Below are 144,179 nucleotides of genomic sequence, written 5' to 3' on the forward strand. Positions count from 1 at the left end.
TGCGGCCCAGTTCGCGGCCCGTGAAGCGCTTCTACCGTGAAAAATCATTTTTTTTTTTATTTTCCCCACGGAACCCTTTAATAACCCCAACAACATTCCTAGGGGGTCAAGAGGGGTATACCTTGCCCCCTTTCAATAAATTCCCCCTTCGTTTTTCACCTCTTCTTCTCTCTCGATCCTACCGAGAGATAAGATGGCGGCCGCTCCGGACTGTTTAGAATGTTGACAGACACCGGAGAGCCAATCAGCTTTCTGCGCGCAAAGTTCCGTTTCGCGAAAAGTAAGCGGACCGGATCGCTGCCCGGAGCGCTGTTACAGATATATATCTGTTTTGAACGTTAATTTCTCAAAAACTACTGGAGCACATATATTGAGACCTAGCAAAGGCACATCGGGCTAACAGTCCCTACAATTTTGCCAAGTTTCGTGCAAATCCATTCAGCCGTTCGAGCTAAAAGTGAGTCCAACCGCCCTATGGAAAAATGAATGGGAAAAACGCGTTTTGGGACCCCACTTTTTTCTCGGCCCCCCCTTGACGAAACACCACCAAATTTTCAGGGGCTGCTCAGAAACAAAATGTGCCATTTTCCTGAAAATTTCAGCCGATTCCGTCCACAAACGCCAAAGTTATTAGACATAGAATTTTCAAAAATCCCATAGGGAAAAAATCCTAACTATATATACCAACTGGCGAACGCCAGTAGGTAATATATATATATATATATATATATATATATATATATATATATATATATATATATATATATATATTCACTGAAAAAACCATAGGTTATAGACCATATATAGTTAGGAATTCGCATTTACAAAACCTTATTTTACTCACACAAAACCATTGAAATTCCATATATAGTTAGTTGCACTAACTATATATCGCGCACCCGCAATCCACTGCTGATGATGTCACATATTACATCATTCATGACAAAATAAGGTTTTGTAAATGCGAATTCCTAACTATATATGGTCTATAATCTATGGTTTTTTCAGTGAATTTTCAAGGTTTTGTAAATGCTAATTCCTAACTATATATGGTCTATAACCTATGGTTTTTTCAGTGAATTTTCAAGGTTTTGTAAATGCTAATTCCTAACTATATATGGTCTATAACCTATGGTTTTTTCAGTGAATATATATATATATACATACATATATAAACATATATCATCTGTATATCTATATAAATACAAACATAAATGCATGCATACATATACTTATATGCATACAGATGCATGTTATTTACATGAAAGTTGAAAAAACACTAATAAAAGCAAAGCTAAAAAGCCACCTCATTACAAACAGAATGGCTTTAACTTAAACGAGGGCGAGATCTATTGCATTTTCAATGCTTGTTTACTTTGGTTCCATCAAGAAGGCATTCAGATGTGTCACACATTTGCCATAAATTCTGAATGTTAGCACTCTAGTTGCACATTAGATCACTGTAGTAAAGCTACTGCTCACCAGGGACCTCTGCTGCTGGTATTCAAAGTGCATGTTTCAGTCTGCATGTCAGAATTTTTTTAATGAAATAGAAGAGGATTTGAGAAGTCACTCAAAATGATCCCTAATTTTTCTTTCTGAAGCACTAATCATACTTTCTATGGCAAAATTAAACCCCTCATGTTGTTCCTTTTTAAATTGAGTGTTTTCAGACTTACCACTTCATTCCAATCAAGATGGCTTCTGGTGTGCCATACTTTTGTCATAAGTAAGACTGTTAGCGCTCTAGTTGTTCTTTAGAACACTCTGGGACATTCTGTCATTGGGCTATACTTGGGGTACATCTGTGTGATATTTGGGCTACATTTAGGCTCTTTTGTCTCTGGTGGCCATCTTGGGAGACTGTATGTCAGAATTTTTTAATGAAATTGAAGAGGGTTTGAGAAGTCACTCAAAATGTGCCCTAATTTTTCTTTCTGCAGCACTAATCATAATTCATATGGCAAAATATACCCCCTCATTTTGTTCCTTTTTAAATTAAATGTTTTAAGAGTTACCACTTTATTCCAATCAAGATGGCTTCAGGTGTGCCATACCTTTGTAATAAGTAGGACTGTTAGCGCTCTAGTTGTTCTTTAGAACACTCTGGGACATTCTGTCATTGGGCTATACTTGGGCTACATTTGGGTGATATTTGGGCTACATTTGGGCTCTTTTGTCTCTGGTGGCCATTTTGGGAGACTGCATGTCGGAATTTTTTAATGAAATAGAAAAGGATTTGAGAAGTCACTCAAAATGTGCCCTAATTTTTCATTCTGCAGCACTAATCATACTTTCTATGGCAAAATATACCCCTCATGTTGTTTCTTTTTAAATTAAATGTTTTAAGAGTTACCACTTTATTCCAATCAAGATGGCTTCAGGTGTGCCATACCTTTGTAATAAGTAGGACTGTTAGCGCTCTAGTTGTTCTTTAGAACACTCTGGGACATTCTGTCATTGGGCTATACTTGGGCTACATCTGGGTGATATTTGGGCTACATTTGGGCTCTTTTGTCTCTGGTGGCCATTTTGGGAGACTGCATGTCAGAATGTTTTAATGACATAGAAAAGGATTTGAGAAGTCACTCAAAATGTGCCCTAATTTTTCATTCTGCAGCACTAATCATACTTTCTATGGCAAAATATACCCCCTCATGTTGTTTCTTTTTAAATTAAATGTTTTAAGAGTTACCACTTTATTCCAATCAAGATGGCTTCAGGTGTGCCATACCTTTGTAATAAGTAGGACTATTAGCGCTCTAGTTGTTCTTTAGAACACTCTAGGAGGCTGCAGTAGAACACAAAGGAATCAACTGACAGTCTCTGTCCTTGTTGGATGTACATGTTTTACTGAGAATGTCCGACTTCATTTTCACATGACTGAGAAAGATAATGTGAATTTACAGAAAATATGCTTTCAGTTTAGCTTATAGATCCCCTTCCAAACCACTGTGGGAAAATCATGAGATATTAGTTTTCTTTCAAACAATATTCATGATATCACAGCAGAAGGTTTTTTCACATGGTAAAATCACCTTAGAACCCACCACAATTCCTAAAACGAGTATGGTACCATCAACAAATGATTTATAATGTAACTAAAGTCCTAAAACCCTCTATTAACTACAATGCTTTTTAATGAGGTGCTATCATGTATATTGGTCCCAAGATGGCTGCCAACACTTCTTGGATGAAGTGCTGACAGCCAATCAGATCAGATGTGTGGTTAGGCTCCGCCCAGATATATATCTTTTTTTGAACCTAAATTACTCAAAATCCACTGGAGCACATATATTGAGACCTAGCAAAGGCACATCGGGCTAACAGTCCCTACAATTTTGCCAAGTTTCGTGCAAATCCATTCAGCCGTTCGAGCTAAAAGTGAGGCCAACCGCCCTATGGAAATTAACATGGGAAAAACGCGTTTTTGGACCCCCCTTTTTTCTTGGCCCCCCCTTGATGAAACCCCCCCAAATTGTCAGGGGCTGCTCAGAAACAAAATGTTCCATTTTCCTGAAAATTTCAGCCAATTCCGTCCACAAACGCCAAAGTTATTAGACATAGAATTTTCAAAAATCCCATAGAGAAAAAATCCTAACTATACATACCTACTGGCAACCGCCAGTAGGTAATATATATATATATATATATATATATATATATATATATATTACCTACTGGCGGTCGCCAGTAGGTAGTTATAGTTAGGATTTTTTTCAATGTTAAATCTCAAAATTCTATTTGGAAAAACTGTGGCGCCGTTTGACGAATCTGACTGAAAATATCCTCAAAATGGCCTCGGGGCGTTCCGACCCTTCCTTGAAAGTTTGGGGGGGATACGTCAAGCGGGAGCAGAGATAAAAGGGGGTCCCAAAACACGTTTTCCCCATGTTCATTTCCATATGGCGGTCGATTTCACTTTTAGCCCGAACGGCTGAATGGATTTCCACCAAACTTGGCAAAATTGTATGGGCTGGTAGCCCGTCTATAGGCGCGCTCCGGTGCGCGCACCGGGGAGCGCACCAGGCGCGACACGCGACTTGCGCGCTGAAAGCTGATTGGCTCACGGGTGTCTGTAAACATTCGAAACAGTCCGGAGCGGCCGCCATCTTGTGTCTCGGTAGGATCGAGACACAAGAGGTGACATAAAAAAAGGGAGAAATGACTATAAGGGGGCAGGGTACACCCCTTCCTGACCCCCTAGGTTTGATGTGGGGGCTAAAATAGGGTCCCGCGGGGCATTTAAAAAAAAAATTCGATTTGCGCGGGGGGAGCGCGGGGGAAGCGCACCGGGGAGCGAAGCACGGGGAAAATCCAGGGCCTTATTTATGAAGGCCTTGTGACAGTTTTGCGCCGCCTGTGCGTCACTTTTTGTGACGCACCAGCGGTGTAAAAAAATGCGCCTCGTTGCGCTATATTTAAAAAGTGACGCATCTAGGTAGATGGGTCACTTTTTAAAACCCTGCGCCACATTATACCTGCGTCAGGTATAATGCATGCAGAGGAGGCGTTCCCCCGCAAAAAGCTTCGTAATAGCGACGCAGTGAAATCTATGAGATTTCACTGCGTCACTTTTAGGATGCTGTTGCATCAAAATCTTGCACCTGCCTCACAGCAGGTGTAAGACTGACGCAAGACCTTTCACATGGTGCTTTCCCCATGTGAAAGGACGCATTATTGGAGTTGCGTCACTTTTGTGACGCACTCCAGCAATGCGTCACTTTTGTGTTTACAGATACGTCAGAAATACTGACGTATCTGTAACTCCTTGCGACATGATTCGTCATACATTAAATATGACACATCTGGAATGTCGTAAGGAGTGCGCACAGAAAAGTGACGCATCACACCAGCAGTGTAAAAAATGCGCCTCGTTGCGCTATATTTAAAAAGTGACGCATCTAGGTAGATGGGTCACTTTTTAAAACCCTGCGCCACATTATACCTGCGTCAGGTATAATGTATGCAGAGGGGGCGTTCCCCCGCAAAAAGCTTCGTAATAGCGGCGCAGTGGAATCTATGAGATTTCACTGCGTCACTTTTAGGATGCTGTTGCGTCAAAATCTTGCGCCTGCCTCACAGCAGGTGTAAGACTGACGCAAGGCCTTTCACATGGTGCTTTCCCCATGTGAAAGGACGCATTACTGGTGTTGCGTCACTTTTGTGACGCACTCCAGCAATGCGTCACTTTTGTGTTTACAGATACGTCAGAAATACTGACGTATCTGTAACTCCTTGCGACATGATTCGTCATACATTAAATATGACACATCTGGAATGTCGTAAGGAGTGCGCACAGAAAAGTGACGCATCGCACCAGCGGTTTAAAAAAATGCGCCTCGTTGCGCTATATTTAGCAAAGTGACGCATCTAGGTAGATGTGTCACTTTTTAAAACCCTGCGCCACATTATACCTGCATCAGGTATAATGTATGCAGAGGGGGCGCTCCCCCGCAAAAAGCTTCGTAATAGCGACGCAGTGAAACCTATGAGATTTCACTGTGTCACTTTTGGGATGCTGTTGCGTCAAAATCTTGCGCCTGCCTCACAGCAGGTGTAAGACTGACGCAAGACCTTTCACATGGTGCTTTCCCCATGTGAAAGGACGCATTACTGGAGTTGTGTCACTTTTGTGACGCACTCCAGCAATGCGTCACTTTTGTGTTTACAGATACGTCAGAAATACTGACGTATCTGTAACTCCTTGCGACACGATTCGTCATACATTAAATATGACACATCTGGAATGTCGTAAGGAGTGGGCACAGAAAAGTGACGCATCGCACCAGCGGTGTAAAAAAAATGCGCCTCGTTGCGCTATATTTAAAAAGTGACGCATCTAGGTAGATGGGTCACTTTTTAAAACCCTGCGCCACATTATACCTGCGTCAGGTATAATGTATGCAGAGGGGGCGTTCCCCCGCAAAAAGCTTCGTAATAGCGACGCAGTGAAATCTATGAGATTTCACTGCGTCACTTTTAGGATGCTGTTGCGTCAAAATCTTGTGCCTGCCTCACAGCAGGTGTAAGACTGACGCAAGACCTTTCACATGGTGCTTTCCCCATGTGAAAGGACGCATTACTGGAGTTGCGTCACTTTTGTGACGCACTCCAGCAATGCGTCACTTTTGTGTTTACAGATACGTCAGAAATACTGACGTATCTGTAACTCCTTGCGACATGATTCGTGATACATTAAATATGACACATCTGGAATGTCGTAAGGAGTGCGCACAGAAAAGTGACGCATCGCACCAGCGGTGTAAAAGAAATGCGCCTCATTGCGCTATATTTAAAAAGTGACTCATCTAGGTAGATGGGTCACTTTTTAAAACCCTGCGCCACATTATACCTGCGTCAGGAATAATGTATGCAGAGGGGGCGTTCCCCCGCAAAAAGCTTCGTAATAGCGACGCAGTGAAATCTATGAGATTTCACTGCGTCACTTTTAGGATGCTGTTGCGTCAAAATCTTGCGCCTGCCTCACAGCAATGCGCCTCGTTGCGCTATATTTAAAAAGTGACGCATCTAGGTAGATGGGTCACTTTTTAAAACCCTGCGCCACATTATACCTGCGTCAGGTATAATGTACGCAGAGGGGGCGTTCACCCGCAAAAAGCTTCGTAATAGCGACGCAGTGAAACCCATGAGATTTCACTGCGTCACTTTTAGGATGCTGTTGCGTCAAAATCTTGCGCCTGCCTCACAGCAGGTGTAAGACTGACGCAAGACCTTTCACATGGTGCTTTCCCCATGTGAAAGGACGCATTACTGGAGTTGCGTCACTTTTGTGACGCACTCCAGCAATGCGTCACTTTTGTGTTTACAGATACGTCAGAAATACTGACGTATCTGTAACTCCTTGCGACATGATTCGTCATACATTAAATATGACACATCTGGAATGTCGTAAGGAGTGCGCACAGAAAAGTGACGCATCGCACCAGCGGTGTAAAAGAAATGCGCCTCATTGCGCTATATTTAAAAAGTGACTCATCTAGGTAGATGGGTCACTTTTTAAAACCCTGCGCCACATTATACCTGCGTCAGGTATAATGTATGCAGAGGGGGCGTTCCCCCGCAAAAAGCTTCGTAATAGCGACGCAGTGAAATCTATGAGATTTCACTGCGTCACTTTTAGGATGCTGTTGCGTCAAAATCTTGCGCCTGCCTCACAGCAGGTGTAAGACTGTCGCAAGACCTTTCACATGGTGCTTTCCCCATGTGAAAGGATGCATTACTGGAGTTGCGTCACTTTTGTGACGCACTCCAGCAATGCGTCACTTTTGTGTTTACAGATACGTCAGAAATACTGACGTATCTGTAACTCCTTGCGACATGATTCGTCATACATTAAATATGACACATCTGGAATGTCGTAAGGAGTGCGCACAGAAAAGTGACGCATCGCTGTTTTCACGCAGCGATGCGTCACTTTTCAGAAATGAGGCCTCCAGTTTTTTTCACTGTGTCACCTCTATGACCCTTTCTTGCGTCAATACGTCCCTTTTGCATACATTACACCTGACGTAGGAATAATGTGGCGCAGGGGTTACAAAGTGACGCATTTACCTAGATGCGCCACTTTGTAAATATGAATAAATAAGGTGCATTTTTTATTGGACTGATGCGTCACAAAAAGTGACGCTTTGGTGGTGTTAAAGTGACGCATGGCTTCATAAATGAGGCCTTCTGCCTTCAACTCCAGCAATGCATCTTTTCTTACCCTTCCACACCCCTGTTCCTTTTCAACATTTTCTTTGAATATCAATATTTCCCATATTCACTCTTCTTCTCCTTACTTTCTTTCCTAACACTCACCTTCTTTCAGTCCTCCTACTTCACTTCCTTCTCCTCTCATACCTTTCTGTTCTTTCTTACTCATTTTCCTTTCCATTATCAATGCACTCTATTTCACTTACTCTTTTTCATTTTTTTAAGAATATAGCTCTTTGATGAGAATTGGAGGTAGTTCTGAAAAGAACTTTTTGTTTTCTTCTTTTTTCTAAACAGGAACAAAAACAGGGAATGGAAACTGCTCAACAGGAGCAAAAAACCCACAAAAAATTAGGGGTGGGAAGGGCAGTGATGGTTCTCCAATGCTCGAACTATGAGCTGGACACTTTGCTCCCCATAGGTGAGGAGTTGATTGCAGTATCTGCATCTCAGGACACCATGGTTAAAAGCAGGTTGAATGTTTGGCACCAGCTCCTGCGATTGCCCCCTCCCAGAAGAAGTTGCTCCTCCGGTGGATGTAGAGGCCCCATCACTGGGAACCTCTTGTGCCAGAGCCCTGACACTTTCCCGGGCAAAATTCTGGGGGTGCTTCCTCTCCACATGCCGGATCATAGTGAAGTTTCCAAATGAGTATTTTTTTAAGGGGTTACCCCGTGACAGGACTTCTTTGCAGATCCTGCACTCCACTTTTGGAGCATTCACCTTTTTTTGGTTAGGTGGTATTTTTAAAAATTTCCAAATAAAATGTTCCTTCACCTTTCGTTGAGGAGGCTCTTCATTGATGAATTCAGGTTCTTCATCACTGCTGGATTGTCTGGCAGCCATGGTAAAACCAAGAAAGATCCAGGAGCAAAAAGGCAGGTCTTGCAGTCACAAAAGTGAAAGAAGAAGTGAAGGAAATGGGTGGGGATTTCATTCTTTGTAAAAGAAAAACTTAGCAACCAATGAAAAGTGTTATTTTGAGGTCACATGACGACGCGCTGACACTGCGCGCACCGGAGCGCTTCCGGGTGCGCAAACGCGGCGCGAACGTAGGTGCTTCCGGGGCGCATATGCGGCGCGAACGTAGGCGCTTCCGGGGGCGCAAACGCGGCGCGAACGTAGGCGCATACGTGGCGCGAACATAGGCGCTTCCGGGGGCACACACGCGGCGCAAACGTAGGCGCTTCCGGGGGCGCTTACGTTGCGCGCCGAAGTGACGTCATCATAGTTTTACGGAAATGCTTAATCATTTTCATTTCCTTATTAAAAAAACTGCTTTTATTTGTATGGTACGAAATGTTTTGCGTTATTATTAACTTTTCATTCATATTTTTTTCACGAACAAAAGTAGCGCTCTGGATGTGCTTTCCGGAGAGCTTACCGGTGAGCTTACCGGAGAGCTTACCGGAGAGCTTACCGGAGAGCTTACCGGAGCGCGCACCCAGAGCGCCCCAGGAAAAAATGATTAAAAAAAAAATGTAAAATTAATGCTTACACAAAACAGTAAATTGTAAAAAAAAACATAAGTTAGAAACTTGATATAGAAAGGAATTAGCATTTAAAAAACCTATGAAATTCACTGAAAAAACCATAGGTTTCACACCAGTTATAGTTAGGAATTAGCATTTAAAAAACCTATTAAATTCACTGAAAAAAACATAGGTTTCACACCAGTTATAGTTAGCTGGAAATTTTATTGACATAAAACCATTGAAATTCCCATGTTATAGTTAGTTGGACTCACTATAACTTGCGCGCCTGCAATGCACTGCTGATGACGTCACATATTACATCACTCATGACATGGTCAGTGACATCACTTATGACATCACTGATGACACCATCCTTGTGAGAGACCTCCTTTCAGTGTAATGTAAGCCTTGAAACACATATTCAAAAATAGTATTTAACATTTTCAAAAAAATGGAGATACCCATACCAGTTACAACAAACAATTCAGTAATTCCACCATCTATATACACATCCACTCATTCACCAACAGTTCTATATAGTCACTCAAACATATACTCACTCATTATATGTAGTGATACACCTATACATCTTGTTACACTTCGACAGTCCTGCAAAAGTTACTCACACACATATTCACACATGCAAAAAAACTATTGAACATCCATTTATTTGCATATACAGCAATACACACACTACCACTTTACTTCTAAGAATACTTACACATACTTACTCTCTTAAACAATGGTGCCGGTGAAACTGCCGTCACGCTTTTATGAGATTGCCCGCAGCCCTTCAGGAAGTGCTATCGAGTATGAAACGCGTCGGGCAGAGGTATGTCATTATTCCTACGAAGTACTTCTGCCATGACTGAACATTGTTTTTCCGGCATTAAATATTGGCTATGGAAACATACCTGTGTGAGGCTCCGTCAATGCAGGCAACTGTTGTGTTTGATTTAAGGCGGCTCAGCCTGGGTCGCGATGTGAGCCCCGCTGCGCCCTTGTGCAGTCCTGCTACGGTGTCAACTACACCACTGCATAGGAACAGGTATGCCAAATGGAGGATTTAAAAGGCATGACGGATGGCGGGAGAGAACCCGTAACCCACTTGGGATTTTAATTATTGCACTGTGAAGCTGAGTACGACGACTCACTGTAGGAAGATACAGGCACTACATGAACCATCAAGCCACACGAGTGGCCACGCCCAGGTGGGCGGAGTGAGTGAACTCTTGTAAATGGTGCCGATAAAACTGCTGTCTCGCTTTAATGAAATTGCCCGCAGCCCTTGAGGAAGTGCTATCGAGCATGAAACGCGTCGGGCAGAGGCATGTCATTATTTCTACGAAGTACTTCTGCCATGACTGAACATTGTTTTTCCTGCATTAAATATTGGCTATGGAAAAGTGCCTGTGTGAGGCTCCGTCAATGCAGGCAACTGTTGTGTTTGATATATATATATATATATATATATATATATATATTACCTACTGGCGGTCGCCAGTAGGTATATATAGTTAGGATTTTTTAGAATAGGGATTTCTGAAAATTCTATGTTGAATAACTTTGGCGTTGATGGACGGAATTGGCTGACATTTTCAGGAAAATGGCACATTTTGTTTCTGAGCGTCCCCTGAAAGTTTGCGGGGGTTTCGTCAAGCGGGGGCCGAGAAAAAAGGGGGTCCCAAACGTGTTTTTAACATTGAGTTTTCCATAGGGCGGTTGGACTCACTTTTAGCCCGAATGGCTGAATGGATTTCCACCAAACTTGGCAAAATTGTAGGGACTGGTTCCCCGATGTGCCTTTGCTATGTCTCAAGATATAAGCTCCAGTGGTTTTTCCGACAATTAACTTTGAAAAATATATATTGGGCTACATTGGGCTATATATATGTTAGAGCCCAAATGTAGCCCAATGTAGCCCAATGTAGCCCAATGTAGCCCAAAGATGGCCACCAGAGACAAAAAAAAACAAATGTAGCCCAAATATCAGCCAGATGTAGCCCAACTATAGCCCAATGACAGAATGTCCCAGAGTGTCCTAAAGAACAACTAGAGCGCTAACAGTCTTACTTATGACAAAAGTATGGCACACCTGAAGTCATCTTGATTGGAATAAAGTGTTAACACTTAAAACATTTAAATTGCAAAGGAACAAAATGAGGGGGTTCATTTTGCCACAGAAATTATAATCATTGCTGAAGAAAGAAAAATTAGGGCACATTTTGAGTGACTTCTCAAATCCTCTAACATTTCATTAAAAAAATTCTGACATGCAGTCTCCCAAGATGGCCACCAGAGACAAAAGAGCCCAAATGTAGCCCAAATATCAGCTAGATGTAGCCCAACTATAGCCCAATGACAGAATGTCCCAGAGTGTTCTAAAGAACAACTAGAACGCTAACAGTCTTACTTATGACAAAAGTATGGCACACCTGAAGTCATCTTGATTGGAATAAAGTGGTAACACTTAATACATTTAATTTGAAAAGGAACAAAATGAGGGGTTTCATTTTGCCATAGAAATGATATATATATTTATATATATATATATATATATATATATATATATATATATATCACTAAAAAACCCATAGGTTATAGACCATATATAGTTAGGAATTAGCATTTACAAAGCCTTGAAAATTCACTGAAAAAACCATAGGTTATAGACCGTATATAGTTAGGAATTAGCACTTAGAAAACCTTATTTTACTCACACAAAACTATTGAAATTCGCATATATAGTTAGTTGCACTAACTATATATCGCGCACCCGCAATCCACTGCTGATGATGTCACATATTACATCATTCATGACATGGTCAGTGACATCACTGATGACATCACTGATGACATCTCAAATGACATCACTGATGACATCACTGATGACAACATCCAGTGACTGTATGCTTCTGTAAAGTTAAAATATGTCTTACATATTGAAGAATGAGTGGATGTATAAATGTCTGGATAAAGGATTTAGTAGGTGCATGACTGACTGTATGAGTGAGTGATTAAATGTGTCTCACTGAGTGCATGGGTTAGTGACTAAACTGTCTTAATTTGTGCATCATTATGTCTGTTGTTCTGTAAACTGCTGCATGTGTTGATCAGTAGCTATATGAGTAACTATATGGGTTATTGATTGGTTGCCCAAGTATTTGTATGGGAGACTGAGTGTGTTTGTGGGTGGCTGGGAGGTGTATGACTCTGTGCATAGATGTGTGAGCAGTTGATTCACTAGATGTATGGGTTCAAAAGTGTATGTGGAAACAGCTGTATGGGCGGTTGACTGTGTGCATGAGTGTATTGGTGAGTGAATGGATATCTCAGTGCTACATGTCAAAGTAAGTACATATGTAAAACACAGTACATGTGAGAGTTGCCATATATAAATAACTGTGCATAAGAGCCAGTGAATATGTGAGTGGCTGTATGGATCATTGTGAACTTGTATCAGGGATTGTATAAGAGAGTACATATGTGTTAGTATATGTTTGAATAAGTAAGGTGTGTATAACTGTATAGTGGAGGAAATGGAGGTGTGATTGATTCTTTGCATGACTGACTAGGTGTGTGAGTAACTCCATGGATGAGTGACAGTCTGTGAGTGTCTCTTTACACTGATTGTATCTAAGGTTATATTAGAGTCTGAAGAGGTTCATCGTATTATCACATGAATGATATCATCAGTGATGTGATCAGTAATGTCAAATGAGATGTCATCAGTGATGTCATTTGAGATGTCATCAGTGATGTCATCAGTGATGTCATTTGAGATGTCATCAGTGATGTCATCAGTGATGTCACTGACCATGTCATGAATGATGTAATATGTGACATCATCAGCAGTGGATTGCGGGTGCGCGATATATAGTTAGTGCAACTAACTATATATGCGAATTTTAATGGTTTTGTGTGAGTAAAATAAGGTTTTGTAAGTGCTAATTCCAAACTATATATGGTCTATAACCTATGTTTTTTTCAGTGAATATATATATATATATATATATATATATATATATATATATATATATATATATATATATATATATATATATATATATATATGTATATATATATATATATATATATATATATATTCTCGCTCCAAGGTTGTCCACCATTGAGTAGCACACGAGCAGCAGCTTAATTTATGCGTAGGTGAGGACGGGAATCCGCTTGCAGATGTCGCTCCGTAATGGATCTGCCCGACGCGTTTCGAAGCTCCATATGCTTCTCTTCAGGGGCTTTAACGTAAGCGGCGTGCATGACCGCCAACCAACTTCTCCATTTTCCATATGCCACACCCACCACTGGGAGGCTCAGATGAGACTGTGCATTATGGGAAGTATGGTGTGGAAAGCACAAATCAAGTCCTGTATGGATCCCGCAAGAGTGCCCGTCCTCGATTCCATGTACGGCTGCTGCTTCACTGCCGTGACCAAGCCGTAATGGCGAAACGCATCGTGGAGATTATGTCATCTGCCTAATAAATCTTCAAAATCGGAGCTCTGGGTGTCTTGTTTACATCATAACTAGGGCTCCCGGTTTTCCGTTTAAACGGATATTTACATATAAATACAGACGGAATACTATTTTTCCTTTTTCTGTATTTATATTTAGATGCGGTTAAATACTAGTAAATATTACGTGCTGCTGTGATCGAGCCAAGGTGATTTGCCACGTCTCTCAGCTGCAGGCAGGCCCCCCCCTGCCCTCCTCCCCCATGTGTGGCAGCCTGGGCTCCCCGGGCAGCCGGTCCCGAGTACTTCACAGGTCATTAAAAGACCTTTAACTTGGTAACGAGGCTTTTTTGTTTTGTCACCACTCGCAGAGCCCCTGTATCTCCAATCTAGCTATTGCTGGGAGAGTCTGCCTCCTCCCCCCCCCCCCCCCTACCCGAAATGTTCTCTCAGCGCCCCAGAAATTAGTCTCTAGTTGCTGGAGATTCATTTTAATTAGGGTATTTCTTGACCTGCTACCGTGCCCCTGAGCCAATCATGGTTGGGGCTGGAATGTTTAAGTGTTTCTGGCCGGGTTGCTCTTGTAGTGCACTGTACTGTCACATAATCTCCCTGTGACTGCCAATAATGAATGTTTCCTTGCACTATGAAATTTGTGCTGAAAGGTAAAGTGCTCAAATACCTTGTGCCGAGTTTGCGCTATATAAATCTGCAACATCATGTGGCTGCAAAGAATAATCCGGCCACAAACTCTGGAAACACTCCAGCAACTGCAACGTCAAAGCCAAGCAAAGCTTGATGGCAGCTTCACAGTCCACTCACAGGGGCTGGAGCGTTTGCCAAGTTTGTTGCAGGGTAGTTCTTGCAGTGCAGTACACTGAGTACTGTCACTTAATCTCCCTGTAACAATCTAAATTGAATATGTCCTGTTACGTAATTAATGCACATGCTTGTTTATTTACTCGTGTAGTTAAGAAGAGTGGTAAGAGAGCTGAGAAATGTTGTCATGAGGATAGGGATTGACGGTTTGAAGGGCTGAGCCTCCTTTCACTCATGCCCATTTTAAATATTTTGTGAAAAATTCTTTAGTATTAAAAATAAATCTACATCGGCACATTTCAAAGAGTTAGCCTGAATTAAGTGCATACGATAAATAAGCAACAACTATGGCTTTGTTCTATATAATATTAAAAATGCTTCAGTTCTGACATAGTGACATTGTGAAAGAACTATAACTAATCTCTTTTAAGTTACATCAAAGCAGCAAGGGCAATACTGATTTTTACCCCACCCCTAGGGTGAGGGCAAAAACGAAGAGCCCGATAGGGTCCCGTCTCAGCACCTATTTTTTAGAACTGCTGATGCTGAGCACCGGCAGGACCCAGCTCACTTAAAGCCCTGGAGTTAGGTGGATCCCCTCCTTTTGAGATACATTAACTGGGGCAGTAGTTGGCCCAGGGGGGCGAGGCGCCTCAAATGTACCCTTTTCGGCTGCTGCTCAAAGAAGTTGAACGTATTTAGTCTCTGAATCCTTTTTATTTTGCTTGTTGGGTCGATATTACTCATGCAGGCCGGGGCCACCCTGTACAGGAGTATCATCGCTGCACCCAGGTTTCAAGGACACCCCAGTGGAAGCCTTGAGCCAGGAAGTCGGCTTTCTGATTCCATGAACCAAGCCTAAGGTTTAAGCACAAACAGGCTTCAAAGGAAGCAGTGGCAGTGCTCACCTGAGTGCACAACAGCAGCAGCTTATTTATTTTACTGCAAATAATCACTGTGACACCTGCCCATCTTTCATAGGTGAGGTCTGTTTTGATCTAAAAGAAATGTCTGTAGCTTCTCACACATCACCCATATTAAACAGAAATGAAAGGGAAACGGTGTACATGGTCTATTTAAATGTGGAAAAATACTAGCTGCAGTGCTGCCTTTTGATTGCAGCAAAAATAAATGTGGATAAAAACAGATAAAATGCCCAAAAAATAAATATGGATAAATACAGACGGAAATGGCAAAAAAATAAATACCATAAAACCGGGAGCCCTAATCATAACGTTGGTGTTTTTTGGAGTGAATATATATATATATATATATATATATATATATATATATATATATATATATATATATATATATATATATTTATATATATAGAAAATAAAGGTTAACACGTTTTGACAGTTGCCTCTATCTTATTATTTATATAACATTTCAAGATCATTGAGAGTCACGAAAATATGGTTAAAATACTGCGAGGCTATAACCATTTCCTAAATGGGGTGATGAAATGTGGAAAAGAGGGAAGCTCATTCCATTGTCAGATCTGGTGTTGCACGCTGCTTAACAGAATGTCTTTAAGAGCCAGCGGTGCCATATTTCCTCAGGAAATATGAATGTGCCATGTCTGCAAAGACTAAAACCGTAATATACTTTTCTCGATTGAAAAGGAGTGTTTCGCTATTAAACATCCAAGAAATCTCATGTATAAATAAAAAACTCAATCATTCCAAAAAAAATGGTAGGCACACACACATGTCTCACTAATCTTGCTTAATGTGTTCCTGTCTCCAAGGACCACGAAACAGGAAAGTGATGTCATCGTGAAATTACAAACAGAACACACATTATAACAAACCCAGGGGAGATAGGGATGTTATTAGCTAATTACTTCTGCCAGAAAACAAGAGCAAAGGTGAAACCCAGTGAACGCTGAAGACGAAATGTAGGGCTTTCATGACCATAAAATGTTAAAGGCCATAAATGACTCAGGAGGCACACTTTTGAATCATCCACTGAATAATCAGCTTTGCATAGTATGCTGTCACATAGTACACACTGGCTCAAACTCAAACCGAAATGTCCAAGCTAGGTTAAACGAGCAAGACATTTTATTAAACGAAAATAATTTTTCACACTGCCACCCTGTTAGAGTGCAAAATTCCGGCGGGAACAAAATGATACGTTTTCTCTGGTCTGACACTTAAGAAAGAAATGAGACTAGGAATCCAGCATACCCTCTGGTAGCACACAACAAGTGCAGAACAAACAGATAACGGAGGCTGGACTCTTGTACAGACGTTTTAAGGGGCGGGGGAAATGGGCAGTTGCACAGAGTCAGTTCAGGGTCAGGCAGTTGCCCACCTTCCAAGAAGCCCCGTGGGAAGTGAACTTTCTCTCTATTAAACCTGGGAAGTGAACTTTCTCTCTATTAAACCTGTTTACTCTGTTCCCTCTAAACAACTTTCCCTCGCTGCCTACGTGTACCCCTGACTCTCTTTCTCTCTCTACCCAGTCTCATCTTCAAGATTTTTGGGGTCTCAATCAAGATATATTTCAACAGTTTTTGTGACCCTCTAAAGTTTCATATATAATTCAGTATCCTTCGGCATCATACCAGATTGACTTAGCAGGAAATGGGTAATAAAATTAACATTTGTTCCGTACAGGGGCCCACAAAATATGTCTTTCCCAGGGGGACTCAACATCCTTAGCATGACACTGGCCTATCGGGGTGTCCTGTCAGGCAGAGTGTGGGCCACAACTAAGAGACTTCAGGGCGCATGTACGCAGGTTGCAAATAACGGGTGTAAATTGCACACTAACTTTTTTTTGCACCCTGCCTGTAATTTTGCGATGCACCCTTTCTACTAAAAGGTTACGTCACAAAATTCCCAGTCTCAGGGAGTCGTGAAATGACATGCTGCATGAATATTAATTAGGCAGGTTGCAAATTGCAACCTCATGTGATTGGATGTAAGTGTATGGATGCAGGCCTGCAAAGGACAGCAGACCCCTGGTCCTGTATTCGCGTTCCCAAATGGGAAACATTTGTTTCAAAAGTAGCACATGTCCTTTAAAAAGATATGTGATGCTTTTAAAAAGAAATGATTCCCATTTATGAGTTAGAAACCCTTTTTGACTCACAAAACAGCTTTTGTACATTGAAAACGCCAGTTTGCAGTTGCAAACCCTGTGGTATTGCCTGTGCTTATTTTGTGCTGGTGTTTGCTTGTGCTCAGCACCATCAGTTATATGTAAACACATGCACACATTTATGAGAATCCTACACAAGGTGGAGTCGTGAAATGACATGCTGCATGAATATTAATTAGGCATATGTAAGTGTATGGATGCAGGCCTGCAAAGGACAGCAGACCCCTGGTCCTGTATTCGCGTTCCCAAATGGGAAACATTTGTTTCAAAAGTAGCACATGTCCTTTAAAAAGATATGTGATGCTTTTAAAAAGAAATGATTCCCATTAGGGAAGACATGGGGGGGCGGGGCATGTAGTGGTCCTCTGGATCACATAAAGCGCCAGCACCATCTGCAAGGGGTGTTCCCTCATTGCATGGGGGCATGCCCCGTGCAAATGAGGGAATCCCTTTGTTTCTGCGTCTGCGCTGCTTTACAAATGCATAGGCAGATGCAAAGAAGCTGTAATGAGGAGCACTCAAAGTGCATCTTAGGTGGCACAATGTTAGTGCGCCCCCTGAGAGCTTCCCTCTGGAGGCAGGAAGAGGGTCCAATTGACCCCCCAGACATCCCCTTTCAGGCGCGTGCAGTCATTGACTGCATCCACCTGCAATGGGATCTCTAATCCCCTTTGAAAGTGCAGTTAGATGCCGCCTGCAGTGCGAAAACACAGACCGGATTTAAAGCAGCCACTCTGTTTTTCACAGGAATGCGCTGCCCTGGGGGCAGCGCAACTTCGAGGCTGGCCTGAGGACAGCGCATTTCCCATATTGCGGCGCATTTTCATTGTTTGCGTTGGGCACAAACAATGAAAATGTGCATTGAATGCAATACGACCCCAGGTCCACCCCCAACTGTGCAGAGAGGATTTCCAAAAGGGGAAGCTGTAATCCCCAGGGACAACGTACCCTTTGCGAATAATTACTTACCCCAACTCAGGGGTCAATAACTAAACAATGAGGATGGGGCAAAGGTGGCCACCAACAATTGATACATATCTATCTGAATCGCAAGTAGAAGCCAGTGAGCACTTTCATGCCTAATCCTATTTAGGATTTTTTTAGGGTTTGAATAAAGCTTTTTATGAGTTAGAAACCCTTTTTGACTCATAAAACAGCTTTTGTACATTGAAAACGCCAGTTTGCAGTTGCAAACCCTGTGGTATTGCCTGTGCTTATTTTGTGCTGGTGTTTGCTTGTGCTCAGCACAATCAGTTATATGTAAACACATGCACACATTTATGAGAATCCTACACAAGGTGGAGCTGTGTGCATAATTTTAACGCAAAGCTCATTGGTGGAGCATTTAATTCCTATTTGCACATCCTGAGACGTGCATGCCCATTCTAAGGTGCACAAATTAGAATAATAGGTGATTGTGGGTCTAGGAAACAAAGTGTTAGATTGAGCTTGCCGGTCAACAGAGAAAAGTCAAAGAAGGAAACAAAAAGGAAAAAAAGAAGGAGATTCAATTAAGTACCGCAGGATATCCCCACGATTGTAAAGGTACCCATCAGTTTTCGATTGGTTCCGCCCTATTCATCATTTGGGACTCCTCACACTGAGGAGAGTGGATTTACAACCACCTGATGTCAAGAATAGTGGTTGCCCTAGTGTGTCATTTGGTGTAAGGCTGTTAACCGTGAGAACTGAATGAAAGGAGTGCATTTAAATAATAATTATAATGGTGTGATAAAGGTGAAGGAATATAAAATTGGAGAGCAGGGAGAGAAAAAACGTTATTGAGTATCTCCCATGTTTCCAACGTTAAAAAGTGTGCTCAGATATAGTAGGGAAAACAAATATCTACTATGAATGATCTTATGAGGTCAACATGTTTCTGCAGACTTTGGACCCACCCAGGTGCCCTGCTGCATTCTTCAGGACCAAATTGTGCTACTGATTGTGCCCCCCAGTGAATAGAAAGCGGGAGGTGTGTTATTTAAAAAAAAACATGCAATATTTGTAAACAGTATTACGTTACTGCAAGCGGAACAATAGTCCTTTGACTGGTTCAAATCCTCCTTGCTGAAATACAAGAAAATGGACAGACAGACAGGCACAACACAACATTTACAGCCAGATTCATGAAGGTGCCATTCTGCGATTAGCAAATTGCGACGAATAGCGAATCGCAATTTGAAAATCGCAGAATGGCATTCATGTAGAAATGCGATGCAAAAAAGCGATTCACAATCGATCGCAATTGCCGATTGCGATCTTGCCACAATCGCATATAAATCGCAGAATCGGCATTTTTACATGTAGAAATTGCGACCTCGCAATTAGCGAAATCGCATTTTGCGATCTCACTAACTGGGAGATCGCAAAAACGGGAAGTCGCATTTCGAGCCCACTGATGACATCACAACCAGGAAGTAGGCTTACCACACCCACAAACAGAACACAGAGCCAGAGAGTGGTAGCAGGATACTGAAGAGCTCCAAAGCCCCAGACTGTGCAGCACCCCAGCAGGACAAAATTCACCAAGATGTCCCAGGATGCAGTAGGGAGCAGTGGGCAGGAGAGAAAGCGAAAAATCAAGTTTTCAGAACTTGAACTGGAGCATCTGATTGAGGGGGTCTCCAAGGACCATGCCTGGCTCTTTGGCAAAGACTCCCGGAGGGTGCCAGAGGCAGATAAGCGCAGGATCTGGCAGCGCATCCGTGCTAAAGTCAATTCGGTTGGGATGACCCAGCGGTCAATTGATGACCTTAAAAAGCGCTGGTACGACCTGAGAGGTCGTTCTAAGGAGCGTATTGCCGAGAGGCTTGGGGAGCGACTGGCCACCGGTGGAGGGGAACCTGTAGCGACACAGAACACCCCATTGGAGGACCTGATAGAGGACACCATTGCACCAGAAGCCTGCGTGAGGGTCATGCAGCTGGACTCGTCTCGACCCAGCCAACAATCTGAAGGTAAGTGCCATGCGACTGCGACCCTGTGCCCCAACAATGCCCATGACTCCTAAACTAGCAATATGACATCCCCAACAATGCAGCCCATGCACACCTGAAATGCCCCAATGCATTGTGGTAGTTGTAGTGAAATCATATACCCCCAGTTAGCAGAACACAGCCAGAGCAGTAAATTCAAAGTTAATCCAAAAGCCAGTCAGGGAAAGCAAGCCTGCATGCATGTATCAACATTGCATGTGCAAGATACATAACATTAATCATGCACCCGTTCACATTACAGGTGCAGTTGAGCAAGCCAGCACAGATAGCGAGGCCCTGCACATCACCGAAACCCAGGAGGACACTGAGGGTGAGGGCCAGTCCACCCAACGACCCGGCCCATCACAGCCACCAGCAGTCCTTCCACCACCACCACCCCGTGCGGACAGGGCCACCCCTGCAGCCACAGGTGTACAGCCAACACCCCAACAAACAGCTACAGCAGTGGTACAGGCCCCACCACCAGTGCCTAGGAGGCAGACGAGGCGCACAGCTGGAGCCAGATCACACACCAGCGCACTGAGGCTCCAGCAGCGTCAGGGCTCAGCAGGCACGGGCAGGGCACTCCTACTACCTGATCCTGGCCTGGCCATTGAACGCCCGCCGCATGCTGGCGGTGCACCGTACACAGGCGCATCACCTGGCAGCTATTCACACCCAGCTGCAGGCGACAGGCCAAAACATTGCCCAGATGACCGCTGCTGTCCGAGAGAACAGCCAGCTGCTGGTAGCCCAGCAGGACATGACCCGCCGACGCCACCGCCAACTACTGGCTCACCTATCGCCCTACACAAGATCAAACCATGTAGTTGGGAATGCAACATCACAGCTGGCACGCAGGTCACTCGCCATGCAAGGCCAGATGGTGCAGTGTTGCCAGGATGTGGCCAGGTCTCTATATCTGCATACGGCAGCAGTGCTTGGCAGCCAGTCCACTGCCCATGGAGAAGCAGAGGGGCCTGACGACGTGAGTGAGGTAGCGTCAACTAAATGCAGTGCATCCTTGCCACCGATGCCTGTACGTCGCCGCAGCATCAGGCCAACAGCAGCAACTAGGGCCAACACCGTCCCTCAGGACACGTATAGACGACTTGGGGCGTCTCGTCGTAACCGACAGTGAGGACTCTGACACTCTCAGGAAGGCCATGCAGTACACCCCTGCAAGCCCACTACCCCAGCATGGGGAGGTATGGAGTAATACTCTCTTCATGAGACACCAGAATTATTAAAGGCCAATTTATTGTGCATGAACAATAAAGATTAATGGTCTGACTTGATTCACACTCATGTCAATATTACATTTGTCATGCAGGAGTGCAGTGTTTTGTGAGGGGAATGAGTGCACTAGAAACAGTTTATAGTGATGTGGTTGCGGTGCCTGTGTCCTTCAGCAGGATTTTCTCTGCATGCATGACGCACATGTGGAGGCGGGCGGTTGTCCCCTTCCGACTCACTGCCAGATATCTCCACTGGTATCCTGCGCTTGGTAGCAATGTTGTGGAGTATTGCACACATGGCCACGATGCGGCAGCAGACCTCAGGTGTGTATTTAATGGCCCCACCAGTCTTGTGCAGTATGCGGAAACGGCTCTTCAAAAGGCCAAATGTCCTCTCAATGCAATTTCTTGTTTGTATGTGTGCAACATTGTAACGCCGTTGCTGTGGTGTGGCAGGGTTGAGGTATGGGGTGAGGAGGTACTCACGTAGACCGTAAGCGCTGTCACCTGAGGGTAAGAATCACAGGGTGAGTGCCTGTTCTGCGCTGATACATCATCACAGTGTACTATTTGGGGGCAAGTGTACTTACCTAGTAGGTGGCCTTTCGCCTAAGTCTCCCCTGGCCAGTCGTGTGTGAATGCCTCTGTGCCGGAAGATGAAGGAGTCATGTGTGCTGCCCGGATATTGTGCCACTATGTCCGTGATGTAATTCTTTGCGTTGCACACCATCTGGATATTGCGGCAGTGGTAGGACTTGCGGTTGCTGTACATGTATTCCGTTTGTGCTGGTGGGCAGATGTGGATGTGGGTACAGTCAATGCATCCAATTACATGCTGGAAATGTGCAATGTTGTAGAATTTCAGCTTGGTGTCATTCAAGACCTGTTGGGTGGTAGGGAATGATATGTAGTGGTGTAGCCGGGTCAGCATTGCATCCAGGAAACTCCTTAAGCAGCGGGACATGGTGGGCTGGGATATCCCCCCTGCAACAGCAACTATCCCTTGGAAGCTTTCGGAGGCCAGTAGGTGCAGGCTGCACAATACCTGCACATGGGTGGGAACGGCATTGGTCCTCCTTGGTGGATGCTGCATCAGGGGGTCTAGGTCCTGGATCAGCTTAATGATCATTGGACCATTTAGGCGGTACTTAGCATAGATTTGCTCCCTGGTTTGGCCCAGAAGGGTGACGGAATATCCGCTCCTGGATCCTACGTCTGTTCCGTGCTGCTCGCTGTAGCCTACGCCACCTGACCACCACGTAGAGTCCTGGCATTGTGAGAGTCCTCAGGCTCCAGCTGCATGTCCTTAAGTGTGTTTGGTCAGGCCTGCACCTGTTTGTAGTTAGCTAAAGTTTGAATTTTTTTTTTCTTTGCTGGTTACCACCTGGTTTGGGTTCTCCTTAAATTGCGCGTCGCAAATAGAGATTATCGTGTTTTTCGCAATCTGCGATTTTTCTTGAATGGCGATAGTGAATATTTAGCGAGTTCACAAATGATTTAGCAGAATCTATGGTTTCTCGCTATTTCTAGATCGCAAATGGGCTTGTTCCAGGATTCTGCGATTTTATTTGCGAACTCGCATTTTTGATTTAGCGATTTCGCTATTTTGCTATTTTCCCTATCATGAATTCCTTTTACTCGGTTTGCGATCGCAATTGCTAATTCGCAGCTATTGCGAACGTAATTTGGCTCCATGAATATGGCTGCTGGAAACAATATTAAGGCTCAAAGACACAAATGTAGTGAGAGCATAGTGAAGGTATGTAGACTTCATATCCTTCTCAATCTGCTATGATTTAGATTACCGATTATTATGTCGGGTAACCCCGGCTTACCTTCAGGGTAGGAGGTACACTCTGCGCCTCCCCTGGCTACGGCTCAGGTAAGTGGAGCCACGCGCTAGAGGGATAAAAAGACATATACACACACAAGAGAGAGTGTCAATCATACCACACATAGTGTAGGTCTCTAGAGATTAGCAAATGCCCGCGTAAAAATATCTGGTTATTCGTTTTTACATGAGAGAGAAGGGACTGGTAAAGAAAAGCTTTTCCTCTACATATATTCACGTTGCCTGAATGTAGTTTAATTAAAGCTGACTCTTAGCTCGTATTTATGAACAGTGGTATATAGAAACACTTATATGTCTCTCTGTCTTAGAAACACTCGTCTTTTCACTGTTCTCACACTGTCCACGTTCTAGGAAAATGGGCAAGTACCATTTTATTCTTTCTACCAAACGGACTGTATGCGTGACAAGTGGAGCCTCTGCTAGGATTTTAGTGTTGTCACTCGTTTGTTCGAAATGCGTTTAATCACTCACTCCCACACAACTGACTACTCGTAAAAGACTCATCCAGACTGTGATGTGAGGATATTGTTACCGCCTTATCGTTGGATAAGCAGACCCAACCAGGCGCTTGCGGCTCAAAAAATGAGACTGTTCTTTTATTACAAAAACACTGCCTTACTATTTACAGTGGGGAATGCAAAGAGGTCAGTAGAGTATAACAGGGTCTAGAAGATGCCCCCTGGTCAGTAACATCTCGCACCTTCAAGACAAAGATAGCTAATTGTTTAAAATAGAAGTGCACGAAGGGGTTTAAATTGCCCGTAAACGGTAACAACGCATGTCCTTAAGCCTCATGTGGAGTGGCTTACCACTCCGTCGGTACTCCAGGCGTCCTCTGTGACGTTTGGGGAAGTACCGCGCAAATTAGAATGCCTGTATATGTTCCAGGGTGCACAAACTGGAATTTTTCACTGTTTGCCAAAATAATTCTGACCAGGTTTTACCTCACGGAAACCTGGCCAGGTTTTACTTCACAGAAACTGTGGGCAAATAGCCTGAGATGCGCAGTTTGCACATGCGCAAATTGCACATGTTTAGTTTGTGGGTTCTCTATTTCTGGCATGCTTAGGGTACTTTGGATCTGAAAACTAGAGAAAGTTCATGTGGTTGGACAGAGGTATAGAAAGGAATGCTAAACATTGGGCAATAGTGCAGTTTAAGGTGCATGGATCAGCTAATGTTCAGCGCTTAGAAGCCTGTCTTTTACTCAGTCTTCATTGTCCCTTCCGTTCTGTAAGTCCTTTAGGGGTGATGTGACCAGGAGGGCAGTGAAAATGGTCGCTGACCTGCAATTTTTGGGAAACTTTAAGGCCAGACTAACGAAATCTGATAACAGTGAGAGTACTAAGCCCATCCGACCAGGAATCAGGAGATGGGAAAGAGGGGGTGGTGCCTAGACTGATGACCAGTGTTCAATATTCAGCGTTCAACACAAGCTAAAGGCTTACAATTTGTCAATGAATCTGGGTAATCAAGAGTGAGACACATAGGGGTAGTCATATCATTTTCTTGAAATTGCCTGTGGGGTAACACTTGATTTTGGAAACCGTATGAGAAAGATCTTGGGATTTATATCTAGGGGAAATCCACCCTCAGCACCTACCTGGATCTACCGGTCACTGCATTGGATCTTCAGGTGCGGTGTCCCGCATGTCCTGTATGCGTCAGCTAGTCTTTGTATGCCTCTTAAAAGACATTAGTTGGGATTTTTGTGTCACACCTGTTGATGGAGACATGGGTCTGCGCATGTACGGAGTAAATATCTAGTAGGTGTGCTAAGCTGTGCATCAAAGATATAACCAAAATCTCAATTTTATGCTTCAAATGGGAGTTTAAGTAATTGAAATGGAAAGCATGGGGGAGAGTGCCTTCCGGTCAAATATATGGTCTGGGAGACAGGGTAATAGAAGGAGGTGATTGCAGCCCTCCAACATGGAGAAACTGCGTCCTACTAACCCTGCCAGTGAGTCTCTACCCTACTGACAGCTCCCTTGCCTGCCCATAGTGCTTCCCTCGGGTTCCCAGTTACCACACCTGAGTGATGCCACCAATCCTGGGGAGGGAGCACCAGTGCAGGGGACTCTTCCACCTCACCAGCAGACCCAGCAGACATCTTGATCTCCACATGCTGGTTGCAGCATTTTTACTGGCGCTCTCTTGACATGGGCAGCTGGCACACTGCCAACCGTGGGCATCTCTCTCTTACCACGTGCAGGTGTACACTGTGGGCCAGTGCTGCTTATGCTGCTCTGCTGTGCACTGGTGCTTCAAGATATCCAAGTGTGTCACACAGGAAGGGTTCGTTCCTGGTGAGAAGCCCATCCCACTCTTCCATTCCCACTCCTCCTCGCAAAGTCTGTGCACTAGAAGACTTTACCGCTTTGTTTGCTGAAATAATGAAGGTATGTACCCGCCTGTATCTCTGTGAGTGAAATATTGACGAACAGTGTTGAATTCTAAACTCTAGGCCCACGCATTAGTGACATAAGGAACATATTCGTGTTGCCTGGGGTGACCTAACCCCTTTACAACTGGACCAAGAGCAGTGGTGGAACGAAACTTGAGGGGGACCCCCCTTCGCAAAGTGCACAGAGGAGCCCCCCCTCCATGGCTAACATCTAGCACTTTTGCTGTGGGGGCCCTTGGAGCTCAGGCACCACCCCCACACCCACCCTGCTGTGATGCTGCGGGGGCTTATGTTACACCACTGACCATGAGGTTTTTTTTATGCAGGACTGAATATAGCTGTAGCAAGGTTTACATTTGTACACTCCTGCTTACATTTTGGAACAGCGGTTTAACATGTTGACCAGAGATTGTTTTACTTATTTGTTTTTTTTCATTGTCTGAAAAATGCGTAATAGTACAAAACGTATGCATCTTCGAGTTATGCATGTATTATTACAAAATATTCAACTTGTGTCGATCCCCAAATCTGTGCCAACAAAAAGGACCAAAAAAACACAATGTAAGCCTTCACCCACTTAATGCATATCCCTTTTTAGCCATAACATGTAAACAATTTCCCCATCATTTCTTCATTTTGATTAGGCTTCATTTATTCTGTGGAATCATACTCAGCCAAAGAAATGCCCATGGCTTCCTTACTCCATTCACGAAAACTGAGATGTTTTCCATTTCTTAGTGATTAAGCCTCGAGCTGCTTGGGACCCCAGATCTATCTACATATGATCACATAGGTTTATATACTGTGGGCAAGCTCAACAGCAAGAATATCTGGCTTAATACTTTTTCAAAACAACTTACCTAAGCCAGATAATCAAAAACACTTTGCCACATATTCCCAATTTAGGGTAATCTACTATAATAACTTCCCACGTCGGCACACACCCTTTGCAGTGCCAGCAGGTCTCTTTAGATTTGGCGAACCGTTGATGTATTTTGTCTGACATCATTTGTAACCTAAAGTTTGTGAAATAAATAGAGCGTCTTAGATTGGACCTCACTTTAGCATATAATAGCATAAATTCTTCTTCTGGTAGCCCACATCTCACCATTTCTTAAGCCGCCATTCAAGTATTTCCCTGGATAAATGTTTTAAAGTGTATATACCTGTGCCTGCATATCTTCCCTTAGTACTTCCAATACTAAAAAACTCCTAGTTTCTGCCTATTTCGTCCCTTTTTAGCCCAGACCCAAGCTTACAACTTGAGACAGTAAAAAAAGCCTCTCAGGCCAACCGCAAAGATAGATAACATTTTGAGGCGGAAGGGGAATCTAAGCGGAGTAATCCTTACTAGAGGAGTGACTACTCTAGTAAGGAGGACCTCCAATGGCCAACAGACTACTCAGTAGTCTGGTGGCCATTGGAGGCCAATCAAGCAGGGCCATGTAAGGGCGGAGTCTATGATCCAAGGTTATTTAAGAGTTCTTTATCCAGTCGCGGATGTAGCCTCGGTATGAAACCGCGCCTTAATCTTGGTCTGCCATTGGTTTCCCAAAAAAGGTCAGGAGAAGTGCTTTGTTTCTCCCTACTTTGTGAACCCGGTCGGTTAGTGCTAAGATGGAACCTTCCTGGAGAGAAACACACTTGAGGAAGACAGTGTATCTGCTGCTGCTCTCTGAAATAGGTACAGGGCCCTGTTGTGGAACTCCCAGATGCAATGCTGCCTGAACAATCGAGCTGCATGCTCGTTTGCATCTCAAACTTTAGTTACATAACCCTACTTGTGACAATCACCCTCGGGGACATCAACAAAGGGTTCTCCTAGTTAGTGCCAGAAGCCTGAAAACTGCTAAACAAGCCAACAGTGAGGATCCGATCACAAGACTTTCACTTGTCCCTCTTACAGCTCCGGACGGTAAACCGCGCCATCTCAAGCAAGTGCGTTTGTGTTCCTGTAACAAGTGTTTGTAAATGTTTAAATAGTGCACAGTACAAAAAACAAACATGCAACAAACACACAATATCACATTACATTAAGACGGCAGCACAATACATACAATCTAAAGGTAGCACCACAGATCAACAATACACTACAACACAACAAACTAAAACAATGTATTACCAAAATCATACAAATGTGTTGTGTTTTACTGTTTTAAATTGTGCTGTTTTTCTCTTATTGTTGGGTTGTGTTTTCGTTGTGTTTTTTTGTTTCTTGTTGTGCTGTTGCATTGTTTTGTGATGTGTTATTGTTTGCTTATATTATGGTCTATTGCTGTTCTGCTATTTATTTATTTATTTTATTTATTTATTTATTTATGCGATTTTATATAGCGCGAACTTTACCCAAAGGTGTCAGAGCGCTGTGGAAGCCACGTTATTCAGAGGGGTCGAGCCGTCTCTCGTCAAAGGTAAACTCCGGCCGCCATCTTAGCCCTTGCTGGATTCTGGAGAGACGGCTTGCTCTTGAGTTGTATACTGCTGTGTTTTGATTTGTTGCGTTGTCTTGTAGTGTTTTTGTTGTGTTGCTGTCTTATGTTGTGCTATTCTGTTGTGTTGTTGCTGTCGTTCTATAGTTTGGGGTGTTGGGGATTCCCTTATAGACTTCAGCAAATGCCACATTTACAATCCAAAACAAAACATTCCATCAAGGATCCAGTATGAAACAACCAATATCACTCCTACATATTGTAAAATAGGTGTGCCCCCCTCCATATAATTATGTTAAAAATACCATGCAGAACAGGTCTTCCAGTTCTACTTCCCAAACTCCCTTTATATAATATGGGTCTTATATTCAGGGCTACTGGAATTATGTGGCAGGAGAAACCCAAATTACACTTATATTTACAGATGTTGCATTCCCCTTTGATTATGTATTGCACCGCTAGTTTTTTGGCTGCATCTGTTAGATGTAAAAGATCAAGGTTAAGATTGGATTCACAACTGAGGATAGATACTTGAATTCATGTTTACTGTAATGTTGAGTGCAAACTGCAAAGAATTCTGTGTAAATAATGCCTTTTTAACTTGTTTTTTAAATTCTATCTACTGTTTAATACTGTATTAACTGTTTTTAAGATATATGAACGTATGATATTTGTTGTAGAATACTTTTATGATTTTAATTAATCGAATAAAGTGGATTTTGACTTGACTTGACTACACTGCAGAATTTAGTAAATTATGCTACAAGGAAATGGCAAATTAAGCTGCACATTTTGTCATAGTATTACTTCATTACTTCGTCATTTTTCAACTTGTTAACACTGTATAGTCATCGGTTGCACCTCATTAGTACCTGTTTTACACCCAAATATAGCAATAAGTAACAGAAAGGTGACCCAGCCAGCTTTGCAAAGGGACTTCCACTGCACTGCAACATGTATCACTGCATTTTTAGTAACTTTTGAAACATTTGCACTGAAAACTATTTTTTTGTTAAAATCTGCAGATTATTCGGCAGATAATGGAGAATGTGGAAATGGCAACAAATCTATAACTATGCAAAAATCCCAGCGGCTGCAAAATCACATAATTTCAGTGGCACTGCTTGTCATGAAGTAGATGTTTCAGTGGGTTAAGCACTTGTCTACTAGTCTTTCGTCACTAAAATGGATCCGCACAATTCTTTCTTGAAAATGTCATAAGCAAAACTTGTGTCTTCTGTTGTGGGTCGAGCTGCATGGATGTTCGGCAGTACTCCTGGATCACTGCAACAGAGTAGTGATAGAGTTACAGGGGAGAGGGGACAGTTAGAATAAAGACAGACGTACCTACACAAATTAAACTGATCAACTTCTGTTATGTGTAGTTGTCCTTACAATCCGTGTTATTACATACTCGCTTCCATTTGTACGTTTTTGTCTCCCAGAGAAGGTAATTCAGTCTCACCTGACAGAAACTTTTACAGATTTCTGGTGAATTCATAATTTCCACATATTATGCTGTCTCTGATGGGACCTTGTTTATGCAATAAAAGGGTAGTCATTTTCAAGAATTGATACAAATCACTATGTGGGGACATGTTCAGCTCCATAGCCTAGCTGATCAAAGTATCTCCTATTTAAGACCTGTGCCTAGATTCTGGCCTGTAGGTATGTCCCAATTTCAATAATCTTTCTTGTGCGATTGAACCAGAAATACATAGTGGTTTGAAAAGAGTTATGTTTCATTATCCATATTTTTAATATTTAGGCCATTAGAGTTGGTTTTATGAGCTTTAATTAAGTTCAAGGCCATGGATGCTGTAGGTCACCAACTTCTGTCCCATTTCTTAGCCTAAGACTACTGCCGAAACCCACCCCTGTAAAAAAAAGTGAACATCTTAATTTGTTCTGAATCCTCACTATTGTGTGCGCATGTAGAGGTGCCCTAAACTTCATATAATTCTGGAGCATTAGAGGTCTTCTGGAAGAAAAGGGGAACTAGGGTGGAATCGCCATAAGATGATTAGCATGTTGTTGGTGTGACAATTGAGAGTGCTGAATAGGGTGCTTCTGAACTTGTCATCTTCCCTGTACCTGTCTGTCATCAGTCTGTTTGCACTGATAGTCCCAGTGACGATACTCCAGGTGTAGGGAAAAGGGTGGTGCGATTTCCTTTGAAACGTTACAAGTGATCAGAAAGTATGTGGGTGTGGGCAGTTTACGACCCAATAACGCCCCCCCCCCTAAAGAGAGATATATGTATCTGTCATTCTGTGGACAAGTATGAGCAAGCCCAAGTGCGACTCACAACTAGCAGTAGAAAATAACTGAGCTCCATGGAGTAGTGTACTACCCCTCCACAAAGCGCTACGAGGCCTCGTAAGAAGTAGTAAGCGTTATATATATCGACAATAGAGTATCTTCCTTAACAACTTCAGCAGCGTAGCAAGAATGCAATGGGCAAGGAAAGGGGGCCGACATCCTATGGTCTGGTTGTAAAAAAAACTGTACAATGGGGTCCCCCACGCCCCTGGCCACTAGCAACTAGTACATGTAGTAGACCTTTGTATTTACTACCATTCCTATGTGATTTTAGAGTTTATAACTTGTACATTTGCAATTTTTTGTTGTATCTCTTCCTTGAGTGACTTTACAACTTGTACATTTGCAATTTTTTCTGTTTGTATCTCTTATGTAACTCATGTAATCCAAAGTTCTTGTGTAACGCAACTGGTTCTTTTGTAAAGCGCTCTGACACCCTCGGGTACTGTTCGCGCTATATAAAATTCCATTAAATAAAATAAATAAATAAATAAATGGTGCGCTGCTGAAAATCTTTAATCAAGAGAAATCTTGACAAGAGCCACTCGTCTTCTTTCCTAGAAACCAGCCGCCTGCCGCCAGACGACTTGTGCCCACTTCCTGTGCCCTTCCGTGTGACAGCCCTGGCAAGGCTGCAGCCGTATTTAAATTAAAAATGCCAACTGACGGACAGAGAAAGTAACTATAACGCGGAGGCTGGGAAGAAGGCGGCGGAGACAGAGGGGCTTTTGTACCCCGAGCCTCTCACAGGGGGCCCCATGAGGTGGCGGTCAGTCTCTTGAAATGAGCCCGGTTCACGGGGGAGCAGGGTCACAGGAAGCAAACGCGGGACTTTCAGAAACCGCTTTGTGGAGCTGATGGGTTTAATCTCGGGAAAAAAATCCGAGCTAATCTGTCAAAGAATTCGGCCTTTTCTGCCTCCATTGTTCCGGGGGTATAAAATCGATGTAATGCTCGGCGCTCCTAGGCTAGTGTGACAGGGCCAGGGTGGGGGAGGGGCGAGGCCCGACCGGCCCCAATGGCGGCGACGTATGCAAAGGAGCCCGGGGGGGGGGCCGCGGCGCGCGCTGGGCGGGACCTGTGCTCAGACAGCAGCGGGGCGGGCCCTGTGCTCAGACTGGAGGCGGGCGCAGGGCGTGCAGGACCCCGGCCAGGGAAGCAGACGGACAGGGTTCGCTTGAGTCGCTTGGAGACTGGTCGCCGCCCGGACTCCATGTGCAGCAGCAGCAGGGTGTAGCTCCTCGTCAGGCAGCCACCTCCACCCGAGCCCTCCATGATGAAGTATAAGGTGAGCCACGGCGCCGTTTCCTGGGAGGTACCTTGTGTGCAGTGCTGCCTGCAGGGTAGGGCGAGGAAGAGCTCCTGGGGGGGGCTTTTCCCAAGATAAAGCGCTCTGCAGGGCGCTGGAATGGAATTGCGCATAATCCCTTCTTTCAAGAAGAAGCGCCTTCAGGCGGTTCGGATGTCAGTGATGCGCTATTCGGACCTGCTGGTTTATTCGATGCCACGGGGCCCGGATTGCTTTTCTTGCGAGAGACTGGGTGTCTTCTTTGGTGATAGCCCGGTGCTTGTGTCTGTGCTTTTCCTGGCAGCGTTTCGTTGCCATACTGTGGTCCCTTCTGATTTCTCAAGATTTCCGTACTGTGGAATGTGTGGCCGCTAGACCGGCACATCTCAGCTAAACCCCGCATTCCTGTGGAATGGCTCTTCTCCGCCTCTACCGCTGCTGTCTGGAAGACTGTAATGCTGTGTAGAATACAGATTCGTGCTTGCTTCTTACCGTTATGGTCAGTCAGTCAGTCACAGTTTATGTAAAATGATTCTTAATTACTCAGCATGCTTGTTATTTTTTCAATGCCTTGTTAGCAATGGTGACTAAACTTAGTGTGTCTTCGTCCTGCACACAGGGCTGTCGCTGTAGTACCGTTTTGAGGTACCTTCCACCAGATTTCTCTCACTTATAAGAATCTCCCAGTCCCTATCTGTTGTCCTCTGTTGTTGCTGCTGAGTTTGTGAATGTGAACGCGACTGTAATCGCCAACATCCTATAGCATGCTTCTGGACAAAATAATAGCTCTCCCCAGGAGAAAAACAAACACTGAAAAGCCACCACTAACTACCAGAAATAGATAAAAATCACAAGAATGTATTGGGCGTCTAAAATATGTAATTTGTAACAAGTCTGTACTTCTCTAAAATCTGATTCTTATCCGCTGCTGGCATCGAACGAGAATAATTCTTGTTGAAGGATAAGCGATGCAGATATACGTGTGTGGAGGCTGCACAGCTGTTCCTTGATGGCACCAGCAGGGTGCGGGTGCTCAATGGTTAACCTGGATTTCCGTGTTGTTGAAATTGCATTCTTCTGAGACGGAGTCTTGGAAGTTCGGCTGCTAGAGATGGGGGGAGGGTGTGATACAGTGTACAGCGGTACCACATACAGAACACATATCCGGAGGCAGGCCAATATTTCCCAGTTTATGTTGGAAGCATCACAGCAGGTTTTATTGTTTGTCATTGCTACTGATTACAATTAAATGTTGGTTTTTGTAGCTGAGTACACCATGTAATCCAGTCTTAACAATAATAATTTTATTTAGGCTTAAAGCACAGTAAACTCGTGAGCCTGCTCAACTGTGCCTGTTGCAGCCGGATGGGTGGTCGAGCAAAGTCTGGGTGAACAGTCATGAATGTGGAATGTTTCACCCCATGCTGCCCCATCCCCTCCCCACACATATTAATTGATTGCACGTTTCCCTCTTGCCTTGTCTGTGCTAGGATGTCCTTATTTTACATGTTATTTGAGAAGGAGGGGTAATTTAGGGAAGGCTGTGAAGGTCTGTGGGAACAGATTTTTAAAGGGCCCAGTCGATTCATTCATAACCAGCTTGGTAAATAGTTTGGCAGCAGCACTGGTGTTTGGACACGTTCATTCCTAAACAAATCCTCTTTACTGGGAAAACAGTAAACGACGAGACCATGCTTTCCATTTTCACTTCGCCCTGAAACACGACTTGGCGTTATTTTGATCTCCAGGTTTACTGTTGCATACTGTCGAAAAGCTGCAGTCAAATGTGTGGACTCATTTCTGCCCCATGGCCCCTTTTCCAAGACTGTTTACCGTTCATGCCCAGTGAGGTTTTTGTACGATGTGCTGTCCCAATTTCTGACACAGAAGTGAGATGTTGACTTCTGTAATTTTTGTGATGCATAAACCCACTCAAAGTGGGAGATCTTTGTTACTGGAGAGAAAACTGTCGTTATTTCGATAGTTTCTTTTTTTCTAGATGTGTTTTTAATAAATACGCTATATCTATAGGTACACGAGTTAACTGCGACGCTAAACTTTGCAGTAGACATGAACCCCTTAGCTAACCATCTATATGCATTCAGTTGTTTCTTAAATACGTGCGAATGTGTACCCTTCTGTGTTAAATGATACCAACCGTGAGGCATTGTAAAGTAACATTCTAGATGCGTTTGGAGACGGTCGGTTCATGGCTCGGTGTCTGTTTGCCCAGAGCTCTAACACCCGAATAGCGCTATACTTGTAAAGCCCCCGCCAATAAACTTTCTCCCAACTCCTCACGCACTGGAATTCCTCCTTCAGGATGCCTCGAGCCGCAGGGGGTGATCTCGGGGGATTTTCAACATCCACTGTCACTTCCCCCAGCCATGTCTGAATGGAATGTCACTGCCTGGGACGGAAAAAGCCGAGGGCCAGTTGGCACTTTCCTCTGCCAGAGACTGGTTTAACCTTTTAAAACGGTCGTAGCCAGTCAGCTGAGGCTTGAATGTACCCTCTTTGTATTTGTGCTTCACGTGCCAGTGCGGGTTCTTTTAAATAATCACTTTATTTCTTTTATACCTGAACTTTGTGGGCTTCAGGGCGCCTTATACAGAGCATCGTCTTAGTATTACAGGATTCGGTCGGGTTTATTCTCTCGACCATTGAATGATGAATCTGCTAGTCTTGCACTTGAAGCAGTATCTTGCAAACTACGCACATACCCCCGGCCGTCTCATGCCCCAAACCACTGCACTACCTTATGGCCTTGGCTTAGGTGTATGGCTGCAATGTTAACTCACTGCCGCCATTTCCAAATAGAGTCGTTCACTAAATCTACCAGCAAAGCAGTTCTTGAAATAGTGACAGAAAGATTAATTTACACGTTTAGACGGGGATTTGGATACCTTCACTTGGGCGAAGCCAATGCTAACAGTCTGGAAACAGCGAGTAGCGCACGGTGATCGTTTGCCAACCTTCAGAAGCCACTATGTTATCCAACATCTACAGTTTCTTAGGCCACTGCCTGGGGAGCGCCCCAGTCCAATGTTACCGCAGTGTTAATGGACAGGCCCAGTGCAGTTTTGCCACAGTGTGAGGGGCTAGTCTCAGTGAAGTGTTACCACAGTGGAAATGGGCACGCCTGGTAGTTTTACCAAAGTCTCAGAGGCTAGCCTCAGGACGGTGTTACCACTGTGTTGATAGACAGGCCCAGTATAGTGTTGCTTGCAAAAAACACAGTTGATGGACAGAATGTAGAAAAATGTCATACATTCACCCCAGTACAAGGATCTGGGCCTAAATCCATCGTTTTTTTGCACTCCACACCACCCTGGGCTAGACTCTGGCTATATGCAAATCAGCTCTGACCCTGTGCCTCATGGGAACAGTCCAGTCCGAACTACCAAGCCATGTGTTTCCCAGATCGGAATCAAGCATCCAAGGACCGGTTTCTGGCTATCAGCCTTCATCAGCCTGGATAGCTTGACTCCAGTGATGTGGAGAGCCTGGGACCCACGTCTGAGCATACCCAGCCCACTCGGGGTGAAAATTGCAAAAAACACAGTTGATGGACAGTACAGTGTTGCCACGTTGTTGGTTAACAAGACCAGCACAGTGTTAATGAACAGGCCAAGTACAGTGTTGCCACTGTGTCAGGGGCTAGGCTCAGTACAATGTTACCACAGTGCTAATAGACCGGCCCATAAGTGTTGTCACATTGTAAACGGACAGGCACAGTACAGTGTTGCTACAGTGTTAATGGACAGGGCCAGAGCAGTGTTGTCACATTGTTAGTAAACAGCCGCATGTTGGCGCCGTTTGAATTGCTTATAATAATTGTTGCTTTGGTGTGACACTTATTGCTGCCCTAGTATCAAGGAGCCATAGGAAGTGTGTAACAGCTGTTATCCCACTTGCTTGGTACCCATCTTTCAACCTTGGGAACAGCCAGTTGGACCTGTGACTTGCAGGTTGTACAGACACATCTGCTGCATGCACTGAACACTGTGCTATCTAGCCATTTAAAACCATGAATCTTAGTCCTGGGTGCAGTGGTAACCCACACTTAAATGAAAGAACCAGCCCACTCCTCCCGCTGTCCTAGGTACCGGAACAAGTACCTGAAATGGTTACTTCCTGCGAGACTTTGAAGTCTTGTTTCCCGTTCGAAGGTCAAGGTTGAATTTCTGTAAAATTGCATAATGTTAGGAAACCATTCGAGGTCAACAAATCTGTTTTTGGGGCCTCGTAACCGTCAGCCGTATGTGTGTATTAGGTGTCCGCCTGTTGCATGCCGGGTGTGTTCCATGCTAGAGAAGCTCCATGTTTTCCGCGGAGCCTAAAGCAAGATAACCTCTGATTGGTTACATTATTTCATGTTGCCTTTCTGCTGCTTTTCAAACCAAGTCTAGCGTGTTTCTGATAGCTGCATGCATCGCAGTACACTGTGTTTTGCGGTGGTGACATTTTAGAGTGGGTCACACGACAGTCCACACCTTATTTTTCCCGTGTGCAAATGTTAAATGTTAAGTTTTTGGAAGGCGCTTCGCTCAGTTGGTCTGAGTATCTATTAGTTTACACTTGCATTGTTATTCCGTCAATAAATATATTTGTATACAAATATTTGTTTTTTTCCCGTTTTGACAAATATGAGTATTGAGTAAGGCACTGAGACAGACATATTTCCCAATCCAGTAGCCCAATCCTGTAGCTTCTAGCCCGGGTCTGATGCCAGTCCCTTCCGAGACACTGCCAGGAAGATGTCTGTAGACAGCAGGAAAGTGTCTGTGGGCTCTTAGGGCCCGCTACAATGTATATGATCCTGGCTGTAAAGAGTGCATGCTCAGCGAGCTGAAACATTTATGGCGAATATGCACTCTTCCCCGGTGCTATTTAGTGGCCCCATGCAGCGCTAAGTCTGAGCCCCCGTGCCATGGCACACACTCTTCCCAATAACTGCACAACTTTCACTTCACGGAGAGTTTTCGCTACCTGACCTGTACGTTTATCTACTTTCCTCCTTTGGCACACACAAGTTGTAAATATGGCGGTGCACGTGCTCCCACAGAGCTGGTGGCGACAGTTGAAAGGGTCACGAGGCTGTCGCGTAGCGCTGTGCAACATCGTTGCTGTGAGTGGTGCGGTTTGCGGGTGCATCTTTTGTGATCACACATATAGAATTGACTCGGTGGTGAACCCGTGACGTGTGCGCTTCTGGGTGCGCACAGTGGTTTCTCATCATCTTGTGGGTGGTGTTCCTGTGAATAGAGGTTCGAGTTGGCGTTCGTATACTGTGTTTTTTTTTTTTGGATAGGAGGATGTTTACTCACTTTTTATTTGCGGCCGTGTCGAGTTTTGTGATTCAAGTTTTTTCTCTTTGTTGCCCAAACGTTGTTTTCTCTTTACTAGTTAGGAAGATCTACTGTTTGAGTGTGTGTGTGTGCTGTCTCAAAATGATGCTTACTCTTGCCTGATGGCCAAAGGCGTTTCCAAGCAACGGATGCCAATGATTGGCGGGGGAGTCTCCCGAAGCTCTTATTTTTGAAGGGCAGATTGGATGAAACGACTCATTTATTTGGTGGAGGTTATGTACCGTGAAATAGGTTGAAGGATAAGATGTGAATCAACCGGTTCCTGGTCTTTGTGTGACTTTTTTTGTAAAGAAAGGAACTGTAATATTGTTTATTTGAAGGCAGGGAATTTTGGATGTACTGTGTGTTATTTTTGTTTTTAAATATGTATTCTTCGTGTAAAGGGACAAACCAATGGAACTGCTTAGCTGGTGCTTTGAAGGTGAATCAACTTTTTGCATACTTGTGGTTATTCCCTGACAGGACTAGTCAACACCGAAGAGAAAAGTAGTTTACACTGTGCATAGTGCATAATGGTACCTGAGGATTCGGGGTTGACTTAATTTGGCATGACACTTTCATTTGCTGAAGTTAGTGTTTTCCCTTCACTTTTAAGTGGCTTGTGTGATGCTGGGATGAACAGTTTATGGGAAGGAGCTGGTTCAGTTGCGTGTGTCCCATGTTGTCAGTCAGTGGCATGTTTATATGTGAGTGTGTGATAGCATGCTTTTTAGGCTGGGAAGTTGTGTGGTTGTTAAATTGTGCAGGGTACTCTGTCGTTGTGGTAATAGGGCTGGATCTGGAAGACAATGCACAGATTTAGTCCACACTGATTGGAAGACACTATTTGTTATTGTGGCTAGTTTTGTGGCAGCATGCTGTTTGAATGCACCCAATGTTGCCCTTGTCTGGTGATGAGAACCATCTCCGTTTGAGTGACACACACTGCCTGCGTGTAACAAAGGAGCATGGGTCGAGTTGTGCCTTGTGAGCTGGGTCTGAGATGGACGCTTCGGATATTATTCGGAATACTTGTTTTCTTTTTCCTGTGTTTGGTCTTTGGTTGGTAGGTGTGGATGATTGTGGCTTGTGTGTGTTTCCCTTTAAGGACGGAGGTGTGCATGTCCTGTAAATTACGTGCAGTTCTGTTATGTGTGGGCGTTACAACAGTGGCACGCATGTGGTACTGTGCAGAGTATCTACACGTGAGCCATGAGCAGGGTGAAGGCCTGTGCTCCTAGCGTGGAGGCAAAAGTCTTTCTACGTAAGCACATGACTAGTGTAAAGATTTCATATATTCTTGCTGGCGAGCAATCGATACACGATGCATCTTCAGAGACAACAGCGGTTTCATTTTCTTTACCACGGAAGGAAGAAAGGGTGAGCCAACTGGGCAGAAGGCAGCCCTATGCAAGCTCATATTCAGAGCTGTGACAGGACAGTTGTACACATCTCCGCAGTGGGTGCTCAGCCACACTGTGGCATCTACCTCGGTCCCAGCCTGAAAGGCGCCCAGACAACCCTGGGATTAGAGGCCGGGCTTTCATGGGACCAGCAAAGCTGAAAAAGAACAGCCTCCTATTGTTTTTTTTGGGGGGGAGGCAGGGGTGACCTCATGCCCTCTCATATTTCAGCCAGTTACTTTGACGTAGAAATGAACACAAAACTGGGTTTGCGGTGGTCTATTTATAGATCTTATGCGAGCTTAAAAGAAGTCTAAACAAACAGACCTCAAGACAAAAAAAACAGAATTTGTACCGCGTCCGTGCACATTCAAGCCTCGGTTTGATGACGAGGTCTGCCATCCGGGAAGCGAGTGCCAAGGCAAGGCCTGCCGCTAAACCGACTGGCTGGCTGGAGAAAAGCTGCTTGTTGCTAGGCAATACCAGGCCTGGAGCACCAAATGGGACTCTGTGTACCCTGCAGACCAAAATCCGGCCCCATTACTTGCTTACAGCTCGCATTCCTGGCCTTATCCTGCTGCTGTCTAGGTGAAAATAAGACTTGTCTCAAGAGTATGGTAAAGGTTTACCTCAAATCACGTCAGAGGCCTAAACCATAGCCCTGTGGCGAGGACTCAGGATTATACTTTAACGTGCCAGATATGGGGTGTGTTTTTCAGCTAAACAGGCAATTTTGGCCACATACATATGAGGCAGATTATATTTTTTCCTCCGACTAGGTTTTCTAAGAAATGCGCCTTTTTGCCATGAATAAGGAATAAAAAACATAATAATGGAGATACATATAACAAGGTGGCATTGATGCAAGAATTCAGACTAGAAAACAAGCAAATAAATGTTCCAAAGCTGAATTTCACAAGCATACGTGGTAGGACCAGCAGAGATCAGGGCGTGTTGTTTGGATTTGTGGTGTGTCTGGTTCAAAGCTCTGACTCACTTTCCTGAGCCACATTGGGTAGTGCAGACAGTCAGTGACCTGGCACTGTACAGGCCATCCAGTTCACTGCTAGAATGGCACAGTAATGCCATTTCTCCTTCAACAGAGCAACAAAATGTACCTTTCATCTTTAAAAAAAATACAGTGCCGCAAAATATGGTTCTATAAAAGAGCCAATAACAGCAGTTATTAGAGACCAAGGGATGAGCAGAACCCTTTAGGTATTTAAAGAGACGGTGCCAATACGTTCTATTGAACTGAATTTACAGTGTGGCAGTGCTTGTCATAGTTGCTTGCATTTGTCTGTATCAAACCATTCTTAAGTTACATACTGTGAATTAATTACTACACCACACACCAGTAGATTTCATAATACGGGTTATTAGCAGCATTGAGGCGCAATCTTCTCCATTGGTTTACATTAGAATAAAGCCGCCAGACACTGATGCACCACTCGCTCTGAGAATTGAGTGGTACAGTTCAAGTCTACTCCAACGTCCCTCCGAATCTGGTCGACAGATGCTCATGTGGGGCTCCTTACCGCCCCTCCACAAGACATTTTGTAAGACTTTCGAGGCACTTCGTCGAATGCCAGTGTACACATGCGAACCACATCACACTTGACTCACACTTTACTAAGTAGAATCAAGACAAATTCTGATATAAGGTCCATCAAACATGCTGCATTTATGAGTTACTACTTCCTGAAGGCCCCAGCTTTCCAAGGTCACTTTCTGAGGTGGAAAGGACAACAAATTGAATGTTCCTCTGTATTCATGGACAAGGGTCATGCTAATGTCAGCAGAACCTCATAGACGTCCTTTGTTACTCAAGCCATAACCCCTTTGATGCTCATGACGGAACGGTTCCGTCATGAGCGTCGGTTGGCCTGTGCTCATGACGGAACCGTTCCGTCATGAGCCCGTTGGCTCATTAGAACGTTCAGCACAGCGCAGGAATCAGCGCCGCGCTGATGTGGTTAAAGAATGTCAATGTGAAGAAATGTTGCTGTTGTTCAGTTGTTGTTCATCCGTCACTGTGGCCTAACATTCAACTGCTCTGCCATGAATTGTCCTCTGTGGGAAAATATGGAGGCTCTGCATGTCCTATTGCTTTCTCTTTTGGGATTGGCACCTAAAATGTAAAAACAATCCAGTGAACTACAATCTTGAGGATGCACAGTTCTAGGGGGTATGGTCCCTTAGTACATTAAGCAGGATGGACGGTCGCCATCTCCAAAACACTTTCTTTTGTATTCTTGCCTGATAATTGTCAAATGAGACGGATATTTATAGGGTGCCCTTTTTTTAATAACAAAAACGTACACATTTGTTTAGAAGTGCAAAAGTGCATAACAACTTGGAAGAAAACATAAGGGTAAGCAGAGTTGAATGGCTCTTGAGTTTTTCCGGAAAGGAATTGCTAAATGGCCCATGGTAGGGTTTTTTTCGAAGGTGACCCATTGGGACATATGCAAACTTGGGTTGGGGTGGTGTTGAAGTGTTAGAGTAGTGAAGTGGCTTTTCTTGTCCGTTCTCAATCTGAATTGGAAATTGAGAGGTTCACAGTTCTAAATGGTTTGGATTCTGTAGCCATCTGACATTTGGCTCAATCTGTAATAATACCAGCTTGCTGCACGAAGGCTAGCCAGAGGAATGTGAGGACGGTAATATGTTCTTCAATGATACAGTTCAGGGAAAAGCATTTTAGCCATATTTATTAGTTGTGTCCTAATCTTTGGAGCCAGAGCAGTGTAGTTGTCAAGCAGCTTCATGTGACGCAGGAGACTTGCAGCCTTTTCTGTTTTTATTTTTAATCAGCTATACTAAAGCATGATGGGATTTGTAGGATAATAATTATCAGTGGAAAAATAAAGCTAACATGGTTAGTTCTGTTGGTTGGTAGACCACGGCGTGGTTGTCGCACTTTTGAGGAGACATAGGACAGCAATTCATGCAGTGCATTGTCTGTGCCTGGGTGGAATGATCAGACCCTGTTTCTAAAAGATGTATGACGGTACGACGCGTACCATCACAACGCGTGCTTTAACAACGCGTCCCTTACAACGCAAGTCGTTACCACGACTTGCGTTGGGGGCGTGGATTGAGAATAGTATAATTTACTATTCTAACACCAGTCCCCGTGGACACTTGGGAAGGTGTTGGAATAGTAAATATACTATTCTTAATCCTCTAGCGCCCTCCAGCGCAAATCGTGGTTATGACTTGCGTTGTAATGGACGCGTTCTTAAAACCTTGCGGAGTAAAATTCGGGTGGTAAAGGATGTTTTCCGTTTCTAAACGCTGGAAGGAGGCAGCAGTGCAAGCCAGATAAAGAAAGCAAGAACTTGGTCTGTGTGAAGCATGTAGAGGAAACAATACATGTTTCATTGACTAGAGGAACAGTGATGTCTCAAAGCATGCTGGGTTCAAGGCCTTGTTCAGAGTGCAGAGGCAATGATTAATCATAGCAGACCCAATGCGGAGAGGCCATACTCAAAAATGTTTTTGGGGGGAAGAAAGTTGTTGTAATATGTAGAAGAAACATTACATGTTTCATTGAATACAGGAACGGTAATGTCTCAGAGCTTGCTAGATTCAAGGCCTTGTTCAGAGTGCAGAGGCAATGAGTAAACATAGCAGACCCAACGCAGAGAGGCCGTACTCAAAAATGGGGAAGAAATGTTTTGTCAGAGAAAAATTACAGTTTGCTTGTGAAGAGAATAGAAGGTAGCTATACCTCTCAGATCACAATCGTTGGCGATTGACCCCCCTGCACACACAGCCCAGTGGAATGATGTTCACCCGCCTACAAATCAAAATCCCAGTAGACTCCACTGACAATCACCCTCACTTACCCAAGTCATTCTGGCTGAAATGGTTCACTCTATTAACTTAAGATGGGTCACTCATCAAAAAGCATTGGTTCTATGGGTCATGGTCATGCTTGATCATAACTCGGAAATCACCCAGAGCATCCTTGTCATCACATCGGTATGAATTGTAGGATGTTTCCTATTTTCCAAAGGAGTGCCAGAAAATGAGCCCACATTTGAAAGGGAAATCTGATAAAGACATCAAAGCTCGACTTTGTAGCTCAGCATTGTATTCTTCATTTTGACTTCCATCTTCATAACATAACCCTCCCTATTACAAAGTACCATGCTAGAAATAACTTGTCATGCTGGATGGTGTAGCCTGAAGTCAGAAATGTGCCTAAGACATAAATGAGATTGGGCTAAATTAGTAACTGGGCTAATCACCTGTGCCTCTTGGTCACTTGTTAATCCTTCATTCAAATTTAATTAGGAAGAAGATTATAGAAGTTCTTGACAGCAAGTGGCTCGAAGTCAAGATAGACGTGTGAGCCACTTTTTTTTATTTTATTTTTTTATAATTGTTTTTTATTGATGCAGTGGCCAATATGTATGTCGTGTGAGCCACTTTGGGAGGTGGGAACGCAGTATCAAGGCCAGGTGAAGCATCTGGTCAATGCCAGAAAAGCCTTGCGGATACTTTTTACTCTTTTATTTCTCGTTCAAATAGTGTGCCAGACTATGCCCTTTCCAGTGACGTTATTAAATGATCCACAAAGTAACAGGAATGTGAACCATTACCCATAAAATAACTTCAGAGATTCGTGATGTCATTGGCCAAACATGTGTTCATGAACCTTGTAAGTAGCACAATACTAGGTGCATTTTTACCTCCCAGTACACATTTAACATACAACATGCGTGTAGCACTAGCATCTCTGCTCGGGAGCTAGAGGCTATTTTTGACACTTTAAATATTAAGCTGATTTGCCTAGATTTTGGTCGGTCCACGCGCAAAGACTGGGTGGGAGGATTGATTGAACGATTCTGAATTCCTAATCCAAGAAATCATCTCTAAACCTCAGAAAGCACTTCACTGCCTCGCCCCAGGTGCACATGATTGTGAGTTGTTAAACGTGCAGTGTAGCACTCACTTCATATTTGTAAATCTGTCAACCGTTTGTTCTGATTCTCGCGTTTCCCTCCTGCCATGCTCTGATCGCACCCCTATTTACAGGGCCTCCCCATTCTAGAACCCCATGCAGTCGCTCGTCAAGGAAGGTGTGACGTGTGCATCCTTGGACGTCCCTGTTTCCTTGCCGCACCTCCTACAGAGCTTCGCCACTTGTCTATTGCTCCACACACACAACTGACCTTGAGTTTCGCTGAAAAGAGAGAGGCCTGTCTATTTGGTGTGAACGCGCCAGTCAGAGAAAGGAAATGGAGTGCTACCCTTTGCAGCAGGGGGCATCCCGCTGACAGATGGGGCTGTCACCGAGGTCAGTCACATGAAATATGGCTGTGAAGGTGCCATCGGGATCAGCCCTGCGCCCGGCTGTGTTTGCCCTGCTGCTCCCCTTTTCGTATTTGGTTTAATATCGAGAACTCACTTTGCTTCCAGCCGAAGTGGATTAGAAATAATTTTTACATTGTATTGTGCAACGTACCACAAGCAAAGGCTTTGACGAATTTTGTAAAGTGGATTTTTTTCATTATACGTGTTTTTTCCGAGTTTTTTTTCCGATTTGGTGGGACTCTCCGCCAGGAAACCGGCAAATCGCGCAAGACTGTGTCCTGATAAACACTGGGGCGTGTTCATGGATTTCGCCAAAATGTCTTTGTCTGTGCTTGCTTTCCTCCCTTGATAAGGAGCCAACTTTTTGCCCTGTTTCAGTTGGTACTGTTCATTCACACAGCCCTCCACGGGCTGGGCCGCGTCTGAAAGGGGCTGTGGGAGGGGGTGGGGAGATGAGAATGAGTTACTGGCATGAATGCAATCTGCACATCAGGCCCCCCTTCAAAATATGTGCCCCTTTCGGGGAGGGGGGTGTTCCGGCATGCCAGCGCTCGCAGCTCTGACAATCGCTCGCAGACAATGAGCGGCCCTGGGGGATGCTGACATGCCTTGGAAATAAATCTCTGTTCGAAGCCAGTGACATTTTCTTCAGGAAGGGAGGGGTGATGGGGGTGAGATGGAAGGAAATGCATCCTAGCAAGACAGAGAGGAGTGAGAGCTTTCAATCTGAGAGTTCAAAATAAGAAAGACACTAGGGCCAGTGAGAGGAGTGACGTCTAAATCCTTTAACCGGTTTCTCAATATAAAGTTTCGCACCTTGAGAATATACAATTCATGCACTTTGGAGCAGGGGTTAAAAAAATGAATATGTTTTTTTAAAAACATTGAAAAATGACATCTCAAGTCTGAGACTGAAAAAAAGTTAGCGCTCACTGGCAAAAAAGTGAGATGTTAAATGTGTGCGTGTGAATGTATGTATGTGTATTAATGCAAAAACATTGTTTGGCTTGTATAAGGTTTCATGATGCTCTTGTTATGCCATTGATGTTGAGAGACTCAAGTTAAAATATAATGCTCTGCTAACTGCAAGGAGACACCTTGCTCACGTCTACAGGAAGTCCTCTTCTCAGCAGTGTTGGCAAGAGTACAGCTCCGCCTGAATGTTTTCACCACTGCAATTAATACTAGTGTATATATGGTCATTGTATACCTGCAGCCACCCAACGCTGCACATTTCATGCTTGCAGTATCTCATCCATTAATGCAGTGCACTGGTTTATTGCACCCGAGGACAACACATCCTTCATGTGCGGAATTCGAATCCCTGGATGCCTCAGTAGAAAACCTGACTCCAGGCCTGTTTATGTCCCCTTTTGTGATACGCTCTGTTCAGCCATAGCCACAGCACCAAGGTACAAGGCAGCACCAATCTAGTTTCTAATTTTAATAACGCCACCAGGACCTCCTTTTGGGCAGCTTGAAGGTTCCATCCAAGACCTCTGTCTGTCTTCATTGTGCCTACGCCAGGCAAGTGCAAACTCTCTTCAGAACCCATCAACATCACAAAGACAACATTAGTTACATTAATGGGATGCCTGTTTAAATTAGTAACTAAAGCAAAGTAGATTTATTAAAATATGCACAGTGTTACCATACATGATGATCGCAAAACTCACCAAAAAGGGTCCATCCAGCTATTCCCTTGCAGGGGATCTACGGTAGTCGTCACTTCAAGAATAGAATGAGGGTTGCTTAATTCTATTGTTTAACCTTGATATAATGATGAATTTTCAGGACAGTTGGGCAAAATCTGTGCCTTTTAATCTATAACGCGATTAGACTTGGCCCCAGAAAGTATTTTTGCCAAGTATAAGCAGTTTATTCAACTTTGCAAATTACTATATGGCTTGTTCAGGTCACACATTGATCTTTCAGTTGAAAAGAAAGAAGGTTAGTTGCACTGTCAACCAAAGGGAGTTTTTTGTAACTGCCAAATTTTAAATTTGTATCCAAAAGTAATCCGATTTATTTATTTATTTATAAAAGCACTTGTAAAGCGCGAACGAAGGCCCTTGGGCATCTCGGCGCTGAAGTTACTGCAGTGTTTAACCAACAAGGGGGGCTGAAGTTCATTGATTAAAAAGCCAGGTCTTTAGTTGCTTGCGGAAACACCAAAGGGAGGTGCCTTTGAGTAAATAAACATGGCATCTCCTTCTATCTTTTTGACATTTTTAATGGGGTCATTATGCCTACAGCAACTGCATTTCTGCAGAGCAAGAAATTTAAAGATGCAGCCAAAAATTATCTTCGAGCACCCTCAATCCTCTTACAATGGCGAGTTTGTCTGTGAACTCTTCAGACCTCCATTTGGCTGCAAGTGCTCTTGAGTAACTGAGGCTTGGCTGATAAGGCCTCATTGCAACTAACCTAAAGGTTTGCCCCATGCAAACTGGATCATTTTCGTCATGGTGCAGAACTGCCGACTGTGGGGCACTAATCTCCACCTTTCCAGTCCATCCTGCACTTGTTTGAAGTTTGGTGCTGAGCTCCGGGTAAAAGTATCACCCGATGCTCTTCAGCAGCGGCGTCCATTGTTGGCCGCAGTGGTATGTTGTAGTCAAAATGAAACCACCACAGGAGGCTTTCATGTGGACGAGATTGCTGCACTTCCACATTTATGGCTCAAGAATATCTCATTGTCTTTAACCACTGACTCATTGCACGAACATGGGTGCACTTCTCTGCCTGAATTTTCAGTTTACCCAAATCAGAAGAAAAATTAACCATTATGGTTACTGTCCAGTCATCCACTTTCTAAGTTTAAAAAAAAGCACGTAGACCTTTCTCGTTTCTTTGGAGGTACATCGGGCATATACAGACTCTGTGTAAATGTCCATGAGCAATTTAAACTTGATTTGTCTATTGGTGCAGGTCACTCTTTTCACATTTCGAGGGTGTGTGTGTGTGTCCAAGCACCAACCCTCCCCAATCCTGCCCTACTCATCCTTTCACTCAGACTTGAGTATGGCAGCAGTCCCATTTTATATATTTAAGGGTGTATGCTGGTCTGATATAAAATGCACCACGATGTTTATGGACACTCACGGGACAAAATGAAAGCCTCTGAATGAATACATTATGTAAATGAAGTATTACCCTCCTACTTGTGTGGTCCTTTCTAAAATAAGCGTCCAGTCATTTGCCTTCAAGAATCTCAGCGGCATTTAAAGTAACAGTGAGTTCATTTCAACAAATTGGCAAGATTGCAGTAAATTTGCAACATGTAAGAATTGTAAGATAAAAAAATTACACCAACATGACCCCTAAAGTAAGATACTTTGGGTGTAGATGAAGAGAAGAAATATTCCGGCCCCAAAAATCAGTAAACTCTCTGTCCTCAATATGATTACACTTGACATGCCACCACCCTAATGTGCCTCAAGACAAACCTATTTTCCACAGTCAACCTGCAGGGCTGGGTTTGTAATTAAGTGCTTAGTGTAAGGAGACTCGATGTTTGCGGCTAAAGGCTATCCACAGAAAAACATGATGGGCAAGTGCTGGCAGGTTCTGAGTGCCGGCAAAGGGCGCAGTACTGTAGTAATTTCTAAACAAGCATGTGCAAGGCCAATAGGTCTGGCGTTGGCTGCCACTCTTTTTGCTTTGTCAGTACATGTTGTGTTTCGTAATTTTTTTGTAGAACTTTATTGTTGTGGTGATGCCATTTCCATGCCAATATAAAAATGAACATTAGCAAAAGGCAAACATATTTTTTGGCCTCAAAAGGCACATCTTGTCATAGTACTCCCTGGCACTGAAGGGGACTATTTTGTCTGCAGATATGTTCTTGTAAAAAAGCAGAATATAGTTACTCAGTGAAAATAGCCATGAGTAAATTGGCTGACCCATTTACCCACGCTGTAGTGGGCGAAAGATAAGTGTGATAAAACAACTGATCATTGGAGGGGAGGGCTGGCTGAAAGCCTCTATAACTAAGGGTGTAGGTATACTTATATTAGTAAATTCAAAAGGTCTTGGTTAATGCCAGACGTAAATACTGAATTGGGCCTGCGCTTTTAAGCAGGACTGTTTCACTGTAACTCCAACAGTTCCAGCATCGCTCAGAGGGCCTGCTGATCTGTAATAGGAAGTAACCAGCCTCACCAAGAAGCATTGACTCAGAGTACCTGCACTCTTCCCGGTTCAAACACTTGAGGCCAGAAAGAAAGAGCAGATTTTTAGGAGACTAAAAGCTTTTCTTGTGCTGTAAGGCAACTATTTTTGTGTAAGATGTGGTCGCAGGTGTTTTCTAAGATAGGCTTGCCTTCTGGGCATTCATTCTTCAAGCTCAACCTGTAATTAAGATCTGAGGCTTTACCTGTCTGTATAATTAATAGCCGTTCCTTGCTCCCCACATTAAAATGCATGCAGTACTACAGGGCTTCTAATGTTGAAGGTGGGTCTGAATCATGCTTCTGTGCACTGCACCACCTCCTTGTACAGTGACAAATAGCGCTATAGAACGCAGGCATTATGTATGTTAGCTTTTACAATTATGATGGAGTTGCTAGAAGTCTGGAAGAAAGTTTTTACAGGCCCTAGGGTCTACTTCCTTAAGGGAAAAGCTGACATTCCGAGTATTTCCCATATCATATATTCAGGAGGGGTTATTACCCCTCTCTTCCCCGTAACCTTTCCACCCCTATAATATTTACTTCTTCTATGACTTGGCTTGACTTTTGTTGCTATATCTGTTGTGGGAAATGTACTGCCGTCTCCGAATAGCAGTAATAAACATTAATAACTTAGTAGAATAATGCACTCCCAACTCTGGTTGGGATGGGAGAACTACAGAGGCATTCCGTAAGTTTTAAGTTTGAGAATGAGGTAACACGCTTTGTAAAACATACAAAGAATTACTGCTATTGTTGAACCCACTCTGAGTATTTCAACCTTCCTTCCCTTGTGTTCCGTGACACATCATTACGTTTCTTGATGTGGGGATAGGGGCAGGATTTTCTGTATCGCTCACATTACATCCACCCTCACAAGTAACTTGCTGTATTACTTGTTTTTGTGCATCTATGTAGCGGTGTAGGCCTGTTTTGAATGAAGTGTTTAATAGGGACTTTATGGGGGAATATATAATCTACAATAAAGTAAGTCACACATCTTGTGTATGCTACTATGTTCTGGTGTGCAAAGAGTATATTAAGCTTCCTGCACACCCATTGTTTCCGTGAATTATCTTCAATGTTGACACATCTAAGGGTTATGTGTTTGTATGTATGTGTGTGTATATATATATATGTTCTGCAGGTGTCTGCTTGTACACTTATTTGTCTATTAGGGGCAACAATGCAAAAATGTGATGCCATCCTGGACCACAAAGACCTGCTTCATACAGATATTTGCAGGACTGGGTGCCTATTCCTCCTTATTAGGGTATAACCGGCATGTGGACTTAAAGTGTAAAGTACGCTTCCTCGTGGGGGCAAACGTGTCCCTGAACCACGCCCAAAATATTTGTCACGTTTGTTGTCCGGGATTCCCAGTTCCAAACTCTGCAACGTGGTCATTAATCTTTTTAAAAGAAAATCAACTAGACATGCCCTTTATGCTATCCAGTGATGTTTGCCTGTGGACATCGCTTTCCATAATATTCGAAATAACCGATCATAGATTGACAGATGCACACCACTTTGTCCAGTCAACAAAAAAATAAGAGTTGCTATTCTGCATGTCTTTTGTACTCGTTATCATTGGTAAGAGGGTGGGGTGTATTTCCTCCTGCTCAGGCTGATAGTTAAACATTAGAGAACGTCATTGTTTGGGCCTTTTGAAGAGTCTGACTCGCTCTTGGATACGAGAGGTTACACCCTACTGCGCTCGGAAACTAGCGTCGTTTCCTCAGCCTGACCGCCGTCGTAAACTCCCGTGTAGGCGGCGTGGCCCGGCCCACAGAGTCCACAAAGAGGGTACGTGTGGGATCGCAGGCATCAGCCGCTCCGTCTGGGCGGCCGGTGCTAAGGCTAAGCCCACAGCGCCGCCTTGTTACGCGCCAGTCGCAGGGAAAGCTCTCGCGATGGCTGCAGCGGCTCGCGCCTCAGGTGCCTGGCCGTGCCCGTGACGCTGCCCCGTCACCTGCGTCACTGCGCCTGTTTATCCCACAGATGGCCGAGCCTCAGCTCCTGTCAGACGCCGGCAGTGACGTCAGCAGCAGCCGCCTGCCAAGGAAAACAGGTCACAGGAGGCTGCTTCGCCGTGCTTCCCGGACCTACACGAGCTCCGTGGCCTTTCATAATGTTGGATGTTATATTGTCTACAATCCTGGTGGCGTGACTAATCTGAATACGTGCTGTGTGCCCCCACTGCACACGAGTACCTGGGTCTCAACCGTAATCAGCTGGAGAACAAACGTCCTTAGAAGAATTAAAACAGTCTGCCCCGTGGCATCTTTCTTACTCATGCATTCCAATGTGCTGTGCAAACGGAAAGAGTCAGGGGAAGTGTATTTCATTCTTAAGACCTTGAGCTCACTATAGAAAGAGGTTCCAGAAGGCTCGAGCGAGCAGTGTTTAGGCCGTCACAGTTTAACGCTGGAACGCTAGACTTTTCCAAATATAACTCTTTATCATATATGTATGTTCACCTTCTCCCCAGCCTGCCTGCCAACGGGAAGGGCATAAGTCAGAAGTAGAGTCTGTTTGCTTCGTTAATCTTAGCGAAAGAGGGCACAGGAGTGCAATATTTTAGGGTTCTGGAGGAAAAGTTATTCTAGCAGAAATGTTAGACGGTATTGTAAAGTCCATGAGGTCAGCCGAGTGCAGCAAACATTTTCCTCTGTGGGAAAGGTAAACCCGAGCAGCCATACTTGAGGAAGCGTGGATTTAAATAAAGCACTCATGTTTTCAAGACCCTCACCCAACTATGACACCACTCTCTTTTAAGATAAAAATATATATATCTGTTTCGTGATGTGATCTCCTAAACAAATATTCACGTTACTGACTTAGAAAGGAAAGTCCAAGTTGAACTAGAATTTCTTAATTTACAACTTTGGCGTGTCAGGGGCCCTGAGGTCTGTTGCTTCATCCAACATTTTCCTAGCCTGGCCTATAAAGCAAACCGTGTACAGCAATCGCCAGTGTGCCTATCCTGTGTTGTGCAGATAAGTTACACTATTTACATGCTTCTAATAAAGCAGGATCCAGCGCAGCAAGGCCCATGTATCACCTGTCTATCAAAAGTAGACGGACATTGCTGACTGCCTGGGCATCATAGTCCATATCGGTATTCACGCCGGGTGTTTTATTTTTAAAGTGCAATTGCGTAACAGAGATTAAGTGGCCATTACTTGAACGCACATGCCTCTAGGGAGACAGATGTGCACCAAGAAATTGAGATTATGTGTCAGATTACCATTCTGAGAAATATCGTCTGTAATAAATATAGTTCCCCCAATTATCGTTTGTAGCTGTTCTCTTGTTACCTCCAGTAGAGTGATATTTTAGTAAACGGTTCCTAGGAGACGGTATTCTTGTCAGTTGATATTCTGACAATATATCCAGTGCTTCCATACCTGTGGGTCTAAGCATTAACTCTTAGGCGCATGCTTGGTTGTGCTCTGTTTATGCCGGAATCTTGCTGTTGTGCAGTTGCGCACTGAACCTCAAACTTGTATGTCATTTCCAGGGGCCGATGTCTGGAGCAGCCAAGGATACCAGCTGCTGTGGTATAAATTGAGGGCAGGGGCCTTGGATATTTATACCCAGAGGCAGCGCTTGTGGCAGACCCAGAAATTCATTAACATGCATAATGCCAGGTGGTTAGAAGGTCACTGGGAACCGAGATAAAAGGACGCGCACGAATTGCTTTGATATGAAAAGTTTTATCTACTCTTCGGCCAGCCCAGTTCGGCGCTTTGTTCCTTTCCCGCAGACTGTTGTGAGGAAGAGATCTCTTTCAAGAGGCTGCCTGCTATCATTTCCTTTGTAGATGTTTGTTTACTGGCCTGCCTTAGAGTCACTGATTATACTGCAGCCCCATATGGTATCATTAATGACGAATTAAAGCCTTGCAGAGAGATGATTGCTCCGAGGGTAGGTCAGAGAGGCGCCCAAAATTGCTATCAGATGCCGAGCAGACCCCTCTGTTTTTATTTCTTAATTTTATACGTTTTACATATTGTGCCTGTAATAGTGGTTGTTAGGCGCTTTACAGAGAACAGTTCAAGAGCAATGAATACTCTTCAATAGGAGAGGAGATTAACAGACAAAGAAGCATAAACCGGGGCAGCGTCATAGACAAGAAGGGCTCCGTGTCTAACCCCGTGCCCCCCGCCCCGGAGCCTGAATAGTTTAGCAGTTGTCTGTAGACGTGTATCTCCTGAAGGCAGTAAGTGGAGTTCTCAGTTCAGGTGGAAGAGAGTTGCTTACACGCAGAGGAGGCTTCCCGTGAGATAGATTGATTTTGGGGAGTGGAAGATCTAAGTTTTGGAACTTCTAGTTGCTGTGTGAGGTTCTGCCTCTTGGTCCTCTTGACCGAATAGGGATGTTGAGCAGGTCTCCCATGTAAGGTGGGCAGCTGCTGCTGTGTATGGCCCGTTGAACTAGAGAGCTGACTTTAAATTGCATCTTATTCCAACAACTGACAATTAAGAAATGCCCATGTTGAATTATGTTGCAAACAGTAAAACACAGTCTGGATTTCGCACCCAGAAGTTCGGAAATAAGCGTGGCTGAAATTGATTAATGTGAATGTTCTTCATACATGTTGGTTTTACTCTGCCTGAAAACCTGATTGGATTGTACTCGGTGTTTTCCATTCAATGATAGAAGTGCAGGTACTCACAATATAGAGTACCTTGTTGCTCTTGAGAGGTGCCGGTACTCTCTCGTTAAATGTGTTTTCAGCAGTGTTGAGGAGTGCAGGCACTCTACCTTTAAAGTTAAAGTGCAGATACTCTACCTTTCAAGTTAAAGAAGTGCAGGTATTCAGTATTGGACAGTACCTGCCCATTTAAATCGCTAATTGTACTGTTAGGGGGTGGAGGTGGAAGGTGTACAATTTAGCCATACTTAAGTAAGATGCAAAACATCCCAACAAAGAACCTCCTCAAACAAACCAACAGTGGCGTCAACTACTTCATGTGTGTGCCTTTATGCGCTTGTAAAGAAGAAACTACTGAATGGCACAGCAACAGGCTTTTACACAATTAGGCACGGTTCTGTCATGCTACAGTATTGCAAGGGGCATTCACAGTATTGCAAGGGGCATTCTGATCCTCAAAAAAGAATGCCCAATTGAGGGACTGGTCATGTTTACTATTAATGTATCACACTACGTGTTCATTCCTCCATAACTAACCCACAACATATTTGTGACACATATTATTCACAGACCTCTTCAGATAGTGAGATAGTTGAGCCTATTTTTAGTTATCTCCCAACTGCTAGCTACGCTGTGATTCCCGTTGTAACATTACCATGCTTCTATTCACTTACACAATATCCAGCATTAGCTTGACATAAACATTATGCATTTTCAGCACGAGTATGTGTGCTAGGGAGAAAAAAAATCACACAGACTGAGATGGAACCTCATTGGGAATGCACACGGTAATTGTTCTGTGTTTCTCTGTGCACCTATAACCTTTCTGTTTCCATGGCAACTAAAATTACATTTTGTGGCCTGTCGGTTACCATCGAAGTGGAAAAGGCTCCACAGTCCAGATCCCTGACACATCGCTTGACCCGATGTGTATGTTTTGGTATTTCTAATAGCTAGCCAGCAACGGGGAGCACTGTACAACGGGATACACAGGGCGGGGGAGGGGACAGAGGGAGGAGCAGAGCTAGTGAAAGGGGTGAGAAGTCAGCATATCCATGTGCATGGGTCCAGCTGAGGGAAAGTAACTTCCCCTCCCCCCTATAATTGCATGCCGAGTGCATCTTTCTAATGATAGGTCTACACTATAGTGTGCCTGGCCCCCTTACAATATAGTAACGAGTAGAAGATGTTTTATTGTTTGGTTGGAGGTAAATGTATGAGCTCTTTAATGTATATAGCCTTGCAATTGAACCAGTCAGTTATATTTCTTAAGTTTGTGTTCTAACTTTTGTATGATTTTACAACTGAACTTTTGTTGTTGTTGCATGAATTACTCTCACGCCTATATTTTAATTCAAAGTTAAAACTAAGGCAACACATTTTTATAATAGGAATCAAAATAATTGTCCTTTCTACTACATATATTAACATTGTTGTAGTAATCTGTTATAAGTTAGTAGGAGAATAGGTCAGTAAATAGAATGGTAAAATAGAATTTTAAAGATAATTTAAAATAGAGAGGTCTGCATATCTGAAGTTGTGTTTCTTTAGGACATGCGGTTTGTTTCTTCCTGAAATGTGGGAAGGTTGGTGCTGTTCTGATGTCGGACGGGGTGTTGGTCCAGATCCTGAGGGCATAGGTAGAGAAGGCTTAGTTTATTTTTTCCAGGAATGCTTGGTTTCTAATCCGGTGCTGTGAGCCCTCACTGTTTGGCGAGGGGAGGAGCTTCTTGTCTGGTAGAACACAATGATTTCATCTACCAAACTGCCATTGACGTAGTAAGTCAAAGTTTGTCCCAGATGAACACCAGAGCACTGAAATAAAATGAATTAACGTTACCCCCGCTATAAAAACATAAACTCAAAATGTAAACAATAATGTCAATTTGTCTCTAACTCTCAACTTTTTTTCTTGTTTAGAATCTTATGGCCAGGGCCCTCTACGATAATGTACCCGAGAGCGCAGAGGAGCTGGCCTTCCGAAAAGGAGACATTTTGACTGTGATTGAACAAAATACTGAAGGTCTGGAAGGATGGTGGCTCTGCTCCTTGCACGGTCGGCAGGGCATTGCTCCTGGCAACCGTCTGAAACTTCTGATTGGACCAGTGGATACATCGCCGACTCATGAGGTGTCCAATGCAAGCCCAACGCCTACCGCGTTTCAGCAGCAGCAGGTGTACCAAGTGCCAAGCTCCCTTCCTTCTTACCTTGATGGAGTTTACCAGGTTCCACTTGCCCAGCAGAACCATGGAATTTACCAGGTACCTAGAGGTCTGACTCCACAGGGACAAGATACACTGCAGGGGCCAACGGTGATGCCAGCACGTGTTTTGGATGGCTCTCCCCTGAAAGGCAAGGTGAGTGCTCTGTCTGAAGTTTTTCCGACTGTTTTTGATTTTTTTTTCTCCATGGAATATATATCAAATCTATGATAAATCAATTTAGGTGAATTTTAACGATTCTCTGGAGAAGTTGACCTTGACTAGAAATCGTGATTGGTATCACAGCTATACTTTTCTTAATTGGGAAATCTCTTAAGAGAACTTGTGCCATTCTTGTCTGCCCTCCCTGGGGTCATTTTGTTTCAGTTTTTGGTTCTGAGGGAAGGACTAACAAAGTCAAAATTAAAAGTTGACACAGGGTGTTGAGCTCCATGTTTGCCATTTAGAGGACCTCATGGAACCAGGCTGACATTTCTACAGGTAGAGTGGGGTGCCTGAATCAGTAAGCACCAAGAAATGCACTGTATCTGATTTACTATAGAGCAGAAAAGTCTACCCCAATCAAGCTGTGCTACGTTTTGTTATAACACAGCCATGTTATTGACGCAAACACAACCGTGACCCATGTCTTCAAATATATGGCTAGGATATCGACATCAGAGATTATTTATATTTATTTATTTTTTCAATTTGTAGGGCGCAACAGCTACCCAAAAAGGGTTTCCCGGCGCCTAGACACAGCTAGTTTGAGGGCAGAAAAAAGGGGGAAATGGCTGTTGAGTGTTATTGTTCAAACAGCCAGGTCTTGACAAGCTTTCTGAACCTGAAGTAATTATCTTCCTTCCGGATGCAGGGGGGAGCGTGTTCCAAAGGGAGGGCCCCAGGTAGGCAAAGGATCTGCCACCTGTTCTCGCCCGTTTGAATCTCGGTACGCAGAAACAGGCTGCCGCCTGCGACCGAAGGTTTCTCTTGGGAGTGTAGAGGTAGGCGAGGGTTTGAAGATAGTTGGGCGCTGTACCTGCTTTAATTCTGAACATGTAGTTCAGGGCTTTAAAGCGGATTCTGTTTTCGATCCTGAGCCAATGAAGATTCCGACGATGGTTCGAGACTCCGGAGTTCTTGGGAATATTGCAGAGTAGCCGGACCGCTGCGTTTTGCACCACCTGCAGTCGGCCGATTACAGATTTGTTTGCGCCCCAGTACAGAATGTTGCCGTAGTCAAGCCTTGATGTAATGAGGGCATTGACTACGGTCTTTTGCGTTGACACAGGCAGCATCCAGAGGATCTTCCTCAACCATTTAACTATGGTGAGGCACAGGCCGGTTACTTTACTGGCCTGTTTGTTCATGGATAAGGAATTGTCCAGAATAAAGCCCAAGTTTCGAGCATGGGTCACTGGAGTGGGAAAGGCGCCCATCTGGTCAGGCCAGTGTACGGGAGTCCAGAGATTTTGATCTTTTCCCAGAACCAGTATTTCCGTCTTGTCGCCGTTTAGTTTTAGCTGGTTTTTTGTCATCCAATTCAGGAGTCCTTCTTTGAGTGACGAAGGGGAGTGAGGACAAGATTCGGATAGGGAAAAGATGATTTGATAGGAGTTCACTGGTGAGTGCGGACACTATAGTACTTTTGGAAAGTGGTACATTTTTAAAACCATGGAAATAAATTCCTCAAGCCTAAATGTCGTCAACTCAGAAGCATAACACTGAAGGGCAGTGTTTTGGTGAAAGTCTAACATTTTGTTGTAGAAATATTGACATTTTCAGGTCTGGCTTTTGAATTTGCTTTAGCTTTCCCGCCAGACTGCTTGTCAAAAAAAAAAAATGATACATGGTATTCATCCACAGAGGGGCTTTTGGTCAGCAGGCTTCTTCAGGCGGTCCATTGAACTGTCATTCACGTTTTGCTTCAACCCACCACAGTTTACAGCATTTAGAAAGGGGTCGGCCCACTTTATCCATTGACCCCCTTTACTCCGAGTGACTGCCCAAAAGTGTGTACACATTGTTTGCATTCCACATCCACTTAAAACCAGTTCCTTTTCCTTCAATGACAAAGCTTCCAAAGTGTGGCTGTTTAATTTATGTTTTATGTTATCTGTAAACAAGGGCTATTTACTGTGCCTCCACTTTGCGTGCCGTTTTAATTAGTGATTTACTTCCTGCCTCCTTTTTAAAATGGCTGTTATATCATGTTTAAGTGATATTGTGACGTAGTTGCATGAATATGAGTGCTAGGCTAGTTGATTTATTTTTATCTCGTCACAAAAAATATTAGTAAAATGCATGGCAAAATTTGAATGAGTTCGTTTTTTGTATAGGAAAACATCACTTGTAAAACACCACTACCAGTTAATATTTTTTACATTTTTATTGCAGACATGCAGTGGCCACCTTTAGGTGGCAGCGCGTTTTTCTTTTATTTTTTTAATTAATTTTTTTGTCATATGAGTCTGATATCTACCTAATGTCTCCTCAAGGGATTTTTTTCTCAGCTCCTTTAAGTGCAGGATAAAATACCTTGGTTGGAAGGCCGCAGCATCATAACATGCTTTTGCGTTCATCTTGTTACCTGTGAGCGCTGCCAGATGCTCTTCCTGCTGTGAAGTATCACACGGTGTAATGTTGTAACCCTAGTGAGTTCTCAGGCTGATAACCACTCCAAGCTCACCTGGCCTGCCCTCGGTTCAAGGATGGTCACTGCTATTATGTCAGTATGTCCTAGTGTGTATACACTAGATTGCTATTTACTGTTTCGTCAGCAAGAGTTGAAACTGTGCTCTTTATCATTAACCAGAGAATGTTAAAAGAATTCGCCCCTATTCTGAATATTGTAGAGCTGATACTCAAGCCTGATCGCTCTTAGTCTGTGCCAGACCTTTCAACTTCATATCCAATTTGATTACTTTTTGAAGTATATTTGCGCAGGAACTTAGCTCACTCCAATTTAAATTATCCAACACCTTTCATAGATCTACAGTTTTGTTTAACTTCTCTAGTAAAGTAAGATGGTTCCTTTTAAAACGTATTATTTATAAACTGGTGCTCATTGATGATTGTAATTAACCGTTGCTGGCTCCGCTGGTTGTCAATATGTTCCTTCATCATGTCTTATGCGATGGACTCTAAAAAAGACGCGAGACTCACTGATCTACTTTTGGCAGATTTTGACGTACCTCACACCCAGATAGTTCCTCATATACAAGACACCTACCATCTGGTGGTACACCAGCTCAGTGTGGTCATTGCAGCTGGTCAACAGAAAAGAAATATACTTTTAGCAGAAATTAGCATGCCCTTCTTGCTTGATCGTTAACAAACCTTTAGTCAAATACAGCCTTACGTGATGAAGTCCTGCCGTGCATGGGAACGCTGGCACTGGCACAGACCTGCCCGCAATGCCGGCCTCAGTGGGCTAAGGTTTACCTGGCTGAGGTCACAGAGGGGTGGCGCACACAAAATGGGGGTGGCAGAAGAAGAAAACAAAGTGCACTTCACCCTCTCCTTCCTTGCCCCCACCTTTCCTTTCCTCAAGGATGCAAAGCACCGAACAAATGTTGGTGCAAAGTTTGAATGATGCTCTTGAAGGGCCAACCAATTATTCACAGTGGTGCCAATTAAAGGAGCCAATGGTTACACAGGGAAGGTGATCTTGATGCAAGACGCGACACTGCCAACCCAGGCTTGCCCAATGGCCAGTCACATAGGGTGACCAGGCGTCCCAGATTTACCCAGACGGTCCCTGTTTTTCATCTGCTGTCTGGGCAAATTTCAGGAAATTTAGCTCCTGTCCCGGTTTTAGGGCTCGGCCTAGCGTAAACTGCGCAGCAGTGTCACGCAGCGTCGAGATCTTATGTTTCCCCAGTACTGGGGCTTGAACCCGCCTTCTCTTCCATTGGCTAGCTTCATAAATGAAGGCTAGCCATTGGAAGAGATGTGTGTCACTCAGGTCTGGAGCAGATTCGTGGGCGTTTCTTGCTTTTTTTTAAGCCCAACCCCTTTTTGTTCGTCTTTCGGAGGTGGGCGTTTTTTTTTTTTTTTTTTACAGGGATGTTTTTCGTCATTGCTAACGTCTCTGTTGCCGAGATGGACGTAGTGTTGCCGCTCCCGGTCCCCTCGGAAGACCCCCGCTCCAGCGTGGTTGTATCCTGCCCCCCTCCCACTGTCTGTGTCTTTGTTCCCGCACCCCCTCCCGCTGTCCGTGTCTCCGTTCCCGCCCCCTCCCGCTGTCCGTGTCTCCATTCCCGCCCCCCTCCCGCTGTCCGTGTCTCCGTTCCCGCACCCCATCCCTATGCCGCACGTGATGCGGCTGAAAATGAACTTGACATGAAACAGGGCCAGCGGAGCCCAGCCGCGGCCTGCCTGAAGCGTCCCCTGATGACTGAGCAATACGTGGAGCCCACCCGCTGCAGGGAGAGACGCTGCCCAACCTGGAATAGGGAAGCGGTGAGCGCCCGGCAGCGTGTGGAGAGCTGCCGGGCGCTGAGAACTACAGCGGAGCCCACCCGCGATCGACACAAGTGCCCCCAAATGAAAGGAAGCAGCCTCCGAGAGCCGCAATACACCCCCCACCCGCACAGTAAGTGAACAGTGAGCCGGGTGGAGGGAAGTGAGGCCAGGACTAGAGACGCACACCACAAGGGCAGAAATCAGCCGCCCGCAGCTGATAGGAGCGGCGTTAGCCCCCCCCCCCCTGCACGTCCTGAGATAACAAAAGGACTCACCGCTGGGAGAGAGGCAGTTCCATGGCAGCGCGGCCGTTTGGGGATGTGCCCGCTCGGGAAAACTGCATGTGAGGCAGTCGGGAGTCCCGGGACGGGCCTGGGCGAGCCCGGTACACAGGCCGCCGAAAGCGAAAGTACCCAAAGCCTGCAGTGTAGCAGAACTACTGAGGATAAGGAAAGCAGACCCAGAGGAGCCAATGCTGCCACCTAGGGGTTGTAGTGCAACGGTGCACCTCATACTGAAGGTATGAGGTTACCGTGCAAATCGATATTAATGGCAGAAGTGATTTATGTAGCATGACGTAGAGAGAGTGAAGTGTACAGTTTTTGCAGGAGTCTATAGTAGGTTGTTATAGTAAACTATCATCATTATTAACGAGGCATGCCCATAACTATTCTAATGATGCACGTCTTCACCCCACTACAATGTTACCCAGGGCAAACGTATGTTGCTCCCCCTCGGCATCCCCATCCTACCTCTTCTATTTATGTATACATCTACACGTGTTCACTTTTGGCAACTACTACGTAGTGTTTCTTGTTGGAATGATATCCCAAACAAAATGGGGGTTTGATCAGACTTGTTTCTTTTTAGATGAGTTCCGGAACTGTGGCTAAAGAAAGCACCACACAAAACTCTCTGATGACATGATTTCTCTACACTTGCTTCCCTCTCACGCAAGAGCACTCCGGCATGACCACTGTCTGATAAATGTTTATCATTGATTAATGTGAGAATGGCTTGGATTCTAAAGATACACCTCGGACTAAAACATTACAGAAAGTCATGTAAAGGGATGGTGGCAATACGGGCTTTTAATCTCTCCAAAATATACTTTTTCTTCTCGACAAGCAGCTCCTAGAAAGCATTTATGGCTGAAGAAACGTGTGGGGTTCTCTGTGTGTGTGTGTGTGGTGCTCTCTTTGTGGGGCTTTGTGTGTGGCTCTGTGTGTGTGTCTGTGTGTGTGTGTGTGTGGCTCTGTGTGTGTGTGGCTCTCTGTGTGTGTGGCTGTGTGTGTGTGTGTGTGGCTCTCTGTGTGTGTGTGGCTCTGTGTGTGTGTGTGTGGCTCTATGTGTGAGTGTGGGGGGTTCTGTGTGTGTGTGTGGGGCTCTGTGTGTGTGTGTGGGGCTCTGTGTGTGTGTGTGGGGCTCGCTCTGTGTGTGTGTGGGGCTCGCTCTGTGTGTGTGTGGGGCTCGCTCTGTGTGTGTGGGGGCTCTATGTGTGTGTGTGTGTGGGGCTCTGTGTGTGTGTGTGTGTGTGGCTCTGTGTGTGTGTGTGTGTAGGGCTCTGTGTGTGTGTGTGTGTGTGTGTGTGGGCTCTGTGTGTGTGTGGGGGGGCTCTGTGTGTGGGACTCTGTGTGTGTGGGGGGGGGGCTCTGTGTGTGGGGGGGCTCTGTGTGTGTGGGGGGGGGGCTCTGTGTGTGTTTGTGGGGCTCTGTGTGTGTGTGTGTGGTTCACTGGGTGTGTGTGTGTGGCTTTCTGTGTGTGGCTCTGTGTCCGCGAATACGCTCTACTACTCTCTAATGCTCACCTATTGCCATTGTAAATGACAATACCATTTATTTATGTTTAAAAAAAATGAAAAAAAATGTCATGAGCAATGCCAATAGCTCTACCTTTAATAATGCCGAGACCATTGCATTGTAAATGCTTGTTAGAGAGGGCGACTGAAAACTGTGGGAGGTGCTTTTTTATGTTTTACAGAGCAGGGATAGTTAGCAGTTGTTTCAAGAAAGCAATCTAATTAACAGGCAAGCTTCTGGGTTTAAAAATTAAATTGTATTTATGTTCTATCTGCCTGCAATTCTCCGTTGAGGAGCGCTGTCATTCTGTGCGCTCGCTTGCAATGAAACGGTAGCCCTTCTTCTATTTTCCTGAAATGTCCCAGTTTTTGGCTTTAAAATTCTGGTCACCCTACAGTCACATGACATACATGCATAAATAAGCAAGTTGAGTTTACCTATGATTGGGTCCGTTTCCCACACCCAATAAGGATTGAAAAGAATATTACTTCATCATGATCTTCGCCATGAATAAACTGTGACAGGTCGCCTGCTAGTAGACAGCAAGGGTTAAACTGTTGCATAAACTACGACCTTTGCTACCAAATGAGTGCTTGCCGTCTTTTTAATGTGTTATCTCCTTATGGATACAAAGCAGGAGTTTGTATCAAGTGCATGGGTTACACAGTGGCACTCTTAAATTCTGTGGTCAGGTGGCAACGGTGAACTCTCAAGTGGGATATTTTTGCAGTGCAGTGCGGCACAGACATTTCTTTAGTGTTTTAGCCTTGCTGTAGCTTCTATTCTTGAGAATGGGGCCTGCAACTATAACATTTTCGGAGTCGTCCGGGTTTGCTGCCTACTGACGCTAGTGTTTCCATTAAAATGTTGCTACTTATTTGACGACCACCAGGGAGCGTTTCTTTCACGTTTGATTTAAATTACAGACCGGTTTTTCTTGTTGTTGTGTTTACATTTTAATCTCCCTGAAGTTAGGGATGGAGTCAAAGCTGCTTTCAGTGATTACTTTTTCATCTTTGTTATTTTGCTGTTGTCTTGTCTTTTTAAAGAGCAGTCAGGCAGTATGAATAGTTTGCAGGGAGGCCTCCCCGGAACCACATAAAAAGCAGGCTTGGTCCTGGCATTTATTTGCTCTTTTATGGGCCGGCTGCACTGCATTAATTACCCGAGCAGAGGAGCGGAGCTCAGGAATGCGCCTCTCAGCATGGGAAAGTGCTGAGCGCTTCACCCGATGCGCATCCACTGAAAAGTGCGAATGGAACGAGCCATTTGGACGTCTCTTGGCGCATTCCGCGGGGTCATTGCTCTCCGAAAGCGCCTTTCCACAGGAGGGCTCGTGGGGACAGAGGCCGGAGGAGTCGTCAGCAGGAAGTCCTGGGCAGGAGCTGTGACGCACTTTCAGCTTCCCTCCCAGGAAAGACAAAGTTACAGATTCTTTTCGAGAACTTTCGTGCATCTGCTGCCCATTGATTCGCCAAATTGCCATGCGTGGAGAAAGTGACCACGGACACCTTTTGAGGCCGCATGATGTCACATGTTGTTGCATGTCCGACTATTAGCCTCACGGCAAAGCTCCGGTGTTCTGTTGAGGGTTTTGGGGATACAAGGAGTTGGAAAGTACAGTTTTCTTCCGCTCCTTCACCACTCCAGTACCCGGTGATAAGGAAGATGAAGTCCGTTTGTTACACTCCTGTGAGCGCGGGTAAGCCACTAATACTCGGGAGGTGTCAGGCTACATAAATGACAAGGACAAGTGTGAACAAGGAACAATCTTTACGTTTGCAGTTTAGATAATGGCCATATGTTATCGCATTTTACAAGAGACTTTCAGATATAATTATTAACAATGTTTCAACACGTAAAATATTGTCTTTAAAAAAAGACATCTGTTTTTCTTCCTTCATATGTTTTTCCACTTTGGTCTTGAGCACACTATTCAGAAAATTGCAACCTTGTTTTTCAGCTTTTGTCTTGTTCATGGAATTTACATTGTTTGCAGATTTAGGAGCCCAGTCAAGACCTGTTAGCCACTTCTAGGTTATATGGGCCAAAGCTTTTTCAAGGCTGTTGATGGATTGGTTTCATACGACTGACATGAATAGGCTGATAATATGCAAACTAAATATTCTCACAGCTACCATGTGGTCAGGCCTCTGGCAAATGCTCTGTACTCCTAGGCCATATGTCTAAGGTATGGTAGAGGTGTTTTTTAATATATCCAAATGATTGATCGTGTAGGGACAAAAGTCAATAGATTTGGCTAATTAGGATCTGCAAGGTAATTTACCTTGATATGGTCATGTTAGTCATGTAGACTAATGGTAGAGGGCAGGTCGTCAACCAGTGAAACTGTAGAGGGACAAATAAGATTTAAAAAAGTTAAAGTAATTCATAATGTTCCCATATAGGTCAGTTTACCTTATTTCTAGCAAGAAAAATGTTTTCTGTACAACCATTTACAAAGCATCAGTTAGGTTTGGCATAATTTCACTTCAAGAGGAAAAAACTGTTCTCCCATACAGGAGTAAACTTAATCCTTGTTATCCGAGTCTAGTACAGTTTGAGATGGTGGGATCGTGTTAGGTAGGCGAGCGGACCAGACTCACTTTACAAGAAAAGACCACACCTGACTTTGTTACCTAAAAAGCATCTACTCATAACATTCTCAGCAGAAATATTGTACGAAAGGGCAATAACGGTACGTAGGAAGGTGGGCATATTGGGGGTTAATATTTCCAAAGTTAGTGATTGATGGAAGGCACAAACGTGCAGTTAAGCGACAGATTGACAGCAAAACAGTCAGAACCATACAGATGCACCTCACAATAAAGAAAGATAAAGTGCATATAGTTACAACTTGCATACATAAGACTGTAATCTATGACCTGCAGCTGAGAGGACCTAAGGGGCAATATGTTAACCTGAATGTAGGGAGGAAATGGGGAAAAAGTAAGAATGCCAGTCTAATGGAAAGTTGGTGCCTTTTGTGCTGGTGTTCATTCTAATGGGTGGAGCACTCTCAGATAAGCTCATTCCAATTTCATCCATCCGCTTTGTCGTTTGGCCCCATGGCACTTGAAAGGCCAGGTTCTGTGCTCTACTCTCAGCGATAGAAGTGAGTAGTGTCCTACACATTACAAGTTCTCAGGATGCTCTGGAATTTCTGAACATCATCTCTCAAAGCCATCCACGCAGTTGCCAGGAACAGATTGAACTGATTTGTCACAGACTGATGCTAATCACTTAAAAGAAATAGCACTGCCTCTTGTCTTTTCTTATTTCAGTGGGCGATGATGTTCCCTGTCCTCATCAAATTGTTGTGTGGTCAAAACAGTTAACAATTGTCCCATTTTTCTATGTGATAGTGTTGGCAGTGCCATTGATACTCAGATTTCCAGAATTTATGTTTTCCTTTTGTTTTTTGGCTAAAGGAATGGCGTTGCAACAGACCATTAGGCTACCTCCTTGAGGATTGAAGCACAAATGTTGACCTGGGGAAGAAATGGCCAGGCAGTAGCTGCTCTGGAAGTGCCTTTAGATGCCCCTCCCACGTGTCACCTTGAGCCACCCAGGCTTTTCAACAGTGTTTAATTTGTTTGCACCACTCATTGACACTGTACTTGCACAACTACTAACCATCACACTTCTACGTGTGACACTTCAGACTGTTCGAGGCCGCCAAAGCTTTAAGAATGGCTTGGGTGGCATGTATTAGTAGTTTTTAAGGTATATTGAATTAACAAACAACAGTTTTTCTGCTCAACTTTAAAATATTCAAACAGCGCCACCATGTAGCAGCTGTCATAAGTGCAGGTTTCAGCAATTAAGTGCCTACGCCGAGCACCGGAAACCACGGGCTCAAATTAAGCACTGCTTTTCAGCCATTAGCTCTCAGAGTGGAAAAGCAAAACTGCATGCCCCGATGGCTAAGAACGGCATAGAAGTTTAAGTACTCCAAAGGGTCTTAGCTAAAAACAAGAACTATCTCTTGGTGTCGTAAATAGCAAGGCGCCAGTTGGCAGCTGCAAATGTGACAGACGGGGCCGAATCTGTAAAAGCAGATGTAGACTCCAGTACTTAATTTGTGCTCGTGGCTGCAGGTGGTAGACACTGGCGTTCATTTTTGGGGAACCAAATTCATTTTTCATCATGTCTTCGACCTAATGCAAAACATAGAAATTCAGAAAAGGGAGAAGGAGGAAGTGAAAGATAGAAAATCAGTAGTAATGGGATACAACAAAGATGAGAAAGATCCTGCAGGCGTGAGATAAAGAAACAGGAAGGATAGGTTATGCTTTGAAAGGAATGAAATGAAGACTAGGCAGCCATGGAATTCTCCAACCCTAACACATGACAGAACAGGTGGTGAGCGCTAAGAAGAACTTTAGGCCATGACACTTTTAATAAAGGAATTACTTGTTGAGTGGTAGGCGTGGGAAATTATCCAACGTCCATCCACTGCTGTTGCACTGCGTAACTCGCTGGTTGCAGTTGTACCTACAGTAAGAATGGCAGGGCTATTGCCAGCAACAAATCCACCCAACATCCCCTTGAGAATTGGAGACAAGATGTGGTGGGGGAAAGGTTCCTGGAACACATGGTTATGGGCTGTGGGTTCCTAGAAAACAATCCCTGGTCTGTTGAACAAGTAACTGCAAGGCCTGTGGTCTTTTCTTGCTCTTGCAAAGAAATGCACCCACTGACCTGGGCATGTGTTTGCCACCATCACTCATCCTTGGCAGCTTGGGAAGAGGGAACAGATCAGCATTTATAGGTTATTCTGCGATCTGGCTGAGAGAGCAGGAATACCAACAAAAGACACACACAGCTCCACGCCAGGCATGTTGAACACTTTATAAAAACACTAAATACAAAAAACGGGTAATTAATCCATGTGTGCGAGATCACTTCTTAGGGCGAAAGTACAAAGATCTTGCACTTGAATTGCAGCACCCTGGTCATCTTGGCATCCTCCAAACCAATCTCTCCTCCTGCCAGAAGTGAAAATGTTGATGTGAAACAAATCCTTTTTACTTCACAGTATTGAATTAATCGTCCCTTTTTTGTGCTGCATATAACGCCGAAATAGGTTTCGTACTTAGTTTCTCCGTGCTACAATATTTTCAATGCTTGTTCACTATTACGCTGATGCAGGGCAACAATGTTCACTATTACGCTGATGCAGGGCAACAATGCAGCATGCACGCCACAAACTCACATACACAAGTAAAGTAAAATATGGCTATTATTGTTGACCACCTTCGAGAGACGTGGGTGTTTTGCTCATAGTTATGACTAAATATTTACTTATAGATTTCGACAGTATTTTGAGCTTTTGTTCAGGGTCAGAAGCTAAAAAATTGGTGTTTTTTTTATTTCAAAGCCTTTTATTAAGAATTTTTCACATACATTTAAACATTGCTTTCACTTCACGGGGTGACACCCCCACGTGGTCGTACCTGCTTGAGGTACTCGATATGGTTTACATGATCGGATGTCCCCCTTTGTACTGTCCTACTATAGGAGTAAAGGTGTGTGAAAAGATGGAAAAGAAAGAGTGTGTATAGGAAAGGAGAAGGAGGTTGTGCCCAATGGTACCTTGCTATTTTTATTTTCAACGTTAGCCACAATCAAGAGAATAGCAGCATATACTTTTCATTGCAAAGCTGACTAGATAAATCAAATCTTTAAACAGCTGCGCCCCAAGTAATTGTAGATGAATTTTTGACCCAAGAAATAAATCAACACCTGCTGTTCTAATGTAGGAATGGATTAAAGAAAAATACGAGATTTGTAAGAAGGGGTGCATATTGATGATGAAGAAAAAGATGGTGATCAAGATTGGCATGTAACAGCAGTGTGTGGGGGTTCAGCTCCGGCTGCGTCTTAAAGTAGTTGGATTAATTGGGCGGACGTGTATCTCTAGGTGCCTGCGTGGACAGAAGAAAAATTGCTCGAGTCTCATCTCACTGTTGCAGAGTTGCTGTTGTCACACTAGAGAGTTTAATTAATATGAAATAATTTGTCTTCCAATCCTAAGTAATTTTTCTAGTGTTCTGCATCCTGACCCTTGCTCTTGTGTCCCCAGGGAGGTGGATGACTTGTGTCTATAAGGGAGGCCTAGCCTACTTGCCTCTGGTGCAATAACGTTTTCAGAGAAGCACCTGGGGTAAATATATTTTTGGAATTGGAAAACCTAAAAGAAGGATTTAAGTGACAATGGGGATAGAGTCCCATAACATCCCTTCGCCATGTGAAGATATGTTAGTTTTCTCCTACTAGCAGCACAAGCTGTCCGGTTGTGAAAGACCTATTGTGAACTTGCAGTGTGCGTACCCATTGCTTACTGTTGTTTGTCTTTACTTGCGTCTCATTAGTTTTATTGCCTTCGTCTTGTGTTTGTGCCTCCCTTGAAGCATAGCCTCTTCAAGAACCTTTTGATTGGCTGGCTTGTACCTTTACACAGCTCACTTTCAGGGAACTACTGTTTTCTTTCCTATTTGAGCACTCCATGGAGGTGCATGCGTTTTCATGCTCTCTACCTTGCCCACTGCTTCTCCCCTCAAACACCTGCCTCGCGCTCTGTTGGTCCCAGAATCCCCAGCTAGTCTGTAAAAGCAGAGCATCAGGGATATGCTTACTGGAGTATGACTTTAAGCAGACTTTAGTTTTTTTGTATTTATTTTTTACGTCATGCATTTCTAGTATTGCATGAAAGCACAAGTTTAGACGCACAATGTCTCATATGGTGCTGGTGGAGGTGTAATCTGCTTCACCCACTCAGGCAGTGGGTGAATTTAGCATGACACTTCTACAGGAGGCCCATAAAGCTGCTCCCTGGACTACTGCAGGGGACCAAAGGCCAGATGTCCAAACATTACGAATACAGATTTCCTAATTGCTATGGTCTCTGAATCGCAATTAGGAAATCTGTATTCCTAATGCATAAAACTCTTGAGTTTCACTAGTGATTCCTTGTTGGTCATGCATATTAATGAGGAAGGTTACAGTTCGTGACCCACTAGGATACGTAGCCATCACAGAGATGCAGTGGTAACCAGACTACCATGTCTGTGATTGCTTTTTAACCCGTTTAGTGCTGCGAACGTCCAACGGTCGTCGCGTGCACTACCTCGCTAGTGCTGCGCACGACCGTTGGACGTCCGAATCCCGTTAGCGCGATCGAACGTCTGCACTGGGGCGGAATTTGCGAGGCGCTTAACGGGTTAATAAAGCAATCTTTTTTTTTTTTTTTTTTTTTTTTTTAAATGCAGCCCGTTTTCCTTAAAGAAAGTTACCAAATCGCATTCTTTACTTTGTACATCAGGAAAAGTACTGTTCTGGTCGCAAACGACTAATCGGGCTGTTTTCTTACTGGAAAAAGGCTTTGTACATCTGGGCCCTAATCTCCAAATTCTATGGAAAATAAATTAGCTCCTGATAAGCATGTCCCTTTACATTCTGACACGTCCTTTTTTCTTTTTTAACTCTGTTCTGTTTACCAAAGTAAAAATATTTGAAAATAAACAATGCAGTTTTTAAAGATTGAAGTCATTGTATTCAACATAGAATTTTGCGAAACCATAACGTTTTCTTTTGCTCCAGTATTTTGAAAATGTTTTTTCTTTTGCTAAAAAAAAGTACACTACAGACAAATATTGGCTGAGCCAACAGCTCTGCGGTCACAATATAAAAGGGAGACCTATTTGCTTTGCCAATGTTTGTCATTCTAAGTGAAGTTGTCAGCAGATATTGATAAAGGTGCACTTGCCCTGCACAGTTTCCATCATTGATCAGAGGGGATAGGTGGCCAGGGGCCAGATATCATGTGTAGTACTTTGAGAGTTGGGAATATTGGGGCAACTGTCATTCAATAGATTCAGGATATCAAGCGCTTCCAGCCTTTGCTTATGTCAAATAGCCAAAATTGGTCTTTTCCAATTGGGGATGTGTCAACGGAGGCCTTCAGCATTTGTCTCCATTCTAAATGAAATCCTGCAAAAAGGCTAAGTGGCATGTGTACAAGAACAAGAACCTCTCCAGTGACTACCTCTCAGAGTAGTAAGCTAGTGATGCCTATTGAAGCGCCTTCACACCACCACCTTCAGGGACTATTGCTAGTGCTGTAGCATTCAGCCACCACAGCCTGTTTCTGATTTACAGAGGGAGAGCGGTACCAGATAGCCCTTCATCACTCAGTTACATACACATCATGCTTAGCTAAGAACCAGTTTTCCCATGTTGAAAAATGTACTAAAAAAAGAGTAAGGGGTTTATAATGGATACATTGTGCTTGTCTCTGCTCCAGTTTCTCTTTCATGTCGAGCTTTAAGACAGGCCCCTGCACAATTTTGGCCTAAGCCCAGGGCAAAGGACTGGTGTTTGGGGACCGCCTGTTGAAAGTACTGACACAAAAGCCACATCCTCTGCTTTCTATCAAAAGGCAGCAGCCATGTTGCTGAGGTAGCATATTTGTCTCACTAAAATTACATAGTCGAGTAGGAAGGCTCCCTTCAGCAGCCTGCAGGTAATTGTGGCCAAGGCAGTCATTCCTTAGTTGCGAGGACATTGCTGCGTCAGCTTTTCTTCCCATTACAAAATACCACTTTTGGGGGAGGAAATGGCTTTAAGTTGCTTTAAATCATTTCATAGCTGAGTGAAAATAGCATTACCAGGTTGTGGGACGTGGAGCTTGGAGTGAGGGATGTTGAGCAAAAGCAATCCATCCTTAAAGCCGCAGCCATGCAGTCTGCTAGTATATAACCTGCAAACTGTGAGTAGTTCCATTGCGCTGCAGCTTCTGACGTAGGTTTCATTAGCTTTGCCACATGTGGCATGTCCGGCTCTTTGACAGGTCATCCATTTAGCAGCAGTTTCAGGCTCGCAGCAAAGCGGATAACATTTTTTGTTTACCAGCGTCCTGTATAAGTGGCATCAGTGATGATGAAACCAGAACTGGCAAAGCCCAAACGTCTGGCCATAGGCAGTTGTTGGTTAGATCTTTTACATTGTTTTTGTGGGAAGCATATACTCAAAAATTAACAAGAAAAAAATGCTGCACATACATTTGGCTGCCATATATTTGCAGTAAATGTGATATTAAAAAAATATTCACTGATGTGGCCCTTATAGTAGGGATGTTTTTACAATGCCGAGTCTATTCGTTATGTGATTTATTTTATTGTTATTATTGGTTGTGATGAAGACAAGAACAAAGACCTAGCCTAGCCCTCCGTTCCAAGGCAGCTACAATGTTACTCACACATTTTATAACCGCAACTTTAAAAAGGAGATGGAAAATATTTTGCCGCCTACCTGAGCACCCAAAGCACAGGCAATATAAACAGTGAGATTTTTAAGATTAAAAAAAAAATAAAAGTGCATTTAGAACCAGCTGTGCCTCTGAAGAAAAATGAACTATTTTTAGGAAGATGTGAATAATGTGCACAGCCTTTGTGCATTCACTCAAAATGAAGAGAGCTAATGGGCTGACACAGTTCCCTCTGCTGTGAGCTGTAATTGGTGGATACAAAATGTGAATGACAATTTAACTGACCAATAGATAAAGCCCACTGGCCAAAAGTCCCTGTATGTACATTATGTTTTTTTGGGGGAAAACAGTAGTCTTACGAGAGTCTTGAAGGCCAGACCTAAAGAGGTGCAGCATTCTACTTTATACCCACCTAGTCCTCACTTGAATAAGTTGGTATCACAGACCACAACTGTCATTTGCTGCTATGTGTTTCCCTTCATAGCAGCAGCGAGTCTTGGTAGTACAGGAGGAAAGCTGGATATGTTTTGCCTTCATTTACTTCCTCCTAAGGGGAGGGGGTTTAGTTAGTGAATGCTTCTTGGTGTATTTTTTTTTACTGGTGAGGTGAATACTCCTCGTTTAGTGATGAATGGGACGAGGACAACAGAACCAAGAGTAATGAAATTCAATGGTAAGTAATGAGACCATCCTCAACAGTGATGGTATTTTAAACGTATGTGGTACAGGCCACTAAACTCCCTTTACTGGAGCATGCCACTGTGGCAATTTCCCCTACAGCAGCCCTCCAACACGTGCCAGTGGGGTAAAAAAACTTGAGGGGCCCCCCTGCAAGGTACTTGGAGGTGCCCCGGCTCCGGATTTAATCCGAAGCTGTCAGGCCAGAATACTGTGATGAGGGGGCCCCCTGCAACTTTGGAGCACCTTCGCACTGCGAGGGCTGCAGGTGCCTGTGTTACACCACTGTACTTATAAAAGAAATGAACTCTCTACCACTTTTTAGATGCTCAAAACTATTTCAAACATTTTTCCCTCTTCAAAAATCTGAAATCAGGCTTTGAACCAGCCAACTCTGATTACATTTTGGTAGTAGAGTGGCTATTAACATGTATTATTATTTTTTTTTATGGTTCATAATAGTCCCAAGAGTTGGGATTTACATAGCTAAGACCAGTAGCAATACAAAACAGCAAATTTAAATCAGTAAACTGGAACTGTATATTCCGAAATGGATATGAATTGCAAGCAGGAGTCAAGCTGTGGTTGGGGACCCTCAAACGCTGTGTGGAGGTTGTAATCTGGTTGCATGAGATGGAAGTAACAATCCCCTGGTGCAGCAGGTTTCATGTCATCATAAAATCCCTGGAGCTAACCAAGCGATAGTTTGTAACCAAGGCAGTTTCAGGCATAGGCGAGGTTCAAAAGAAACTGGGGCTGTGGATGTAATAGAGTGTATTTACAGGGCGGCATAATCCAGAAGACGAGGGGTCTCTATACCGTGCAGAACAAGGCTGCGTTGACAAGTGTTTTAATTTCTCTTTAACAGTGGGGGCAGAGAAGAGGGAGTGCAACTGGCTGGAGGAGGTGAATGCCAAACCTCGTGAGCACATTCAGAGAAGCTTTGGCTTATGGTATGTGTGCTTTGAATGCCAGTAATTCTAGTGTTAGAGAATCAGAGTGAGGAGAAGTCAGGCACTACCAGAGATCATTCATTTATCTGCCAGATGTTAGACATGTCAGCATAGATGAGTTTGTGAACAATGCATACAAGCTTAAGTTGCAAGTTGTGGCATGTGGGGATCAGTCAGTCAGGGATCAGTCAGACTTGATATATGACTTTTTCAGCTGACTAGACCATCAAGAGGGTCTTCAAAATGCATTATTCCTCACTAATTAATTCTTTGACACTGAGTTCATGTTAAAAACCCACTTATTTGTGCCTTGATTGGTGTAGTACCCAGTAAAGCGGTTGGCGTATTTTAGTTGATAGCAAAGATTGCCACGAAAGTACAATGGGTCTATTTGCCTTTGTTGTGCTACCTTTGTAGACATTTGTGGAGTCCCTTGACAGTCTAAAATTATTGTGAATATTCAGGACATGAACGTCACCCCCTCTAATGAACATGACTTGGTGGCACATTGGTGGCTTAGATGTTCACAAATCGAATCTATGGGTTCTACCTCCTTCTCTTGAATTTAATTTGGTGGGCATGACGGGGTAATCTTGGTCCGCTATACAGCCAACACGTCATAGAGAAAATTCTGGATTAGTGAATATGGCGCAGACGATGGTCACAGCTGTGTTCTGTTTCTAAGTTTCCATTTAAAATGTGCAGATGTTCTAGGGGACAAAAGAGGAGATTTACCTCAGCTACCCTTAAAAATAATTTGCGCTCCTCTAGAAACCTTTGGGTATATGTTTAACTTCTCTATCCATCTAAATCAGAAACTCTGCAGTTGTGTTCCTCAAGACCTGCCCTTGTGGTCTCATTGTCGGAGATTAATTTCTTCTCTGGTCCAGTAGCATCTGTGGTCCTACGTACTTGGCCCAGACTCTTGCATCACGCGCCAGCTGAGTCGAGTCACAGCACCTTCCCATCTCTCCCTTTCAAACCACAACAATATTTGCCTGTGAGAAAGAATTTGGATGACTTTAAAACGTAAATATCCCTGCTTATTTGTCACTGTTGGCTTTAAGGAAAATGTTGTAATAGCTTAGCCTCTGGTGGTAATTATTAGTTGTGGAGTGGAATGCATTGATACCGCAGACTGAGGTGTTTACTAGGCCTGTGATTTGAGCCTGAGGTAAGTTGAAGCACATCATGACGGTGCAGTTAGAGCGGGACAGCTCAGTTAAATCTGTGATCTCTATTGCTCTTGTCAGAGCAGTTCCAGAGTACAAACCCACTCCGGCACAGTTTTCTTCTGCTTTGAGCTTCCCCCTCTACCCAACCTCAATGGGGCCTTTAATTATTTTTTCGGCTTCCGGAAGAGAGTGTGCCTTCTTGAATGATAGCTGCCTTTATCAAGTTGTCACCGAGTACTCTATTAGCATTGTTGGTGACTTTATGGGCTTCTGAGGTTTTAATACTAAAAGAGAGACTATTTCTGTGTTTTTTCTTTTGTGCTTCAAGTGAGACTTGCTGTCTTCTGGTGCACTCCTGAAGAAAGATCTCCTATTCCTGAAGGGTTTTATTGGCCAACCCAACTGCGCACCTGTTCAGGCCCTGATAAATATGCACACACATACTTTAGTCAGGCGTATGTGTGTAGTTGGCTAGTCTAGGGCACTGGACCCAGCTATTTGGTACCATGTGAGGGTTGCAATGGGGAAATCTGTGTTTGAGATGGATTTGAGCATCCAAAAAGTGGTTGATCGTTACTTTCTTTTATCACTATGTGTTGGAATGCTGCTGTGATGAAAAAGTGCAGCAGTGCTCCAGTAGAGGCAGTTTAGTGGCCTTGACCATATAAGTTTAAAAGATGTCACTGTTGCTGATTGTCTGATTACTTACCAGTAAATATCATTACTCCTGATTCTGTTGTCCTCGTCCTATTCATCACTAAATGAGGTGCATTCACTTAGCCAGTCAGAAAAAAAGAACAAGAAGCATTCACTAAGTACATCCCCTCCCCCTTAGGAGGACGCCAATGAAGGCTAGAGTTATCAAGCCTTCCTCCTGTACTACCAAGCCTTGCTAGTATGAAGGCCGGCAGTCCGAGTGAAAAGGAAGGGCTAATTGAATGGGATGAGGATAACGAGACACAGTAGTTAAAATTACTGGTAAGTAGTGAAACATTACCTCCAAGTACCCCTTTTCATCACTAAATGAGGCATACCAAAGCGTCTCCAACAAGGTCTTCTTATTCAAACAGACCCAGAAAGCAAACCACAGGAAAATCACCATACATAGCAACACTCAATAGTGATTTATTAAGGAACAACCCACCAGGGTGATGATAAAACCAAATTCAGTACCCTCAATCCAAAGTTAGTATTGCCATGACACACATGCTGCAACCATAATGTTTCACAAAAGTATTAGGAGTAGCCCAGGTAGCTGTAAGACAAATCTCAGCAATTGACGCACCACTCTGCTCTGCCTAACCTTTGGCACTGCGCAAATTCTCCCGCTGTGTGACAGAATTAATAAGTGGGCGGAATTCGGACGACCCCTGGCCGTCTTTAGCACACGCTCACCGTTCCCTATAACAAGTACGCCAAAGAAATCACTTGTTTAATCCAGCGACTGATGGGCAATAAAGATGCACTTTCCTCCTTGTTAGAAGCTCCAAAGGACACCAACAAATTATCTGATCTCCTAAAGGGTTTAGATCATTCCACATAAACCAAAAGGGCCCTTTTGCCATCGATCAAATGCCACTGACACCCTGAAGATGAGTCCATGTCTTCAGACAAAGCCAGAAGAAGGATCTCTTGATCTTAATCTATCTTGGTTTCCTATGTTGGAGTATGGATTTACATGGACAAATCAACCAATGCCTACATTTTCGATCTTCTTGCCTGGGTTCCAAAGATCTACCAAAGGACTTATTGCAAAGAGAGGGGCAAGTGAAGGGGAGAACGGAATTTCATCTACTTGGGCATGGTTGTGTTCCTCCACAAAATGATTGACCCCCGAGCTGGTTCAGAAGTTCTTTAGGATCCTATTCTTTTTGTCTCACCATTCCAGAAATGCCAAAGCAGATGTAGGATCTCTGGTAGAGTGAAGGCGAAGCAGCCATCTAGACCCTGAACAAATAGAGATTTATGGAGTAGACTTATCTCGGGAATCTATCCAGACATTACCTTCACAGTTAAGACAGGCATAGATAAGGAGAACAACATGCTGTTTATAAATATGTAACCCACCCTAAATGGAATAGAGGGTGAAGCGATAGTGAGAGAAAATTAGTTGATTGTGGAGATGTGGGAAGGGTTCCCTTTACAATTGCAGCAGCAATTAAGTGTACCCTTATGCTACCATTCGCCCAAGGGTTATTTGTCCAGAGAGAGAGTGTGGGTGTGTTTGTCTCTTACTCTGTATCATGGTTGTCCTGCAAGGAGCAACCAAAAATAGGATGGGCATCAAATACATTTTGAACTCCAGAGAATATTCCTGGTTACAGTTGGGCTGTCATGGCTTCTATCAAAATAGACTTGACCCAATCTGCACACCAGGACTGTCAAGAGAGCTGCCTGTCCCAGGAATCTGGCGGGTGCGTCATAAAGAGGTTTTTAGACCTCTGCAAGACTAAGTAGGGGAGAAAGACCTTGTTGGTTATTTATTTTGCACAATTAGGGCCAGATGTATGACCTTTTTTGCACTCGCAAACGGGAGATCGGCCGTTTGCGACCTCAAAAAGGGTCCTGGCATGTACAAATGCTGTTTTAGGAGTCACTGACTCTCAAAATAGCGTTTGCGACTCTCACTATTAGGAAGGATCGTCCTTTCCTAATAGCTAGCCTCAATGCCATGTACTATTGTTTTGCAAACGCATTTGTGGCTTCAAAACACTCGCAGTTTACTACCTACTTCAAGTAGGTGGTAAACCACTCTCAAACGGCAGGGCGACCCCTTCCCCCTTTGTGAGTGTGTGAACATATTTTTTAAGAGCAGGCAGTAGTCCCAGGGACCACCGCCTGCCCTTAAAAAATAAAACTGAAAAGTTTCCATTTTTCTTTTTTAAATGCATCCCGTTTTCCTTTAAGGAGACACGCAGACCTCGGGCACATGCACATCTCTGCCTTGGACACATGCACACCTCATGCACACGCAAACATCAGGATTGGGCACAGGCACATCTCAGGCACAGACCCACACACATCAGGCAGGCACACACACGCCTCAGGCTTGGATACAAGCACTCCTCAGGCACACGCACACCTCAGGCTCGGGCACACGCACACCTCAAGCACACGCACACCTCAGGCTCTGGCACAACTCAGGCTCGGGCACACGCACACACCTCAGGCTCGGGCCCCAACACACACCTCAGGAACACTCACACCTCGGGCTCACTTACACCTCAGGCTCGGGCACATGCACACCTCAGGCACACGCATGCACACCTCAGGCACATGCAGACCTCGGACGCACGCACACTTCATGCACATGCAAATGTCAGGCTTGGGCACAGTCACACACACACCTCAGGCAGGCACAAACGCACATCAGGCTCAGAGACGCGCACACCTCAGGCACACACACACCTCGGGCTCGGATATGCGTATACCTCAGGCGCACGCACACCTCAGGCTGGGACACAGGCTCACCTTGGGCCCAGACACAAGCAGGCAGAGCTGGCTGAACCTGGAAGTGATTTGGAAGCATACCGTTTTAGCCCAAACCTTTCTTTTTCGTCAGACTGTTGCTATGTGCGTAAATAAATGACCTCAGCACTGACACTCAGCCCATGTCTGCCCGTTCTTTTTTTAGAAGGGATATATTCTGCCTAGACAGCGTGGGCTCACCTAATAGTGACTCACTTTTATTTGTGGTCCACCGATGAAAGCGTCTGCCAGCCATGGATATGGGCCAAAAGACCGAGTGAAAGCAGATGTGCAAAAAATTCAGAAATTGTATTATGGGGTTTTGGAACAGCTTTTAAGTCAACATGTGAAGTCAGTACACTTCTGAAGCAAAACTGTAAATGACGAACTGAGATTTCGATTTAGCAATCGGAATTACTGAAGGAGAAATTCAATAGTGCCTTTGTCGAATTTGCATCTGTATCCACATTTTGTCCCAAAAGACTTCCACGCTTTGATGCTATGCAAGGTTCTATGGTAAAAGACACACAAATGATGGGCGGAATGCGATACATTCCCCCAGTCAAGAGATCTTGGTTAAATTCATGGTTCTTTTGCTTTTCATGACATCCCAGTGTGGTACCAGCCATATGCACCTCAGTCTTGACCCTGCTCCTCATGGGAACATTCCAGCCCGAACTGCCAGGCCAGGTTTACCTGGAATGGAAACAAGTATCCTAGGACCGGTTTCGGGGTATCACCCCATATCAGCCAGGCTAGCTTGAATCCAGTGGTACAGTGAGCAAGGGACCCACGTCTGGGCATACTTGGTGCACTAAGGGCAAAGCAAAAGACACACAAATGATGGACAGAATTCAGACCAAATCAAACATTTCCCCAACCCCCAATCCATCATTCTTTTGCTCACCATGCCAACCCACTTTAGAAACAGCCATATGGAAGAACGTGGTCTTTTTGAAGGAGGAACCCCATTTTGCCCTTTAATGCCCTATATAAGGGGGCAAGTAATCTAATTTTGGTAGCAACGGGTGTTTGCATCTGAAATTTGGGCAGGAAAAACCTGGAACAAATTATGGAGCAAATAGTGCAAAAACCTGGTTGCACAGCCTGGACTATTTGAAAACCTGTACGACTACAAATCATAATCTGTTGCAAACTGCGCATCCGGCATTTATAGCTCTCCACACAACTGCTAATTAATGGGTGCACAATTTGCTGTCACGATTGCTTGTCATTTGTGATATGGTCCTTAATGGAAGCTGGCTTAAGATTTTGTGAAAAGTTCAGTATTTCTCCTGCACCCTTGTCTTATGCACCCAAATACATTGGTTCATTGAAGTTGGCTAAAGCAATGTGAAAGGGTAGATATTTCTTGAGTTCGCCCACTCTAGGGGGCATATTACCAACAAGTAGCGATATTTATCGCTAAATAGGCTTAGCGACAATTTTTTTATCGCTGAAATAACGCGCTATTAGCAACGTTTATCTCCAAAGCGATACATTTTCTGGCAATAGCGGCAAAATGCGTGAATATCGCTGAAAATACAGCGATATTCACACATTAGCGACGAAATGCTCTTAGCCATGTTATCCACCTCCCATTGGATAACATGGCTAAGAACTGGTCTATTTACAACAAGGGGTGGTGAGGGACAGAGTCTCTGAATTAAGCAGAAAGCTCTCACCCAGTCAAGAGATCAGGGCTAGATCCAACACCGTTTTTTAGCTCACTGCACCATCCCAGTTTCAGAACCTGGCTGTATGCAAATTAGTCTGTTCCTGTCCCAGTGCATGATGGGAACAGGGCAAACCAAACTACAAAAGCCAATTCTTACACTGGGATCTTTGGACTGGGTAAGAGTGGTCTGTTTAACTCAGACACTCTGTTCATCACCACCCCCTTTTTGTAAATCGTTTTGGCCACTATAGGTGTGGCAGGGTATACTCAGACATGAGTCCCTTTCTCACTGCTCCATCAGGATTCAAGTAATCCGGGCCGAAGAAGGCTGAAATGCCAGAAACCGGTCCCCGGTAGCTTGTCTCCTTTCTGGTGAAGAATTGGCTTGGTAGTTTAGTCTGCCCTGTTCCCATGATGCACTGGGCCAGGGACAGACTGATTTGCATATAGCCAGGTTCTGAGCTGGGATGGGGCAGTGAGATAAAAAACGGTGATGGATCAAGCCCTGATCTTTGGACTGGGTAAGCGTGGTCTGTTTAACTCAGACACTCTGTTCATCACCACCCCCTTTTTGTAAATCGTTTTGGCCACTATAGGTGTGGCAGGGTATACTCAGACATGAGTCCCTTTCTCACTGCTCCATCAGGATTCAAGCAAGCCGGGCCGAAGAAGGCTGAAATGCCAGAAACCGGTCCCCGGTAGCTTGTCTCCTTTCTGGTGAAGAATTGGCTTGGTAGTTTAGTCTGCCCTGTTCCCATGATGCACTGGGCCAGGGACAGACTGATTTGCATATAGCCAGGTTCTGAGCTGGGATGGGGCAGTGAGATAAAAAACGGTGATGGATCAAGCCCTGATCTTTGGACTGGGTAAGAGTGGTCTGTTTAACTCAGACACTCTGTTCATCACCACCCCCTTTTTGTAAATCGTTTTGGCCACTAAAGGTGTGGCAGGGTATACTCAGACATGAGTCCCTTTCTCACTGCTCCATCAGGATTCAAGCAAGCCGGGCCGAAGAAGGCTGAAATGCCAGAAACCGGTCCCCGGTAGCTTGTCTCCTTTCTGGTGAAGAATTGGCTTGGTAGTTTAGTCTGCCCTGTTCCCATGATGCACTGGGCCAGGGACAGACTGATTTGCATATAGCCAGGTTCTGAGCTGGGATGGGGCAGTGAAATAAAAAACGGTGATGGATCAAGCCCTGATCTTTGGACTGGGTAAGAGTGGTCTGTTTAACTCAGACACTCTGTTCATCACCACCCCCTTTTTGTAAGAACTGGTCTAAGCAGGTGTTAGTTTTTGGAGATATTCGCGCTTAGCGCGAATATTTCCATTGCTATGTCTGCCTTGCTAATACGGGATAGCGACGTTAGCGACTAACAGGTTGGGTACGCCCACTTTGCATGTCATTAGCGATAAATATCGCTGACATGCAAAGCGGGCCCCAAACTTCGCTATCGCCTACAAGCTGTCGCTAACTGCTGTTAGCGACAGCTTGCTAATAGGGCGATAGTGACTTAGCGGCGATAATTCTATCGCCACCCTTGATAATATCCCCCTTGATTCGTTGGTGCAGTCAGTGTGCATGCAGTGCAGAGCTTAGGTTGGAAATGAGGCCTCAGAGGGGAATGCTTGGAGTCGGGTGGGGGGGGGGGGGGGGGGGGGGGTTGGGCTTTTATCCTTTCAAAATCCTTACTGGCACTTCTGTTCCTAGCGAGGCGAAGTCCACCTGCCCCTGTCTATAAAGGGGGAGAAAAAGGAGGCGGGGGCGCACAGGTCAGCCCTGTTTGCTCCTTTGCTGAGGGCTCAACGCCATCCTGTCAAGGAAGAGTTACAGGGTGGAAAGAAAGGATTTGTTTCATGCAACTTTTCTCACGTCGTGTTCCCCCATGCCCCACAGCCCTCCTCTATCAAAAGAAAGAAAAACAGCTCCAGGTGGCACCCAGGATGTGACCTTCAAAAGAGACGTGGGGTGGGAAAGGGGCAAAATGTAGCAGCACTGGGGAAGATCAAAGCCTGGTCAGATGCCACTTGGTGTTTATTTTCACTGTGGTAATGATGTAGAATGGAGGGAAATGCTGAGTTTTGACAAACGTTGAGAACTCAGGGGAGGGAGATGTGTTGCACGCTAGCCACTACCGCCTACCTTTCACATTTCCTCCATCTAAATTAAGGGTACTGTTTATTCAACATCTTGAGGATGTTGTTGAGCTGAAGAGAATTTATGTTATATCCTTGTGAATGACTTCTTCTTCAACATTTACCAAGCCCATTAATGGATTCCGAGCGGGTTCATACGTGTCAACTCTCCCATAGTTAATTTTCCCTTTGTATATGCATTATTCCTTCTAAAATATCCCTCTCTCCAGTGAAAGTCAAGTGGCAATATTTCAACTTTTGCTCTGTTAGTCATGTATGACAAGCTCTGTTTTCTGTGTATGACACATTTTAATTACACATGTGTTTGCGAAGTGAACGCACCCTATAAGCTTTAATGCAACAGTGAAAAGAACAAAGGAAGTAAACACCACGCAGGAATTTGAGTAGAGCATACTTTATAAGATTGTGATGTACAGTTACATATTTAGGAAACTGTGTGCCTTCTTATTAGGTGCCTGAGTTTTTGTGTGTCCGTGTGCGTTGATTTTTGCATTGATTTCATGTGTGTGAGTGGAGTCTCTGAATTTCTCTGTGTGTGTGTCTCAATGTTGTGCCCTCATGCTCTGTATGGACTGTGAATGTGTGGTAATTTTCTGTGGTGGGCCCAAGATTCTTATGTGTGGAATATTCATGTCTACGTAGATTATTTACCCATTTAGGCAGCACGGATCACTGTGGCCTTAGAAGTGTGTGACGAATGTTGTGCAATTTGATACCTGTTCTCTTCAGAAGTTTGTTATCTAACTAAACAAGAGCTATTCTTGTAAGTTCTGAGCCAGTCATAGTGTGTTTTTACTTCTGACTCACCGGCTTTTCCCCACCTAAGCCAACCTCCTCCCCCAGTCAGTTTGTAGTAGCGGGCTTTGAAGAGTGGTGGCGGAGCCCTCTTAGAAACTGAGACGGGTGAATCACTGCACTGCATGCATTGCAGCTGACACACTCTTCCAGCCTCGTTGATCCTAAACGGGGAGCAGTCTTGTGAAAGCGATCCAGGCCCGGCATGTGGTGCCACTCCAAGGCATTTTTCATGACACACAACACAAAAATCACTTGTGTCCTCTTATTTTAAGTTGCTGAGTAAGGAAAAGAAACCTCTTCATGTGTAAGCATGGCCTTCAGTGTGGGACACACCACAGGCTCAATGATCTGCAGGCAGTATATGCATCAGTAGCGCTGATGATTATTGAACCACCGTTCGCTGGATCGGCCCTCTCTAGGCACTGATCACCCTACCGTCCGTTTGGGGAGATGCTAGAGAGCCCACCCCAGAAATAGAAGAGCGTAACTCCTTCAGTTTTATTCTCCTTCGCAGGCATTGCCAGAACGGGTATAGAGATCAATTGAAGATGACTCAAAGATTAAAGAGAAGATGTATTCAGACATTGGAAGAAGGAAAGTGTGAAGTTGTGTTTCTTTCAAACTTTAGCTTGTACATTGTAAATGTTACAATTGAATTACATTTAGGGGACCAGTTCAGGTTTAGAGTTGGAGCTGAATCCCATATTTCAAACAGGATGTGTTCACTGATTGTGGGAATTTAAAAATCCAAGAAGCCAAATGGTAACAATTTCTTGACATAATGATTTTTTGGGACTCGTAGAGTGAATATCCTTGCGCTTCGTGCTTTTCTGCTTCCCAACCTTTTCTTTTGAAATAGAAAGTTGATCAGGGTGCTCTTCTCTCAAATATTCCAAAACTCCACTATCATCTTTATGCCACTGTTTCATTGTAACCAAGTGAAATAGTGATTGTTTGTACTCTGTCACCATCCATCCTTCCCCTCGATATGCATCATTTGATTTTATACCACTGCCAGAATTGAAGACTATGACATGCTGTAGGTAAAATGAAAGGGCGGACGTCGAACAGCATTGCAAACCCTATTTTCATTCTATGTTCTTCCTTTCGTTACAAGCAAATACATCCGCTTACCGCCAATGCCTCATACAGACAATTGAAAGATGCCGGAGAGTGCGTGTTATGGGCCAGATACATAGACAGCAGAAGTCTTTCTTTGATGAGCTGACCTCAACGGAGAGCACAATATCATTCTGGTTGCTTAATAAGTACGGCCAGCCTTGCTTTTTCCCGCCTCTACACAGCATGCTCGAAATACACCAAAACTAGCAAAGGCGAGCTGTCATGGATTGGAAGTCGAGCGATTATATTTCAAGGAAACCACTTTCTGGAAAATTTGTGGGGGTGAAATGCATGTAAGCTCACTAACTACTCTCCTGTCCAATTCCTAGCTCAATTAAAACACTGAGCAAGTGTTACCATTTCTGGGTTAGATGAAGCATCATGTTTTTCGAAGTGCAGTATGAGCAAACGGATGTCCTTGCAGGACCCTAGGAATTAACTCTGTGTACTCTGACTGTCAAACAGGTGGTCTTGTTTCAGTATCCATATGCTACATACCTCTAAGTAGGGGCTTCTGCGTACAGCCTACATTTTTTCCAATCTGAGAAAAGTCAAAAAGTATGTTTTCGGCTTTATTTATTTATAACATTTATTTTCAGTCACTTTTTTCGTCTGTGTTCTGCCACTGAAACATTATGGAACAGTCTTGGACCAGATTGCCTGTGTTCATCAAGAGACCTCTGTGCCCAGTTGAGGGCTCAGGTCTTGTCTAGAGGTCAGTGTACCTCCCACAGGAAGTGCTGACCTGTGCCAGTGCTGGAGTTCCTCGCATGTACCAGTTTTTCCAGACTCCGGCTCATCAGTTTATTTCTTGTCATACTGTTCTGCATTTCCCCGTCAAACTGAACACGAGAGGCATGTTCTCTTTTGGCTGTGAGCCTAGGTGACACATGTTCTTTCCTTCCTTACCTCTGCATGGTTACTTTTTTGTCTACCATAGCACTAGAAGTATAATGCGAAGTTATGCTGTACACCCGCTACAAAATTTGACAGGGGGGTGTTGAGGTGTCTCACCAAACTGAACCTATTGAGTGCTCAGCCAGTCCACTTGGAAGATATTAAATCTTCTAGGTCTCACTGGATGTTGCCCATGCCCTTCTCGCCCCGTGGCTGAAGGGGACTATATTGAGGGCCATATACATTTTTGAGGTCTGTGACCGCATCCTCCGCCACGTAATTGGTAATGAGGGGAAAGCTTTGGACATACACTATTAATGTGCCATCCAGCGCCATGAACCCCTTGGGTGCCCGTGCGCTTAAAAAGTTTCGATTAACATAACATGTGTTAAAATGGCATAATATAATGTGCTGCATTATGCCTCATAAAGGTCCTGTCCTTGACACATAATTTAGTCAATTCGGCTGCATTCTTTTTTACGTAATTCTTGCGTAATCTTTTTTACCCTGCCTATACCATACCGCTGTAAAGCACATATTTAACTTCTAACCAACCAGGTCCCCTCCATATTCGTCTTGAAACATTTTGAAATAGAAAAAGTATTAATCATGCGTGCTAGTAGAAACTAACCCAACCAGTAGGAGCTGCACAGATGGGAATCCCACTCTTGGCTCAGACAAGACTTGACCCCTCCATTCTCTGGCCATTTCTTCAGAGCCGTAACCCAACACTAGCCCTTTCAGACACCCATCTGACCTCAGCAGAAGAGTCTAAAAATGAACAGCTGGGAACTCTATCAGGGGAACTCACTACTAAAGCATATGCCGTTTCCTAGGCTAGTAACGGGGCCCACGCAGCCATGTAAAGTTGCAGTTGCCGTTTAATGATAATTTAGGGATCCATTTTTCATTTTCCTGCTTGGAAAATGTCTTTTGCGGTGCACAGAAGAAAATAAAATGATGTAGATTCCCTTTGATGGCACCTTTAGAGGTGAGCTCCTAGCTGTCCATTCCTCGTGCAGCAGAAATGTGCACGCTGCTGACCTTTCTCCAGTGGAACCTTACTTAAGCAATGTCTTTGGGACAAGAAGCTGATCACTGTTTTTTCCGTCCCTGTGTGTAGCTACAATGTTGCCACTGTCCCCAGGCCACTGTCCCCAGTCCTTTCTGGGAAATGGAGGGCAGTGTGTCTGTGGTACACCATCTGCCTGTTTCCATGTATAAACAGGGAAAATTATTAGTTTGGAAGGTTAGTTTGTTATTCAAGCCCAAATGACCACAAAGAGCACACAGATAAATGTCTGCCTGACAGTAAGCTGAGTCACGTGTCTTGGGAAGTGCCCTCCAAAACTTCAAGAAAGCGAGTCCTGGGGTTACACAGGGATGAAAGGGTTTTCATACAGACGTTCTTCATGATACACTGGTTAGTCAACCAAAATGAGTGCATTGCGTTATTGATTATAGGGGAAACAGAATTTTTACACGATTCTCCTTTCTGGGTGATGTGATTCAGCAAATAAGACTACAGCAACAAAATGGCAGACGTCTGTATGAGGTCTGTATTTTTTATTCCAAATTACTGTTTCTAAATAGGGCGAGGGCAGGGAGCTGCTCTATGATCAACCAACCACTGGAATAAAGGCTCCTAGCTGAAATGTCTGTAAAACTGGAGATTTGTGCGACACCACCCCCCTAAGTACTTGGTCGTCCCCTGGTAACTCTTGCCCAATGGCGTTTCTAGAGGCGATTGCTTTTTATACACATGTACATTGTCCTATTTCAACATTTTAAGTAAACACGTAAGATTGTGTGTTTCCTAAAAAAATTGTTTTTTTCGGAGACAAAGGTTGTTGGATGTAATATAGTGTGGCAAGTTGTGTTTTTCTTTCCGTGACATTCAACAGCCTCGGTGGTGGGGTCCCTCGGTGGTGGGATCCTGGGGCAGACTAAATGAAGCTGTGGCATGGGCCTCATCTGACCCCTCTCTAGCATCAATCTTCAAATGCGTTTTCAGAAATCAAATCGAATGTTGTTTATTTTGCACGTATTGATCTAAAGGGTTCGTTTCAGAGCTCTGCCGAATTTTTTATGGTTTCCTTCGAGCACATTTTCGAGGTGTACCTGGCTGAAAAAAGTACAAAGTTTGTATGTACACTACTTACAGTCCCTACTTCTTCACAAACCCAGTATGCAACTGGATCACGATTAATCGATGTGAACATTTTAGAGTACACATTGAGGTCGTGGAATTAGAATAAAATAATTCTGTTAATAGCGGGGCACTCGGAATGCGACCATAATATAACAAAAGACTAGCGAACAGGCCAGTCTTGTCCTTGCTGACTCGAACGGCCCTTCTCAGCAGCTCACAGAGTGCTTCCGGTGGGCGGTGTGTGTGAAGTTAGGCTTTGGCCGGGTTCCAAGCCCCTTCCATGCTGGTACTAGGAAACGTTTCCCCCTCATTGTGTTCCGAGAAGCTAGACACCGCCCTCTTTTACTTCAAAGATGGGCGTCGACGCTGATGTGTGCCCTGGGAACTGGCTCTGCTGTCAGGCGCTTTCAGGGTCATTTGATACTGCGTACTGCTGCGTTCTCGTTTAATACATCTATGTGATTTTTCTTTTTTTTAAATATGCTAAGTTACTATTTCGACGGCCGTTTGTAAGCGTAGAGGCGACAGTAGATAAAGGTAGAAAAACGTAAGTTTTTTACAAATAAGTGCATAAAAGATGTGTACATTTATATGTGATTAGTTAGATTTCTGCAGAAATTAAAGTTGTCTTGGTAACCGGGCTAGAAGTAATTGATACGTGACTCAAATGGAAACGTAACCCAAACAGCAATACTTTTAGGCTGATGTAGCTCTCCATATAGGAGAGAACCGGAATTAATTTAATATAGTGCTGCTGCTCACATTAACTAAGTGGCCGTGGGGGCAGGGAACCGGAGCCTAGGGAAAAAATAATTTAAAAAGCCCACTCCACAAGAATCAGAAAAATCAGAACAGAAAATAAGCAAAGAGGGAGTAATTGAAGTCACAGAGGGCGTAAAATCGGAATAAGAAGCAGGAAATCAGACAAATGTGGCAGGAAGTTATTATATCGTGATTAGCAGCATGGAACCCAAGGAAGAAGATTATAAATTTCCAATTAGATAATCTGTGAGGAAGGGAATACAGGTATTCTAGTTAACACATGGTGGTGGGATTCTAACCGTGCAAGAACTGAGCATGTATGATAGTTCATCGCCCATTTCATCATACCTGTTGTGTAACGCAGCATGTCACGTCGCTGACAGTGGTTTAAACGGGCTATTTACAGTGCTCTGAAGCTTCAATGGCATTTATGAGGTCTGATTTGCCCAATCACAATTTCCTCTTACGACCTGCACTCCACCCAGTCTCTCACTGTGATAGAAGACAAACTCTTTGGATCGCCAAACCAGGCCAGATATGGCTGTGTCTTCCAATGAATACACTCACTCTATCCCCCATTTTTTTCCACGTCTGCTCCGCCATCTCGCCTGTTCACACCATCTGCAGATCTATCGACTGTTCTATTTGGTGCCCAAACAAAGACTACTTGGGGACAATGGCTCTTAATGCAAAGAGGCACCAAATTGGGCCATCTTTTGGGTCTTTTTCAGGTAAAAGGGCCTGATCATGAGCCCTTGATCCTGGCTGTACCTCCAGCGATCTTACCAGTGCGCAAATAACCACCCGGTTTCTCTGTCTCTCCTTACTCAGTTCAGAGGAATTAAAGTAACCGTGCGTTGTTTTCCCAGGGAACCTGCAGCGTGTTATTGTTACCCACCTACAAAGAAGCTGCATCAATAGACTTGCAGAAATTCACAGAGTATCGTTAGCATTACTACTCACTTCAAACGAAGCATTTTCTGCTGTCCTGATCCATTAGCCTACTTGTTAGCAAGAACTAAGTTGGTGCACAGAACCGTATATAGCACTTTCTTGAATTCATGGTAAGGATGAGCAGAGATCATATCCTGGCTAGGTGCTTCCCTACCACAGGAATTCTGATCATTCGCTGCTAACATCCTACATAGCATATAAATGGCAAGATTACACCGACTTAAATGTCTTTTGAATAGTTTGTATAGCTTTCACCCAGAACTGGTTTCAAAAGGCAGTTTCTGTGAATGAACATAATGAGGGTTCATATTTGACCCATTAGTTGGGTCGGAAGGTATCACACATTCATATTGGACCCATTTTTGGTGGTGTGTCTTAGCTCCTCGGTATAGCCATTTCAATTTCCGATTAGCCAAAGATGCATGCCAAGTGTTGTGGAAAATTAGTCCCTGAAGGCTGATAAGTGCTGGCAAATTATGAATACATGGTAGCATAAAAAAACATCGTGACACTGGGCTGGATCCAACAGGGATCCAGTGCCTCTCATGCAGATTTCCACCATCTTGCATTTCAGAATGGACACTGATACTTAATTGTCTCTGGCAAAGTCTCCATGTCCCCTTTCCGAGGCTGGTTTAAATGGTTTGTAGGGAAAAACATGAAGAGCATTAATATTGGACCTGCTCTTGCGAGGGCAGTCCAGCTGCGAATTACATCCTTAACCCCTTCACTGCGGCGGCTATTCCGTCGCAGTGCTAAGGGGGCGGGGCGGGAGAGCGGCGGGTGCATGCTGGTGATGGAACCGCTCCGTCACCAGCGTTGGTTGCGCTGTGCTTGTGACGGAGCGGTTCCGTCATGTCCCCGCCCGCTCAATAGAACGCTCAGCGCAGGCGCGGAATTCGCGCCGAGCATGAGCGGTGGGCGGGCCATGACGGAACCGCTCGGTCATCAGCACAGCGCCACCGCAGCTGATGACGGAGCGGTTCCGTCATCAGCAGGGGAGGGGTTAAGAGCCGATGCAGATCCCATTGTGGTAAAGTAACCCCAGAAGAGTGGAAAGTGTTGGTAACAAAGTGTCAGCACGTATCTGTTCATCACTGCGTGCTGTTGTACCAGATAAATACAACCCAGAAATACATCAGGAATAGCAATTGATGGCCTACTTAAACATCTGTGATAGAATCTATATCTGTTTACCACCAGAAGTGGGTGAAGAGATCCTTTGCTTGTAAAGAACATCATGAGAGTTCAGTTTAGACCTAGTTGTGCCAGCCTGGTGGCTGCAAAGTACAGGTATCGTCACATGTCCTGTTGGCCAGAGACGCAAGCCCCTTGTGTTGTGGTAAATTAGCACCAAAAGTCAGAAGGCAGGTCCTGGCAAGAAATGATTAAAGATCAGCCGATAGCCCATCCTCAGTCTGCGGTGCTGTACCACAGGAATCCTGTGCCTCTGTTGCCAGTTTGTCTCATTCCTTAACAGAAAGTTGATGCCAACATAAACGCCCCAGTATGGCTTTCACTCTTGATTACATGGACGTTTAGTGGGAAGGAATTCAATGATGATTCATATTGGGCCTGTTTGTGGCGTTGTGGCCCATCTGTCGGCCAATGTCCTGTCCATCGATGGTGCAAGGGCTGTGTTGTGGTGAATTTATTCTGTTGGAACTCCAGTAACCACTGAAGTCTCCGAAAAAAGTTCAGATCTACATGCCGCTGCAATGGCAGGCACCAATATCCTCCACCCAAGAGCAGACAAGCTCCTCTAAGCGCATTCATTCACCATGTTCCTGAGGATGGATCCCTCACAGCAGTATCGCTCGCTCTGCGTTTCTTCCACCGCTGGCTTGGTAGAATAATCAATTTAGTACAAAGGGGCCATTTTCTCGCCAGCGGTTCTCGAAGCTTCTGCTTGTTGTGAGCATGCAGTCTCTGGCGCCGCATTCTTGGCATTCATCAGGGCCTTGTTGAATGTCGCATTGTGAGCCAGCCACCACAGGAATGTGGCGCAGTGATTCCAGGGGCAGGTGGAGGGGTTCCAAATGTTAAGAATAGACTTTCTTTATTACACCTCTATCTGCACCTTTTGGGTCACCTTTTCAGCCCAATGTAGGAAGAGGAAGGGGACTGCAGCTGCTTCGACTTTGCTGCTTGGCTCTGTTTTGGACACATACTGTCTTCTCTTCTCCGTTGGCTTCAGTGCCCTTAGACTTGTGGGACCAATTAGGCAACAGACAGCCTGGTAAAGATTCACAGCCCCTTCACTCACTTCCCTAGAGTTATTCCCCGTTAACTTCAATCTGATCCCTCTAATACTACTGGAGTGCAGGTCTTACCAGTAAGACCAGCTAACATTTGTCCTGACCAGGCAGACTCCTAGTGTGTGCTGCCATCATGACTGCCTTCAAGGCGTGCTGGCTGGTCACGCCATTCTCCTTGTCGGTTCCTAGCTGAAGTGTAGAGTGCGTCAATACCAATGTATCTAGTTAGTTGTTCAGTGGCAGAACTCCCAGCTCGTTGGCACTAGAGACCAATCAGATGCCATTTTGGAACGGATTTGTGAGGACTGAGGCATGGCATCTTGAGAGGGCCTTGTTTCCTGAGATTTCAGAGCCAAACGCTGTAGAACTTGTGCAAACTGTAGTGCCACTGGTCCAGACTGGAGGGGCTCTTAGCGCCTGCCATTACGTCTTGCACCTCTAATGCAGTCAGTGGACAGTTCTGATTTAACCGTCAGAAAGAAGTGTGAAAATGTTCAGGCCTCAGAGTAATACACCTGGCAATACGGGAGCGCCCACCCACAGTTACTTTTACACCAAAACGTCCCAGCCCTCCCCTACCTCTTACCCTCACAGGTGTCAGGAAGCAGGCGATTACCAGAAGACATTGTACAGAAAAACATGGGGGCAGACAGCAGGAGCAGGCCTGCCTCCCTCCCTTCGAGGCGTTTGTATGTAGGGTTTGCCTGAGGTTCATATTACCGACTAGGCGCCTTTATTTTCATTTGCAAATGCAGCAAAGAGAGCCGGGGGCGCGCGAGCAGGGCCAAGCCTCTGCTTTCTGAATAATTGGACAATTTTCCTTTCCCAGGAATCTCAATAATCGAAAACAATTTAATGGAGGGCGTGCAGAGGTCCGGGGAAGGTAATTTGATGTAAAATATAGTGTGAACATTTTCCCTTCACTGCCACAGCCTTGTTCTGGGGGAGGGGGCAATGGATTGTATTAAAACCAACAGATTTCTAAACTTCATCCCTAAATTGTAATCCGATGTACAGCGACAGATGGCTGAGTGATACTTGTTGCGGATTTTGTTGTTCCTTTTTTAACTTTGAAAAACTGTTCTGAAAAGAAAAGGCTTCTCAGCAACGAAATACAAATAATTAATACCTACTTTGTTTTTTCTTCCCTAATTCTCTCGGAACATGCAGGTGGTGACTCCCATCCGGGTAGGCCAAGGTTATACCTACGACTTCCCGCCCAAGCACCAACCAGACACGTATGACGTCCCTCCCATGCGCCCCCAGCAGGTACGTATATGGCAGAGAGATTAAATGTACTAGAAACCTAATTTTAAGAAAGCAGCATTTTCCCACCAGAGAGCTCATTTAGTTTTTAACTTTTGTGTCTCTTGATTCCTGTACAAACTCTGTTAATTATTCTCATTATTTAAACGCCTGATTCTTGGGCTCTAAACCGAAATTAAAGCCATGCGCGAACTTGAATTTTTCCTAATTCACATAGTTGGATTTTTTTTTTTTTAGATCTGCTTATTGGGTTATACAACAACATGCAGACATACAGTAATTACAATAAGGCCCATGGAAACAATACCCTACAGTAATTCCTTATCTGTATTTCCACCACGTCCAAGTTCTGAGAGCGGCTCCGGCTCTCCTTTGACCCAACTCTTGGGCCACAAGCCTAGTGACGCATCCTAGTGGGACTGTTCTCTCCTATGCTGTCCACGTTTCCCCGTCATTTGGAGCCTCTAAGTCTGAGCCATTCTCTCTCCCTTTCCAGGCTCTCCAAATCTTTTCAAACTTACATGTACACCCTCTAGCTTGATAAACAACCTCCAGCGCTTTCATGCTCCATTGTACATTGCAGGCCCATTCAGACACCGTTGGAATCTTTGCCCCTCCACAATATTGCACTATATCTCTCCTAGCTACCAATAGTGCCATGTTACGGAAGAATGTGTACCTGCCCAACGTCTGCTCCTCCAAATGCCTAGTGTCGCCAGTTGTTGGGTGAGCATTAAAGAGCATTCCGTAACTGAGAATATCCTGCCTCTTACCATTGTCCTGTATGCTTGGGCACTGTCACAAGATTTGAATTAGTGCTCCCCTTCGTCTGCAGCCCCTTAGGCAGCGGTCATTGACCGTTTTCCCCATTTTGTATGGATTGGTTCTTGCATTACATGCCCTATGAAGAATTTCCAGCTGGAACAGCCAGAAACCCAACTGGATAGTCACCTCCCAGTGTTACGTATTGTCCTCTTCCCATGCGTCATCGTCCAGTCTCCCTAGATCACCCTCCCATTTACTTCATAGCGCATCAAGGAGAGGAACGCTATTCATAGGCAAAGTTGCACAGATTTGCGAGTCCACATGTTCGTGTAGCAGGGCTCCTAGAATGTTACTCAAACTGCTTCTCCTCCACAATGTTGCAGAGAAGGTCACCGTAACCATGTGGGATATTTTTTACCTGGTTGCATTGAAGGATTGACTCTCCGTCAATTAGAATTGTGCTTGGATCTCGCGTAACGAAATCCTCTCTCCTTGCCTCCAGACATCAGTATTTGGGGTCTTTTAAAGACAGCTAATCATTGGCTTTAAGAGGCCAGGCTTGTCGCATGTTACTTCCCTGAATAAACACCATATTTGTTATCTTGTAACTCGTTAAGTCTCACTGCCAAACTACGACTTTGCCACAGTATCTATATCACGATTATGTATGGACAGCCTCCTGATGTTTGATAGTCTTAACGTGTACTAGTTTGCAAATTTGACCTCCTCTAAAATAGTTACAGCAAAAAACGTGGTATTAACAAGACTGTTTATCTGATTGCAGGAGGTGTACGATATCCCACCAGTTCAGGGCTCCCGGTATTCAGGTCCACTTGATGAATCAACAGCACAAGGCGTCTATGACATCCCTCCTTCTCAACAAGGAGTGTACGACATCCCTCCTTCTCAAGGCATATACGATATCCCTCCTTCTCAAGGCGTGTATGATATCCCTCCCTCTCAGGAGCTTTATGACGTCCCTCCTTCACAAGGGGTAAGTCCTGTGCAACCACATTATTTTTAATTCCATTCCAAGGGATTTTTTGTCTGTATCCCGTCTTAAAAAAGATTTTAAAGCTTTTGATGTTGTTGTTGTCATGTATGTGATGGCTCTGAATTTCCAGTGTGTAGGCTGCTGAAGTGGTGGAGGCTGTCTTGTATTCCCCAGTTTTGGTGGACACAGACACCCTGTGGTAAAAGAATGACCACAATACCTTGGAGTGCCCCTCTCTAGGTTATCTCCGTCTCTCTTTAGGATCCAAATCTGGTATATTTGTGGAGGGTCTTCTTGCATCTTTATGGAAGACCCAGTTGCCAATTACTGTGTCCCTCTTTTGCCTCAATGGTCATATTGTTGGGTCGTATAGACACAGAGGTCATAGTTACTGCAATCTCCCTCAGTCTTCTCTCCACTACCCCCGGATGAATGATGGGGAGCATGTAGATGACTAGAAATTGCTGACCTGCACAAAGGGGTTCCATGTGCAATAAAACATGGTGCAACAGGATGGACTATCAAAATATCGAAAATGTGTAATTACCTTGGTTAATGCCATAAACAAACTACTCACATATTGTATGACTAGGTTCAGTAACTGATATAAGGCCCTCATTATGAGAGGCCAGGTGTTTGGTGTGATATTTCGTGCTTCCAATAATATTCAGCTCTGCGAGGCTCAGAATTTATTGGTTGTGATGCACAGAACTTATTCCGTATTTGTGGGGAATAACGTGCAGACTTTGGTACTTAGTGCATAAAAATCCACATGTTCGGGTACTTAGCATGCATTTTTCTAATGGTCGATTCCTGCTAGGGATCGATCTTTATCAATACATTCTGCATATCTTAGAATAATTACAAACCCTGCACAGACTGGGGTTTGCACTGGGTACTGACATTTACGGGCCACTCGTACTGAGGGTTTAATGAGTGCATTGGAGAGTTTGAATCTTAAAGTGGATTAAGGTGCAAGGCACCATTTGTGCGAGGAGTTCATTTTGCGTGGTAGATATTTTTGGTGTCTTTTCTTTTAGTCTGTGCCTCACTCACCACGACGGGTGTCTAGAAAGGGAGGGGCGATGAGCATGGTAAATTATGTACTAGTAAACAACAACCGGGGAATACATTTTTTTTTTGTACAAAGAAATGAAAAGAGCAGGCTAGATCCTAAACCCCAACTTCAGTCCCTGCATTCCCCGTCAGATACTGTGAGGTGAGGTTGTGCCATCTTTGTAGTGATGGTGATGAAATAATTAGCAGATGCCGGTTGCTTCGAGGTCTTCAGTTTCACTTTCACCTTTCCTGTCTGGTATTGAGTACATCTGCAGAAGTGGATTCAGATACTCCCTGACAGCTCAGATTTAAGGACGGCCAATCACATGACTGATATATATATCTTTTTTACTTGCAGCTTTTTGCACATAAAGGGCATGCAATTGCTTCAGTATTGGGATAAGGGTTTTTTCACCCCACCATGATTGTTAAAAAATAACCTAGAATAGAAAAGCTTTGTTAAATGTATCTGTACAGTAACACAGAAATAGGTGTGCATCCGATAGTCCCTTTCAAATTAATAAAATTATGATACAATATTTTTTTAAATTTGCCGAGGCATCCATCCAAGTAATCGGTTAACAAACGCTCTTTCTTTAACCTCTGACCCTGCCAGCAGGTAGGTCGCCCCTAGCGCCACACAGTCCTCCCGTGGCATTACCCCGCTGAGTGCCTCGCTATCTCCCGAGTAAGCTCTCTGTGCCCTGATCACTGTTTTGTTTGTGCCTCGTTTTTGCCCTGTGACCCCTCTCCCCGTTCTCTCCTGTGCCCCTGATTACTGTGTCGTTTGTGCCTCGTTTTTGCCCTGTGACCCCTCTCCCTGTTTTCTTCTGTGCCCCTGTGCCCCTGATTACTGTGTTGTTTGTGCCTCGCTCTTCCTGTGCCCCTTCCCTCGCCTCCCTCCGTACCAGCCTTCTCCCGCCTCTGCGTCCCTGCGGCCCCGCCCCCTGCTGGCCCCATTCATATGGAGGCCACTCAGCGAGCGCGCCTAAGGCAAGCCCGTCTGCCCCCGTCCGCGCCTGGACCACGTCCAGCACCAGGACATCTGGCCCCCGTCGGAGCCAAGGACCTCGACTGAGATAAGACTCCTCCGCCCTCCACGCACTCAACACCGGACAAACACCCGCCAGCTACCAAGCCACCCCGAAGCGAACCCACGGACCCTTCACCTGTCAAGCCTGCAAATACACCTGCCCCCGAACCTACAGACCACCCACCGGACCTTGCAACAACAACCACCTCAAGTGCATCCTCCTCAACACACGCTCCGTCCACAGGCACGCCGTTGAACTGTGGGACCTCCTGGACACAACAGCACCAGACGTAGCCTTCATCACAGAAACCTGGATGAACGCCTCCTCGGCCCCCGACAACGCCATAGCCATCCCGGACGGTTACAAGATCACCCGGAAGGACCGCATCAACCAAACCGGAGGAGGAATCGCCATCGTCTACAGGAACACCATCAACGTCACAACCTTTACCGAAGACCCACTCTCTGCCGCCGAATACCTACACTTCCAGATCCACACCGACCCCAAGACCACCCTTAGAGGAACACTCATCTACAGACCCCCGGGCCCACGCACACAATTCAGCGAAACCATCGCCGACTTCATCAGCCCGCACGACCTAGCCTCACCAGAATACATCCTCCTTGGGGACCTGAACTTCCACCTGGAGAACAACATAGATAACAACACCACCACCCTGCTTGACAACCTCATCAACCTCGGACTCAAACAACTGGTGAACACCCCTACCGACATCGCTGGCCACACGCTCGACCCCATCTTCTCCGCCAGGAACCACATCTCCTTCAGCCACTCCTCCGGGCTACACTGAACCGACCACAGATGCATCCACTTCACCTTCAGAAAGAATACATCCCACCACTGCACGCAACTAATCCCCCGCAGATGCTGGAGCAAAATCATCACCGAACAGCTCCTCGCATCGCTGAGCCAGAACCCACCAACAAACACCGACGAAACAAACGACGCAGCCCGCAACTTCGCACAGTGGATCACCAACTGCGTTGACGACCTCACACCACTGAAGAACCCCCCAGACATGAGCAACAATATGAAAACCTCTTGGTTCACAGACACCCTCAAAGACTCAAAGAAGCACTGCCGAACCCTCGAAAAAACCTGGCTACACGAACGAACTACAGACAACATGACAGCCCTCAAGATCGCCACCCGCAAACACCACCAGCTTATCCGCACCACCTAAAGGACATCATTCAAAGAGCGACTAGACAACAACACCCACAGCCGCAAGGAACTCTTCAACATCGTCAAAGAGCTCTCTAACCCCAGTGCGAGCAACAACGACATCACACCATCACAAGAGATCTGCAACTCCCTCGCCACGTTCTTCCACCCAAAGATCGCAGACATACACGACCGCTTCGGACCCCAGACTCCACCTCCAGTCACCACACCAGCAACCCCCGCCACCACCCTCGGCGCCTGGACCCCCATCACCACTGAAGACACCACCAACGTCATGAACACCATCCACTCCGGCTCCCCCTCTGACCCATGCCCCCATCACATCTTCAACAAAGTCGACACCATCATCGCACCCCATCTCCGGAACGTCATAAATATCTTGCTCGCGTCTGCCACCTTCCCCGAGAGCTGCGGCACGCGGAAATCATCGCCCTCCTGAAGAAACCCACAGCAGACCCCAAAGACCACAAGAACTTCACCCCATCTCTCTTCTTCCCTTCCCGGCCAAAGTAATCGAGAAGACCGTCAATAAACAGCTGACTGCTTTCCTCGAGGCAAACAACTCACTCGACCTCTCCCAGTCCGGATTTCGAGCCAACCACAGCACCGAGACGGCCCTCATCGCAGCCACCGACGACATCAGGACCCTGATGGACAATAGAGAAACAACCGCCCTCATCCTCGTAGACCTTTCGGCAGCCTTCAACACCGTCTGCCATCCCACCCTAATAACCCGCCTCTTCAACACTGGGATCCAAGGAAAGGTCCTGGACTGGATCACCTCGTTCCTCCCCGACAGAACCCAGAGTGTCCGCCTCCCTACCTTCAGCTCAGAAGCCCCCGAAATCATCTGCGGCATACCCCAAGGCTCCTCGCTCAGCCCAACCCTCTTCAATATCTACATGACCACCCTTGCAGCCATCGCACGCAAACACAACATCAACATCATCCCCTACGCCGACGACACCCAGCTGATACTCTCCCTCACCAAAGATCCAGCCACCGCCAAAACCAACCTACAGGAAGGGATGAAGGACGTGGCAGAATGGATGAAGCTCAGCCGCCTGAAGCTGAACTCCAACAAGACAGAGGTCCTCATCCTCGGACAATCCCAATCAGCCTGGGACGACTCCTGGTGGCCCTCAGCACTGGGTTCCGCACCTACACCCGCGGACCACGCACGCAACCTGGGATTCATCTTGGACTCCTCCCACACGATGACCAAACAAGTCAACGCCGTCTCGTCATCTTGTTTCAACACCCTGCGCATGCTCCGAAAGATCTTCAGGTGGATCCCCACCGAAACCAGGAAAACAGTCACCCAGGCCCTCGTCACCAGCTGACTGGACTACTGAAACCCCCTATTCTCAGGAACCACCGCCAAACACCAGAAACGACTACAACGCATACAGAACGCCTCCGCACGACTCATCCTCGACATCCCTCGCCACAGCTACATATCCGGACACCTGAGAAACCTGCACTGGCTCCCAGTCAACAAGAGGATCAAATTCAGGCTCCTCACCCACGCACACAAAGCGCTCCACGACATGGGCCCAGAATACCTCAACAGCCGCCTCTCGTTCTACGCCCCCACCCGCCAGCTCGGTTCAGCCGGCCTCGCCCTCGCCATCGTCCCACGAATCCGCAGAACCACAACGGGAGGAAGATCGTTCTCCTACCTGACCGCCAAGACGTGGAACTCCCTCCCCATACACCTATGGCTGACCCAGGACCATCTCACATTCAGGAGGCACCTCAAGACCTGGCTATTTGAGCAGTGATAGCACCCCATCCTCCCTCCTGCGCCTTGAGACCCTCACGGGTGAGTAGCGCGCTCTATAAATGTGATTGATTGATTGATTGATTGAACCTGGGATAACAGCCTGACCACAAGGGGAATTATTAAGTTCCGTCAGGTAGCAGCTATGTTAAGTCTTGGTTTTTTTCTCACTCTTAATGCTCGCTTTCAGTCCTGGAGTGGTGTGAAAGACTTTGGTTGCCCAAAAACTTAGTTCATATTTTCAGGGAGGCCATATTGAAAGTGCAGCAGGGGACAATATGAGCCCTCGTTCATTTATGTATTTTTTTATTATTGATCTATTTATTTAATTATTATTTATTTAAACTTTTCACATACACACTGTGATCATCCCAATTAGAAAAAGAGATGAACGACTGGTGTATTATTTAAAAATGGAGTTGAGCTCAATATGTAGTCTTCAGACTAGGTCTGCTATCCGTCATGTGGTTAATAACAGAAGGCCTCACGCCCATGTTGGTTCAGCAAACCCATCAGAAATAAAAGTGCACTACGGGCAGTTTTGTAATTGGTGTAGAGCCTCCGGCTGCAAAGGGGGGGAGGGAGACACAACATGGGCATGGTTTGAATCAAACAGGAGTTACAGTGTGAGAGAGGAAGTATCACAAGGGTGCAGCATATGGATGGCAAAACTGAAAGCAAGTGGGCAAGGGCCCCTGGGGTTAATTTATTTGCCTTTCACCATCAGTTATATGTTTGAAATTATACTGCATCCTTCCACTTTGAACCAATTTAGAACCTCGCTTTTCCTTAGATTACCACACCCACATTTTTTTGTGTTTATATAACTGTGTGCCATTTGATCTTTTGTAGATCTATGCGGCCCCACCACCTACATTCCGCGATGATGCAGGGATTAAAGGAGAGACCTATGACTTCCTGCCTTCAATGGCACAAAGGTTCGAAGAAGCTCACAACACTCCTCCTGTTTCCAATAAAGGATTTGGGACAGACAAAAACCAAAGAACGAACAGTGACTTAAGAGGAGCGGCTGACTGGGCGTCTCGAAAACAACTGTATGAGCAAGACTTGTCTCTCCAGAAGGATGTATATGATTTTCCTCGAGGGGCACCACTTCCTGGTCAGCAAAGCGGTGCTAGTGGAAGATTGACACCAGATAGAGATGACGGGGTGTATGACGTACCGCAGCAGATCTTGCAAGGCAAGGGAGTACTCCAGGATGTAACCGATGGGATGAACCGACTGTCTTTCTCCAGTACAGGGAGCAGTCGCAGCAATATGTCCACTTCATCCACAACTTCAAAAGAGTCCTCTGTGTCGGCTTCACTCTCACTGGACAGAATGCTCTTGCTTGACCCCGACACCGCCTTAGTGAGACTATATGGGCTCCAGCAGACAGTGGAGGCCTCCATCGCAAGGCTCATTGCCTTTGTCAACTCCGAATGGCGATCCTATGTGTACATGGAAAAGCATGTAAATGAGATCCACGTTGTAATGGACAAGGTGGAGCAATCCCTCACTGACTACATACATTTTGCGAAAGCAGCAACAGTGAATGCCTGCAGCCTGTCCGATTCCAGCCTCCACAACAAAATGAGGCGGGAACTTCAGCGGCTGGAGGACTCACACCAGATTCTGACTCAGACCAATCAGGAGCTGACCTCCCGCAACTGGTCCCTCAATGTGTTGGTCGCCACCAATGCGCACAAAAAAAGTGACAATTTGGATCGCTCTGTCATGGTGGCGAGGACTGTCCCAGATGATGCAAGGCAGCTAACAACCACAATTGCGGCAAATTCAGAACTGCTGTTCAAACGAACCCAAGAAAGCTCGGGGTTAAAGAGCACATTGGAAAACACCACAGGTTCAGTTGACTATATTTACAACAGCCCTCAAGCCCCACTAATAAATGCAGACTCATCTCAGAGCCATTTCAGGACATCAAATAAACATCAGCATCCCAATGGTAACAGTAGCGACAGCTCAAAGTCAAGCTGGATGGATGATTACGACTATGTCCATTTGCAGGTAAGCCAACATTGAGTAGGTGTACGCATGTGGCCATGGTATGTAATTAGGAATTTATTCTATACATCATATATTTATGAAAACCCCATTTTCACCCCTACATTGTATGAGAAAGATGTCCAATCATTATCCCATATGTTCCTTTACTACAACTTAATGGCATTAGCAGCGTCACCAATAGGTTTCTTGAGAGCTGCAATTATGCCCAGGCATTCTCTTAACTTTGAGTTTTATTTTCTTTGTAAATAAATTGTGAATAACCAGAGGGTACCCAAGTTACTGCAGGTTTTTCCTGCATGTGTTACCACCAGCCTCTTCATGGAGATAGCTGTTTTTTAAATTTCTGTGAGGTTGTCAGTATAGTTAGATCACTCCAATCTATTGATTGTTGAACTGTGCAAAATTTCAGTAGTCACACAAACATTTCTACCTTTATTACTGTTCATGCCTCTGCCTCTCCCCTGCCTTACAGATTGGGACTCCTTGTAAAGAGACCGAACACCGGTATACATAGTGTGCATTTCTATTCTGAGAAATGCATGTGTTGACATCAGTGCTCAGTTTGTGGCGGCAGTTGCTGGTGGTGGGCACCGCCACTCATTTTTATCTTTTTAAAAACATTTTTTAAATGTATCATTAGAGTTTGACCTGGAGTAAGAGAGACAAAGCAGGAAAGAGAAAGGAGGATTAGGAGGAAGACAGGAAAACAGTGACGAGGGAGAAAGGTATAAGAAGAAAGAACCTGCAACAGCGGGTTAAAAAGTGCAGGCTAGTGGGAAAAAGAGGCGTCCGGTGGAATCAAGATTGGGCAGCCTCGTTATTGGATGGCCCCATCTGGTAGCACCACAGCAAGTTCCCTAGAAACACTTTGGGCCACTGCGCTTATTTTTTTTTCGTTAAGCACTGGTGTAACTGCAGTTTCATTTGATCATTCAAGCCAAAGTGATATAGGATTAATGATTTGTCAAGGATCTTACCCTTCTGGTAGATCTATTCCTTCCAGCTTGACTGTCATGAATAATATGCATGCAGTGATCTCATGTTAGCCATGGGGTGGGAGCAGAGTACACCATTCCTCTTCTATGCAGGCACTGACCTCCAGCGGTTGCTCCCATGACAACGCAGGAGGGGGGTTTGTGCGAAGGGGGCCCTTTAAAAGAAAAAAAATAGAAAACCTAATTGACCGGATCTCGTGCCTCCTCTGCTCCTGGCCGTGTCCAGCATTTGGCGTTTTCCTGATGCTTTCCAGGAAGAAGAACAGGCATCCTCCCTCCCCTCCCCCAAGCCAATCACTACGCTGCAATGGCAGCGTTGTGATTGGTGCGAAGGCCATTTTCTCTATGTAGACTGCATGCAGCATACATAGAGAAAATGCAGAAAGTGCATGACTGGTTTGGTCGGCCCCAGAGGGCCGATCAGTCACGGCCCACAGCATTGGGCAAGCCACTCCACTCCGACCCACTCACCGTCCCGAACCAGTCATACCGATCTGCTTTCTCGCAACGCGAGAAGAAGAAACAGAAAATGGTATTTAAAATACCATTTTATGTTTCTGCTTCTCGCACTGCGAGAAAGCAGTGGGGCGGCACTCCTCTGCCCTAATGGAGGAGCCGCCCCTGCTGACTTCTACCCTTTTGTGATATGGGTGATGCTCTCCCTTCAGTTATATACCAGGCACCTTCACAGGGGTCTCCGTCTGACGAACCCAGAAATACCTCTGTCAGTTCATTGCCCACATTCAGCAGTAGAAATGCAAAAACTGATCATTCTGCCCTTTATGTTGCTGTAGCAGTGATCTGAATCGGTTTATAGCCGAAATCACGTTGCAATCTCCATATATCAGTTTTTCATTGCAGCACGCCCCAACACAGAAGTGCTGCCTATTACGCCCATGTTTCACCTTTATGCCAATGGCCATTTTCATCCAGGCACTCTAGTTCCACTCTCCCTTGCCACGTTTCAACAAGCTAGTCTCCCAGCCTCTACCCATGGAGCTCCACCATGTGCCAGGAAACGCTTCATGCCCACGTTTAGTCTTGAGGCCTAGATGGAGAATCGCATGCCGAGGTTTCCACCTATGCACCAATGTACTGTCATCCTGTAATCCACTACCAGCCAAATTAAACCACAAGAGTTAGAGGCCCATGGAGACTCAGAAACAGGTAGACAAGGGGAAATGCAAGATGCAGGCCCAGGATTGTGTATGGAAATGGAGTTGAATAAAGGAGCGCTCAGTGCTTTGAAGCTCCAGACATGGAGCTGGGGAACACCTAGCCTCAGGGTCTGAGAAGTCTACACAGGGGTTGAGACATAGAGCCAGGGAGACTGACAGAGAGGCTTCATTCCAGGAAAACAGAAGATGCAAGAGAAGTAGGACAGTGGACCTGTGAACAGGAGCAGACTGAATGAGCGAGGACAGGTCAGACTTGAGCACAGTAAGCTTTGTATCAAGATGAAACAGGCAGATATCTGATCTAACATACTTAAATGACCAAACATCCAGGCCAGAATGTGACAGTCGCAAGCCCTTGCACTTCAAAATCACAAAAACACACCCACTTGGGTCATATGGAAGGGACTCCAAACTCAGTGCAATATAATGCCATAAGTGATAGTCATCAGGTGTGAGGTCGTTTAACACGAACCTCCCGGCCCTCGCAAGACCCCCACGGAAAACCATGGTATGATTCAGACCTACACAAGTAGGTGCAAGGTAACAAAAAATCACCCCACCATTTAAAATCCTGATCCTTTAAGCTGCCTTATGTTACAAAATCGGGAGGACTTGGATCCTAAGGAACTAAATTGCACAAGAGGCCAGGATGTTTAACGTGTGGAGCACAAAAAACACAAATCAATGCATTGCTTTGAGTGGCATATTCCAAAAAAAGCTTCATGTATATCCCATTCAATGTAAAGCCTTTGGGAAGAAGCATAGGGGAGGGATGTGTTTTTGCCTGAAGCCACCTGAGGCAATCAGTTTACTGACAGTTGGAGACGTTGGTGGTGGGACAATCACTCAAATATGATTCCACTTTCTTCAGTTTAGTGGGCAGCTGCCTCTGAGGAGTGTGTGAAGTAGTGCATTCGACCTCCAAACATTTTTGACTCCTCCATTGCCATCATTTCGTGTCAGGTGTGCACACTGAAGCCATGGACTGTCTGATAACGCTTTGCTGATTTGCCTTTTTTGATGATCTGCCCACAGGGTAAAGAAGAATTCGAACGACAACAGAGAGAGCTCTTAGAAAAGGAAAATCTTGTCAAGCAGAACAAGACCCTCTTGGAGCAGCACCAGGTAGGCATGTTCACAACTGTCACACAGGGCCTAGTACCGGTCTGAGAGCACTCCGCAGTCTTGATTGAGTTGTTTTGCCTTGGATGTTTGTGCATGGCTGGCAGCACGGGTCACATCACAGGCGCAGCAGCATTGCTATTAAGTTCAAAGAAAAAGGGGGTGAGGGGGAGACTTAACAAGAAGTGCGGGCATAGAAGCTTAACTTGGCATCCTGTTACTAAAGTGTAGCCTCTGTAATTATGGACCTAGCCTAAAACATGTGATTTAGAATCCTGTGCCTCTTTCTGTTTTTTGTTAGTGCCTTTAGACACTTTACACAACAACAACAAGCAAGTACACTTAAAACAATGCAGACCTTTCAGCTGATCCAATGTTGGTCAGCACTGAATTTTATTCAGTATCAGTTGACTGAGTAACAGCTCCCATTCATCCCCGTACATTAATTTCCTCTGAAATCTCGTTCTCTGCATTAGTCACTTAATATGAATGTTCCCCATACATCTTTCTGAAATCCTTCCAAATGCATATCTCACCCTCTCTCCCAGTCCTCTCCTGCACTGTATTTTCACTCTCCTGCATGTATTTTATTTTATCTCCTCCGCTCCACATCACCTCTTGCACTCAGATGCTGCATTTGCTTTTCTTTCGCAATTCTTCAGCGTGTTGAAAAAAGCATAACTGGTCACTGTCCAACAATCCCTTTTCAAGTATTTCTTGAAAGATAAATAATAAAACCTCCTGTGGCTTCATTAGAATAAGCACTTTTGAGCCAGTGCCAAAGTGTGAGTTGGACCATCTATCAAGGAAGTTGATTTTTCTCGTTGCAAGCGCTAGTTGTAAGTGCCCAATTCCTTTAGCCCCTTGAGTGCTCATGACGAGGTCAGCTCGTCATGAGCTACGGCGCTCCGGTGCTCATGACGAGACATCGCCCGTTCCTTGGAATGCTCGCATGCTGGGCTGATTCCCCTGCTGCGCTGAGCGTTCCATCGGAACGGGTGTGGCCATGACGAGCTCAGCTCGTCATGAGAACTGGAGGGCCGTAGCTCATGACGAGCTGACCTCGTCATGAGCACCGGAGCGCCGTACGCGCTCCCCCGCCCCCAGCACAGCAGGAAAACCAGCCACGCAAAGAAGGGGTTAAATTCTAAAGGAAAATATATACAACTATGCACAGATCCCAGATTCACATTTTAGGTCAGTCCTTATTCACTGTTAATCAGGTGTATAATATTGCCAGTTGTTTTGGATTTTCCGACAATGGAAGTAAGGACTCACCACATTTTGGATGTCTCCAGACAGAGTGGTTGTATATTATCTAAGAACAAGGGGCAGGCATCACATAAAAAGCCTATGACACCCTCCACTAGATCTAAAAGTTGACAATAACCTTTATATAGAACATTACTCCAACATTTGTAAGGGAACAACTTAAAATTTGACACATGCATTTGCCAAAACTATTAAACAGGACTCAAAGGAATTGACACACAACATTGAACAACGTATTTCCTAATACTTTCATCTCTGACGCCTCTCCAACAGAAATGCTAATTGTGTCCCAATACGTTATTCTATAAGAATTATTATGGCAAAAGAGAGCAGTTCTTTCCATGAAAGTGTACTTTTTTGCAGCAGCACTGCCTAAAATGGCAGAGACATATGGGGTATCATGAAAGACTGGTGAACGTCAGCTGGGAGGTAGCATGGTAGATGCCACAAAGTGGCAGAAATATGCAAATGTATGACATCTTCAAGCCCCAAAACCTTTGTTGCAGGAAACTTTTCGTTCTGCTAATTCACATATCTTCCACAAGCTAAAAAGAAATGAATTGGAACAGGTCACATGCAAATAACTCTTTCTGCTTCACTCCCTTTCTCTGTTGTCTCCTCGTCTTTCATGGAACAGAGGTCTGACCTGCGAACTTGTAAGCTTGCGAACAATGAGTGCACAGTCTAGCCTTTTAATACGTAAATGTTCCTAGAAGTAATTTAAGTTCCACATAAAAGCACCGACTTGTGTTTGATTTCCAACATAGAGACTAACTCAAATGAATAAGTGAACCCTAATTAAAAAACATCCACCAACCAGTTTCACGTGGAGTGTCATGCATGGGAAAAAATAGCCATTTTTTCCAGAAGGACTTCTAGATGTAAATATGTTCTTGGTGTCTTGGAATGTATGTTACCAATGCAACGCTTATATGTTAAATGCATGTGATGACTCTTTTGGGCTTGCATGGTATTTTGGTACTCGTCAGAATGCAGTTACCAGAGCAGAGTAAATTAGAACATTGATGGATTTGTTTAAAACAAGAATGCTATCTAGCCACCTCGAGGGCTCACACAGAGTTGCTCATTCGGTTTTGCACTCGTACATATACGTATTTCACTGTTGTAGCCTGCAGAACGTTTACCTCCTGTAAAGATCAAAGCAGAACACAGAAGCCCGCACATTTACATCATTTGTTTTGAAGAATTTAAAATGTCCGAATGCAAATCCAATGGTTCAACATTAGCGAAAAAGTATCAGACCACTGTCCGCAACTTCAACGAGAAGTCACCTCTAGAAATGTAAAAATGATATCCTTCGCAACACCTCTCCCGTGCCCTCCGGGCCATTTTTTCAAGGTTGTGAGGAGATTGTTCACCTTAGAACTGGCTGCCATATGCCTGCTGGGGCTGTTTCGAGCTGCACAGTCACTCCTTTATTCGACCCTTGTGCAGTCGTGTGGCGCCATCTTGGTTGCCCCATCCCAGCAGTCCTTGTATGTGCAAGAAAGGAAGAGAAGAGCAGTTAGGGCCTCACTTACAAGTGCAACAGATAAAAGGCCCAGAGGGAAGGCATGGTGGCGACTTCCTGTTGGTGACAACAGAAACATTTAGGCAAATTATCTTCTTCCATAGTGCTCAAATTTAAAGAAAGGTCCAGACGAGAGCAACCGTTATAAAGAGGAAGGAGCAGAGGAGCATATTTACAGCGAAGTGGGGCGTTCTCCTCCTTGGCTTTACCCCGCGATCCGCCACTTCAGAAACGCAAGCTGCACCTTATTTACAGCAATATGGTGCATCCCTGCGTATCCATCTGTGCTAGCACTAAACTGAGCTGCCTAGAGACAACAAAGTTACCCTTGCACCATAGTCTGCATTGAGGGGAAAAATGTTTATGCGCAGGAAGGTCACCCTTCCTGCACATAAACAATCTTGAAATTGTGTTTTGTAACTTTTATGTGTGCTGCTTAATGCAATAAAATAAAACTCGGGCATAACATTAATATAGATATTTTTTCTGACCACCTTTTTTTCAGTATCACTCTAGAACAGCATCGTCTTTACCAAATGCTTTCTGTGCTTCTGATTTGACCAGCACCAGGCGCTTTCAAATTTACTTTATCAAATAGAAAGAAGCAAACACCTTGCTTGTGGCCACTCCTTCACATTCAGACTAAACCCTCTTGCGGTGTGTTTTGCTTCCATTGTTTAATAATTTCTGGAGTTTGTCTTAGACAGCTGTCTCCACCAATAAGCAGTAACCCTGCCATCGGGTTGCTGGGTAACCATAGACCACTTGCAAAATTGCAGGGTTTTTCTATTAGTGAAGGATCTTCGCATGAATTCACAGGCTGCACACGTTGTAAAATTTACATAAGGACAAAGTTATCGCCGAAACCGCTTCTGAAAGCTCTGTGAATTTGCTAAGCTGTCTTGTCTCCATCTGTGGCATTGCTGTAACGTGTGGAATGTAACTGCTGCTGACAGTGCTTGGAAATGGCTGAGTGGAGTGTAGGAATCTGGAGCACAATGCCCTTTTATCAGTGAACACAGTACTGCACAGAGAACCTAGTGATAAAAGAAGGGCTCTCTGCCAGCAAGTGTTTCTTAAACCCACATGGTGTCAAGAAATCTCAAGAGATTGTTTTGTCTTCCTTTCAGGTCAGCCAGATCCAGCAGTTGGAGAAGGAAATCATCACACCCGTTGAACATATCTCAAAATGGGAGTCTCCAGAGAGCTTGCACCCCAAAAACAGCAGTGCTTTAGCCTCCCAAGACAAGCAGCTGCTCTCCTTTTACTCGAACCAGTGTGAAACTCACTTTATCTGCCTCCTGAACGCTATTGACGCTTTTTTCAACTGCGTCCGCGCGTCACAGCCTCCCAGGATCTTCGTCGCTCACAGCAAGTTTGTCATTTTAAGTGCCCACAAACTAGTGTTCATCGGGGACACGCTTTCGAGGCAGGTGGTCACCCAAGACATTCGCAACCGAATTATGAACTCGAGTAATCAACTCTGTGAACTGCTCAAGACTATTGTGGCTGCTACCAAAATGGCCGCCCTGCATTATCCCAGCACAGTGGCTTCGCAGGAAATGGTGGATCGAGTGACTGAACTGTCCAATCACGCGCAATTGTTCAAACTCTCCCTGGTACAGATGGCATCTCTATGAAACACGCCTGAGCAATCGAAGTGGGCAAGGCTGAATGAAACATTGTAAAAACAAATACTGCCGATATTTTTATTGTGTGTAAATTGTATAATATATTTTTGTATATATGCTATATGGATTATTTTTATTACATTTTTATCAATTACGAAATAATATAGACGCCCAAGAAATAAATAGGTTGGGGAAAATGTTACCTTAATATATATATGTATCTACAGCCTACGTAATACAGTAACATTCCATAACGGCACCCACAAATAATAAGCACCTTAAAACATATGCATCCTGAAACAGGAGTAAGCAATGCATGTCGGTCTTATACATGCACCTGCTTACATAATCATGTACTGTCGGCCAAGAATGCCTTACCATAAGGGAAAGTAATTCTCTTTTCATTATCTGCTGATTGCAAGGATTATTGTCCTATGTGTATCTTTTAAGGGGCAAAGGTTCTGCTTTCACAAACCTCATTTTTATGCATAATTCCGGTTTGTGTGCATGTTGTCGGTCTTGCTTGAACGCCATTTGCTTTTTTGTTGAGACAAAAACGAATAGAAACAAACCACCGAGGCACAAGTACCCCAAAATTAATTTGCAACCTTCACTGTATAGTAACTGCATCAACTGTACAATTGAGGACTGTGTAATCCTGCAGAAAATGAGTACCCATTTTTGTAACGGGTTAAGAAAATGTCTGCTGCATGTTGCGACTTAATTTTGCAGCTCCTGTTCAGCCTTCCCCAGCGTTGATAACCATTTGTCTGTTTTTTATTTATTAGGCCTATTCGTTGTTTAAGAATGTTATTGTATTTGGAAACATACTTGGTTGGCTTTAATATGTTCGCAGTGGGATTATGACAATTTGCATAGATTGGGGGGGGGGGGGGTTGCAGGGGTAAAGTTCAACAGTTACAGAGTAACTTTCGAATAGGAATTTCAGCAGACACAGCTGGGCCGTTCTGGTGTTGTGCTCTCACATTCGTTTAAGGGGAGCTTAATCCTTTATTACAAAAATAAAGACAACCACTGCCTTTTTGACTTTGCTGAGACTTTTAATTCAAATTTGTTAGGCTCTGGTAATTTTAAAATGCTTCTTGAAAATAGTTTGGGGCTGGGCAGAGGGAGGTAGATAGAACCCCAGCTGCAGAGCCAGACCCCTTCTAAAACTCACCGGGGACTACATTAGTTACGTAAACACCCCTGGTGAGGGAGCTATGGTAGGGACTGTGTATATTCACGAAGGACACTTAGGTTGGCACCTCCCAAACCCCATACAGCTTTAAAACATACCTAATTTGAAGCCGATAGATTTTGGAAGATTTCTTTTGCTTAGGCCAATGTTTGTGTTTTGTGTATTTTAAAGGGAAACATTCTAGTTACTACGCTTGTGAAATATTTATGCTTACCAGTTTCCCTGACATATTTCAGTTAATGCTATGATCAATTTTCAGTAGGACGAATAGGCGGTGGATTCTTAACTCTCAAATCATGTCATTTACTTGCTCCTTTTAGCAGTTGAGAAGGTTCTGTATTAAACATTCAACTGAAATACCTTCTTGCCAGTGCTTAATTTGTAATAAAATAATTGCTGGGCCCTCATCAGGAGGCTACTAGAGCTGGCACCACCCATTGCTCCTGCCAGCGCTGCCACAACAAAACAATTGACCATCCCACTCCAAAAAGTGTGACAAGTCATACTATACCAGGCCCCCAAAGCCCCAAGAATCTTTTGGGCAGCAGGCATTAGTCATTTCTAATGTATAATTAGTAATAAACATCTCTTGTGGCATATCCAAATTAGGCACTATGTGTCTAATTTGTCATATTTGTCATAGACTGTCATATGTACTGATGTGGACAATTACATGGCGGTGCGAAGCACCTGGAACACCCGGCTCAAATTAGGCACAGCTTTTTGTAACTATAGCTTTAGATCCATATAATATGAAGTTTGGCAGAACCCTGAGGTCATGACTGTCTCATGCCTTCTCCTTTTTACCAACTTCTCCTGATACTTTTCAAGAGCCCAGACAATATAGCACAGTACTGCTCCATTATCTATAATTCCACCGAGCAGGTAGGCGTTGTCCCCCTAGATGCATCAGATATTGCAGTACAGTTGGGAGCGCCATCTTTATAGTCCAACATGTTTCAGAGTTTTTTGTTCCTTAAAGTAATGAAAAATTGTATGTCATATGCTTGTATTTAAAACTGGAACCAGTGCCCTACTACTACTCTGTTGTACGACTGAGAGGTGTACCGTGGTGTAGGTTTATTTTCTTACATCTGACGCCTTGTACCTCCTTGACACGTGGCAAATGCCAGATAGCTAAAGACCCGAGGGCTGTTGTTTTCTTCTCTCTTCCCTTGGCCAGAACCTGCACCATTATGTAAGTAATTACCAGAAAGCAGTTCAAACAGTGTAGTCTCCTGCTTTCATGTCTTCTGTTGTTTTGGTATTTATATGGTGCTTTCCATGCTTCTTGCTAGGCCTCAACTATGTGGCCTGCATGGAGGAAGTATAAACCGTTGGCGAGCAGCAAAGTATAAAAAAGTATTTGCAATGCAGTAGGTCTCCTCTTAATAGCGAGACTTGAGTGAACCAACAGCAAGCAGCAGGGGGGATTACACTCCATGTAGTGATTACTGCAGGTCTTCCAGATAGCACATGGGCGGTGCCTAGGCTCGACCTAATAAATGGCTGTGGAATCAGCCTACTCGTACAGCGATGTAATTAATCCTGCGCTGAAGGCTAACAGTCATCCAAGCCTACTTTGGGACAGTGTTCTACTACCTTGCCTTCAATGCCAGTGCCTCATAGCCCACCAAGGTACAAGTGAAAGCAATGGACTTTCAGTTACTAGGCTTGAGTTGATCTCATTACCGATCCCACCCACTTACTGGCTGGACCAGTGAGGTAGCCTCTGTGCGTTATCTTAATGTTAACACTACCAAAAATGTGGTTTGTGAAGCACGAGCTATTTAGCTAGGCAACATTTTAAAGGATGTAAAGATAATTTAATGTCAGAATTTGTGATGTTTATAACATGCATTTGACAATTTATTATGTGTTTTTAGCAAAACTGTTTGACTTCAGAGATGTGCTGTTAATACTTACATTGGTAAGCCAAAGCCAAGGTGTTATTACTGTATCATGAAGCAAATGCAACGACTGAGTGTGGGCCTTCAGGTCTAATTACTGTTGTACTATAGCTACAAAAAGAAGTGAACCAAACAGAAAAACAGTCTATACCCGATTCAGCCTGGTTTGTTATTTCATTTCATTTCTTGATGATTTGTAATATTCCTGGCAGCGGAAGAGCTTTTCTTCAACTAGAGCTTTGCTTGGAAAAACTATGCATTCTTTAAGCTCTAGGTACCAAAGGTGGTGGTGATGCAGATACTGGCATGTTTGGCCTACAAGTTCTTGCATACGATAAAGGTTCTCGCAGTTTGTGATCGGCCCTAGCGTGGTCATTTTAGCATCTCATACACTTCGATCCCACGGGAGAACCCTCCTCCTCTAAATTGGGCTACTTCTCTTTCAAGCCCTTCCAAAAAACTGAGGCATTATGTTCACAGTAACATGTTTTTTTTTTGTGTTTTCGTTGCATAGTATTTCTAGTATCAGGTAGTATGAGATAAGGTGCAAGCCACCTTAGGAAACAGAAAAGCATGTGTTATGACACTGGCACTATAACGTGCCAGTGCTTGACCTGCTGTGAAAGATTGTATTTTGTAATTCACTGCAGCATTTACAAAGCCCCAGTAATGTTTGCCAAAATCTAATGTGCATGCACGTGCATATGAGAGACGTCAATGTGCTTTGCTGTCTTGTGCATACAGGGTTGTTACCTTTGGTATAATAACTGTTGTTTCCTTGCAAACATATTTGGTGTAACTGTCTCAAAAGAAAATACAAAATAGATTGCTAAAGTCCGATGGTGTCTGGAATGAGGTTCTTATACTTTCTGAGGGTGATTAGGAGGAATGGATTAGCAGAAGTCATAAACCTGCTATTAGATTCCCGTAACAGCTTGAACGTGATCTTGTTTTTGGTATGGACAAGTCTAGTATACAACGTTCCTGTGAGACAACAGATGCATGCAGCTCAAGACCAGCTTCTGTTCATCATTGTCTCTTTCCAAGCTAACCTGAGCTTGAATCGAAAAGTTTAAGAACATACTTGTGCTTTTTTATTCTCACGATGTCCAAAACGTAACTTTTGGATCCTTATAAATGATTTTTTTTCTTCTTGAGGTCCAAATGGCTTTTTGGGCTTTTTATATTCTTTCAGGGTGCCAACGTTTGTTTTAAAGTTTAGAAATTCTATATTGTAAATATGATTCAATATTTCAAAGGGAAATGTGTAATGTATAGTGAAATCAGTTGTACGCCTGTCGCCTTGTAGAGAGTATTTTTAAATCAATAAATCGACAAAGCTATTTCTAACATGTTATTTTGGACTGTCTTGCTTCCTTGTCTGCCAAAAGGTGTCAGAGTGAAGAGAGGGGGGAATCCAGAAGTAATGAAGTGTCAGAAAAGCGTACTGTGTTTTGATTATAATTTCTCCTTTACATGGGAGGAGGGGGGTAGGGGTGTGTGGTTGTATGTATGAATGTGTTTTTACCTTGCTCTCTACCGTCCATACGGGCAAAACATTGCTATGTTACATGAGTGGTGAGAAAATGTAAACGTCATCCCATAGCTGCCAACTTTCCAGTTTTTATCGGGACAGTCCTGGCAAGTTGGACACTGTCCTGGGTGATTCACTATCCCGGGACAGTCCCAGCAATTCAAAGCTAGTAATGAAGCCCGGGAAGGAAAATCTATTCTTGCCTTCTTTTAGTTTATTTTAAAAAAACAGCTCCTCACCAAAGAACAGAAACTATAAGTTCAGCACCACAAAACAAGTACACATTCCCAAAGCGCCACAAACCATGCACACTAAAGGCGCCCTGGACGATAACTTTCTGTTTTAATACTGCCGACATCTTCGAACAGGTACTGTATCTCGCTAAATTTATACTTTTTTTAACAATGCGCTTTCTGATAGCAAATGATTCTTTAAAAAATATGCTGGTTCAAAATCTGATACCACTTGGCAGAGATTGCGATTTTGCTCACAGTGCTTAGGCTTTCCACTTCTGGTCCCTGCGAGTTGCGTTCTTATCGAGACCCATTCCAAGATGGCGGGTGATTTCTTCTGTCCAAAGAATTATTTCCGGCCAGGTGTGGGTCAGAAATCAGAATCAGAAGCTTAATGTCCACTGGCTTGCTCCGGACGGTTTCAGTGACCCGTGGATGCCGCAAGGCATTACGGGACGGCTTCAGGTACTGATCCAAGTACAAAGGGCATACAGGAAGGGAAGAGGGACATGTGATGGGTGCAGATATGACCTGGTTCTAAAGCTCACAGGAATGAGATTTGAAGACGGTCCATACCAAAAGCTATTCTGATGGTAAAATTATGGTGATGCTCTCTAGACCTAGTGTCTCCAACCTTTGCCGCCCTCTTCACTCTGACTTGGGTCTACAGCTCAGCTGCAGATTCGATGTTTTGCAATAGTGACTCCACAGAATGCAGCTGAGCTACACAGACCAGGCCGAGCCGGAGGAGGTATTTTTCTATCACTGTCAGTGACTCCGTTGGTAAGTCAAAGAGAATGTGTTCAATCAATCAATAGATACTTTATTCGGCATAAAATACATTACCATAAAAGTACAATTTATAAAAACAAACAAATATCACAATATCAAAGACCAAGCCAAAAATACATATGCAAGCCGTTCGCTAATAGAGCCCCTTCTCCTATATCTGGTTGGTTGATTGCTTTATTTCGATATGCATATATCATAAAAGCATTACAAAAATATAAAACAGCACATCGTAAAAAAGACTGTACATTTTAAAATAGAAAAATAAAAACAGCAATTAATCAGAATAAATTAGTTAAGAAAAGATTAAATTGATATAGACAGTCTTTTTAGTCGGATCAACCAGGCCCATTTAAAAAATTTAGATACGGCACAGACAATGGGAGGGGCTGTATCAGTTAATAAAATCCGGAGGGCCACCAAGTACTGTCGAGTGCCCAGTTCTCTGCAAATTGGTTTAAGCCAACGTGATCTAGGGCGCGCATAATCCGGGCATTCAAAAAGAAAGTGTGCCACAGTTTCGGGTTTGTCAGTACATAGGGCACAGTGGCGTGATGCCGGCTGAGACATATTCCACCTAGAGCGGAGGTCGGCAAGGGGTAGAGTCCCTAGTCTGAATTTAATATAGAGAGCCCGGTCCATGGTAATGGTAATAATGTCCAAATAGGGCTCAAGGGCAACAACGTCTTTTATTTTCAGATAAGCTGCGGTGGCATTGCAGTGGTGCTGGTTGCTGATGAGCTTGGTGGAAACCCATTCCCAGTATAGTTTTTTTAGGGACTCCTTTGGGGGAGCTGAGTGGTTGGACCAGCAAGACCCCAATCCTAGGTCCCCTAGCAGGTGTTTAATGTCCCTAAGCCATTTAATCTTATGCCAACCGTCCGAGCACATCACCTCTGCCAGCCCGTCTGCATAGGATTTTAACTCCGGGACCCTCCACAAGCGAGCCCAAAGCAGGAGAGGTCGGAGGCGAGCCTGGTCCTTAATTGATTTGCAGCCTGCGTCCATTAGCACCGGGACTGTTGAGGTTCCGTGACAATTGTAAGTGGTGTTTTCGACTCGCACGAATATAGTCGAGTCTGGTATCTATGAACCGCAAATGACGAGTTTAGTAAGTGTGCGCAGTTTCGCTGTGCTAACTTAACCCGTTCGTTTGTTATGTGGGTTTTTCATCTGTACCCACGGGTTCCATCTTAGATACGGCATCCATTTTGTCTCTTGCCCTCAAGTAGTCAGCGAACGGACGCTGTCCGCTTCGCGACCCTGGGACTCCCAAGATATTTGCGGGAGACACATGTTCTTTGTAAGTGTCTTTATGACGAGGGGGTTGCGACTGTAAGGCAGATGGCGCCGCTCGAGGCTCATCTTGCCGCACGGACTTATTGTCTCAGCCGTGCATCTCATTAGGCACGTCCCTTTGATGCCTGTATCTCGTGTTTCCTGATACCTCCCCTTTTACACCCTTTCCGATCTCCCCACTGTCTCCGTCTTCCTCTACACCTGTCCTTGTTCCTATTTCGATCTGTTTTACTGCTGATTGGAATTCGCTAATGGTGGGAAGATGGGTTTTTACAGTTGGGAACCACCAAATGTTTCCGCACTTATGTTCCGGACCTCATGTGTATCAAAGTGACCAAAGCGACCCCTCTGGGGGATAATGATGGGAACCGGGTTGTAAACTTTTGTGTGCCATGTTGTCTTATGGGTAAAAACTGTATAAAAGGAGCGATCCACAGAACCAATTTGAAGCAGTCTCCCCAAGTTGCACGTGGTGTACTTGTCGTGACTTCTGTGTTCCCTGCAGCAAATAAACCTTGAATCTTTGACGCCGAAGGAAGTGTCCCGTGTCTCTGTGATTCGTACGCCGGAGCAGGTTACCCACGAAGGTTTCATGTGTTGTGCCCTGGCACCGCTGGGTCTTAAAGAACCCAGTCCTTCAGTTGGCGCCCAACGTGGGGCTGCATCAGTGGTACCGGTCCAAGCCCGACGATCGTGAGGAACTTCGTGTGAAATCTCCGAGGGAAGGTGCACTCCGCTTCATCGATCCTGTTGTCGAAACAAGTGGCCCGAAGACTTTTCCCGCGAAGATTCCCGCCTCCTGACGGCTGCGACGGACTGCTGCCCTGACTGTAGACCTGTTTTGGCGCCTGGCGTAGACCTTGGTATAGCGAGACGATTGACGGGCCTTCCTGGTGACGCCATCCATCTTTGAGTTAAGTATTTGTGGGTCGCTCCCAGAGTTCTTGGTTGTTGACACTTTAGCGAGTGTTTTTGTTGTTAACGCTGTGTGAGTGTTTTTGTCGGTGACACTTTGCTAGCGTACTTTGTTGTGTTGTTTGACGACTGCAGCCGCCAAAAACCGAGGGTTTTGTTCTTTGCTGGGACTTGGTAAATCCTGTAACCCTTGAAGTTTGTGAAACTCGGCTAGTGTGCAAGATGCCTGGTCGTAGTACTTTGTTTAGTTGTTTCAGGCCTTGTGGTACGGATTCCCGACTGGAGGACTCGTGTCCGATACCTCCGGTTGGAACTCCCACTTATGAGCTCTATAGTAAACATGGGCTAGGCCCGATTACTTTTAATGAATACTGGATCAAATATACAAAAAAGGATGGTGACCTTCGCTGGCCACCTCACGGTAGCTTCGAGGCCCCGATCTTAGATAATCTAGAGGTTAAGTTGTTCGCGAAAAAGTCAAGGCCGGCCATGTTTGATGCCTTTCGGTTGTGGCGTAAAGAAGCCCGACAGAAAGAAATCAGACAGACTAAACGAAATCAGCGAGATACTGCTGGTACCATTGTAAAGAAAGCAGAGCAGTTCCAGCATGATAAGGAGGTTAGGGAAAAGGAAGTGTTTGACAGATTACAGCGTATGACCATAGATAAATGTTATCCCGCTTTGCCTACGGAGTCGGAAACGAAGGATGAGTCAGTTGAGGATCCTTTAATGTCCTATCTTATGAAGTCGCCACCTCCATACGTACAGGGTACCACAGCCCCTGTGATTCCCCCTGTACCTGTTCCTGTACCTATTCTTCCTTTGCCTGTTCCTCAACCTGCACCCGTTCTTCCGACTGTTCCTGCTCCTTCGTCTGTTTCCATTCCTACTGCTCCTCCGCTTCCACATACTCCTGCTCACGCTCCTGCTCCTGCTTTGTTAACCCCTACTGTTGCTACTGTTTCTACTCCTTCACTTGTCAGTCCTGTGTCCTATACTCCTCCCTCTACTCGTAGTCGTAATTCTCCTCTTGCGGCTAGCTTCTTTCATTCGCTTGGACCTGTTCTAGGGTCCGCTGGTTCCGATGGTCCTCAGAGACGTAGTCAGCTTCCTGGTAATAGGGAACGTGCTTCGCTATATAATATGGCGATGGGTTGGATGACGCACCCCCTTAGGAATCCACCACGTGTTGTACTCGACACGTTTTGTCAGTTCAATATACCAACCCAGAGATTTGTGTTTGAGGAAATGTGTAAGGTTCTTCGTGATCAGATATCGGCCGACGCGCCTGACGAGGTGCTGACCGCTTTGTCTGATCTACAGCTTCAGTTTTCGACTGGACTGATAGTGGATACTAATGTTCGACGTGCTGTTGAACGGTTGCTATCTTTTCGTCCCGCTCCTATACCTCAAGCCTTGTTTGTCGAGGATGTCGAAAGACAGACAGATGAGTCTGGCCAATATCCCATGCGTGAAGTTCCGCCGGTTTGGATGCCAGGTAACCCCGCAGCTGCCCCTCCGATCCCGCCGTTTTTCCAGAGAGTATGGATACATCTCCCATGGAAGAGATCGGAAGTGTTACAGGTGAAGCAATCTTTGCCTGACCCTCGCAAAAACCCTGCAGGGTATTATAAAGAATTATCGCAGCTCGTAGATGCTACGATAATGAATCTAGCCGATATCGATATGTTGTTCGGCAATGTCGTACCGCAACCGGTATGGGCTAAGATTCGTCAGGAAAATCACGCAAACGAATTAGGTGGTGCTTGGGCTGCCATTGTGGCGGCAGATGCGCGACAAGTTGGTGGTGCTAAACCCGAGCAGTTGATCACTGCCCTTCCTCAAAGAATTATAACGCTAATGAAAACTCTTATGCCAGCTATGAGGGTAAATTGGGACAAATTGTCAGCTTGTAAGCAAAACAAGGACGAGAGTGTTTCCGACTTCTTTACGAGGTTCGAGGAGGCATTCATCGACCATAGTGGGCAGGATATGAGCACTGAGGGTGGTCAAAGGTTGTTCGTGGATAAATTTGTTTCAAACTTATTGCCCGATTTGAGCAATAAATTGAAGAATTCGGAAAGTGCATGGGCCGTTTCTACTTCGGCTCAGATATTGGCTACGGCACAATACTATGAGAATAGGGAGAAAGAAGAGAACGACCGTGCTGATAAAAAGACGAAAGAGCTCAAAACTAAAGTGCTGCTTCAGCAAGCGTATCCTCCACGTTCGAATCAGAATAATTCGCAACAGAATAGATCGCAGCCACAATCGAATAGATCTCAAAATCGTAATGACTCCTCTTCCCAAAGATCTTCGTTAGGGTACAATCAATGTGCTTATTGCAGACAAGAGGGTCACATTAAATTCAATTGTCCCGTTCTAAATGAACGTAACAGTGGTAACTCATCTAGAGGAGGTCGTGGTGGTTCGCAGCAGGCATCACGTGGTAGAGGTCGTGGTGCTCAGAACGATCGCTCAGATAACTCATCCAATTCTAATAATTGTTTCGACCAACGTGGTTCGTCGCAAGGGCGATCTGCGCAGTACAATGTAGACGATTATTACGTCGATCAGGGAACTGACGACAGTAATTACTAGGACAGCCAAAGACAAGGAGAGGGAGTGGTATCAGTTCCGGTTGATCAGAGAGGGCCTTACGTCGCAGTTGCTACATCGGGCGTCGTTGAGCCTTTTCTGTTGGACACTGGTGCAGCGAAAAGTTCTATCATGCATTCGAAACTCCCTGGCGCACCTTTGTCTGGCTTAACAAATGTTTCCGTTGGATTCTCTGGCGCCCCTGTTAGCAATCCAGTTTCGCGCCCTTTGCCCCTTAAAATTGGGCCACGTGAGCTAGAAGCTCCGTTGATTTTGACTACGGGTTGTGGTGAAAATCTTTTGGGCCTGGATTTGCTTAAACGTTTGTACGCAACTTTGTATTGTTCTCCTGCGGGTGTAAAGCTTACGTTAGGAGAGAGGGTTGTCTCTCCTATGTATTTGTCTCTCGATAAGCTTCCACCGGAATTGAGTTCTCTTCCTGCGTCTCTGTGGGCAACGGGTCCAAATGACGTGGGCCTACTTGATATCTCCCCTTATGTTGTTCAGTTGAAATCTAATGTGCGTTTGCCACGTATTCCCCAATATCGTATCTCCCTTGATGGTGAACGAGCACTGTTAGCGATCATCTATGATCTGATTGAGAAAGATGTTATTGAGGAGACTCGGGGAAACGTGTGCAACAGCCCTGTGCTGCCCATTCTTAAACGTACTGATCCTTCAAAGCCGCCTGTTTATCGCTTTGTCATCGATTTACGGGAGGTGAATAAAATTGTGGTTCCTCAATTTCCCGTTGTGCCTGACATCACGGCGCTACTGACTCTGATTCCAGCTTCTGCATCATGGTTTTCGGTGATTGATTTGAAAAATGCGTTTTTCAGCATCCCGATTGCCGAGGAGAGCAGGGACCTTTTCGGTTTCTCTCTCGGTGGACGTAGCTTCCGGTTTAAACGCGCTCCTCAGGGCTACTGTGAAAGTCCATCTATTTACAGCCAAGCCTTGAAGGGTCAACTGGATGCGTTTAGGTTGCCGGTCGGTGCGGCCTTGATCCAATACGTCGACGACTTATTGGTGGCTGCTGATACTCAGGACATTTGCAAAATTGCTACGGTGTCGTTGCTGCAACATCTCTGTGAGTTGAATCATAAGGTGTCCCCTTCTAAACTCCAATATTGTTGTCAAGAAGTAACCTATCTAGGTCACTTATTGTCAAAGGAGGGAAGGAGGTTGACCCCAGAGAGAATTGCAGCAATTGCGCGAATGGCTGTGCCAAAAACCCAAAGAGATGTGCGTGCCTTTCTAGGTATCACGTCGTACTGCAGGCAATGGATTCCTAATTTTTCATTGCTAGCGAAACCATTGGTGGCTCTTACGTGCAAGGATGTTTCAACTCCTTTACCATGGACGGAAGAATGTCAGAAAAGTTTTTCTGAACTGCGTGATTCATTGTGTTCGGCTCCTGTGTTGGGTACCCCTGACTACAGTAAGCCGTTTACGTTATATGTTCACGAGAGGGAAGGTTGTGCTTTGAGTGTCTTAACGCAACCTTTTGGTGGTAAGCAACGTCCATGTGCATATTTTTCCTCGACCTTGGACCCAGTAGCTAGAGCATTGCCGAGTTGTTTACGAGCAACAGCGGCAGCTGCGGTCTCCATCCGACAATCAGTAGGATTGGTCATGGATAATATGCTTACGGTGATGGTTCCGCATGCAGTCGATACTCTTTTGAATCGAACGAAAACTCAGCACTTGACGAGTGCGAGGTTGTCTGGGTACGAGTTGACGCTGTTGGCAAGCCACATTCAAATAAAACGTTGTAATGTTCTGAACCCGGCAACTTTGTTACCAATTAGCACAGAGTCAGATGAAGTAGCAGAACATGATTGCTACTTGAGGACTGAAGAGGAAACAAAAGGTCGAGTGGACCTTAAAAACACCCCATTGGAAGATCCGGATGGTACATTGTATGTGGATGGGTCATGTTTTAAGTTGCCGAATGGTGATGTGACTACTGCTTATGCTGTCGTAACGTTGAATACTGTTGTTGAGACTGCGAGGTTGAATCAGAATTCTGCCCAAGCTGCAGAATTGATTGCTCTCACTAGAGCATGTGTGTTAGCGAAAGGGAAACGTGTGAATGTGTTTACCGATAGTCAATATGCGTTCGGTGTTGCTCACAGTTTTGGACGATTGTGGAGAGAGAGAGGTTTCTTGACGTCGCATGGTACGAAGATTCAGCATGGCCAGCTTGTGAATGATCTTTTGGATGCATTGACGTTGCCTACACAAGTAGCGATTGTTAAATGTAGTGCGCATCGTAAGGTGACGGATGATGTTGGTCGTGGTAATGCGTTTGCAGATGAGACTGCTAAAGAGACTGCTCGGAACCTTAGCACTCGGATGTATGTGACGAGTTCAGTTAGGTGGCCTACAGAATCGAGTATGTGTGAGGACACTATCGAGAGTGTGAAAGCAATTCAGAATGAGACCACCGACACTGAAAAGACGAAGTGGAAAGAAAGTACGGGAAAGTTGGATGCGAATGGTTGTTGGATTGATTTGACCGATCAGAAAAGATGGATGTTGCCTGATGCGTATGTGCTGGCCGTTGTGACAATGGCGCATGGGTTAGCACATATTAGCGCGAAAGGTATTTGCAAGTTGCTATCCCCTGTATGGAAGAATGATGGTATCACGAAATGTGCTGAACGCCTGGTGAAGAATTGTATGGTGTGTATGATGTACAATCCTGGCAAAGGAACCCCAACTCCTCCTGGCAGTTTTGCTCCCCCTTCGTATCCCTTTGAGGTGATTCAATTGGACTTCATCCATATGGAGCGATGCAATAACCTGAAATACGTTTTAGTTGTGGTTTGCGCATTCTCCCGATGGATCGAGGCCTATCCCCTCAAAGACAATACTGCTTTGTCTACTGCGAAAATCCTACTGAAGGAATATTTTCCTCGGTATGGAATGCCTAGAGTCGTGTGGTCAGATAACGGAAGTGAGTTTGTTGGAAGTGTGATGAAGAGTGTGTGTAAGGGCCTTGGAATTAATCAGAAATTCCACAGCGCCAATCATCCCCAGTCAGCTGGATTGGTTGAAGGGTACAACGGCACCCTTAAACTAAAGTTAGCGAAGATTCAGGCTACGACTGGTCTTTCGTGGCCTGACGCTTTACCTTTAGCATTACTGTCAACTAGGGCGACTGTACACTCCCGAGTAGGGCTTAGTCCCTATGAAATAGTGTTCGGCCGTCCTGCGAATGTGTGGGGGGTTCCTAGGCCAGGAATGTTTTCTGATCTTGAGTACCCAATGTTGATCGATTATCTACATGACTTGACTGCTAAACTGAGGTTAATTCACCAACAGGTTTACGACGCATTGCCGACGCAGACGGAGGGTCCAGGCCACCAGCTCCAGCCCGGAGACTGGGTGGTGACGAGAAATTTTTCACGCAAGAATAACCTGGACCCGAGGTTTACCGGACCCTATCAAGTGCTCCTGGCCACGAGGACTGCCGTTCGTCTCGAGGGACGTAAGAATTGGGTGCATGCCACGCACACCAAGAAAGTCCCTATTCCTTTGCCGGCAGACCCGTGGGTAAGGAGAGGCATTGCATCAACTGAAACAGAAACATTGCCGGCGTTTGTACCTTTTAGCGACGCACAGCCTGTTGGAGAATCCCCAGCACAGCAGAAAGACACTGTTGAACAATTAGCATCGAAAGACTCAAGACCAGAACACTCAACTGATCAGCAGGACGCTGTCTCTTCAACGGATCCTTTGTTTGACGAGCAGACACGTCCTGGGAAAACCCGATACTTTTTGCGATCTCGCACTAAGGACAAATAAAAGATCCTGCTTTTCTGTATTGACGACTGCATTATCCCGTTTTCCGTGATCAGTTTTGAACCTTCGTATGACTGTAATTATTTCTGTATATATATATTGAGCTTCATTCCTTGTACTTTTTGCTTCCACAGCTGAGAGACTTTGTTTTTGCATACATATATATTGTGCATTGAAGGCCGTAGGGCCGCGCGCGTACTTCCTTCTGGATAGTAGGTCTTGACGCTAGGTTAAAGGCCGTCGGTTCCTGGGAACTCCTAGGGATTGACTATTGCTACACAGAACGAAGTGTGTCAAGAAACGTTGCGGACGGTCGTAGGGAATGGCATTCTCGAAGCTGAATGATTTGGAGGGAGCTCAGGTTCACAGATTCAAGCTGCAGCAACTCAGTCGTACCAAATGTTTTATATTCCAGCTGTTTGTATTGTTTTTGACTGCTTCAGCATTATTGTCGGGTGGGGTGTATTACACGATGTCTTACTTCTTGCCTTCTGCTACACCTACTCCTACTCCTGACCCTAAACTTACCCCTACTGTTTCTCCCCATTCCTTTCATATGTTACCTGAACACGAGCAGGCTAGACGTGTAGAATTCCGCAACAATTCCTTTATTCAGCTCCTTCATCAGCATCAGTTAGTGGTTAACACTACTAATTGTTGGGTGTGTGGGTTGATGCCACATACTACGGATAAGGGAATTCCATATCTGGTGTTACCGTATAGTTCCCAAGGGTCAGCTCGGGCATTTCAAACAATGTTTCGAAGCGCACTGGGTTTCCACCCCATTCGAGAACCACGTTCCCCCTACTCTGGTCCTACCTCGTATCAAAAACCTTTGTCGATAGCAATAGAGGATTTAGATAGTGATATCTATGATCCCTCGCTTATTCCCGAAGAAGAGGTACAGGCCTATAGGGTCCTAAGTAGAGGTGAATATAGTGCGTTCACTAGTGAAAAGCAGCTTAAAAGCTCGCCTCCGATATGGGTCGTACCCCACACTGGTAATTTTTGTCTCATGGGTCGTGGCCGAAGATCGCAAGCCCGACTTGGAGCAAGTGCTTGCACTGAAAATTACATACTGCCGATGGTCTCGTCCCCTGTGTTTCTGGCTGCCAAGGGTACATACTTTATCTGTTATGATCGTGCATATGCATGGTTGCCCGCTGACTTCATGGGCTCATGTTTCATTGCAAATCTGTTGCCTCCGACGTTTACCGTAGATGCCGATTATCATAAGACTAGAGTTGTGCGAGGCGTAATTAGCGAAGAGGATACTGCCGGTCAAGAGGCAGGAGACTTTTTCAAGGGTTTCCTCCCGTTTTGGGGACCTATGGTCAATAGTAGGAACCTGAGACAGTTGACTCGAGTGGTAGAATCGACAGCTAATATTACTGCCAGTGCCCTTGGTAATATCACCACAGAACTTCAGGCGGAGAGACTTATGACGTTTCAAAACCGTATGGTTTTAGATGTCATCTTAGCAGATCGAGGTGGGGTATGTAAGGTGATCCATTCGAGCTGCTGCATTTTCATTCCAGATAATGCTCCTACTGTCTATCAAGCCATCTCGAGGTTGCATAAGATCTCCGAATCCATACACGTGGATGTAGGGGATTGGACGCTACTTGGGTGGTTTTGGGGCCTGATGTCGACTTGGGGTTGGAAGATTCTGATGATCATCGGAGTCGTTGTAGTGTTCCTGTTCACGTGTTGCCTTTGTGTGCAGTGTGGTCCTGCCTTATGTGGCCTCTGTGCTACAACGTGTATAAGACAACCATCTGTTACCAAGGGGACTCGGTTGGACAGAGCTATGCTACAGCAACATCTCGATGGTTTGATGAATATCGAATATGATTCCGACTAGTGCTTGCCTACATGAGGGCAAAAGGAGCGTCTGAGGTTCCGTGACAATTGTAAGTGGTGTTTTCGACTCGCACGAATATAGTCGAGTCTGGTATCTATGAACCGCAAATGACGAGTTTAGTAAGTGTGCGCAGTTTCGCTGTGCTAACTTAACCCGTTCGTTTGTTATGTGGGTTTTTCATCTGTACCCACGGGTTCCATCTTAGATACGGCATCCATTTTGTCTCTTGCCCTCAAGTAGTCAGCGAACGGACGCTGTCCGCTTCGCGACCCTGGGACTCCCAAGATATTTGCGGGAGACACATGTTCTTTGTAAGTGTCTTTATGACGAGGGGGTTGCGACTGTAAGGCAGATGGCGCCGCTCGAGGCTCATCTTGCCGCACGGACTTATTGTCTCAGCCGTGCATCTCATTAGGCACGTCCCTTTGATGCCTGTATCTCGTGTTTCCTGATACCTCCCCTTTTACACCCTTTCCGATCTCCCCACTGTTTCCGTCTTCCTCTACACCTGTCCTTGTTCCTATTTCGATCTGTTTTACTGCTGATTGGAATTCGCTAATGGTGGGAAGATGGGTTTTTACAGTTGGGAACCACCAAATGTTTCCGCACTTATGTTCCGGACCTCATGTGTATCAAAGTGACCAAAGCGACCCCTCTGGGGGATAATGATGGGAACCGGGTTGTAAACTTTTGTGTGCCATGTTGTCTTATGGGTAAAAACTGTATAAAAGGAGCGATCCACAGAACCAATTTGAAGCAGTCTCCCCAAGTTGCACGTGGTGTACTTGTCGTGACTGCTGTGTTCCCTGCAGCAAATAAACCTTGAATCTTTGACGCCGAAGGAAGTGTCCCGTGTCTCTGTGATTCGTACGCCGGAGCAGGTTACCCACGAAGGTTTCAGGTGTTGTGCCCTGGCACCGCTGGGTCTTAAAGAACCCAGTCCTTCACTGTCGGGGTACTCATCGGAATGGCAAGGAGGTCCTTAATAAATGTATTCTCTGCCTTGGTCAGAGACTCCATGTTGCCTAGGCCCCATAGTTCGGCTCCATAGAGTGATGCGGATACAGCTCGAGCTTTATAGATGTCTATTAACGGGGCTACACAGTGTTTTGATGAGTTGCTGTACTCCTTAAGGAGGGCCCCCCCCACCCTTTTACGACCAACTGTCATTTTGTTAATATGGGCAGTCCAGCTCATAGCATCGCTCAGACGGATTCCCAGGTAGTCGAATTCTGCCACTCTTTCAATGGGGATAGAGTTCAAAATAGGGGGGCGGCCAAGTTTACGGGGGGTGCATGATTAGATACTTTGTTTTGTCCACATTGATGACAAGTCCTCTGGTAGTGCAAAAATCCTGGAAGCGGTTCAGGAGCTTCTGGAGGCCTTGGGGGGTTTTCGAAATGAGAAGGGTGTCATCGGCGAACAGCAGTGTTGGAATTTTTACGCCACTCAATGTGGGGGCGTCTGCTGGCTCACCAAGCAGGTGCTCTACCACCCCATTTACATAGAGGGAGAATAGGGTGGGAGCTAAAACACAGCCCTGCCGGACCCCCCCTCACGACCCTGATCTTGTCGGTCTTTTCCCCATTCAGCCCCCATCTAACCTGGGCATAGTTGGCATTATGCAATTTAATAAGGAGGTTTAAGATGTAAGGGGGCATCCCTAGACCATACAACACCCTCCAGAGTTCCTCCCTAGGAACCAGGTCAAAGGCAGTCTTCAGATCAATGAAGGCCAAGTAAAGACTGCCTTTGCCTAGCTCCACCACCTTCCAGTACAGTAACAGAAGCCTAAACACTTGTTCGAAGGTTCCTGTCCCTGAGCGAAACCCAGCTTGCATATCAGACAGTATGTGGTTGTCATCCACCCATTGGAGAATCCTCCCCAAAATTGCTTTCCCCGCCAATTTATGGGTCGAGTCTATAAGGCTTATTGGCCTGTAATTCCCTAGTAGATCCCGGCAACCCTTTTTATAAATTGGGACTACCTCTGCCCCTTTCCAGGAATCAGGCACAGATCCTCCCTCGATAATGGCGTTAAGAAGGGACGAGATCAGTACCCCCCATTCTTTTGGATAGGCTCGAAGAAGGTCCCCTGGCAGCCCATCCGGGCCGGCAGCTTTTAATGGCACCAGGGTTTTAATCAGGTTCGTGACCTCCCGTGCAGAAAACAAATCCAAGTCTCTATCCAGGGCATATGGCGGAAGGATGAAGGGATCATTAAGTGAACCTTCAACGGCGGAGTAGAGTGTCTTAAAATGGTTGAACCACGTCTGGGCAGTAATGGTGCAGGTCCTCAGTGTGTCATCGGGACGATTCCTGCTGCCCACCAGGTCCTTTGGCATCTCTCCCTCGGCTAGCAGCCAGGAGGTCCTGCCAGTAATTGTCCTCCCACTCCTTCTTGGCGTTTTTTTGGCAGAGAGAGTATTGCCTTCTTGCCTCCCTGGTCCTAGTATGTATTTTGGATTTAACTGCTTCAACGAGCAGTGTCTTCGCCTCCCTGCAATTACGATTGAACCAGCCTTGTCTAGCCCGTGGACAGAGTTTCCTCCTGTTGGCACTAGCTGGGACAACGAAAAGGTCACTAATAGCCTGGGTTAGGCTACAGAACCTAGCGGTCACCTCCAGCAACCCATCCTCCGGGGAGTCAAGATTTTCTAAGGCTGCAGCTAGAAGCTGCCTTATGGCGGAATTTTTTTCCACTGAGAGCGACAGCTTAGCCCACTTTAGCCGTCGTCCGCAGTTGGAGACCGATGACATATCCGGGGCAGGGTTACAAGCGGTTCTGCTCCCTGTACCAGTTAACCACCTATGGGACAGTGTAAGCGAGAGGAGGTTGTGATCACTCTCGACGGAGGGTATAATCACCATATCTTTTACCATGCTCCACAGGTTTACGTCAAGAAGAAAATAATCTATTCTTGATGTGTGCCCAGGCCTGTTGTATGTATGGGCTCCCGCTTTGTCAGAACCAGTCCTGCCATTAGCGGCCCTCAGATCAAACTCCATTGTTAGGGAGTTAATCTGGAGCACCACTTCTGTCCATTTTTTAATTGGTCTGAGTTCTAAAGCTGGTATCCCCCACCTATTATCATTTTCCTCTTGATCTTGTGAGATTTCGGGGTCAAGGGGCTCAAAGGTGCAATTAAAGTCACCCGCAACCAAAGTGCAGTGCTTGTATGGTGAGGATCGAAGCGAGGCTTCCAGGCAGGCTATAGTTGGGGATTCTCTACCCCCCTTCATACCTCGGGCATAGATGTTGAAGATGTTTAGAATAACTCGTCCCTTGGGATTTTTCAGGGAGATGTTAAGAAGGTCCGGACATTTGGTGTCCCGCTCCTCCACCCTGCAATTGAGTGCAGAAGCCACCCAGATGAGGAGGCCACCCGAGGGGTGACCCCTGCCAGTTTCTGAGTGAACAGCTGGTAAGTGATGGGTATAATATCCTGCCTTGTGTAGGGGCTCCTTACTCCAGGTTTCCTGGAACAGGCATATGGAGTATTGCTCCACAAGCGAGTTCCAGTCGGGCAGTGCCAACTTCCTGTCCAGACCAGCAACATTCCAGCTGAGAACCCTAATAGGTGGGTCCGCCACAGCCGCAATGCTACGGGTCTCGACAGGACCGAATAAGTCCACAACACCCACAGTAGGACAAACAACTGTAGGGTCAAGTGGCACCCTCACCTCCCTTAGTTCCCCTGTGATCTCAAGGGTAGCCTGTTCTTCTGGTGTGGTCAGAGGGATATTATTTTTAGCAGTAGGAGGGGACTGGACGCCGGGACACCGGACCACCAGAGCCTCCTCAGGGGCATCGCGAAGTCAACAGCCCCAAGTGCCCCAGTTCGGTATTGGCAGAACTGTGTGCGACTGCGCTACAGTTGTTACTGGGTACCATTGACCGTAAGCACTATTTTGGGGTAGGAACACGGGATGGTTAACTAGGGGATTCGAGGCCGGCCGCGGGTAGAAGAATGTTAAATCAACTGCTTCAACTCCGGGACCGGCCGCGGCTCGCCCTAGACTGCATATTGAGTGGGCAGCTCTTATGTCTTGGAAATTGACCACCACACAATCCCCCTCAAATAGTTTTTTTCCCTGTCCGATCCAACCCACCCTGCGTACGCCAAGAATCAGGCCGTCCATGCCCAATGGAAGGGGTCTGTTGGCTTGCAGCCAGTGGATGACCTTATTCTTCAGTGCCTATATCATTCTTATGCAGGTCATTAATAAATAATCCTGACTTCCAAAGGATCGACGCAAATTAATAAGGGGATAACACATGTAAAAAAACAGCCGCCTAACAAGATACACAAATAAATAATCACTTGTATAAAAAATACCCTTACCCACCCAATTCATTGCTGGTACCTTTAGCCTGCCAATACTACAACCATTTATATTCACCCCTCTCCTCTTGTATTTCCAAGTCTCAGAGCCGACCTTAAAAAGTTTATGGTGCAACAAAGTGTTAAAACCTCTGTGGACAACTTCAAAAACAGTAGGGCCACCTTAGCCTGCTTAAAACCAGTGTTTTTAAAAATACTAGGGCGCTCATAGTAGGGACACAGTAAAACAAAGTGAAGGGTATCCTGCGGTGACTGATGGTCGGAGCCGCACGGGCCCTTCAACTCTGTGGATTTTGTGTAACCTGCCGGCACCGCTAGACTATGATGTAAAAGTTTTAGCCTGAAGGGTGTCATTAAAAATCTGCCTTGGGCATTGTGGATAAAAGACCAGTAAGGCTCAATACCCAGACAAGATTTGGTCAAAAGGTGTGCTCTCACAGAGGGTTTGAGCAACTCCCTGTCTTCCCTACGGGAGGCCACATACTTCTGGAATTCCACCTTAACATGAGCCTTATCCTGGTGTAACAGTTTTGTGGGGTGGTTTAAAAAGTCTGCGTAGCCCAAATCTGTCCGTGTTTCCCTCACATAATGCAGCCAAGGGATGTTCTTGCCCCGGTCGCGAGCAATACAATCCTTGGTTAAAACGGCCTCAGGGTTTGTCCAAATCTTGATCCAACATGTAATGGGGTTTAATTCTAGCCTGTCTCTAATGTGTCTGACACCCAATTCCTCATGAATAATAAGGAACAAAGTACTATGTGGGACTTTCAACAGCCGCCGCAGGTATTTATTCTCTTCAATTTGGAGATGTTAGTCAATAAAACTCCAGACCTCACTGCCGTAGAGGGTTTTGGCACAGCACATCGAGTTGTACAGTCTCAAAATGTGTTCTGGTGACCAACGGCCCAACCTACGTGCAAAATTCAGAATTGCACCGGAGCAGCTAACTAAAGTGCAAAATTTCTCGTCTGTTAGGGCTTTAAAACTAAGACGGGTATCAAATAATATCCCCAGATATGAGAAAGTCTGTACTTTTTCCAGGCAGTGAGAGCCAATCATATATTTATATTTCCTTTTCAGGGTTTTCCCCATCTCCATGACATATGATTTTGAGAGGTTAGCAGACAGGTCTAAACTCTCCATGAAACGGACAAAGCCATCTATCAGGCATTATAGGCCTCGAGGGGTCTGCGAGAAGCACTGCGTCGTCCGCGTAAAGCAGAACGGGGATCCCTCTTGTGCCTATCCTTGGCGAGTCCACCCCAAGAGCGTCTAGCGCCTGCTCCAGGCTATTTATATACAGGGTGAATAAGAAAGGTGCCAAGATGCCGCCCTGTCTTAACCCCCTTGAGCAAGGAAATTGATCAGTAGTGCTCCTCTCCTCATTATATCTGACTTGGGCGAAAGTATTCCGATGTTAAAATGTTTACTCGACCAGGGTCCACCCCAAGAGCCCCCTTGAGTTCCCACAATTTCCTGTGGTTCACCCATTCAAAAGCTGCGGTCAAGTTCATGAAAGCCAAGTACACAGTCTCTTGACTAGCAATAATGTACTTTGCTACCAGTAGGTTTTGTAAGCAAACCTCAGCTAGGCCTACTTAGTGCAAGGGTTCGCCCTTCTCTGCACAGAGTCCTCAGACCTTAGGAAAAAGTTGTCAATAAAACTGGAAAATACAAAAGCAAAGTTTATTAAACCTTTAAAGGTGGTACTACAGCCCACACAACACCCTTCGGTATTGTATCGAGTAGCACACCGGACTAAAGCACATAGCCCCTTTTATACACAATGAGGGGGCTCAAGAAAAGGCGGTACAAAAGACAAGACCAGATTTATGACCATACAAGGACATTTTGGAAGGCACAATCGATGAGTGGGCGGAGTTAACAGTCTCTCATAACTGGTAGGCACATTCCTATCTGGAACCAATTAATAACGGTCACTGATCCTACTGCGCATGTCTGGGCATGCTGAAAGCGGAGAATACTAAAAATAGCCTGTTGCCGGGCAGACTCCAGGTGCGATAAACAAGAAGGTAGGACAAGCACATGACGAGCACATGGAAATGTATGCCATACAAAATGGCCGCTGCAAATACAAGATGGAGTCAGCACATTTATTTCAATAATGGTTAAAACGAAGCATGTCTTCTGCTGATGCTTAATCTAACCGCTGCTGATTTACAACATAGGTATAATAAATTGAGACATTGGTCGGCAGTTGATGGTCCTGACCTAAACCCATACTGCGTGTCAGTGTATATATGGTGCTCCTTCTCCCAGTCCAATAATCGGTTGAGGATAACCCTGCCTAAAACTTTCAATGACACATCTATGAGAGAAATGGGATGGTAACACAGTGGGCTGTCCCTATTTCCCTTTTTAAAGATGGGGACAATTGTAGCTGTGGACCAGGATGCAGGCATACCCAATACTACCCCTGCATTAATGACCCTGGTCAGTATGGGCGCCCAAAGGTCTACGTGGATCAGGAAAAGGTCAGGGGGAACCCCATTGGGCCCTGGGGCCTTATTCCTTGTCAGACCCTCAATACCCACCTTTATCTCGCCCAAGGAAAATATTGTTTGGGCCGCAGACTCGCCCCCTTCCTCCACTACTGGTGGGCCCTCTAGCATGCCGTGATTGTATAGGCCGTTAAAATGCCCATACCAAGATTCAGGCAGGATATGATTTCCTATCCTTGGTTTATTAGCATCTTGGAAGCAGGGGTCATTAATAACCTTACAAAAGGCGGTCGTGTTCTTAGACTCGACCGCTTCCCTCAAATTCTCCCACGCCTGCTGTTGCAAAGAGGCTTTGCGTTGCTTTACTGCCTGTTTATAGAGAGCCCCACATGTGGACACCCTTGTCTTGTCCTTAGGGACTGCTTTTAATGCTATCTTCAACTCCTTCAAAGCAAAGGAGCAGTGATGGTCAAACCACCTATGGTCCTACTTTCCCTTTTTGTTAGGTTTACTCCTAAGTAGACCATCAATATGCTTGGTGACACCCTCAAAGGATTTGACCAGTTCTGCCCCATCACTGTTGGGTTTAGGCACTTCCACACATACTGTTCCTTGTCCGCCACTAAGGCTCTATAAAAGGCTTCACCTTAGACCATCTAAGCCTCCTACCTTGATCAGTGGGGTTTATCGTGCCACTCTCCCTCAGTTGGACTGAGTGCTTGATTAAATTTGGGTCCTTAAGCCACATGGCCAAAGGGTTGTGATCAGTAAAAATACTTAAATGTATCTCAAAACCTAAAATCCACTGCTTTAACGTATTGGTAACAAAAATGAAGTCAATAAAAGAATCACAGCCTCTACCTTTAAAGGTTGGGTGGACCAAACCATCCTCCCCTACTTTAATCAGGTCCATAGTGTGTGTGAGGGCATGAGTACCTAACACCTTATTTAACTCTTTTCCCTCCCTTGTGTGCTCTAAATGCGGACCCTTTTCCAGTGGGCAGAAAGAACAACCCCCCCCTTCTGAATTTCACATTTGGGCACAAGTGGTTGTTAAAGTCACCAAGTAACACCAACTGGGACATCCGTGCCCCGTGATCTTGTATGCCTGCCAACCTGCTCTCCAATTCGTTCAATCTTCTTGTGGGCTGTCCCATTAAAACAGCTTTATAGAAATTAATAAAAATTAACTTATAACCCTTATTACACAGTCTAATCCCCTGCAGAAAATCTGAGTCCCAACCCAAATCGTCCCACCTCCCCTGAAGTCTCAGGTCCACATATGTAATCAGGCCTCCCCTTGCTCTTCCCTCAGCTACCTTATGTGCCAGTACAAAATACATTTTGTAACCCTCAAGAGAGAACGTGCTACTATCCATCTCCCATGTTCCCTGGAGGCAGATAACCCGGAAGTTCGAGGCATATGAGCTGCAGATCCTACATTTAGCAATAGATCGCCACCTGGTGTTGGGCTCGGATGATTGCAGGTTGTTTTCTTCTTGGAAGAAGTCTTTGTAGTCACGAGATAGGTGACTCCTTCCTTGGACAATACTGCGCATGGTCATCGACTCCATCCTCAGATTGTTTTTTTCCGCCACAGGGTTCGGATGAAAGTTTTCCGCTCCGGCTAGAAAATACTTTTTCTGCATTTTCGAAGCGAGAAACTTTAAACAAACTTCTTTCAACATCGAATAGACTTTTCGATATCACCAGCTACATTCCGGTGCGTCGACGCGCGGCCTACGCCTCATGGACAGAACTCCATTCAAGAGATGCCCGGTATGACGAGCAAAATTCCCTCATAGCGATCATCATGAGGTTTGCAACCTCTGTCTCTCGCCAGAACACGACAAGTCAACCTGCACAGCCTGGGCCTCTTTCCGATCGAAGAAGACCATCCGGGATCGGAGGGCCCGTCGACACGAGATGAGGAGATCAGCACCAGCACCGGAGGCCATCTTTGAGGAGGAGATCGTCGAAAAAGACGTCTCCGAGGATGAATATCCAATCGAAGATATCTCAGTGGACGAGGCTCCACTCGGCGCAGAGGAGGACTCGCCTGATCTCCAGATTATATCGGGGGCAGAGGATTCGGACGATTCCATTCCATCTCGACAACCCGTGAGTACATCTGCCCCTGGCCCTACATGACAGACATTACCCAAACAAAAGGCAACGGTCAGCACTCTGCCCATGGGGCCCAGTCGAGACCGAAATTTTCCCTCTAACGCCCGCCTTCGGGCCCGGCTCCGAGGAAAGAGAATACACCTTCCGGTGCCTTGGCACCAAAGAAACACCATGTGCCAATTACACCTCCTCCATTGGCACCGAAACATCCTTCGACACCGAAGGACTCGTCGGCACCGAAAACAAAACACCTTTCGGTGCCCATTGACAAGGACACTTCGGCACCCGTACCATCGGTGCCAAAGCCAAGACCTGTACCAGACCCGAAAGCTTCGACTCCGAAACCTTCCGGTTCAAAAAACAAAGAGGGGAAGCCAGTTTCCGGTGCCACAGGCCCAGCAAAACCTGTCTCCACGCCAAAACATCTAATATCGGTACCAAAGACCCCAGATAAGACTAAACAACCTTCGGCACCGAAAACATTGCCAAGGGACTCAGTTACTCCTTCTAAGGCAAAGAACACTAAACAACCTCTATCGGCTCCGAATAAATCGACGCCGAAGAAGATTATAGAAGAGGAAGAACTGTTTAGACCAGATCCTAGAAAGAAAAAGGTCCATATTAATCCAAAAACTGGACATGTGGAAGCAATTCCTTATAAAAAGAGACCAGCAGACACACCACTTACACCTGTGGTTCCTGCCAAAAAGGACTGTGCAACTTCTCCAATGCACCCTTCCTCTCCTTCATCTTCTTCCTCTCCTATTACTCCATAACCTATAACTTCTCCTATTCAATCTCCTGCACCATCACACCACACTGACGAGGAGTATGATTTAGGTGGGGGGGGGTGATGTTCCAGAGCCACATACATACCCTTTAGATGAGGATATCAACACAGAATATCCCAAGGATGATGATACATATAATGTTGCACCAAACAATGCACCAGACATCCCTGATCCTCAGTACTACCCAACAAAACCTTCCCCTACAGAGGATAGTATTGTGTTTAATGATTTAATAAACAGAGCTGCACTTTACCATGGGGTTCCTATGCACTCTGATGCCATTGAGGAGGACTTCTTGTTAGACACTTTTGAACAGTCACAGAGGTCTACCCAAATATTACCAATTATCAAGGGAGTCATTAAACATGCTCCAAAGATTTTTAAAGATCCAGTACGGTGCAGGGTGCTAAATCCTAGAATAGAGAAAAAGTATAGGCCAGCACCAGCTGATCCAGTATACATTAAGGGACATCTGCCATTAGACTCCTTGGTAGTGTCAAATGCACGCAAAAGGGCCAATTCTCAAACTTCTGGGGGGACACCCCCGCCTGACAAAGAGTCCAAGATTATTGATGCGTCAGGGAAACGAATTTCTGCACAATCAACAAACATATGGCGCATAGCAAATGCACAGGCTTTACTCTCATGCGACCAAGTAAGTCTAGAGAATATCCCTGGAGTGGTTACAGTGGATACCACTCCAGGGATATTCTCTAGACTTACTTGGTCACGTAGTACCCTGTTCCCTGGAACACAAGGGGTCTTCTCTCTTACCTTAACTTTACTCTCACGCTACAACAGGGCTCATTACGATCAACTAGAAAAGTTAATGGAACACCTACCCGATCAACACAAAGATCTGGCAGCAGAACTTTTACAGGAAGGCAAATTAATATCTAATGCCTCAATTAAATGCGCACTAGATGTAGCTGACACAGCATCCAGAGCAGTTTACACTAGTGTTATTCTCAGGCGTCACGCATGGTTACGCATTTCGGGTTTTAAACCAGAAGTACAAACTACCATCCTGAACCAGCCCTTTAATCAGAACAAATTGTTCGGGCTGGAAGTAGATAATACATTAGAAAAGATGAAGAAAGACACAGACACCGCTAAGTCTATGGGGGCATTATAATCCCCCCAAACTAGAGGTTCTTTTCGCCGCTCCTCTTATAGAGGAGGCTCCAAGCAGACCGGCGCAGGCACATCATCATCTTTTAAAACACACACACAAACCTCCTCTAATAAAGGCTATTTTAGAGGAGGATACAGAGGCAATAACAACAAGGGAAGAGGTAGAGGTAGTAACAACAACCGCTCCTCTTCCACTCCTAAACAGTGACTTCCCTTTGCCTCCCCTACAGCATTCCACTCCTGTGGGGGGTGGGGGGGGGGGGCAGACTTTCACAGTTCCTACCTTTCTGGAACTCCATCACAACAGACAGGTGGGTAAGACAAATTATCCAACATGGCTACTGCCTAGAACTCACAGCAACCCCCCCAAACATACCACCCAGGCAGCGTCCAATGTCTGCAGAACACATAACTCTGCTTCAACAAGAAGTTCTAGCACTTCTACAAACAGATGCTATTCAAGACGTTCCGTTAGAGTAACAAGGAACAGGAGTTACTCCCTGTATTTCCTAATTCCAAAAAAGGATGAGACATTAAGACCAATTCTCGATCTCAGGCCCCTCAACCACTACATACAATCAGATCATTTTCACATGATCACTTTACAACAGGTACTCCCATTACCACAACAGGGAGATTTCCTGTCCACACTAGACCTAAAGGACGCCTACTTTCACATTCCAATACATCCTGCGCACAGGAAGTATTTAAGGTTTGTTATACAAGGACAAACCTATCAGTTCAAAGTCCTTCCATTCGGGGTCACAACAGCACCTCAAGTGTTTACAAAGTGCTTAGCAGTAGTGGCAGCACATCTCGGAAGACAACAAATACATGTCTTCCCCTACCTCGACGACTGGCTCATAAAAGCAAAATCGTTCAACCAGTGTGCACAACACACAAAACAAACAATTCAAACACTGCACAACTTAGGGTTTACGATAAACTACACCAAGTCGCACCTAGAGCCTTCGCACGTTCATCAATATCTAGGAGCTACTATAAACACATCTGTAGCTCTAGCGTATCCCAGTCAAGCCAGGATTCAAAGTATTCAGAACTTAGTCTCCCTTTTTCAATGCCAGCACTCTCATCAAGCCAGAGTGTTCATGAAACTAATAGGCATGATGGTGTCTTGCATCTTTATAGTTCCTCACGCAAGACTGCAAATGCGCCCACTACAAGAATGTCTAGCACAACAGTGGAATCAGGCTCAAGGTCAGCTCACAGACCTGGTGTTGGTAGACAGCCGTACATATCGCTCCCTGCAATGGTGGAACACCAAAAACTTGACAAAGGGACGGCAGTTCCTAGATCCAGTTCCACAGATAGTGCTCACAACAGATGCATCCATCACAGGATGGGGAGCCCATCTCTTGCATTATACCACACAAGGTCAGTGGAACAATCAACAGAAACAGTTCCACATCTACCATTTAGAGCTGCTAGCAATTTTCCTAGCACTCAAAACTTTTCAAGTACAAATCCAAAACAAAGCTGTCCTAGTAAATCGTAAATCGTAAATCATACGTTCTTATATAGCGCCTTTCACCGTAAGGTCTCAAGGCGCTTGCTTTGGGAACCCGTACTGGCCTTTCCCTGTGAGATTTCCCCTACTGGGCATCCCCAAGGTGAAGACCAGGCATCCCATCGCGGTGGGACCGTAGTGGAGATTAAGCAAGCTATTGCCCGGAGTTGCAGAGTGTGAACCCAAGATTCGAGTCGGCACCGAGGCGAGAATTATTGAGTCCGTGGACATTTTGAGCTCAAGGCCCTACCGCGTCGGGGATTGAACTCTGGTCCCGGGTCTGACCTCTGCATCAGGGACTGCCTCCTCTAACTGGTGAGCCGGACGGACAATATGACAGCCATGTATTATATACAAAAACAGGGGGGGGACACACTTTCTGCAACTGTCCCAACTTGCACAGAACATTTGGAGATGGGCCATCCCTCAAAACATACATCTGACAGTAGAACACCTTCCAGGGATTCACAACCAGATAGCAGATCTGTTGAGTCGCCAGTCACAACAGATTCACGAATGGGAGTTGCACCCATAAGTTCTTCAACCATTCTTCCAAAGGTGGGGGCATCCACAAATAGACATGCTTGCCACCCACGAGAACTCAAAATGCCCAACCTTCGCCGCCAGGTTTCCACACCCACGGTCAGAGGGGAATGCAATATGGATGAACTGGTCAGGCAGATTTGCGTACGCTTTTCCGCCTCTGCCACTCATTCCACTAGTAGTACGCAAGCTCAGACAACAGTCTCTCAAACTAATACTAGTGGCCCCCACATAGGCACATCAGCCATGGTTCACCACGCTACTAGATCTCTCACTGGTTCCACATCAGAAATTACGGCTCATGCCATCCCTGGTAACACAGAACCATGGAGAAATAAGGCACCCAGAACCAAGCCAACTGAATTTGGCGATCTGGCTCCTGAAGTCCTAGAGTTTGGTTACTTAAACTTACCACCAGACTGTATGGATATAATTAAAGAAGCTTGAAGACCCACTACCAGAGCATGCTATGCTGCAAAGTGGAAACGGTTTGCAATATACTGTAACAACAATCACATTGATCCTCTGGATGTTTCCATCCAAAATATCATTTGCTACCTTCTACATTTATAAAGGTCCAATTTGGCTTATTGTTCCATACGCCTGCATCTAGCAGCAATTGCAGCGTATTTACAAAATAGACAACATCTATCTCTCTTTAGAGTTCCTGCAATAAAAGCAATTATGGAAGGATTAAGAAGAATAATCCCACCTAGGTTACCACCTGCTCCAGTATGGAACCTAAATGTGGTCCTTACAAGACTCATGGGACCACCTTTTGAGCAGTTACATAAGTGTGAACTGCAATTCCTAACATGGAAAACTGCTTTCCTTGTTGCCATCACCTCTCTCAGAAGAGTTAGTGAAATACAAGCATTCACAGTAGAAGAACCATTTTTTTCAAATACATCCTAACAAAGTGGTTCTTAGACCCAATCCTAAATTCCTACCAAAAGTGATTACTCCTTTTCACCTAAACCAAGCAGTAGACTTACCAGTGTTTTTCCAAAACCCGGACTCTGTTGCAGAAAGAGCTTTACACACCTTAGATGTTAGAAGAGCTCTACTATATTACACAGAGAGGACTAAATCCTTTAGAAAGACAAAACAACTATTTGTATCTTTCTCTCCCCCACACAACGGCAATCCCATCTCTATAGGAGGAATTGCTAGATGGATTGTAAAGTGTATTCAAATATGCTAACACAAAGCTAAACATACACTACCAGTTCCTCCTAGAGCACACTCCACTCGCAAACTAGGAGCCTCTATGGCTTTCTTAGGAAACATACCACTAGAGGACATATGCAAGGCAGCAACATGGTCTACAATACACACCTTCACTAAACACTATTGTGTTGATGTGCAAGCCAAGCAGCAAGTGCAGTGGGCCAAGCTGTTCTTAAAACACTATTTTAGTATGCTGCAACGGATACAAGTGACCACCGCTAGGGGAGACACTGCTGTACAATCGTTGCTAAATGTAGGATCTGCAGCTCTTATGCCTCGAACGGAATATGCTACTTACCTGTATGCATCTGTTCTTGGCATGTAGGGCCGCAGAGTCCTACATGCCCTCCCGCCTCCCCGGGACTTGTATCCGTTCCAGTACTCATCTTACTTAGATGCACACGCATGGACATCCTTTCTCTTTACTTCTACTAACTACATCATTTCCCATCATGGCGAAAAACAATCTGAGGATGGAGTCGATGACCATGCGCAGTATTGTCCAAGGGAGGAGTCACCTATCTCGTGACTACAAAGATTTCTTCCAAGAAGACAACAACCTGCAATCATCCGAGTCCAACACCAGGTGGCGATCTATTGCTAAATGTAGGACTCTGCAGCTCTACATGCCAAGAACAGATGCATACTGGTAAGTAGCACATTCCTTTCTTTATGTAAGCTAGCCATTCGACATTAGATATTTTCGATGAGAGTCCAGCTATATTCCATGAAATTATCTCAGTATTACCCTGTCTAAGGACGTCTGGGCTCTCTAGTATCGGGCAGATATTAGGCCTGGGAGATACAGTAGTTACTTGGGTATTCCCTTCAATGGCGGGCCCGCTAGGGTCTCCCGGAAAAGAAGGGGAGATAAACTCCTTGACTTTTGACATGGGTGTCCCTCCCGTGCCTGCATTTATAGACACGTACTCCAATCTGTGGCCATCCCGATTGACATGCTCCTGTCGCATCAATCTATGTCATCTAGGGCTGAAACGTTAATAAGAGGGGCATACCGGTTAGTTAGTGGAACCGGGGGACCCCCTCAAGCAAGTTCTACTAGATCTCTCCTCTGATTGTCATGATTATTTGCTCCCATCGAGTCCCTATAGAAAAACCCCAGTGGTAACATTCTAATAGTCGATCCGCCCTCCTCCTGGAAGGACCCCATACACTGGGTGAGGAGATCATGCACCAGCCCTGGAAACCTTAGATTTTATATCACAGTGTCTCCCGGGAAGCTCTTCCTACTACATCCAATCCAGGACACCCTTCTCGCCATTAGTATGTGCCTATGGTTTGAGATGTTAAAATACGCATTTATGTTCAACCAGTGGGCCGTCTTATTGATCACCATTCGCAGGGTTTCTTCTCTATTTCCACTAAGGGCCAGAACCCCTGTCAAGACTATTGTGTATGGGCAGGATGCCGGCGGTAGATCTAGAATCGGCAAACCCTCAGTACACCTAACGAAGTCACCTGCGTGAGGCCAAAGTTAGGGCTCTAGTTTTGTACTGTGGTTCCCCCCTTGTGTGCCTAATGTCTCCCACAATTACTCTTAGACTTGAGGCATTTCTGTCCCTAGACCCCACCATTTGCTCTTTATCTACACCCTCCTTTGTTCCCTCCAACTGTTCACATGCGTGTGTCCCGCCCTCTTTTCTCTCTAGGGGCATTACAACCCTTGGAGGAATGGGACCATCTAATACCTCCAAGCTGTGAGCTGTGTGCCCCGTGACAACATTTATCTGGGTGCTATTCTGAGCGATCAACGGGGACACTTTCCCTTCTATCAATTTAATTTTCTCATGTATGGGCCCTAGGTGGGTAGTTAACATTGTTTCCAACCTATACCACAATTCCAAATCCGCCCGAGACTTTTCTGTCTCTCCGTAATTTAGACACTGTTGTCTAACTGCGGGACCTTCTGTGTATTTAGAGCTGGACGATTTTGGTGCACCCTTCTGCTTGGCTTTACCATTAACAATATGACGCCCCACCCCCTGGTTCGCTTTACTGCCGCCATGGGACAAGCTGCAGGGGTGACGTCACTGTTTGTAACACTTCTGTTTAATAACACCCTTTTGGATTGGGTTACCACCTCCCCGCCTTCCCTCAGGGTAATTTCGCCCCTGGTCGGGGCCGTGGCCGATGTGGAGACTCCCTCTACCTAACCAGCCCCAAATGCTAGTACAGGGTTTGGATCACAGCCCTCCTCATTATCTTCTACATCAATCTCTGTCGGACACAAATCATCATGTGATAACTCGAGGGTTTGGATAGGCGGTCCCTCCGACTGTGGTGATGAAGCCGCAGGAATCAAGCCTTGATGCCTTCGGGTGATATGTGCGCTATATAAGTCGCAATACATTTACATTACATTTACATTTACAAGCTATTTACAATGTGACCACTTTTTGATTTATCTTGTACTGCTGTGTTACCAACATTGGGTGACCTAGCTGTGGCTAAACCCCCCATTGAAAACCTCTTTTGCGACATAGGTGAGTCCAATGAGAGTCTCTTCTCGGCTAACTGAATCTCATGCACTAATAGAGACTCTGCCCTCATAAGAAGGCATCAAGGGTCCCCTTTACACCCCCCCACCATGGAATCCTTCGCCTTCCGCTTACTCATCCCACCAGATAACCGATTTAGCTGACCTAATGGAAAGGGGACAGTCCAGGCAGTCCAGAATCTTAAAAGAAACTGGGTGAGTTCTGTACCAAGGCCCTCTGTATTTTACCGGGCCTAAAGTGTCTGAACTGGCCTTTGGCCACCACCAAATGTTTGTTAGTGAAACAAGAGACAGCAATTAGACACCTTTGCCCTGTCCTCACCTCCTCTTCCAGTAAGTGGCAAGTAAGTAGCCGTACAACAGAGCAGTCATTCAGAGTTCTGGTGAAGTTAGAGGGGTGGCCCAGCCCGGCCTCTTCCGGACCCTGACTGGTGCGGACGGGCCCGACCTCGGCCCGGGCTTCTCCCTGGCACGCCCGCGCACGTCCCGCGCTGCGGGAGCCCTGCGTTGATTTTAAGCGCCTCCTGGCGCTGTGGCGTAGCGTAGGCGGTGTTTCCTACCGCTTGGAATGCTGAGATATGTGGTCCCGGCTGGTGCTCTCCACTTCCAACCGGGACTGGCACAACAAGACTGCCCAGATGACTCCTCCGATGGTGGGCGGCAAGAGAAGTGGCGTCTCCTTCGATAAGTGTGGAACCAGTAGTAAAGGTTAAAAGGGACTCCCGCGCTGCGGGAGCCCTGCATTGATTTTAAGCGCCTCCTGGCGCTGTGGCGTAGCGTGGGCGGCATTTCTTGCCGCTACTGCTTGGAATGCTGGGATATGTGGTCCAGGCTGGCGCTCTCCACTTCCAACCGGACCGGCACAACAAGACTGCCCAGATGACTCGTCCTGTGGTGGGCGGCAAGAGAAGCGGCATCTCCTCAGGTAAGTGTGGCACCAGTAGTAGAGGGTTTTTTAATGTTCTTGCTGGGGGAAGGATTTTGTCTAGTGCAAGTTTTGACTCACCAGGGGCTGTATTACAGAAGGTGCCCCGGGGGCGCCACAGCCATTTGCGCCTGCTTTACTCGCCCCCGGAGCACCTTGGTATTATAGAAGAGGGTGCAGACGCTTGTATGATATCGATAGGGCAGGGGCACTTAATGCGCCAGCGCTACCTTCAGAGGGTGTTCCCTCATTTACATTGGGGCGAGCCCTATGCAAATGAGGAAATCCTTTAACTCTGCGCCCGCACCATATTACAGATGCGGGCGCAGTCAAAGAAGCCCTCCGGAGGCGCACTGACAGTGCGCCATTTAAAAGGTGGCACATTGTCAGTGCCCCTCCTGACAGCAGCCCTCTGCAGGGGGTAAAGGGGGTTCAATGGACCCACTAGACATACCCTTGCAGGCAGGTGCCGTCACTGACTGCACCTGCCTGCAAGCGTATCTCTAATCTTCTTTGAAAATGCAGGCGGGTGCCGCCTGCACTGTGAAAACATGGAGCGGCTGCTCTGTGTTTTCATATGAATGCGCAGCCTCCAGTGCAGCGCGAGTTTGTGGCTGCCCTGGGGGCAACTGATAGATCATCATAGGGCGCATTCTTTGCGCCCAGCGCACCTTTTGAAAGGTGCGCTGGGCGCAAACAATGCCAATGCATTATCTGCCCCAGTAGTGCAGAGGGTTAATTGTGCCTCCTGCAAAGAATGTGTATCATGCATATCACAGAACCTAATGCTCAAGTAGGCGGAGGTAAAGTATACTAAATGTGTGGGCTGGGCAGAGTGAGCGAGGCTTTGGGGCAGTGGGTGTGGTACATTTTCAAGTAAGTAATTGATAGCTGTGTTGCACAGTGTCCTGAAAAATGTTTTCAAATGTTGGCAACTATGTGATCCGTATGATGCACCGTAGTGTCTCAAGGAAACACAAAAGGTAGAACCTATAGATATGTGCACCTAATGGCCGTGAAGCAAATATGCCGATTCTATTTTCACATGCATCAACAAATGTGTTGCAGCATTCTAGATCTGTTGCAACTTTCTGAATTAGATAAAGACCAAGCTCAGGTGAAGGCTGTTTTCGTAGGCACCTCTAGCACTCCCAGGTGCTACACCCCCACCCTCTCGACACCCCTTATTCAAACACTAAGTAAGCACTCGAACACAAACATCATAACTCCGTATGTATCATTCTTTTTATGCAATGTTCTATCAATCTATAAGAGTTTTGTGGCACTAACCTTACCCCTACCCCACCAAACCTGGGACTTTGATCTGTCCTAAAGACACTGCAACATCTCCTCCTCCTCCTCTCGATACCCAATCAGCAACCTTTTCTGATACACCCTGAAACAAAAAAAGGCTGGAGGAGCAGGCTTCCTCAACAACATGTTCACAGCCACACACTCTATAATTAGCCTGTCTACCATCATCTTTTGATTTGCCTTCTTCTATTGTCACCCCATTCATCTCCCACACTGCGGTCTGGAAATTGGGCGAGGACCTGGATGACGTGTTAAAATTCCTTACACCCTCAACACAAGTCATTTCTTTGGAAGAAATTAACTCGAAGATCCACCAGCACGCAATCCTCTCAGTGTCCACTCGTCGGAAGAACACTTGCCCCTCTCTGAAACACTTGCATATCAATCAATCCTCTTAACGTGCTTCTGTTATTCAAAACACCCACCATGAGCCACCCCCTCAGAAAATGCCATCATATACTATAGTCACTATTGCCTCCCCACTTCTCCCACTATTGACCCAATCATCCCCTTGCCCCAAACTTTCCTGCGATCATTCCAAAATCAAATTTACAGCGACTTTGCAGTCTTATTAAATGCTACATCTTATCAAAGCCAGTCAAGCGGTGCATCATATAGAATGTAGGGAAAGTACTGAGTTGGGAAGAGGGTGCACTGGATGTCGAATGAGGTGAAAAACATGTCAGGTCGAAGGGAGGGATTGGCAAGCATAGTCCTGTGGCTATGGCTGCCATTGGATGTGATTGAGAGAGAGGCAGACATGGAGCAAGGTCTCAGATGTACTTGAAAGCCAGTACTACCAAACTGGTCATGCTGCCATGTGTAACATACCAGCGATGGAAACAATATGACAGATCTTCAGAACCAAACACAATGCCCCATTAATATTCCCCTCCACCCCCAAGTGTAATGTAACAATCCACAAGTGGCTGACAAAGCTGACATCCAGAGCCCAGCAGTGGTCTTCGAAAGCAATATCAATAAGTCAGATAAAACAATCAAAACTGAACACTTCTTTCAGGAACAGAACGTGGGTACTAAACACTCATGATGACATCAAAACCGGACACAAAATGGGCATAAAAACCCCAGGCAAACAGTCAAGTACCAGTCACAATCAGTCAGATGTGTGATTCTCATCTTGAGGTATCATGCCTGATATGGGCTCATAAGAAGGTAGCAGTATGTTTGATGAGGCATCGAGAACTAGATAAGTCACTCGTAGTGGGGCTTCAAACACTTGCCATCTTACTCAAAAAATGGGTTCTAAACAGCAGGAGCAACTACCGGAATGGGTTATGGTTTGCCAACAATGGTCCCTTAAGTGACAGCAGTGTTCCAGATCAGGTATCTAGGACCCCTTCAGAGATGTGCACAGAACTCCAGATAAGGTCTTACTAGTGATGCATACACACAAAGCATGAATATATTTTCT

General features: G+C 45.1%; 1 protein-coding gene across 1 annotated transcript; it reads left to right on the top strand.

The window, feature by feature from the left end:
* The first annotated feature begins 31,933 nt into the window (after nucleotides 1-31,933).
* On the top strand, nucleotides 31,934-112,139 carry NEDD9 (neural precursor cell expressed, developmentally down-regulated 9). Its single transcript, XM_086965244.1, has 7 exons — nucleotides 31,934-32,107; nucleotides 54,942-55,379; nucleotides 90,980-91,078; nucleotides 92,625-92,834; nucleotides 98,769-99,944; nucleotides 103,153-103,242; nucleotides 107,173-112,139. Exons 1-7 carry the CDS (start codon nucleotides 32,093-32,095, stop codon nucleotides 107,680-107,682), a joined length of 2,538 nt encoding a protein of 845 aa, XP_086821370.1. The 5' UTR covers nucleotides 31,934-32,092; the 3' UTR covers nucleotides 107,683-112,139.
* Nucleotides 112,140-144,179: the final 32,040 nt, after the last annotated feature.

This window comes from Lissotriton vulgaris, chromosome 4_1, assembly GCF_964263255.1.
Source record: "Lissotriton vulgaris chromosome 4_1, aLisVul1.2, whole genome shotgun sequence".
NCBI lineage: Eukaryota > Metazoa > Chordata > Amphibia > Caudata > Salamandridae > Lissotriton > Lissotriton vulgaris.

Bases quoted from the DNA above. Each gene is read 5' to 3' on its own strand.
- NEDD9 (XM_086965244.1), top strand. The intron at 55,380-90,979 runs GTGAGTGCTCTG...CGGAACATGCAG, and splicing joins GCTCTCCCCTGAAAGGCAAG to GTGGTGACTCCCATCCGGGT. The intron at 92,835-98,768 runs GTAAGTCCTGTG...GATCTTTTGTAG, and splicing joins ACGTCCCTCCTTCACAAGGG to ATCTATGCGGCCCCACCACC.